This window comes from Scleropages formosus, chromosome 7 (assembly GCF_900964775.1).
Source record: "Scleropages formosus chromosome 7, fSclFor1.1, whole genome shotgun sequence".
Lineage (NCBI taxonomy): Eukaryota > Metazoa > Chordata > Actinopteri > Osteoglossiformes > Osteoglossidae > Scleropages > Scleropages formosus.
The window spans coordinates 12,966,678-13,097,301 of record NC_041812.1 but is presented as its reverse complement, the minus strand read 5'-3'; the positions used below and the strand labels follow the sequence as shown (position 1 = coordinate 13,097,301).

At 45.5% G+C, this 130,624-nt stretch overlaps 6 protein-coding genes across 13 annotated transcripts; 3 read left to right on the top strand and 3 right to left on the bottom strand.

Annotated features, from left to right (window-relative positions):
* Window positions 1–397: 397 nt before the first annotated feature.
* On the bottom strand, window positions 398–7,465 carry LOC108937790 (uncharacterized). 3 transcript variants are annotated; one of them, XM_018757950.2, is made up of 8 exons: window positions 7,396–7,465; window positions 6,098–6,189; window positions 5,335–5,498; window positions 4,876–4,977; window positions 2,604–4,365; window positions 2,350–2,484; window positions 2,015–2,195; window positions 398–1,847 (listed from the first exon to the last, which is right to left on the bottom strand). In XM_018757950.2, exons 3-8 carry the CDS (start codon window positions 5,475–5,477, stop codon window positions 1,537–1,539), a joined length of 2,634 nt encoding a protein of 877 aa, XP_018613466.1. In that variant the 5' UTR covers window positions 5,478–5,498; window positions 6,098–6,189; window positions 7,396–7,465; the 3' UTR covers window positions 398–1,536. The 3 variants fall into 3 exon arrangements, with proteins under 3 accessions (XP_018613466.1, XP_018613463.1, XP_018613464.1); XM_018757947.2 differs by lacking the exon at window positions 7,396–7,465 and adding an exon at window positions 6,814–6,929; XM_018757948.2 differs by lacking the exon at window positions 7,396–7,465 and having other exon boundaries at window positions 6,098–6,929.
* A 1,492-nt stretch (window positions 7,466–8,957) lies between these two features.
* On the top strand, window positions 8,958–10,721 carry LOC108937602 (protein FAM98A-like). The gene is made up of 4 exons (XM_018757619.2): window positions 8,958–9,195; window positions 9,584–9,703; window positions 9,857–9,952; window positions 10,281–10,721. Exons 1-4 carry the CDS (start codon window positions 9,019–9,021, stop codon window positions 10,470–10,472), a joined length of 585 nt encoding a protein of 194 aa, XP_018613135.2. The 5' UTR covers window positions 8,958–9,018; the 3' UTR covers window positions 10,473–10,721.
* Window positions 10,722–14,140: 3,419 nt separating this feature from the next.
* Window positions 14,141–29,491, bottom strand: atg9b (autophagy related 9B). 2 transcript variants are annotated; one of them, XM_018757874.2, is made up of 15 exons: window positions 29,185–29,491; window positions 24,616–24,761; window positions 24,129–24,172; window positions 23,192–23,256; window positions 21,978–22,148; window positions 18,823–18,964; window positions 17,856–18,604; window positions 17,046–17,199; window positions 16,618–16,797; window positions 15,656–15,901; window positions 15,299–15,528; window positions 14,905–15,007; window positions 14,684–14,768; window positions 14,299–14,466; window positions 14,141–14,153 (listed from the first exon to the last, which is right to left on the bottom strand). In XM_018757874.2, the coding sequence occupies exons 2-14, from the start codon at window positions 24,722–24,724 to the stop codon at window positions 14,318–14,320; spliced, it is 2,427 nt and encodes an 808-aa protein (XP_018613390.1). In that variant the 5' UTR covers window positions 24,725–24,761; window positions 29,185–29,491; the 3' UTR covers window positions 14,141–14,153; window positions 14,299–14,317. The 2 variants fall into 2 exon arrangements, with proteins under 2 accessions (XP_018613390.1, XP_018613389.1); XM_018757873.2 differs by lacking the exon at window positions 14,141–14,153 and having other exon boundaries at window positions 14,160–14,466.
* A 69-nt stretch (window positions 29,492–29,560) lies between these two features.
* On the top strand, window positions 29,561–37,774 carry abcb8 (ATP-binding cassette, sub-family B (MDR/TAP), member 8). Of its 2 annotated transcripts, XM_018757945.2 has the most exons (17): window positions 29,561–29,694; window positions 29,890–30,056; window positions 31,535–31,874; window positions 32,576–32,731; window positions 32,908–33,002; window positions 33,216–33,321; window positions 33,534–33,695; window positions 33,899–33,984; window positions 34,094–34,191; window positions 34,304–34,409; window positions 34,700–34,733; window positions 35,052–35,188; window positions 35,420–35,514; window positions 36,040–36,173; window positions 36,369–36,516; window positions 36,699–36,949; window positions 37,164–37,773. In XM_018757945.2, the coding sequence occupies exons 2-17, from the start codon at window positions 29,947–29,949 to the stop codon at window positions 37,245–37,247; spliced, it is 2,142 nt and encodes a 713-aa protein (XP_018613461.1). In that variant the 5' UTR covers window positions 29,561–29,694; window positions 29,890–29,946; the 3' UTR covers window positions 37,248–37,773. The 2 variants fall into 2 exon arrangements, with proteins under 2 accessions (XP_018613461.1, XP_018613462.1); XM_018757946.2 differs by lacking the exon at window positions 29,890–30,056 and having other exon boundaries at window positions 37,164–37,774.
* A 439-nt stretch (window positions 37,775–38,213) lies between these two features.
* cdk5 (cyclin dependent kinase 5) lies at window positions 38,214–46,127 on the top strand. Of its 2 annotated transcripts, XM_018757901.2 has the most exons (13): window positions 38,214–38,375; window positions 39,814–39,902; window positions 39,988–40,055; window positions 40,181–40,241; window positions 40,592–40,648; window positions 40,974–41,069; window positions 41,271–41,345; window positions 42,056–42,152; window positions 42,495–42,564; window positions 42,830–42,890; window positions 43,086–43,166; window positions 44,039–44,146; window positions 44,247–46,127. In XM_018757901.2, the coding sequence occupies exons 1-12, from the start codon at window positions 38,339–38,341 to the stop codon at window positions 44,123–44,125; spliced, it is 879 nt and encodes a 292-aa protein (XP_018613417.1). In that variant the 5' UTR covers window positions 38,214–38,338; the 3' UTR covers window positions 44,126–44,146; window positions 44,247–46,127. The 2 variants fall into 2 exon arrangements, with proteins under 2 accessions (XP_018613417.1, XP_018613416.1); XM_018757900.2 differs by having other exon boundaries at window positions 44,039–46,127.
* Window positions 46,128–53,209: 7,082 nt separating this feature from the next.
* asic1c (acid-sensing (proton-gated) ion channel 1c) lies at window positions 53,210–85,093 on the bottom strand. 3 transcript variants are annotated; one of them, XM_018757897.2, is made up of 11 exons: window positions 84,440–85,093; window positions 78,080–78,230; window positions 74,070–74,197; window positions 63,646–63,796; window positions 63,394–63,450; window positions 62,360–62,513; window positions 62,156–62,247; window positions 61,897–61,976; window positions 61,338–61,409; window positions 58,207–58,259; window positions 53,210–53,773 (listed from the first exon to the last, which is right to left on the bottom strand). In XM_018757897.2, exons 1-11 carry the CDS (start codon window positions 85,073–85,075, stop codon window positions 53,695–53,697), a joined length of 1,653 nt encoding a protein of 550 aa, XP_018613413.1. In that variant the 5' UTR covers window positions 85,076–85,093; the 3' UTR covers window positions 53,210–53,694. The 3 variants fall into 3 exon arrangements, with proteins under 3 accessions (XP_018613413.1, XP_029109486.1, XP_018613414.1); XM_029253653.1 differs by lacking the exon at window positions 74,070–74,197 and adding an exon at window positions 68,109–68,236; XM_018757898.2 differs by lacking the exon at window positions 58,207–58,259.
* Between the last annotated feature and the right edge of the window lie 45,531 nt (window positions 85,094–130,624).

The following is a 130,624-nucleotide window of genomic DNA, read 5'->3' as shown; positions in this document are numbered from 1 at the left end:
TTCAACACTGATAGTGTAAAACGAGGTAGACATCATAGACTCTACTACAAGAAATGTGTGTAATAAAGAAGTCCACGAAAGCATGACGTTCGCGTACCGTACTGGGTGCCAGACAAAAAAAGCAGTAAGTAACACCGTATCGCAAATGTCAGCAAAGCTACATGGAAAACATGCACAACAGACCATTGTGGTCGTCATAGTGAACGACTGCTTCAGAGAGAACAGCAAACATAAGTTTGTCTACTAAAGAAGCATATCAATTTCTATGAGAAAGTAACTAAAAAGTATTTAAAACACCTACTTAAACTCAGTGTTTCTGTAGGTTCATCACAGGAAACAAAGGACACATGGATTCTTTAAAATGTGTTTGGCCCTTGAGGTGTGTCAATTTCTTGCCTTTTTTTTTTTTTTTTTCCCTGATTCAGTACTTTGACATTGTTGGTTAAAATTCTCTAGCGCTACAAAAAAAAAAAAAAAACTAGATCTGAATTCTTTGAAATTTCAAAAACACTATTCAATAAGCCAAAAAAAAAAAAAGTAGTAAAAAGTCTCGAGGCTACGGTGAATCACGGGAAAATGTCCACGTCACATCATCTTGTGTGGTTATTCGACATTCAAAACTGTGTTTTTCAAGACAAACAAACACTGATTGTCTAAGCTGTAGTAAAACACCAGAGAAGCATCATTAAATGCTAAAGCTTTATAAGTTGCAAACAAATACTGCATTGATATTAAACAGTTAAACATTACCTTTGGTACAGTTAAACTTCTGTCATTTCCTTGCACATGCAGCTCAAAACTATATATATTAAAACTGACAGTTCCTGAGTAAATAGATTAATCTGTTCTAGTATAAAGCCTGACTAACACCTTACATTTTTAAAACAAGTTTAATGGTTAACGTGTCCAAACTCCCTTAACACAATAACAAAAATAGATTTAAGTGCATACTAAATCAAGTAATCCTTCTCATCCCAACGCAGGTGTTAGCCCTAATCCTGAGTATAATACTATAATTTCTCTTTGTAAAGAGACACTAAACACAATTTACTAGTATACTCTAACGGCAATTCACATACAGTCTATGTAGAATCTGTGCCAGGGTGCGTGAGCGCCACCTGTGGGCCAGGCCATTGCGGTCAGGTCACCTTGGCAACCAAAGGCAAGTTCTGCTGCTGCTGTGTGTTACAGGAAGGGGGGTTTGGACCTGTACGGCAGGGAGTGGACGCTTAAGCTCTGCTACATTTGGTGCGCCACACAGAGAAAGAACACGGGCTCAGGTGCGAGCCAGCGAGCGCAGATGTTCAAAGGGGTCAATTTGGCCAGAATAATTTGCACCTGCTGCACAGCAAAAAATGGTGCTCAACTTGACAAAACACTCAGCCATCAACAACACGGGTTACAGCAGACTAATTTTCACTCACGTACACACACACACACACACACACACACACAGGTTGGGTCCCATTTGTCCCATTAGCACAGTGTGAGGCATTTCCCATGGTGACCATAACTGCGATGGATGGGCCAACATGCTCACGGTTTGTTGGCAACACGGTTCTCCCGCTCCACCTTGGGCTCTCTGGGGACCCTGGGTCCTTGGTCCTTTCTGTCCCTGGTCCTCTCTGGCAGCCGCTGGCTCTCACCGCACAGCAACACTGTTCCCAATCGCTGGCCTTCTTCTGGGTTGCACAGCTCCGTTAGAGCCTTGTCCAGTTCGGCCTGCTGGGTAGGCATCTCGCCAGCACCATTGCTCAGGGTCACCTGCAAGGCGCACCAAAGTGCTGTGCGAGTCTTGCGTGTCCACACACCGAGCTCCCTGACCGCTGCCGCAAGCCCCAGGACATCTGCAACAACACAGCACTTAGAATCCCAACAAGACCAAAAGCACACATGAGCACAGACCTTCAACTCAGAACAGGTACACATGATTTGCAACATACACACGTGTTCTCCGTGTGCAACAGAACATCTGTCCACTCAGAGCAGCAGCAAGAATAGCGCTATATTATACCTTTGTCATCGCTGTGTCTTGGCACTCCCTGCTTTTGCCGATTTGCAACGTTGACCAGCTCGTCCTTGCGGCGTGCCTGGGTAAGGTGAACGGCTTCCAGGTGCCGCTCCAGAGTGGCACTGATATTGCTGTGCGCAGAAGTGCCACAGATATGCTCCATCTTCCCAACCAGGGCAACAACCTACAGATTGTAAGGGTACTACAGCTCAACACCCAGGTATCTCACACACACACACACACACACACACACACACACACACACACACACACACACACACACACCCGTTTAGTATACCAGGAACTGAGATTTACACCTGGGTGACACCACCACCTACCCTGTGATGCTCTCGCAGCTGATCCACAATCAAGCGGTCGACCCGGGACGGATTGGCTGGGAGACCCGGAACAGCACGGTTGCTGGAGCTGGATACACGTTGCCCTGGGAAGCTCCTGGCAAGATCAGCCTCAGTCTAGTAGGACAATACCGAAGCAAAATCACATCCACCAACTGAAGACCTGAAGCATCTCTAACAAGTACCGTTGCTAGGTAACAACATGAGCCAGTTTCCAGGTGAGGGTCTATAATCACCTTCTTCCGCTCCTTCTCTAACATTCTCCACTGCTCATAGCACATCTCCAGCTGCACATGCAGCTCGCTGGCTGGACCGCTGCGGTTCCTTGCAGGCCGGTACTTGCTGAAGGGGGCCGGAAAGCCAAAGCATGGAGGGGGCACCTCGCTGGCAAGTAGCTCACTGACCAAGGGGCTAAGCTGGCTGAGATCTTCTGCCTGGAGCATCTCCAGAAGCTCAGGGAAAGGTAAGGCTGCTGGAGGCAGAGAAAAAACCCCGCCGCTGTTTCCACCAGCAGTGGAGCATGGCCTGAATTGGGCAGCTCCGGGGCTTTGCTTCAGATTTGGCTTCAAGAGAGGGAAAGGAGGTGGAATGTGCGAGAAGTCGCTGACACGGTCTTGGTCTTGCCTGCGACGGTAGTTGTTATGGTGGTGGTTCCGATTGGGGCCTGCGAACATATGAGTCTGGGGAAACGGCTGATAGCTTCTCTTCGTCCCCTTCCTGTCTTCGCGGCCCTCTGAGCTGTGCTTAGCGCGGCTGCTGTGGAACCTATCTGAATCTTGGGGAGCAGTCAAGTATCCCCAGCTACTAAGCTGGCCGCGCTCTTCATGAAGCATCGACTCCAGTGTGGCACGGCCACTGGAGAGGTTCCGAGCCAAATTACCAGAAGCAGATGTTTGTGGCCAAGGACTAAGAGGACACTCTCCAGGTCTGCCTCTATGGTCCTGCCTCTGACTAGGTGACACAGGGCACAGCTGTGGATGATATGACGACAGAAGGCCAGGGGACAGCAGCTGCTCAGTGGAATTGTCATTTGACAAGACTGATCTGGAGGACAATGATGTCTGAGAGCTGCCAGCAGAGCCAACCCTCCTACTACTCCATAACCCACAATTCCCAGTGGGGCTTGGCATCTCCCCACTGGACCAGACGGAGCCACCCCTTCCCGGCTGCAGGTAATCCCCAGTTCGGATGTCCGAGGTAACCACTTGGGTGAGATCACAAGGGAAATCAAGGTCATTTGGTTGACACTGACCGTAGGCCATTCTGTTTGGCGGATATCCATTCTGAACATCTGCAGTTGTGCACTCCGTGCTTGGCATCCAGCTCCGCACACTTGCCTTTGAGTGTTGCGGCCCAAGGCGATTCTGAGATGGAGAGGTGGTCCTCCACACAGCTGGGGGATCGCGATAGTCCTCATAACCTCTACAAGGGTAATGCCTCTGCTGGAGCCACTTCTCTCCTGGTGACAAGGTCCCAAAGTCCTGTGGAAATCTCATGTGCTCCACAGAAGCGCTGCCATTGGGGAGCACATCTCTGGCAAGCTCTGCACCACAGTCCTTCTGCAGTTGTGTGTTGTTACTATTACTGCGGTTGTGAAACGCATATAGGCCACCGGTTGTCTTCTCAAAGGCCCCGTTTCGGACACCTTTATAAGCACCCTGCAGGCTCCACTGCTCAAACTCTTCTTTGCTACAACCGAAAGATTCTCTCTGAAGGAAGGTGCTGCTGTCCATGACAACGCTGTCAGCATAAGTTGTCTTGGGAAAATACACGGCGTCAGACCTAGCAAGATCCAGGTCTTTTTGATCCTCCAGGAAGGAGGAGTCCATTAAGCCGAGGCCACGGAAACTCTGGTACAGCCTATCCACATCACCTCCAGATACCTGCTGAAAAGCATCCTGGGAGCTGAAACTGCTCACATCATCAGGTGCATTGGAAAACGTGCTGCGCGCGCGTCTCGCCGGCGACTGCAGCGGGAACAGTGCTGAGCAAGAGTTCCTGGAAAGGGAAAAATTGTGGACTTTGGAACTCAACTGCAACAAAGGCACAGTCTTATTTAAGAACACTGATCAATAGCAACAACAAAAAATGAGTTATTCCCTAAAGTTGCTCAATAAAGAAATACCCAATTTTTATATTGGAGCCATGGTTACATTTATGACCCAACTATAGAATCAACAAAAAAATTATTGTATTTACAACTGGAAGTAACAGGCACACACTAGATGTTAAAATTTGAGTATGTGGAAAGATTGTGATTTCAGAGTATTATACTCATTACTGCATTACCCTCACACTTATTAGTGATGCACTGTTTAAACATAGGTAAAAATTCCAAAAGGTTAGTATGCGTATCTAAACATGACATTTTATATCGTATAAATGTTTAGTGCATCACTTCCTACAAAAAAAATGTAGTTCAATACTATATTGAGTTTCACATGCGGGAATATGAAAAGCCTTTTTAAAATACCGTTAATCTATTACTGCTCTCTTTTAAAAACGTACCATTCTTCAAAACTCTCTGCTCCACTGGGTTCTTCAAGGACACTGGACACCATTCCATATATATCAGGAACATTATTAGAATAAGGGAGGATGCCTCGATGCCTAAAGGATTATTTTTTTTTAAAAAAAGAAAAAGGTTTATATATAATCATACAAATGCTGGCAAAATTAGATTGAGGGTTAGGTTAAGAGACAAATGCAACAGATATTATCCATATTTCCAATGCTGGACATTTGCCAGTTACACTCAATTTTGTCATAACTGACCTTTCAGTGTTAAAATCCCCTGCTTCAAGACAAACCGGGTGGAATTTGAACCCAGGGCCTCTTATATGGAGGCAGCAGCTCTAACCACCACACCACCTAATAACTAAACACCCCGACGCTAACACACCGAAACAATGACTTGCTAGAATGTTGGCCTGGTGAAGAGCATCTTCTGCCTCTCAGTCTCATTACCTGGGTAAAACATCACTGGGTGTGCTGACCACAGGTGGTGCATCCTCAGTGACCACTGACCAGGAACTGTACAGAAGAGTGTGTCCAGGGGTAGAGTCTGGTCGGCTACCACCAACCATGGGGGATAGTGGCGGGGGGTCCATGATCTCCTGTCTCAACTTGATCTGCAGGTGGACCAAAAGGCCAGGAAGAGGCTCACAAAGGGTTAAAGGGTAAACAAGGTATATTGCGTTAACCTGATTGAATAAAACTTGGAAAACAAGGTAAGAGCACCTTTAACGTGGGAAAACTGACAGTAGCTTTGACAGCACGCTTCACACAGGTTTCATGTATGATCAGATGTTATCGCGAAGCGAATCAATCCCCTGACACTCGATTATTCACACATCCCTCCACGACCAATAACTGATTGTAAAGTAAGTGCAGAGTCACAGTGACCCAGAGCCTATCCTGGAGGCACGGTGCAGAAGGCAGGGTACACGCTGGACAGGATGCCTGATCAGGCACAACGTCATCTCTCTCACACACGCACAAAAGGCAAATTAAAGTCACCGATCTACCTGAAACATGTCTCTGGACCGTGGGAGAAAACCCACACAAATAGGGAGAACATGCCAGCTCAGCTGCACAGACTGAGCAGCAGCTGAGGCACCAGCACTACCCGCTGAGCCACTGTGCGGCTGTGGATCGTGTCACCCGTGCTGTCCTGTACTCGCGCGCCATTTGCCCTGGGCTTATGAACGAATACACACGCAGGGCTCACCAGGCAACGGGACTCTGGATGGGCTGTGACTCACTGCTGTGGACCATGGCAGCATTCACGGGGCCCCGGCTCCTCCTCGGCGGCGAGCAGGTCTGTAGGCGAAAAGAACAAATTCAAATTGGAATTATTTACAATAGTAAGAGCAACAAAAATAGGTCCTGGGGGTTCACAGGAGACAAGAATGCAAGATTTCTTTAAACAAAACACCCAAGTTATATGTGGTCCAGGTGCACATTAACAGCGAGCACAGCTGCAAGCCGCTGAAGCAAATTCTCTCTCACACACGCAATGTCGTCGTCGTCATCGTCAGGTGAAGCGCGGAGTCGCCGCGCGCTGCTGCTGGTCCTCAGGTGCACGTCCGCGCGGTCACTTTCCTGCGCGTGCGCGCGCACCACACGCGTACATAAACATACACACGGACGGGGGCGCGCGCACACACACACACACACACAAACACACAGTGGGCGACCTTGGCACGGCGCGAGCACAACCCTACCAGTACCTGGCCACAGCGCTGGGGTCGCGAGCGCTCAGCGTGTCGTGTCGTGTGTGTGTGAGAATTTGTAAAATTTCGAGCAGCAGCGAAACTAAGACCCGTGTGTGTGTGTGTGTGTGTGTGTGTCATGCGCCGACGCGGATTCGCTATTATTATTAATTAATTGCTTCTTAAACATGATAACACCGCAGCCTCCGGTCCTCCCGCCCGCCGAGCCCACCGTTGCTGCCCTCCGAGATAATTCGCGCTGTTTCGGTTTTGCTTCGTCAAAGCCCCTCACGTCCAGCGCGCGCTTCGGACTCCTCGCGCAGCCGCCATTGCATCTTCGCGCAGGAAATGCAGCGCCTTCTAACGCGCCTGGGACTTGGGGGGGGCGGTGACGTAATTGGTGGGCGGTGACCGCACGTGCACGCGGAGGTTCGGCAGGCCGAGGGGGTGGGCCGCTGCCTATTTTCGTAATCGATTTCTTAAAATAGGTGACGTAATCTGTGTGCGGCGACCGCACGTGCACGCAGAGGAAGAGGGCGCCCGAGTGCCTGTTTTCTCCTTTTGCAGAAATATTCACGCTAAGGGTCCAGACGGACCCATCCTGGGTGTGTCCCCTCCCCCCCTCCAACCTTGCGGCCTGTGTGTGTGTGTGTTGCCGGGTTAGGCTCCGGCTCACCGCGACCCTGCCGGCTCGGGACAAACGAGCAGTTTCAGCCAGTGTGTGTGTGGGTCGAGACGGAGGGAGAGGGCGCGGCCCTCCCCATCTGAAGAGTAGTGACTAAAACTCATGTCGCGTCGGCCCGTTTCTACTCACCTCTGCAGCAGAGGAGTCAGTGGGGCGACACGTGGCTCCTCATACGTGACCGCGTCTCACGAAGATTGACAGCGACGCGTTTCAAAATTTATTTCTGTGTGTGTGTGTGTGTGCATTATTATGTATGTAACACACACGAACACAGAAATATATATATATATATTTATATATATAGACAGAAATAATTTGATTTGATGTGTCTCTATGAAACACAATTTCTTAGTAATTGGTTCACCAATTTACTATACTGCGATTGACCAATGTATACAGCAAGGTGATTTTTACTGTGTCACTTCCACACGGGTGCTTTGATGGCAGGTATTACAGCAAGGGGTAGAATTTGAACTCGTGTCCTTTGAGTGCAAGGTGACAGCTTTAAACGCTACGCCACCTGCTGCCCCAAACGAATAGTATATGATCCGCTCGCCATTTAGCGGACACCTTTAGCTAAAAGCAGTTTGCCCCGTTTGGCCGTTCATAGCAGGCTGTTTATGCTGGAGCACTTTGGTTGTAAGTGTTAGGCTGCAAGTCAGTCATTATCGCAAAGGTGGACATGCTGATGGAAAATACCAAATGAAAAAGGAGTTGCCACACATGTGCAAAATCTCTCTCGAATTTTGTGTTCCAGTAACTATGATTTCATCATCATCGAGAATGTAATATTTTGTACATTTTCACCAATCCGAAGAGGGGTGCTATAGTACAAGGGTTTAGTTTTATTCTGTGATTTATTATTCTGACATTTTCTTCCATTCTTAATTTATTAAATGACATATGCATAAACCTGTAAAAATTGGGAGTCAATTAAGGCACACTTAGGCAACTTAAAGTGAAAATCAGCACTTTAATGCTGGGAATATGAGACTGACTGTATGCATTATTTTGAAAAGAAGGTTTTGTTTTTCACTGCTGCCCACACTGTGCCTCTGGCGCAACTGCGTTAAACAAATTTCCACAATTGCAACACTTTTAAAGAAGTTGTGCTGATCCTTGAGCCTCCAACACATACTTTCTTGCCTCTTTTGCAAGAATTTAATTTAAAAAATATGGGGAGCTGCAAACTTTGACAGATTATGTCCATTTTTCATATAAAGCCATTGAAAAGGAACATGAGATTAAGAGAATTACACAATATCAAAACAAAATAAGAGCAAATTCCCAACTGCTTCACCGTACTGTACTCATTCCCTGCTCAATTTATGATCACAATGTCAAAATGACAAAATTCAGTTTTTCAACTCCGTTTCAAAACGTCAATAACTAAACAGCAATTGAATAAATAACTGCATTACATGAAGGAAGAGTCACAGGCTTCTCCGAAGCCTTCAGCATGTTTTCATGTCTACTTTCATACCGGATGAGAAATACATCCTGAGCACAGTCACAAATCATCAGAAGTTTGGTAACAATGCCTGGCCAGTTTCATTTCCCATAGTTAATTTAAAAGGTTTAACGGACAAACTTTCCTCCTGCCAAAGCCACTTCCAAGTGTTAGTCAATATTATTGCGCAAATGTGGAAATTCACTCCAAAAATCCTTGCGGGCTGTATATATATATATACTGTGTAGGCACATATATGTGCGTGTGTGCATGCAAGTGCCGACACTTAACTCAGCAGCACCATGAAGCACCCTGTTTGTAGTAGCCTCGCGTGTGCCTTGCTCACACTGGCTGTCACCTCTGCCAACGCCAACTCCGTGTATGACAGCATCATCACAGGCGCCACACTGCACTACATCAACAGCCTGGGAGAGGAGGGGACCTTCAAGGCCCAGCTGGCCGAGCTGCAGGTCGACACGGTGAGTCGCACTCCTCGCTTTCAGCACATGGTCCTGTGAAATGAGAGCAAATTCAACCCAAGGACAGCTAAGGAGGACCTGTGAGAAAAGGTCAAACATACAGATGTGGGAGGTACTTTTGAGAAGGATGTGATTTGTTGACTTGTACTGAGCTGGATCCTTCACACAGATCAGTAAATGACTAATGATTTGTTTTGTCCTCCCGATGAATCTGTGAAATTAGACGTTTGAACTGTCCATCACTTGCGTTGGTAAAAGGTGTTTCTTACCATTTTCGTCCCTTTTGTGCCAGTTCCTTACAGGTTTCTCTTCATCATACAGGAATATAGTGACACGTCACTGTATTTTAGGACAGACAGATAAATAGTCATTGTTTTTCTCATTAAAGCTCTCTCTGGAGTCCGAGGACAAGAGGACAGTAAAAAAGCTGACTTTTCCAATCCGGGAAACGGTGTGTAGACAACTAGACAACCAGCAGGATGCACCGTGTTCCCTCAAGGAGAACGGGGTATGAGACATCGGTTCAGCTTTCCTGCCAAAAGGGCAGTCTGATCATTTCCTGTTCCAAAAAGTTAATATCTTTAGAAAAAAAATCCCCTTTATACAGTAAGAACAACAGCACTAAGGGTTCTAATCTTTCATTTCTTCCATAACTCTGCAGAAATTCACTGTATGCAGCCTGGAGATCTCAGACCCAGCTCCGGAAGTGATATCTGACCTCACTTGTGAACCCATGACCATCCCGGACCAGCAACAGGTGCGCAGGGCTTGTGAATCAGCTCAAACTGACAGCTTAATCATGTGTGGTTACAGTTTTAACAATGAAAAATGAAATCGACAAAATGAAAATGAGAGAAAATATGTGGAAGCTGTCAGGAAAAATCAACTTCACTTAAGATGTTCATGACAATGCTGCTAAAGCCTTTCGTGCATGACTTTTAATTCTATATCCATTGGGATATGGTTTTTGTGAATGTGACGTAATTTTTGCAGCATTTGGATAGAACTGATAAAATTTCAGACTTTTCTGCTGTACAGTTCTCATCAGTTTCTTCAAGAATCTGTTGATTTAACTTTGCTTGCAGGTGAAGTCAAGAGTAAAAAGAAGCAAGTCTAAATGGGGATCCCGTGGAGGTAGCAGGGGGTCCAGGGGGGGTGGAAGGGGCTCCAGGGGGGGTAGAGGGGGTAGAGGGGGCAGAGGGGGCTCCCGGCCTGGAGGTGGCTCCTCCATCGCCTCCGCAGGGAGCAGAGGAAACGGTGGAACCCGGATTGCGTGATCCAGCAAAACGTGCAAGTGGACCAATGGGAGAAGGAAAGATGGACCTCGGCACCTCAGATTTCAAATTGCCCAAAGATATTGAGCAAAAAAAATTCAGAAATTGCGCAAATCAGTGTTTTTATCTTCTGTCACTGTGCTAAAGTTTGCATAATGAGTTGTATCATTGTTCGGAATATTTTTACTAATACAAGTATTGTTTGTTTTAAATTTAGTCTAGATTTTTCCTGCCACATAGTTGTTCTGTACCTTTGTGATGCATTAAAAAAGCAAATTGCTTGACATAAAAGTAAAAAATGTTGGCAGATTTTCTTACAGACACAGCCATTCCATTTTGTCCACTCTAACGGACATATATACGTGCATTTCTTACACCTTACATGTTCCACATCTTCCACAAAATCAGAGAAATTAATCCAAAAACCTTTTTTGGTGGCTTTGAAGAGGTACAACAAAACACATACACCATATTCACACAATTTACCAAGAGATCTGACATATGAAAGCTAAAATTTATAGAGAAAACTCACTTCGGATCCCCTTGGAGGTGCCACGCAGCCAGAAAGTTGCATCATACTGGGTTTTCTTTGCATTTTTGATCCATGACCAAAATGATTCATGGTGGAGCCATTGTTTAGTTTCGCTCCACTCTTATGACATTTGTATCTGATTTCATAATCGCTCTCTTGATTTAAATGCTACACTGACAACACTTGAGCGATTTTCTTTTAAAAAAAACAAATCACCGTCAGACAATGCTGTTTCCAGTCACATTGACACCAAACAGAGCCAATATTCAACAAGTTCCATATTTTATTTTAAACCAGATACATTATATCTTTACAAACACTACTTTCATGAAACACACACAACACAGACTTTACTGTCTTGTTCAGAGAACAAATGAAAGGATGTTTCTGTAAAGCTCCCTTCAGTGTCTAAAGCCAGGGACCCCTACGGCATTCATCGCTTTCACAAAGTGTTCTTAAATAAAACAAACAAGCAAAACAAAACAAAGCCGAAGCACTTAGCACCTTGGACCAGTAGCTCTTGGTTGCTGAACTGGTTTAAAGTGTTTGAGAAAGAAGCTGAGGCTACAGGCAGCAGCTGGGCAGGTTTGTGTACCTGGTGTGTGTATCTTTTCAGCTATATTCATGGCTACAGGGAGTGTGAAGAGACAGGAGAGCAGAGGACCCTGGATAGTCACGGCAGACACACTGCAGCCCATGGCCTAAGCTCACACAGAAAATACGTTCAATGAGGTAGGCGTGCTGTGAGGAGCAGGGCAACTCAATCCACCCTCCGGACATCATCACCTCCACCCCGTGCCATGGCCACTGGGGTCCATACCACACTCTCCTGTGCCGCTAAATAAATACTGCAAACATGCTTTTTGTTCTAAAATGAAACAAAAGAAATGGTAAAAAACCACTGTAGACATCATGTGAACGACTCCTCCTCCTCCGAATGGCAGCCACCCTGAACCACAGCCACCGGGGGCCATGACACACCCTCCTGCGTCCCTAGATAAATACTGCAAACATGTGCTTTTTGTTCTGAAATGAAACAAAAGAAATGGTGAAAATGCTAGACAACATCATGTGGACTCCTCCTCTGCAAACGTCACTTTAAGGGTTATACAGGTGACACTCTGGACCTGACAGGCGGCCTCTCAGACGAAGCAAACACACTAGTACCACGGCAGTGCCTCAGCCCATCTAGAGAACTAAAAAAAAAAAAAAAAAAGAAGTAAAAACAGTAAGTTGGCCAAGCTTGTTCACTTAGTGTCATGTGAATGTGTGTGTTCAGCTCCTAACTGCAGAGGACAAGGAACAGCTGTACTGCCAGGTACACTTAAGGGGTTGGGGATTCAACCTGACAACCCACTGTACTTCTCGATCCCGGGGCTGACGGGGAGGGTCCTCCTCACTCGTGCTGCGACAAATCATCCTCTGCGCTCACCTCTAGAGCAATTTTAATAAAGCAACGAGGAATTTGCATGCAGTGAACAGTTCACAGAGACATCTGCATGCAACACGTGATGGACAACAAGGCTGGTATCATTCAAAGCTTCTACAGTTCCTCTCATAAACCTGTTACCACCGTGACCAACACGCTCAGATCCAAGAAGCCAGAACTCACGTACAGTTGGTTTCATTCTCGACACACACAACTTAGGGAGTCTAATTTTCTTTTTTAAAAGCTAAAGGATCAAAAAATGGATTAAATTCAGCCAATTTTTTTTTTCCATGTGACCCTGTCACTTGTAAAATCTTAAAATAAATCCAATAACCTTTCGGACGTGTTTCTGACTCAATCATTCTTAGTCTTCACCTTTTGAATAAATAAACACTGCTTAAATAACTTGAAGTACAGTAATCTTTTTTTTACATAAAGTATAAATACATATTTAATCAACGCTGCTCTGGGGAAAATGCAAATCATGTACAGAGTGCAATCAACACTGGAAATGTTTTCGGGGAACTGAAGGCCAAGAAGAGTTGTTTCCTGAAAAGGTTAAATCCAGGGGATCAAAATCAACTTCCTTCCTAGTTATTCAATCAGGCAGTGGAGTGTGAACCTGCAGCCGCAGGTACTGCACCATCCCCTAGGGAAGACAGCAAACATGTTGGGAAGTCACACGCTAGCATGTCAGAGGAACATGTGCTAAGCTGTGTGGGCAGAACCTGGGACCAGGTGCAACAACCCTGCCGCTACCAATATGCTGTCACCCGGGCCTCTAGGCATTATTTGTAAACACACGTAAATTCTTTAGGGAAACTGGAGAAATAAACATCAGAGATATGTAATACAAAAAAAGAATGAACAGAAACACCTTTGGTATGAACTACCCTACATACTTTAGAAGTCTCGGTGCTGCGTGTCAGTGGAAGAGCATCACGCCCCATTGGGAAACATGAGGGGAAACGTCACTACAACTGCTTTCCTACAAAGTCACCCAAACACACATTATAAACTTAAAGAGTTACTGGGTTCTGTCCAAGTGTTAGTTCAGCACAGTCTCATCTGGAGCACTTATGAAAAAAACCTAACCCAGGAATGAGTGAAAAAAGACCATGAACAGTAAAGACCAAAATAATATTAATGGTAAAGACCAAATGCACCCATACAAAGTTAGGAAACACAATAGAGGCAGTCAAGTTGGACAAAAACATGGACACCCCTCCAAAGTGGCTGATGGAGCTGCTGTCACATAACCAAGCATCTGCACCAGTGCAGCCCGTGTGTTCTGTCAAGCTGAGAGGTGTGTCCGCAAAGTACGTCAGCGCAAACCCGTGTTTGGCGTAGTAGAAATCAGAGGTACGGTGACGTGGCCTTTTGTAAGAGCATCCCACACCGTCTCGATGGCCTCGTCCGCCAGGACGAGAAACACGACATGATGGTATCGGTCAGCTCAGATAGGAGTTTTCACATTGTTGTTTCTGCGTTTCTCCGTGGGGACCCATTTCCCTGCAGAGCACCTCACACAGTCGATGTGCTTGGCCATGCCTTACACCAGGTGGGACTGTGGAGACGTGGGGAGCCATGGGAGAGTACCCTGCATAATGAGTCCACCCAGTGCTGACAGGGTCGCATAGGATGATGTAAGGCCACAATGTTTGTTGAGGTGGGAGGGGAGGGGGGGGGGAAAAAAAAAAAAAAAAAAAAAAAAAATCAAACCCTGAAAAGAAAAGGGAAAGCAAGAAAGAAAAGAATAATGACAGCAGCACTGAGCTACACATCACATGTGTACAGTGAGTGTAAATAAGGAGTAGCAGTGGCTCACATTGTGAGAAATTAAGGAGTAGGGCTGATCATACCATTACCCTGGTACATAAAGGCACTTCAGCGGTTGCTCCTCATATCCGGGCATGATGTCGTCCTGCTGCTGACCTGCACCTCCTCCTCCTCTTCCTCCTCCTCTGTCCAGCCGCCAAGGTGTAGAAGGGTGGTCGCAGGGGCTCCACCCATAAAGGGGCGCGATCTCAGGGCAGCTGGGAGGACAGAACCATAGAGTGACATGTCAGAGGGGAGGAATCTGAAGAACCTGACATTTAGCAAATATGGTGCATTCACTGTACCAACTAAGAGTCACACGAACACCTTATGTGTTATAATTACAGAACTCCTACTAATGACACTTACTAATGTGGTACAAAGTACCACTTGTCCATCACAATGCAGCACACGTGGGTCGAGAAGGGGGCTCACCTGTGGTACCACTGAACTCTCTCATTGGCACGAGGGCTGGCCAGGATCCTGATGGGTGCTGCGGGTGCGAGCCCTGCTGGTGCACCTGGGACCCATGGGCAGGGTACAGAACTATTAGAAAGAGCTTTGCAAAGATATGACAACTCAGTGGAAAGAGCACTCAGAGGCAGTGTGTGGACCTGCGGTCTCTGTGGCTCAGGCCACCACGCTGCAGTACCCACCTCATGCATGTAGATGGCATGCAGACTCATCTCGGCTGAGGCCAACTCGGAGCGCAGGGCGGAGCGGGGGCCGCAGCGGAGCCGCATGTCACTGGCACACATGCTAATCAAGAAACCCAACAGTTAGTGGTCATTCATCAGATCTGTGTAAGTGTAAACTATAGAGGATTCTCGTCTGACGTCCATGCAGGGTTATGCGCGTTAAAAAAAATCTGGTCACCATATTACAAACAGAAAGAAGCAGTTACCCAAGATGTTATTGGTGAAGTCTGTGTGGCAATGCTGCTGTACAAAAAACACAATGCTGTGCCACAAATCAAGTGAATTTAAATAATTTTAACCAAATTTTCAGCTCTCAGGTTTGACACGAGCTAAAGCTGCGTGCCATACCCACCTCTCTGCTATGGCGCGCTCGCTGCTGTACATTGAGCTCTCGGGTCGGTTCGACGGAGGCAAGTTGTGGGGGCGTGGCCGCCCGGCCACCAGGGAGCCCGAAAGTGAGGCAAGAACGCTGGCAGCGGCGGAGGCTGCGGAGCAGGTCGGCATGAAGCGTCCATTATGACCCTGTAGCCCGGAGGCGGTCAGCATGGGGTGGGCGAGTACACTGGCAAGCAGGTTGTCAGGCTGGACAGAAACAAGGGCACCAGTAAATGTGAACATACTTTTTCAATGTCTGAGACTGAGAGAAATGAGAGCAGAGGGAATAACCATGGGTGGGAGGAGCATCCTGTTGTACCACCCAAGTACCCACCCCAGTTCCAGACTCATTGGACAGCAACGACGTGCACAGTGGGGCCTCGGACAGCAGCAGCTGGGTCGAGGGCCCTGCAGCAGCATCCTGCTGCACCTTTTCCTTAAGATGGCTGATGAAGACGGAGCTGTCCTGCGGCGGCTGCCACTGTGGGTTCTTGATGGTGAAGTGCATGAGGGACAGCTCCGTCTTCCCGTTCTCTGCCTGCTGGTACATGGACGCCTCCGTCTGCCCCTCTGACATCCACTGAAAATGCAGGAGACGATGTGCTCATCAGATCAGACCGAAGCTAATGCATTCCCTCTAAGTGCTTATTATATTTTGTTTTTAACAATACTAACGTGATTTATATTTTGAGCACAGCTAGTTGATCAGCCTAACTTAATTAAATGAAGTAATCCCCAGTTAGATGATGCTATTAAACTGACATTTAATTTTTTTTGTCTTCAACATACTGTTCTTGTTTTAAATTTAAAGTAATTTAATTGAGGTATAACTTAATAACCGAAGCAAATTAAGAATATAGGATTAATTACGATTAATCACAGATGATCCTCCATATGACTAGTATATGTGAGAAGCTGTTTACAGCGGACTTCAGACCAATTATAAGCAGACCAATTCAACGGCTGTGACTCCTCTCAGCTGGCGTCTACAATCGGATGAAGGAAACCTCTGTACACTAATGTGCCGTTAGTCTGTCTCTTGGTTGTATGACTCCACCATGGTCTCCACGCAAGGAACGTAAAGGATTTCTCATCCCAGCTGCTCCGAGTTCCTCCTTTCCTTTTACACTCATCGGTGGTTCATTACTGTAATATTCCAATTATAAATGTCCATATTACCAATACTCTCAGCACTAACAAGAGCCCCTCTTCCCTGCATTAGAAGATATTATGGGCACACACAAGAAAATTGCCCTTTGATAACAGCAGGGCCCTTGTCTCTGCCCCTGTGCTGACCTGAGGGTTGCCATGCCGACGGATATCCATCTGGGCAAAGGAGCAGATGTCCCCCACGCCTACGACCTCCACGGTGAAGTTCCGGAAGAAGTCAATGATCTCCAGGGACTTGTTGCGCAGCAGGAAGATGAGGATGAAGGGTGTGATGATGGGGCTGAGGAGTTCCTCTAGGATGAAAACCTGAAGTTGCAATACAGGCAGGCAGAGCGGGGAGAACATGTGAACAACGGCTCTGATCCAGCACTCAGCATATGACCCTTAAAGCACAGTAAGAATCCTGCACTAAACAGTACTGAACTACAATGAACATTCTTGTCAAACAGACCAGTGAAACTAGACTGTGTGGATTTCCTGAAATTACTGCTCAGGATTTATGCTGTGTCCTGGCAGTGGGCGGCAGTCCCTCCGCCACGCTCCGTCCAGCTCACCGCCTTATACTGGAAGAGCTGGGCCATCTGGTCTCTCGTCTCACTCTTGTTGGCGTTGCCTTTCCAGTGGTCGGGCATGTAGTGGATGTGCGCCAACACGCACTGTAGCAGCTGCTCGGGGCACCATACCATGTGCTCATCTGGGATGAAGGACCTTAGGGAAAGAAGGGACAAACGGGAAGCCCAGTGAGCCCCAGGTCACAGTCCGGACCGTTAAGAGTTGTGGGGCCAATCTCACCCCTTAAAGGCCTTGTTGGGGACAAGAAGTAACTCCCACAACACACACATTTCCTCTCTCCTCCCTTCCTCTCTCGTCACATTATACTATTGTTTCAGTTTGCCGTTTAATTTTGTTCCATCAAATTTTTTTATCAGTGTTTACATACATTTTTTTGTTTTATTATCAAACCCTGTGTATCTCTCGAGAAGCTGCTTTTAAGGTGCTATATAAAACAGCTGTTATCAAGTATTGGAGGTTAATGCTTGTAGAGGACAAACTAGTGGCTCGTGATCATTTAGGACAAACAGCAATGGTGACCCCAGTTAAGACTATTACCATTACTGTTTATTAAAATTTATGAATTTATCTGACTTCTCTCCAAGGTGATTTATAATTAAATGTTTGAACACTAAGCTACTGTCAGTGATTCATCCATTTATGCCACCTTCTGCCCCATGAAACTGTTTACAGACACAGAGTTTGAGGTAGCCCTTCCTGGGCTGTGAACACAGTTCTCAGAGGAGAAGAGCTCAAATTAAATCATGGACACTTTGCTTCCTTTCTAACCTGGTCCCACAGCTGCTGCTCACCTGGTGACCGTGATGACCACTCCGAGCACAGTGATCGCAGTCAGGATATGCTGCACAGTTAACACGTCCTCATCGTACACGGTCAAAGCGATAAGCACGGCCAGCAGGGAGCCCGAGAAGAAGGCCACGTTCTTGGCCAGCACGGCGAGCAGCGGCGATGTAAACGAGTTCATATACTTGGAGACGGCCTTGTAGCCGCGGCCAAGGCGCCCGTGCAGCTCGTGGTCCAGTTCGTTGAAGTGGCGCAGGTAGAGGCGGCCGTAAAGCGACCAACGGCGAGCGCCCAGGCTGCCCGGCTCCCTCCTGATCACCTCCGTGTAGCTGAAGAAGGCGTAGAGCACCTGCCACACGAGGATGAAGGGGCAGAGCAGCAGATTGGCCACGCCCATGAGCAGGATGACCCGGCTCAGCTGCTGCGCCAGCTCCAGTCGGTTCCCGGCCCTCTTGTACTTGGGGTGCAGGTTCCACTTGTTCTGGAACAGCGAACCAGGCCCCCAGAACAAGATGAGCTCAAAGTTGTACTTGAGGCCCTGGGTGAGGAACACAACGTCACCCAGCAGGGGGAGCTGCAGCTGCACAGGCAGCAGGGACTTGTTGACCATAGCCACCATGTAGTTTTTAAAGCGCAGGATGCGGTGATAGATGTCCAACTCGGTCAACTCCTTCTTGTGAATGCACATCTGCTGCTCTCGCTGCAGGCTGATCAGCCGGCCCTGCACCTCTTGCCAGGTGAAGTTGCACAGCTCGTCCTGTGGGGGATGCAGTGGGTAAGTGCAAGTAATGCAGTACTTTGTGCAAACTCATAGACCTGATAATCAGCATTAATGCAGCTACTCTAATTTCAGTCTGGGAACAGTTTACAAAACAGTCTCTCAGGAACAGGGGAGATGAGACCAATTTGGGATGGTTGATGACGCTCCACCTCTCATCAACGAATGAGTACAATGGGGGGACCAGTGGCTCTTACCATGGGTATCTTCAGTGCTTTAATGTAAAACTGGCGGATCTCCCAGTAGCTCAGGACATTGCAGAAAACCTTGATTAGTCGATAGAGCCAGAAGATGGCAGCCATGATGAGGAGGAAAATGATCCAGCTGTTCTTCTGGATCCTGGGATAGAAGGTTCATGGAGAAGAGCATCAGTAGGGATCAGTAAGACCTTGAACCAAACATCTCTCTTTGTCGTGCTCTGACATCAAATCCGATCGCAGACTGATGACTGTGTCTGACTTCTGGACCTTAGCTAAAGAACATGGATGGGACCCAATAAGAAGCAAAAAAGAACTTTAAAAACTGTAACTACCTTATGGACAGTGCACACGTGTCTACAGATCCACATACAGGTGCTCCCCGATTTACGATGGTTCAACTTGCGATTTTTTCGACTTTACGATGATGAGCTGGTGATAGACATTCAGTAGAAAGTGTACTTCGAATTTTGATTTTTTCCAGGGCAAGTGATATGCGATGCAATACTCTCTCGCGATATTGGGCAGGGGCAGTGATCTGCATCTCCCAGTCTGCCATATGGTTGTGTTTTGTACATCCATAATGTCACAGAAATGCCCATTCTGTGTCTCCTGCTACTGGTGGGAAGAAGAAGAAGAGGACAATCACTCTTCAGGAGAAACTCAAGATGACTGCCCAGCATGAAGGCGGCAAGACCGTAATGGCCATCACGCGTATGCTAGGTTACGACGTTTGGTGGGTTAGGTGTATTAATTGCATTTTCGACTTACGATATTTGCAACTTATGATGGATTTCCCAGAACGTAACCCCATCATAAATCCAGGACCACCTGACTACAGTAATAAACTGCAGTTCAGCATGTAATACGTTATTTAATGTAGGGATGTAAAGACCTCATATAATTATTTCCGTGTTCACTCAACCTTTGTCAGAAGCTGCTGGTCAGTTTGGTTTTAATAAAAAAACTTTATTGGCAAAATATTTGTTGTTATTTCTGTCAAAATATTAAAATTGTCTATCTTTTCTCCAAAATGACTTACAGTGTGAGGTTTGTACACTCAGCTACTTACTGATTTACCAATTTTTTTCTCATTTGAGGACCACTACCTTGAAAAAAAAGGTACTACAGCATGAGGTGGCATCTGAACTCAGGTCATTTTGCTTGCATGGCAGCAGCTCTAACCACTGTGCTGCTTCAATGTAATAATGCAATGCAATGTCTACATGTCTACAACCACTTGTCCCGAGTGGGGTTGCGGCAAATTGGAGCCTAACCCGGTGACACAGGGCACAAAGCTGAAGGGGACACACCCTGGACGGAACGCCAGTCCACCACAAGGCACCCCAAGCGGGGCTCCAACCCCAGACCTGCCCTACAGTGGACAAGGGCCAAGCCCACTGCACCCCCCGTAATAATGTTTATGAAATTAAAACTGAAATGTATGCAAACACATGTGCCTGTGCAGCTCCTTTACTTGGCTTGATGCTTTTTTACTGTCCACGATCACACAGCTGTGGCGCTTGTCTTTTCTCCTCTGAGAAACTTCCCTGTTTGTAAGAATTTCATGAGAATAAGTGCTGACTAAGCAGGCCGGGGTGACTGAACTGAATCCATACTTTGCGCTGCAGTAGTGAAAAACCACAGCTACGTGGCACCAAAGTACACATGCTACCATTCCTGTAGACATCTGGGGACAGCTGTATTCCGGGGGCTACATCCTCACCCCATGAGTGCTTCCTTTACCTGATGACATACCTGCTTAGAGGAGAGCGGGGTGTGGCGACTTAACACCAAAAACAGCTGAACTGAAAGTGACTTGATTCTGTATGATGCACAAAGCACTTTCCAAAGAGAAGGTCCTTTTTTTGCCCTCCGGGTACAGATGCGGGTTTGTGTGCAGCATGAGCATGTAGCTACATCGCCGAGCCACTGTATGTTTCTCACGATGCTGGACTATGCAATCTGAATTACAGAGCGCTTTCTAGCACCAATGTCAAGATGTGGGCCAAATTACTGATCAACAGGGTGCAGTGAGACATGGCCCTTCAAGTGCTAGTTATATGACACGCGGTCAGCAGAAGCACAGAATGGTCCAGCTTCAGAAACCCATATGAAACACACACCTAAGTGGTTCCACCGACCTCTTCTGTGCGCTAAGAAACATGGCTTTTTTTGTGATTTCAGATTTGAAGGTTTCCTTTTGCAGGACCACACAAGGAGCTCTGATGGTTTAGCTGAGCTCTGAGTTTTCCTGATAGCTGAGGATCATGTGGTATGTGGACCACCTGCTGCTGTGCCAGATCCAAACAGGCTGAGCTGTGCTTCAGTCTTGGGAAGAGCGCCCGTTCACTCTCACACACACACACACACACACACACACACACACACACACACACACACACACACACACACAGCCTCTCACAGCCGGTGCCCACTGTGACTGCTGGGCGTATTTAGGCCAGGCAGAGCTCAGCTCACTTTCAGAGACATGTGCAACAGACAAACATCCTACCAAAGACTCCTTTACAGTTCATTCACATTTCAAACAAGAAGAGACACCAGAGCAGAACATATTTTAAACAAATCCACACACTTCTTCTTCATTATAGAACTATTTACAGCTGTTGACTTTATCTTAAAGGAAAGAAAAGAATGCAGCTCCCTGTACGACACACCTTTTCTTCTCTCACAGATACTTGCCACCTGATTTCTGATCAGTACTTAACACAAAAATTAAGACTTCATGTATTTATGCCATGCTATATTAAGCACTAATTTTTGAAAGTGAAGCAAGTAGCCGAGAGCAGCACATCTCCAGGCATGACAGTGACACACACGTCAACACTGAAATGTGTGTGTGTTGTTGACCCTGTTCTGCCGTCCTGGCGGAAAGTCAACAACAGCGACCCTGTCCCAGGTATCGGGTTCGGGGCTTACGTGACCCCACAGGGAAGTTCCTTATTGCGCAACGTATTTCAAAAGCACCCTGCCGGAGGGCTGAGTGCTCACACACACGCGCAGCTGAGCGTCCAGACGCACCGTGTGACATCTTTATTCTCCTGGAGTAACGTATTTATAAAAAGATAGTGTCAAACCAACCCCTCCAACTGAGCGCAAAAACAGATGCTCTGCGTGGCGGTCGAGGCACACACCTCTGTGTGCACTGCTCACTGGGCAGGATTGCATCTGGAAGTGTGACCTTGTTCCGCTCCAGGGGGTTCTGGCTCGACCCCGTGTGGTTCACAGCCCGGTTAGCGAATAGCACATCATAGTCCACGCAGTTGAAGAGGAACGTTGTGAAGGTGACAACAAACAGGAACTGTCTGTAAAGCAATGAACATCAGTAACATTCAGCAGGATATCAATAAGTACTCTCCATATACAGTCAGCAGGTTGGGTGGTGGTTAGAGCTGCCTCTTGCCATAGAAGGTCCACGGTTCGAATCCCACCTGCTGCTATAGTACCCTTGATCAAGGTACTCCGAACTGATGCAGTAAAAACTAGGAAGTGGTATAAATGAATACATCACTGTAAGCAGCTCAGTGTACAAACCTCATACTGTAAGCCACCATGAGGAAACGTGTCAGATAAATGAATAACATTTGTCACAAGCCAATACGTTCTTTTCTATATGGCCAAGCAAGCACTGGTCTTCAATAGAGAGGGGTCTCAGTAGTTTTGGTAGTAACAGCCTTTTCGCTCAAGTCAAGCTGAATAGCTCCCTTGTTGCCATTGTATGTGACTGTCCTGTCCACCTGAGCCCACCAGGGCACAGTGCACCTACATGCCTCGCTAAGTGTGGGGTCACTTTACAATGAGAAGCCGGAGGTCTGGCACAGCTCAGTAGCCCCAGAGTGGCCTCTTATCACACCAGCTACCTGAAAGCTTGTTATCAAATCAGATATTCAGGCTTGGGAGGGGTTGGCCTCCATACAACACACAAAGCCTGGGAACAGCAGTCCCTGTATGCCATCAGAGCCATCTCCGTTTACATTCAGTCACCTGTGTGCTCATTGCTGCTTGTCAAATGTGCTGCCACAGGCTGCAGATCTCTACTGGAACAACCTGCTCCGAGTGCCCTGCTGGGGTTAAATTATTATTGTTATATTTGTTGTTATTATTCATTCATTTAATTTTTTCCAAGATGACTCAAAATGTGAAGTTTCCACACTAAGCCTATTTGCTCACATTTATAAAGCAGAGTAATTCTTAAAGTATCTGTTCAGGGCAAGAACCTTGATCAAGCGTGCTACGGCAGGAGGGAATTCGAACCAAGAACCTTCAGTTTGCAAGGTGATGGCTCCAACCACTACGCAACCTGCAGCAGGCTGAAAAACACCATGCGGGTCATCCAGCACACACTTACACAAGCTCGAAGAACTCGGAGACCATCATGCAGGCGAACCCATTCTTCTGGTGGAAATGGTAGATGTGAACAAAACGGTTAAGGTAAACAGTTAAACGTCCAGGAGCAGATGGGCCCTGTCAGCGTGCAGTCGGCTCCAGGCAGCATCTCCCACACACCAGCCACACAACTGTACGCCTGCCAGGACACGCGAGCTGGAGTGACCAAACAATACATGTGTGTCCCCGTACTGCTGAGTGAATGGCCCATCACCCAAACTCACCTGTTGCTGCTCCACTCCACAGCGCAGAATCAGTGTGAATATGCAATCTCTCTCTCTCTCTCTCTCACACACACACACAGTCCCATTCACAAGGCACTTGGCCATTTTCCCCTAAAAATCCTTTTAATTCATCTTACTTGAGGGTTTTGCATTGAAAAATACCCAGCTTTGCAAATGGATTTAGCCTCTGAAAACCCAAGCTATGAATCTTGCCCCTTAATAATGGAACAGCCCAAAGCAGCTCTTCACAGGGCTGTCTGCATCATAGAGCTCACATCCGCAGCACCGAAAACTGCTAACGACAACTGACAGCTAAGCACTCATTGTGCTAGTCTTTGGGGGGGGGACCAAAAACCATTCTGTGGCAAGACTCAGTTTATGATTACCCCCCAGTCAGCCTGGAAGAGAAGAGACAAGTGCCAACCTCATTTCAGGGAGATGCATGCTGCTGGACAACCTGCTAAAGCCGAGCATCATGGGAAAGATTCATTCTGAGAAACGATGTGGATGCCAGCGCTTGAGACAAAAGTGAAAGGTACTGCAAAAGGATGCCAGAATATCAGCTTCTAAATAGCTGCTGAGTGCATTACATGAGCAACCCTTCCGCTTCCTTTTAGCGCTTTTAAGAATCCTGATCAAACACACAAGCATATGGGCTTAAGTGACAAAGGATATTCTTGTGAAGAAGTTGTCCAAATTCTTGATATGATGCCATGAATCTGTATGAATGAAGAAAGTGTTAGCAGCTGCTGATGCTGAGAAACAATCAAACAATGACAGTTATGGAGAAGGGATGACAGCAACTTCAATAGTGTTAAACCTCCATTTCAAATATACGCTTACATACAAATACAGATAAAAGCACAACATTACGTTTACATTCATTCATTCCTCAATTGCCGAAAAATCTCATTATCCAACAACGGGTGTGCATGTAGGGACATTAGACAGAGCAAAGAACAACAGAAGCTAATGTTGTAGAACAGTGTACGTGTGCTGCGATGAGCATAAATTTAATACATGTCCCTGTTTAGTGGGAGGACTTCCTACTTCACATTCTCTCCTCTATGCTCTGGAAAAATCCTGAGGGCCGTCTGGGTTCTCCCTGAGCTGGAAACGTGCCAAGTGCGGCAGCGAGGGAGAGCAACGTCGCTCCTCGTACCTTTCAAACCCTCTGGCACATGCACGAGCAAGTCCTCCTCGCCAGGCGGAGAGTCCTCCTCAAAATCCTCGATGCGCTGGTACTCCTGGCAACTCTCACAGTTGGCCATTGTGCATCACATTCTCCTCCCAGAAAGCAGTGGGGAGCTGGAGGAGAACAAAAACACACACTGGGTAGCAGGTGATGCGGCTGGTAACTTCCTGATCACATCGGAGGCAGGCCTGTCGTTAGACCCTTCAGCGGGGCGCTTCACGTAATCTGCCACGGTACACACCAGACAAACTGAACAAGGTAAAAGAAAGCGACATTTTTGTAGATGGTCCGGGGCGGGGGCCACATTAGAGAGCCGTGTCCAGCTGTGACTTGCACTGGAGCTCGATGGACCACCTCCTCCACAGCACAAGGAGAACGCAACCTCTCACACCAACTTTCACCATGGTAAAATTCAAAAACATGCATTTATTTAGTAAGCCTTTTCAACTACAGAGTGACAGACACCACTTCAAAGTCACTTTGTGTGTATATGAGTTAAACATCCAGGGGAATGAAATTTCATCTCATTTTTCACCTCCGTGCCACATAGAACATACAGTATAGTGCGGTGTGTTACAAACAGACGAGTGCAGTACAGAGGCCAGAGTCTGGCGACAATATACATAATATACACACACACACACACACACACACACACACACACACACACTTTCTGAACCGCTTTGTCCCATATGGGGTAGCAGAGAACCGGAGCCAACCCGGCAACACAGCGCGTAAGGCCGGAGGGGGAGACACACCCAGGACGGGACGCCAGTCCGTCGCAAAGCACCCCAAGCGGGACTCGAACCCCAGACCCACCGGAGACCAGGACAGTGGTCCAACCCACTGCGCCACCGCACCCCTTACATATAACATACGATAGAAAAATGAAAACCATAGAGGACATTTACACTGCACAGTAATTTACACTGTAGTACTACAGACTTATTTTCTGCTTTTAATTAATTACTACTGAAAAGTGCAGTGTGGTAACAGCCACAAAAGAGTAAAATTGTGATGAGTGTAAGCAGGTCTGTTCCTGGAGGTAAATCATTGTCTAACTGTGACATTACACTCGCTCAGAGTAACAGCAGCACCACCGAGACCCGTCCCTACGCACCCTCAGCTCTGAGCGCGGTCAGAAAGAGCGAGCGAGCGCTCGGCACAACACAACCTGGTACTTTGCGGCTTCTGCTCAACACCGCCAGCGTTCTCATGGGGGGCCTGTGTCCTGTGGCATAACTGGGAACATAAACCAGTTTGCCATAAACCCTTTCTGTAAAGCTGGACAAGAGTCCAGAGGAATGCAGAGGAAGTTCACAGAATAAACAACAGACCACATTTGAGTGCTGACTGCACCTACAAACATTCAAATGTCACTCACATTAAGACACTACGCACCTCCAAAGCAGCGCAAAACACCCGTTTGGGAGACTACGCCCGGCAGACACTCCAACATACAAGTTTCAGCTATTTTGTTCATATAGTAAAGATAAAAATGAGCATGTTTGTTCATTCTCTGTGTATAAATAACTGATACAGTTCTCCTTGAATTCCCTTCACGGTGAACAACAGATCAGTTGTAACTGTCACGCATCACATTAGTAACACTTCATTGTTACACAACATGTTTTTACACTGCCGTGTACTTACAAACACACTGCATTATTGTGCCGGCACTTCCAACGTGCACATTGATGAGCCTGAATTGTGTTAAGATATCGGAGCCACATCATCCACTCATTACCAATAACCGTTTGTCCAGTGCAGGGTCGCAGTGTCCCATAGCCTATCCTGGAAACATATGGCAGTAGTACACTGAGGGCAATCAGGCAATTACACACACAATGCAGTTTAGAATCACCAATTCATATGAAAGAAAATGTCTTTGGACTGTGGGAGGAAACCAGAGCACCTAGAAGAAGCCCATGCAAACAGCACACAGACTGAGCTGGATTCGAACTCAGCTCTGAACCAACAGGAGCTGTGATGCATCAATGCTACAAAACCCACAGTGACCTAAGGTGAAGCGTCAAATACTGAAAAACTGGGGTAAAATACACTGTGTGCAGTATGCTAAATTGACCCGAGGCTGAGTGCCTGGAATAGAGAAGTGACCCAACAGTCCACTGTACAGTGATGGGGGAAGAGCAACAGCCGTGTTTCCACACCATGCTGGTGTCTGCTGAGCAGACCCACATCAAGTGTCCTTATGTCCTTCTTACTGTCCAGCTGGAGAATAAACAATTCCATAAATTTGCCGTGTGCCACACGGTGGAACTTGGTGGACACACACACACGCACACACAGGCGCGCGCGCAGACACACACACACACAGCAGCATGGGGTTTCACAAGCAGAACGGAAGGTATGTGGAGGAGCTCCTGAAGTGTGGTCATAACCTTGATGAGTTGCACAACTGCTGTGTACTGAACAGTGTGTGTGTGTGTGTGTGTGCGCGCGCTCCCATGCACCAGCACAGTGCAAAGGTCAGCAGTTCAAAATAACTCACTGACATCTTGTATTACTGAGACATCCTAAAGTAAAGTGTGAGTAATTTCCCGTGAACACTTCAGTGAAAGTGCATCGGCTTTTTGGAATAAACACACAACACGGCGACTCTCCTCCCGGCCCTGGGCTCATTCCATCTCCCAGCCCCAGTGTGCTTCAAGCCCCGGTTGGGGGACGTGGGTCATGTGAGGAGATAAGCCGAGTGAAAATCAGGGGTTTGAGGGGCACGTGCAGCTAAGCAAATACTGCAAGCGTCCGGCTTCCGTGCGCTGCTGCGAGTCCCTGCGGACGCCTCCCCGGGCGCCAGAGATACCTCACCGGTACAGGTTTGAAGCAGAGCAGTTCAACAGCAGGAGGCAGAGCAGGCAGGGCAGGCAATCTTCTTCACATACACACAAAAACACGTTACGAACAACTGCGGTCGGCTGGGGAGCGGAGGGGACAGGACAGCAGGTTTCCCACAGGCGAAGCCTAAGAATTTACACATTTAGACTTAAGGGTCACAGCCCAGTTCACTAAATGAGACACAGAAACTGAAAGCAGAAAATGTCCCACTTTTAGCTGCAGACATCAGCTTGTCAAACCGGACCACAAATATAATGCTGAAGCAGCCTAGACTCAAACACACGCGCCCACACACACACGACACACGGTGAGCAGAGTTAAATCAACTCTCGCACAGCAGCACCGTATACCAATTCTTTGGTGCGGCGTCACTGTGGGCCATTAATACTCCCGAAGGGATTCGAACCTACAACCATCTGGTGTGAAGCCCAGATCCCAGTCTTACAGCAGCCCCTAAACACAGGTCGTGGGAAGCGCCAAAGTGGGCGCCGCATGAGAATGTCAGCGGGTCACTCAAGGCCAGCAAGCTCTCTCGGTCCTGGACGCAGATGCGGACACACCCTGCCCCCATGCGCCCTACGGGTGCTCTGTGGGGGGTACAGAAGCGGTGTCCCTGGACAACAGCACCTCTTGTTTCCTGGAATGACACGCCGGTTTGTAGAACACGGTCCCAAGACACATCGGGTTACATGCTAACCCTTTCCGAGCGCGTGGCCCCTCTCCCCACGGGGAGGAGCTAACCCGCCATTCATCGCAGCGCGAGCCAAATGTGAAAAGAAGCATCCAATCGGAAGAGGCGCACTCAGAGCGGAGAAAACGATTGGTCAGTGACTTTGACATGCTGTGCTCAGTGTCCCAGTCCATTTTTATATCATAAACAGCAGAGGAAACAAACAAGGATCCACCCTTCCACCCATTCTTACCACATCTGATGCCATGATTTACTGCGCTTCACATGATGAATCCTCTACCTACTAAGCTCACTTTGAATGGAACACCTTTTTTTCCCCCCCAAACTACAAGAAGTTCTACATCATCATGATGATGTCAATCGCAGTGATCACGCATGATGGCAATTTGTTTTGTACCGTACATCATGTCTCAGGTTGCCCTGAACTGGAATTTAACAGCTATTGGAGCTGTTTTGAAAAGGATGTTTGACAACTTTCTAAACTTGTAATCGGACAGACATGATGGGTTCGAATCCCACTCGATATCATATCATGGGTTCTTACCAGAACTGGTGAAAAAATTACAGTGCTGTAGGGTAAATAAGAGCACGCAGCTCAGGCGAACCTCACAGTTAGAGCGGACAAAGTGTCAGATAATAAACAAATAAATAAAAAAAATAAATGAAGACGACAGCCTGAACATATCTGCTACACACAGAGCGCGACACTTCGCACCGCTTCCATCATCATGTCGCTGAGTCGCAGACAGAAAAAATTCACTCTCTGCGCGCGTGTCTCCCTCTCCCTCTTTCACACTGAGTCACAGTATTATATCGGTTAGTTAGACCCGCGTCATTTGCTGCTGTTCCTTTAATTTCTCCACTGTAAGTCTGCGTTCGGCGGCGTCCCAACAACACCAGCGATACAAGCTGATAGCGGAGCAATGAACTAGGACGCGCACGGCTGTTCGGTATTTTACATTATTTTACCCGCTTGACGCCGCTCTCACCTCTCCGTCCGTGCGTCTCTCAGACTCTCAGCCTCAGGGCTTCTTCTTTCTTTGTCAGCTGCACAGCCGCGGCTCCAGCTCTCATCATCGTCGTCGCTGCCCGCTGCTGTCAGACTCAGAGACTGCTGTTTTCACCCTTATTATTCTTATTAATAGTGTTATTTATTCCCGGTTGTGTAACACCGTGTCATCGCTAAACGGCCTCAGTGGAACAAACAACGGCGCTAACGGCGCTAACCACGTTGCCGCCGCCGCTGCCGACTCCCTTGTGCTCCCGAATGTCAACAACAACACTGTCCAACGGCGTGACGTCACAACAGTTTAACCTTTGACCGCTAGCCAGACGTCATTTCATTTTCACCTGTGACCCCGGAAGAGGATCGAAATTACTTAATATAAATAGACCGATCTCACTGAAATGTGTATTTTAACGATAGCGCGGCATATATGTCCATAAACGTGCTCAATCATTTGTTTCGCTAATACTTTGTTCAGTAAGTCAAACTAAAGGTAGGTAGAATTTTTTTTGTTTGTAATGACAAAATTTAAAAAGCGATAATAAAAAATTAAGTTCTTAACTTGATCATAATAATAATAATAATAATAATATTATTTTGGGGTAAAAGGAAGGAAACGAGGTCCCGCTCGGGGTCGGTCGGTCGGATCAAAATGGCGGCGCCCATGTTGCTTTGAATACCATTCTAGCAGAAGCTTCGGACAGACAGAAAAAGCAGCGTTTACAGCCTCTGGGAGCACTTGAAGATGTCCTACCTTCTCTTGAGGTGCAGGGCAAGGTGCAGCACCAGTGTCCCGCTGCGGCCAGTGTTTCAGTTTACTCGACTAAATAAACTTGATCTGTGGAACCACAGACGGTAGGGGAAACAACTTGACCAACTTGCTCCTCTCGCGTTTCAGTGTTGAACGTCCTGCCATCCCCATTTCTCACCTTCTTCTATCATCTCCTCTCTTTTTTCCATCATCAGTTAGGTATAACTACTAGTTTTCGAGAATAAGCTGAGCTGCCCGGCAACTCTCATCAGTCAGTGCCTCTCACATGATCAATGAAATTCACAAAATGAAGTCAGCTGACTGTGACTGTGAGGAAATTGTTATAATAGTTTGCAGTTAAATGACTCAGTTGAAAAATTTAAAAAATATGAAGTAACAAGAAGAGGGTGACAAAAATGGAAAAAGTACATTTTCCTGAATGTACTAGAGAAAAGTATTATCGCCAGAAGCCACTCTAAAAAGCATAATTTATCCATAAATTTACTTGTGTACAAGTAATGGGGTAATTATGTGGTCACCTGCTGTTATCCTCTCCAATGATCATTTACATTTTTACATTTATTCATTTAGCTGATGCTTTTCTCCAAAGTGACTTACAATGTTAAGGTTACAATTATTTACCCATTTATACAGCTGTGTAATTTTTACTGGAGCAATTCAGGGTAAGTACCTTGCTCAAGGGTACAACAGCCGGAGGTGAGGCTCGAACCTGCGGCCTCGAAGTATCTGCAAGAGAGCCGTAGTCTTTACTTTACTTTCGTGCGGCTCTCAACCGAAGTGCTTCCGTGTAGATTTTTTTTCAAGGTTAAAATAAGTCGCGGAGTCAGAAACTGATGCAACGAAAAGAGAAGGGTAGTTATACAGAACAGTTAAATGAAAGTACACAAATTACAGAACAAAACAACCAGATTATATAAAAAGTTTCTTTCCCTATGCTGTTATATCCATGGGGGTGCGGTGGCGCAGTGGGTTGGACCGCAGTCCTGCTCTCCGGTGGGTCTGGGGTTCAAGTCCCGCTTGGGGTGCCTTGTGGCGGACTGGCGTCCCGTCCTGGGTGTGTCCCCTTCCCCCTCCGGCCTTGCGCCCTGTGTTACCGGGTAGGCTCCGGTTCCCTGTGACCCCGTAAGGGACAAGCGGTTCTGAAAATGTGTGTGTGTGTGTGTTATATCCATGAACAGCTGATTGTTTTAGTCTGTGGAATACTTTCTCTCTTACTTATTCCCTCCCTCATCATTTAGTACATCCCTCAATATTTATTCCTTCCCATCCCTGCACTTGTATGTATATATGTATGCTTATATGTGTGTATATGTATGTTGTTTTTTTTTTTTGTCTACACTATGAGCCATTGGGAACCGAAGCCAAATTCCCTGCATGTGTGTGCATGCTTGGCCAAATAAATCAGATTCTGATTAACATGAAACACTTGGCAGAAGTGTTGTGGGGACAATTACTGTGGATCTCCGCAGTGTCTTTGCCGGGACGCCGAACTGTCCGGAGACATGCGCGCTTTCCTCCTGTTCACGTTCTCATTCTTTTGCACTGTTCTGTCCTGCTGCAGTGGAACTTCTCTGACGCATCTCCTGAGCACTCGAAGCACCCCCGCGAAGCCAAGGGATGCCGTCGTCCGGTTCTGGGGTCAGGCCCAGAAGGTGCTCGGTCAGTCTGTGGGACGAAGGCCCCGAATGCCAGGAGCAGCCCTGGCGTTGGTGGTGGGTCCGGCGGCCTTGGGAGCCACGGTGCGGCTGCTTGTCGGCGTGGCACACTGCCAGGGGAACCTCCGTAGTGACGTTCTGGCAGAAGTCAAAGGCAAAACCCAGGAAACAGAGCTGGACTTCAGCTGGACGATTCTGTGGGAGTTTGTCAGACCGCACCTCCTGACACTGCTTGGTGCCGTTGCTGTAAGTCATCCTGGATTGAGATGGATTAATAATAATAAAAGTTAACAAAATTCATGAGTACTCAATATGTAAACTGACAGTTGTAACTTACAGCACCTGCTGCCCCTGACCAGTAATAGTTACAGCCAATGCCTTGTAAATGACGGACTTGTGTTCGATTCCCTCTCCTGCTGCAGTCCCTTTGATCAAGATATTTATCCTGAATTGATAAAGTAAAAATCACTCATGTACAAACCGTACACTGTCATTTTGGTGATAAGCATCATCTTAATGAATAAATTGTAATGATAATAAGAATTATGAGACTATGGGTTAGTCCTGCAGTTTGATTAGCTTGAGCTCTTCTCGGATGTTACGTGTTAAAGCACCTGATTGTTGCTAATAATAATTTCTCTTAAACATTCCCAATGCGAAGGGTTCTAACCTGTCCAGCTGCTTTTTCAGCCAGATGTTTCAATCCCCTTTTCTTGAATATCGTGATTTTTTTTTTTTTTTTTCCTTTTGTGTCCCAAAGCTGCATGTGTTCATGCATGGTTAAATGTGAGGGGGGTAACTGTTTTACAATTACTATAGTAGTCTAATAGTAAAATGTTTTTTTTAGTATTATAGTTCGAGTAGTTTGACAAACTTTGTTTTATTAGGATCCAGAAAATGTGCCCTTTGTAACCGGGAGCTATTTGGCTTTTCCTGTGCTTGTCTAGTTGGCCTTTGGTGCCGCCATCCTTAACATCCAGATACCTCTCATGCTGGGGGACTTGGTGAACGTGGTGGCCCGCTATCTCAGAGAGCATGCTGGGAATTACATCCAGGAAGTCAGAGCCCCTGCTCTAAAGCTGCTTGCCTACTATGGGCTCCAGGTAAACCAAAGCGGCAACGCGTGATGCCGCTGTCGCCACTGCTGTATTAATACTAGACTGCGCAGTATTATGTAAACATTATTAGAAGCATTATACAGATTTACACACTCAAGTCTTCAAAATGTCATTTTGTAAGATGGAGTAAAATCATCTCAGTCTCACTTTCCTGACTGCAGGGCCTGCTGACCTGTGGTTACATCATCTGTCTCTCCAGGGTAGGAGAAAGAGTGGCGACGGACATGAGGAAGAAGCTCTTCATGTCTTTACTCAGGTCCAATTAAAGTGCTGTTATTTTCACAGTTAATGGACACAGTCAAAGGCTGTGCAGGATGTGACAGTGTCTCTTTTTTTTTTTTATTAACTCACCAGGGTGTTTGCTTCATGTTTGTGCCCTGTTTGCCTGTTTAGTCACCAGTAATGTGAGAGAACCTAAACACTGGGCATTTATGAGCAATATGATGTTGGCTGTTGATTTCTTCACCAGGCAGGACATTGCTTTCTTTGATGCCAACAAGACTGGCCAGCTGGTGAACCGCTTGACCTCTGACATTCAGGAGTTTAAGTCATCATTTAAACTTGTTGTTTCCCAGGTTGGTGCATGTGAAACTCACCACAAAGCCATTTTAGCAGAGAAAAAATTGAGCAATGAAACAGTAAATTGCTCCAGGTTACGGAAAGGCGTAGACATTAGTTGCAATTAGTTTGACTCTTGACCTTTGGTTTTTTTGACTCAAAGTCAGCTTTTTCTTTCTTTCCACATGGCACTCATATGAGGTGTATGTGTGATGTGTTGTCTGTGCAGGGCCTGCGCAGCATGACCCAGACGATAGGGTGCTTTGTGTCGCTTTACCTCATCTCGCCAAAGCTCACGGGTTTGACCGTGGTGGTCATGCCCTGCCTCGTGGGAGCAGGTGCTCTCATCGGCTCCTTCTTGCGTCGGCTGTCCCGCAGAGCCCAGGAGCAGGTGACGCCTCCCTGTTTCACCTAAAAATACTATTAATTTAACCGCAGAATGCTTTTAATAAAGTCAGTATCTTGAATAACCTTGATCTATCTCAGTGTCTTCTAATACTAATACCAGTAGTAAGAAGCAGAAGTACAGCAGTCTTGCTCTGCTGTCATCTTTCATATTTAGCACACTTTTTCTGCTGTGTGTGTGTACTGCAGGTTGCCAGAGCAACTGGAGTAGCTGACGAGGCCATCGGCAATGTGCGTACAGTGAAGGCCTTTGCGATGGAGGACCGGGAGATGCAGTAAAGCTCTTTTTTGCCCTTCACTTTGCTAATCATGTCAAAATGTGCTTTACTTCCCTTCCTTCTGTCTGAGTAACATGGGGTAAACAGGCGGCCTTTTCTGTGTCAGGATGTACTCTGTGGAGGTGGATAAGTCATGTGATATGAATGAAACTCTGGGGTGTGGAATTGCCATTTTCCAAGGCCTGTCCAACATCGTGCTGAACTGTGAGTGATCATATAGAGTGTGTGACCCTACGTGAGGTTCTTCATTTGACAGTAAACAAACAGTAAAGGTGAGAAAGGATAAAGACAACTTTACCTTGACTTCTCTCTTCAGGCATCGTCTTAGGCACCATATTTGCTGGGGGCTCCTTAATAGCAGGTGATGAAATCTCCCCAGGTGACCTCATGTCGTTCTTGGTGGCGTCTCAGACTGTTCAGAGGTGAGACGTTCAGTCCAGAGTCATTTCTCAGAATGCGTTTCAGTGCACACTCAATAAAGAAAGTTTCCTTAAAGATAAAAATGAAAGTGAAATTTCTGAAGGTAATGTGGTCATGAAAGGAATACTTTTTAAAAACAAATATTGTAAAAATGTCCTAACTGGTATTTTTGTTTTTTTGAATGCGAAATGAATAAATATTTATGAATAGAATTCCATTTACTGCATATGTTAATCTGGACTAGCAGAGCTTTTACTGAAGTCACTGTCTCTGTCCTTTCCTCTGTGTGCAGATCCATGGCCAGCATTTCCATCCTGTTTGGACAAGTGAGTAAAAAGCTTGCGGTTCCCTTTCAAGACCGTGGCTCTTGGGCTCCACCACTCATCACCTGGCTTAGGAACAGCATTTGTTAAACTGTGGGCCCTCAGCCAAAGCTGCTCTTAGACAAGGTTTTTGCACTTTTGCTGCCTGTAAAAAACACGGTTCATACAGCTGACTTTTTTTGCCTGTTTATTTCTGTCTTCATTGTTACATTACTCACATGAAGCTTCAATGGTGCAACACAGTTCACTGATAGTCTTATGAATTTATAAAAAAGGTACCTGAAAAGATGCAGGAATTTAAAGTGATGTCTGTAACTGCAGATGGTGAGAGGGATCAGTGCAGGAGCGCGTGTGTTCGAGTACCTGACGCTGGAGCCCACCATCCCTCTGACGGGCGGAGGCCGCATCCCCTACCACTCCCTGCTTGGGAGGGTCGACTTCATGAACATCACCTTCAGGCAAGACCTCCTGGCAGAACACAACTCTCTGCTGACACACACATCTGCAGTCCACCTCTGGAGCGGTAGAGTTGTGCACCGAATTCCAAAACTTAATTCGAATTTCAGTTATCTTTACAAGTGCAATTTCTGTTTTCCTTTTTTCTTCCACTGCATATAACTTTTGGGATTTATTCATATAAAAACAAAATGTAATTTAGCATAATTAAGATGCTACCTGTGTTTCTTTAGTTATCCAACAAGACCTGGGCACCAAGTTCTGAAGAATTTCAACCTTACCCTCTCCCCAGGCAAGACAGTGGCTGTTGTGGGAGAGTCTGGTGGAGGTAATGGATCTGTACTAACCGTCAAACATTACATTATCCACAGTACTGAGTGGCCCCATTATGTGAAAGCAACAGAGCAAATTCCACCGTAAATGTGTGTTTCTAAGTAATTTATAAATAGATTAATCGTAAAAGCTGATGTCTCTAGCTCAATGTAGTTCATTCTGTGGAATTTCCATGTTCTATCCATATTCGTATGGGGTTCCTCCAGGTGCTCTGGTTTCCTCCCACAGTCCAAAGATGTGTTTTGTGTGGATTGTAACTCTAAATTGACCTTTGTGTGTGTAGTATGTTTTAACTTTATAAAATATGTATTGTATATAAGCAATAATACATATTCTGTCCAGTGTATGCTATAACAACTCTCAAAGCATTTTCTGATGTTATACACATCACTTTAATGTAAAAGTTAAGGTAATGGTTGAGTGTTTTGCCTGTTTTTTTTTTATTTTATTTTATTTTATTTTATTTTAAATTCCCCCACTTTGAGTCCTTGTCACCAATGTCTATCGCTGTCTGGAACAGGTAAATCCACAGTTGCTGCTCTCCTGGAACGCTTCTACGACCCCAGCGCAGGGGTGGTTATGCTTGATGGCCTGGACATTCGTACCCTGGACCCATCTTGGTTAAGAGGGACAGTCATTGGCTTCATCAGCCAGGTGTCCCTCCCACATTTGTTTTGACACAGAGTGATGAAGTAGCCAGGGCTTCATTGCATTCATTACTTTACTGGATGTGCAAACTCCTTTTGACATCATGTGCAAAGGTAGCACAGCTTAGAGAAGGTCCTCACTGTCCTAAGGCTCCTGCAGCTTTCGTACACAAACACCATTAATACCTAACCTTTGTTTCAGGAACCTGTGCTGTTTGGCACCTCTGTCATGGAGAACATTCGTTTTGGGAAGCCTGAGGCCACAGACGCTGAAGTCATTGCTGCTGCAACACTGGCCAATGCTCACTCATTTATCACCGCATTCCCTGAGGGATACAACACAGTGGTCGGTAGGTAGAGTCCTGTGGAGCACCTGCTGGGTGGGAGCAATGCTCTTTTTTGGGACAAACAGGAGCTCATATAAACATGTCCCTTTTGGCTAGTTGCACATCAGGGCCATCACCACAACAGAACTACAGGTTGGAGAAAAAAATGTCTCATTGTGATTCTCTGTCCCTTCATGCTGTCCCAGGTGAGCGAGGAGTAACGCTCTCTGGGGGTCAGAAACAGCGCGTTGCCATTGCCCGCGCCCTTATAAAGAACCCAAGCATCTTGGTGCTGGATGAGGCCACGAGCGCCCTGGACGCTGAGTCAGAAAGGGTGGTGCAGGAGGCCCTGGACCGGGCCTGTGCAGGCCGCACCGTGCTCGTCATCGCCCATCGTCTCAGCACCATCCAGAGGGCTGACCTCATCTGCGTACTCAGCAATGGGCGTGTCACCGAGGTACCACTCTAACCGTTCTCCCCAGAGCACTTGAATTCAGGCCCACACATTGTCCGTCTTAAAGCAGATGCAGTTTCAGTGCCTTGTTGGTTTTCAATTTCCATGGCAGGTATGTTTCCAAAGCAATTAATTGTCACCATTCAGCAAGACTTAGGAAGTGAATGTGTGTGTGGCCATTATACATATTTGTGTTGAAACCCTTTCCTCCCCAAAGGCTGGAACACACTTGGATTTGCTGAGCAAAGGAGGACTCTATGCTGACCTTATCCGGCGACAGCGAGTGCAAGGACAGAAATAAAGAGGACAACTTGCAGCGCTTGTACTGTGGACCAAGCGTCAGCACTGTGGAAATGATACATCATGTTCCTGCAGGGAAAGTTTGTCATGATGGATTTCTTTTTGACAAAACATGGAATGGTTGGAAACAGGTAGATTTGTACACCTAGCTGTGTATAAATGTTTTCTTTCATTACACTAAATAAAAGGTACAGCTAAGGAACAGGCAAGATGTGTTTCTACACATACAGGTTTTACAACTTGATCACTAGGAAAAGTGTGCACTGAAAGTAGCTTTTGTATAAACTGGGTCATTTGGTAAAAATGTATATGTAACTGGTACACTTACTGCTGTACAGTATTGTTGGTAATATCTCAAATTATGACATTTTACTCATATTTTCTCCTGTATGTATTTAAACAGTTGACTTTTTTTTACTCAGTCTATGTAATTGCTGCTGGATACAGACTGACTTCAATTTCTCAGGTTTTTATTGTGGTATGCTGTAATGTTAGTTTTCAATTAAAGGCTTTTAAAGTGCTGTTCTTCCATGTTTACTGTGTTAAAACTTAAGGTACAGTCTTGCACCAGGATTATTAGAAACTTTAACTTGCAACAATAGTCTTAACATATTCTATGGCCTATTTTCTTTGCAACTATTAGCTACATTTGACCATATAAAAAAAAAAAAAAAAAACACACAGGTTACCCGAACAGCAGAAGAAGAGAAATATACGAATATCATTACCAAACGAAGGTCTACAGTGATACTCAAGTTAGATACGCGGATAAATTTCCTACCTGGCTAATTTACGTAGAAATTGATGTTCCGCCTTCTACCGCTTGGTGTCGCCAAAAACAGACGCGCGTAGATGGGAGGTGACCATGTCATTCTGCTGCAGTTCTGCGCTCGGCCAGTAGGCGCCGCCAACACACCACGTACTGCCTTGAATGGGCGGTGACCGTGTTATTCCGCTGTAGTTCCGCGCTCTGCCAACGGGCGTCGCAGCAGAGTCCCGGTACGGTGCTCCGGCGAACGCTCGCAGTCCATTTGAAAGGGACCCTCGCAGGAGAGCCTCGGTGAGCAGCGGGGCTCCGCGGGACAACGAAACATGCAGAAATATGAGAAACTGGAGAAGATAGGCGAGGGTAAGTGGAACGGCTTTACCTCGCGGGGCCGATACGTACCCGGTGTGAGCGGAGCGGAGCGGAGCGGCCGCGCTGGGGAGGGAGAGCTCGGTAAACGCGGCCTAGCGTAGCAACCGCGGCTAGCCGCGCAGCCCGACTCGAGCGAGTACAAAAGACAGAAACGCGCCGCGCGTGGAACGTGTGGCGAACTGTGGCGAACTGTGGTGAAATGCGCGAAAGCGTGCTGCTCTAGATGTGTCCAAGTGTGGACGTTCCTGACAGACAGACAGACAGAGAGAGAGAGACACAGACACACACAGGCTGCTTAATCTAATGTAGCTTTACGGCCGCGGCGGGCACAGCAGCAGGCAGCACGAGCAGCAGCACGAGCAGCAGCCCTCGCGGCGGTTTACGTGATACAGTGATTACGCTACAGTAACACCAGCGCCTTTCAGTAAGATTGAACGTCCTAATAAAGCGTAATAAAAGTGTAAAAAATGTGCGAAACGTGTGAGCAGGGAGGAGCACAGACTGTGACTGTCCTGGATTTGAGTTCACGCCATAATTAATAGTAGTAGACTGGCACCAGCAGGTTGTGCGTTCGAGTCCTAACACTGACAGTGAGTGACGGCTAGGGCCGCTCCGCAGTGTCCCTTAGGGCTCCTGTCACACTGTCAACGGAAGGTTCCTGGTTCAGATTCCCACCTGTCAAGTACCCTTGATCATTGTAGTCAGTTGATACTGTAAATAAATAAAATAAAAAAAGAAAAAGTCTTTGTTGTATAAATAACTGAAGTCGATTATGTAATGCTGTTAGTGGCGTTGGACAGAGATGACAGTAATAATCAATCACTCACCTGCTATCCTTAACCGCTCCATCAATGCAGGGTCACCGTGGTCCAGAGTCTACCTGGGAAGTTTCGTGTGAGACAGGGTACACCTGGATGGGATGCCAGTCCATCACAGGGCACCTCCCTCCCTCTCTCTCTCTCTCTCTCTCTCTCTTTCTTGCCCCCCCCCCCACACACACTTTAGTCTATGCGAAGTCACCTGAAACACACGTCCCTGTCCTGTGAGAGAACACATGCAAAACACACACAGGTCGAGTAGGGATCAATTCCATGTCCCAGCACCAGTGCGACCTCTTGTGCCAACACGCGACCCGTTTTATAATGACCGTGATAATAGTAACAACAATAATGACGCTAACAGCAGTAAGAAAACGTGTCCGTGATGCTTTTACCGCTTTAGAAGTACCACGTGGGGTTCTTCAGTCCAGCTGCGACGGGGAGACGGGCTCACGTCCACGGGGACTTGATTGCCGTTACCGCCGGACTCGTTCCCGACGCCCGCGCGGCTCCGCGAAGGTGCGCCTCGGACGCGATCCGAGGAGTCGAAGCTCCTTTCGGCTCCGGAACGGCGACGCGTAATGGGCGCGTTTGCGTGCGTTTTCCTCCAGGTACCTACGGAACCGTGTTCAAAGCGAAGAACAGGGAGACCCACGAGATCGTCGCTCTGAAAAGAGTGCGGCTGGACGACGACGACGAGGTGAGCGGCGCCTCCGCGCGCGCCGCGTCGCGGCGTACGAGGAACCGCGCGAACCGCCTCTCTTCTCCCGTGTGCTGTTTTCCAGGGGGTTCCGAGCTCAGCCCTGCGCGAGATCTGCCTGTTGAAAGAACTGAAACACAAGAACATAGTCCGGTGCGTATCGACGACTTCCGCGACGTAACTGCCGTCTCCGCGTAAACTTGACGTGAAGCCGAACTCGGCTTTTCTCAAGAGCGGCGTAAAGGCCGTCGAACTCACGGCGCGCTGTCCCCTCTCAGGCTGCACGACGTTCTGCACAGCGACAAGAAGCTCACGCTGGTGTTCGAGTACTGCGACCAGGTGAGGCGCGCGATCCGATCGCAGAACGCTCGCGGCGGCCGAGCGCGGTATTTCACGGTAAACACCGCAGCGGCCTGGCTGTACGAGGACCCGTCGCTCTGTTTCGGTTGCGATTCGCAGGCGTCGACGGCGATTTTTCATACCTCTCGTTGACGTTCGGATGCAGTTGCGATGAGAGTTTTTGTTTTAACTGGAGTTTTATTGAACCCTTACGGTCGGGTGCTATAGTTGTGTGCAGTTTTGTTGCCGATGCTCATTTTAAAGCACTCGCGTGTCAGTTTTAATTTTAAGATGCTGCTGCTTTTGTGTTCGTTGCTAAATTATCTGAAAAATGTTCTCTCGTGATTCAGGATTTGAAGAAATATTTCGACAGCTGCAATGGTGACCTAGACCCCGAAACCGTGAAGGTCAGTTTCAACATTCAGAGCGCCGGCAGATTAATTGCCGACATTTGAGCCATATTTACGTGATTTTTTTGCCCTTTGATTCAAATTTTGTCTGTTTGCATAGAGATGTGTGTATATATAGGTGTGTGTGTGTGTGTGTGTGTATACATGCATGCAACTTTCCATACTAATGCTGGGGGTTGTGAAACATTTGAAATGCGTATGGGATAAACGGTGCCTCTTAAGCAGAGTAAAACGCACGTAAGCGAGGGTACCGCAACGTACCGCATTGCCGGGTTGAGCCAACGATAAAAGTGCCAGCCGCTGTACCCCTTCATGTCTGCAGTCCTTCATGTACCAGCTGCTGAAGGGACTGGCCTTCTGCCACAGCCGCAACGTGCTGCACAGAGACCTGAAGCCACAGAATCTGCTCATCAACAGGGTGAGGAGGAGGACGAGTTGACGAGACGCCGCTTCCGGAACTGCCTACTTACCGGTTGTCGGCGGCTCGGGGAGGAACTAGTTCGACGCTTGGTTTTTATTCATGGTTGTTCATGGTTTTTCAGATATTACCGTGTGTGTTTCTGTAAAGATGTCGCTACGGAATTTTCCAGAACTGAGATTCTCCTCCGTCTCCTCCCAGAACGGAGAGCTGAAACTGGCCGACTTCGGCCTTGCCAGAGCCTTCGGAATCCCCGTCAGGTGTTACTCTGCTGAGGTGACGAACGCGAGGATGCGATGTACACGTCACGCAGGATCGCTTTTAATATCTTCACTTTCTTTGTTGCCTTTCGGCAATAGTTGTCCTTGATTCCCTTTCCTCAGACGTTTCCTAATGCTGTGTGTTTTAGAACACACACACACACACTGTCAGAACCGCTTGTCCCATACAGGGTCGCGGGGAACCGGAGCCTACCCGGTAACACAGGGCGTAAGGCCGGAGGGGGAGGGGACACACCCAGGACGGCACCCCAAGCGGGACTCGAACCCCAGACCCACCGGAGAGCAGGACCCGGTCCAACCCACTGCGCCCCCCCTTGTTTTAGAACATATAACTGCTTAGTTTCGTTCATGTGAATTGGTGACTCTAAATTCCCTTTAGTGCACAGGAGTGTGTGTGTGTGTGTGTGTGTGTGTGTGTGTGTGAGAGAATGATTTCCCTCTGATGGATTAGTGTCCCATCCAGGATGTACCCTGCCTCACACCCAGTCCTGCCAGGATTGACTCCGGACCACTGTGACCTTGCACTGGGCAAGTGGACACACATGAATGAATGAATGAATGAATGAATGAATGAACAAATGAACGTGTTGAACTCACTGTTATGACAAACTCCTCATTAACACTACATGAGTATTTTCTCAAACGACTGAATTGCTTCCCTTCTGGACTTGATACTAACGGCCTGCGCTTCCCGTCTACCTGTAGGTAGTGACGCTGTGGTACCGGCCGCCGGACGTCCTGTTTGGTGCTAAGCTGTACTCTACCTCCATTGACATGTGGTCGGCAGGCTGCATATTTGCAGGTGCGCCGTCCCGTCAGCCCACCCGTCTTGTCTGACAGGGATAAATCGTGTCTGGAATCTTCTCGGTACCCAGAGAAATAAATATTTACACAAGCCTCATTTAACTAATTACGCATATTTAAGGCTTGATGGATGTTAGCAGGTAGAACCAAGGCTTATGTTTCCAGCACTTTGGTTCCCAAAGCATTTTATCTAAAACCACGTGCGTCATTGACACGTACACATCCGCTGAGCGTGTAGCTTTTTTTTTTTTTGTTTACTGTGGTAACAGAAGGGAGGAAAGGGACATGGGCGTAATGCGCATGGCTCCACCCTTCAGCCTTTGTGTCCTTGCTCTCTCAGAGCTGGCAAATGCCGGAAGGCCTCTATTCCCTGGCAACGATGTGGACGACCAGCTCAAGCGCATCTTCAGATATCCTTTTGTGCGCAGTAAGCACGCTTTACACTTCTTACACTTTACGCTTTTCCTGCGCGCCGAAGTAGTCCCTGCATGCGTCCTCCTTACGTTCTCCTGGCGGATCTGTGCTTTCCGCCGTTTCGCTCCTTTTTGAAAAGTAGCCTCAGCCAATTTAGGATGTCGTACAGGAGAGCGAGGAGCGGCTGAACATGCGCAGACTGTGAAATGGGGACTCGCGTCTCCGCGTAGAACGTTGCCGTCTGCCTTAACCTTTGCGTACGTTACTGGGAACCCCGACGGAGGAGCAGTGGCCCACTATGACCAAACTGCCGGACTACAAGGTAAAGCTCCTGTCGCCACTATCGGCGCTGTTGTTATCGTCAAGTTTGTAACGCTTCTTTTTCTCAAGTGAAATGTTGTAGTTGTAACGGGGGACTCTGGACCCGTGGCTCCGGTAAAACAGTCGTAACGTGGGTAAGCATGGTACCCGCTCTTGTGCCGTGCGCACGGTTGAACCTGCACCGTTCTGTCCCCAGCCGTACCCCATGTATCCGGCCACCACCTCCCTCGGGAATGTTGTTCCCAAGCTCAGTACCACAGGACGGGACCTGTTGCAGGTGGGTGCGGCCAGTGCTGAAGTACTGGACAGTCATTATTCTGCAGTGGATCTGTGTGCTATTTCAGCCAGTGAGGAAACCAATGAGTCACATTTGCTGAGAGCGGAATAGAACGAACAAACGGGTAACTTCAGGAATGTCAGGACCGTTCTCAGTAAAACGTTCGTGATACGGATGTAATTTCTATTCGCTGGTTAGGTTCCGTAGAGATCTCACATATAGCTAATATAAAAAATGGATTATTTTATTAAAACATTTGATTAATTTAGTATCTGCATGAAAACAAATTTAAAATAAGCGAAAAGAAGAATGGATTGTTCCCGCAGTCGATTTAACCTTGGATGCTGTACAGTTAATATCGTGCAAATTTTCCTGATCTTATTATTGGTCACTGGCACTCAGAGATCATACGTGAGCTGTAAACACTGTGGAAGTGAGTTGAATTAAGAAGGTTTAATGTTCCCTTTTGCTTTTTTTGCTGCCATTTGTCAGCTTTCGGGGTGAACGGGCTGCATTCAGTTGGCTGCAGACGTAAAATAGAAAAGTAAAGAAAATGCGACAAACCGGAAAATGTACGTTCAGAAATGCACAACTCGGTTGTTTGTTTCTATCATTAGGAGCCAGTTATCATGGTAAAGTGTGTACTTCTTACTTGTAAGAAACTGCACAGCTGTTGCTCAGGCTGATGATGAATATAGGGTTATGCGATAGGATGCTGGACACTCTGCTCCCCTGTTTTGTAGTTAAGTGAACTTCAGCCTGTGACTTTGGCCAATCGTGAACTAAAAGGTGTTGGGTCTTTTGGCTCTTGGCTCTTTTGGCTACCAAAATCCCCGCAAATCATTACTTTCCTTTCCGTTGTCATTCTGCAGAACCTCTTGAAGTGCAATCCCGTGCAGCGCATCTCTGCCGAGGAAGCTCTGCAGCACCCATACTTTGCTGATTTTTGCCCTCCTTAGACGTCTGTGGAACTGGACCCTGTGAGACCCCCCGACCCCCTCCCCACATTGCCCGAGTCACCTCCTATCCACCACATAAACTGCAGAAGGTTTCTGATTGGAGCCTCTTCTTTGCATCTAGCTGGCCATCATGAAGGACCACGCGGCTCACTGGACTGGCTATCTGCTCCTCTGCTGCATCCTCCTCACACGTCCCTCCTACTTGATGGACATTTGACTTCCTGCAGAGCTTTCCCAACCTGTGGTCCATGCTGAAATACAGGCCCATCCTCTTCATTTACCTTTTCTTAGCCGATCTTTTGCTTGCGTAGCAAACGATAACGATTAGTGAACTTTGTCTCAGCAACAAACAAAAGCATAGCATGGCTTCTCTTGGGTACCATGCTGTACATGGAGGTTAGTGTGTGCTGGAGTGTATACATGGACACACACACACAAATAGCATACATAACCAAGCAATTTCTTGACCCAGTTGAAAGGAAACATTCAAGGCATAAACCAGTGAACTGTGGGCAGGCTTGCATATTCATTTTAGGTTTTACTTTGGATCAGAACTTTTCGCCAGCCTACTAACATGTTTGAAACTGCATAAATTAAACATGTATTTATGTTGCCCTTCTTCTTCTCAGGCTTTCTAGTGTGGCTTTTGTTCTTGTTAATTGCACTTTGCAGTACCTCGAGAAGTTCTTTCGGTTTTAATCTCTCGGATCCCATGTTTTTAATGGGTTGAACCCTGAAAGCAGAGCCACCTCCGAGGGTGGGCCCACGTGCACGGAGCCAGTTGCGAGGACTTGCAGCAGTGTGTCTGTTGTTGCTGCCATTACTTTTGTTACGATGTCTTACCAACATGTCAGAAGTGCTACCATGACAACTGAAGAGCAATGTTGCTACTACAGGAACAGTAGAGCAGAGAGCGTCTAACTTCATGGTCTTCTGGCAGCAAAGACTTATGGACGGGTATATTGTTTTTTTTTCTTTTTTTTAAATCGTAAACTGTCACGTTTTGTATTGATGCTGTAAAATTCTTTTGCTGAGTACACGTTAAGTTGCACACAATCATACGGCATTCAGCATACAATAGTAATCACAGTACATTTCCAGCCGTCATGTTTGATTTGTGGTTTTCACTGATAATGTTACGGTTAAGGGGTCAGCAGTGAATATTAGTATTTATAAATTACAGCCTGCTTGCTTTGATATTTAAGTATAGAACCTTCACTCATTTTGGTCATTCCATATAGTTTTAGAACATGATGGTATGCCTTTTTCTTGGACATTATTTACAGATGATCACTCTCAGAAGTAGTTAGTTCCACAGAGTAGAATTTTGTGTTGGTGCTTGGGATGATCAAATTAAAATACCTGAACAAATGGCATTTCTGCTTCTTAGAGTCGTGATGAACTTCGGAGGGCATGCTTCTGTTCAAATTGATATTTTGCCGGATAAATCTGCCCTAACCAACTGTTTTCTTCCGACTATTTGCAATTAATTACTCATTAATTCAGTGGTCAGAGTTTTTATATTTTCAAACAGTCTTAATGTCCCACATTTCAGTTCTGACTTGTGTAATAAGTTGGGAAAGGAGCTTTCGGGTAACTCAGTGCTATGGTACGTTGTGTTTTAGTCCCATTCAGTGTATTCAAATGTTCATAGAAATACAAATTAGATTTCTGGGTCATACAAGCAACATTCTACAGAGAGAAATCAGAGTCTGACTGCAGCAAGCGCAAGGCCATCACTCTTTAACTTTTTGTGGATGTTAATATTCTGCTTTTCTGTTTCCGCATTATTCTGGTTCTGTTCTCTGAGCACAACGAGGGACAGGCAGTCAAGAGCCAAGAAAACGATCCAATGCAGGGCCCAAGCACGAAAATATCTCCCGCAGGTGGACTCGCGTTGCACAACTAAAAATTGCCAGAAATAAGCTACGGTGAAGCGACATGTCGATCAGTTTGTTTCGCAGTACAGTCACTCTTGTGTACTTGCATTATCCTGCCTGTTTTTTTATTCACTTGTAGCATTTTAAATGTTTTCTTTGTGTAGTTGTACATTTTGTTTTATATTTGCATAAGTATTTAATAAATTTAGTCATGAGTATAATAACTTGGTGTGCAATTTTAATGTGACGACTCCCCTGCTATAAATCTACACCTTTGTAACCTCTGCTGGGTCCACGGTAAGCTGGTAAATAAATACCGAGTCTCACTTCAACCTCACAAAAATCCACTTGAGTCACAGAAACAAGGCAAAAATTTAAGAGAAGGGCTTTTTATTTGAAGTACATTTCAGGTCTGAGTTCATTCACAAAATATGCAGGTAGGTAGTTAATTTTCTGAATATATTTATATAGTAAATGGAGCCAGATGAACCAAGTCACAGTACCCCAGTTGCCACTTCAGGTAAGACATATTTTGGTGCCCAACAGTATGAAGATTAATATGCATAATCAATCATAAATATCCACTTACAAATATCCAAAATGGCTGTATACAAAACAAATGGCCGGATCGTTTTGAAGTGACCCCCGGTCATATTAAATATCCCTTTCATGGTTTGTCTCCTTTTTGACACATAAACTAAAATGATATGCCTTTGTTGTTCTCAGGCAACAAAAGTAAATTATTCATTAACAGCTGATTATGCATCTGTTTTTTCTTTTTTTTTTTTTTTTTTTAAAATAAATTTCCCAACTAAAAGAAGCAAACAGCAGAAGCCAGAAAGTGGGCTGCGGGTTCTAAACAGGAATACCATGAGCAGAAAGGCCCTGTTATTGGGCAGCGCGTGTACTTAGTCCACATCATTTCTACTCATATTAGAAAAAAATGCATAACCCGTGATGTTTTAAACCACAATTTGAAAAATCAAACTTTACAAGCAATTCAAGTTCTGAAGAGTGCAGCGGGCGGGAAACCGACGAAAGATGTGCTGAAAAATGACCGTGCAGCAGATATTGCTGCGATACGCAACACAGAGACAACACTAGAGGAGGACAATGAGTAATGCAAGGAAAGCCGTTTACACAAACTGCACAAACCGTAACATCATATGTTAAAAGGTTTTAATGCTAAAAAAGAAAAAAAACAAAATGTCTAAATGTGTTCAGGTGATGATACTGAAAAAAAATCAGTGACGTTCAATAAAAAAAAAAAAAAAAAAACAGCATTGATGACGAATCTGAACACTGCTTCTGGAGGACCCGGTGGATTTGCGTAAACGTAATACTTTGAGCCATGTGAGCAGAGTGACGAAGAACGGTACGACAAAACCAAAATGTTAAAAACACACGTACACGTCCTGTCTTTCTGTCAAAGTCACAGCTGATAAAGGTTTCGAGGAACTCGTTCTTTGCTTCATCTGGCTTCCAAGTACTTTACTGATACTAGTAGAGATATATATAATATATTTATATTTATATATACTGTATATGTGTGTATGTATACGGAATATGTACTGAAACATAGCAAAGATACACAGGGATACATGAGGCATCAAGGGATCGCAGTGAACATGCAAGGAGAGGCTGAGAGAAAAGGGCCACAACAACACACACCGAACGTCTGAGCCAGAAGAATAGAGCACTTCGGACTGACTAGATGATGATGGGGCTACAGTACACTCTATCTACTAGTGGGCTGAAATTCCATTGGAAAAATCCATCAGCACATCTGCGATGTTCATTATTTCATAGTTTATCAGTTGAAGGATTTGGAATCACATGGCATTGCCCACGCGGTGCCCATCGCCGGGCGCTCACTGGCTGGACGGACGGACGGAGGAGCGGCGTGTCGAACAAAGGTCCTGTTGTAGCACTCAGAATGCCAGCACTGTAAGTACGTTCATGTTGGGGGGCTGCTTTTTGCCTCTGTATTTTTGATTTAATGATAAAAAAAGAACCCCAAAATTGTTGGCAGGTTTGAATGTTTTCTTTATAGAGTTTTCTTTAAAAAAAAACTGTTTTAGGGTTACGGTGACTGAACGCTATGACTGGGAAGGCAAAAGAAAACCCAACTTTCGAACACCCCTCGGACCCCCACGTTCAAAGCGAAATTGGCTGCGGTCGCATTACCTAAGCAGGACTACACTTGAAGCAGAGTTGCCGTGTCCCAGAAAACCGCCTCAAATATTAGTCGTTTACAAATAAATCCCACACCGTGTGCTTCGGAGAGATTGATGAATGAAATGACGGACCTCAGGGAAAGGTAGTATTTTCAGCTAATCGGAAAATACGTTTTCGGTTACATTCTGAAATGCGTCATCTGCGAAACGTATTTTATTGCTCATAATAAAATAAAACTGATAAAAAACACCGTTTGCTTAAATTTTGAAGAAGGCCATCCAGAACAAGCACAGTAAGCGGTATTGCTCTCCTTGTCCCGGAACCGAGGGAAACGCCCTAACCGTTTCGCGAATGCACCGCAGGCAACGTTTGGAGAGGGCCGTCGCAGACACCTTTATGGCCAAATATTAACGTCATGGAAATTAAGTGATGGGTCCAGCCTCCACGCACACACAGCAACACCATTCATGCCAGAGGCTGTGTGCGTTTCACGACAACAGTCAGTTTTATTCAGGAAAAACAGTCATTGAGTTACTTGGAGACGCTGGCCTCAGCTCAGCTCCACGACGCCATGAACACGTCACAGCCATCACTCATGTCCTTCCGTGGTTATTTACACGGACTATTGCCTTTATCATTAATAACATGCCACCGAGCTAATCAGAGCGGATGGAGAGAAAGGGTGGAGTAAAAACATGGTAAGCAGTAGGAGTCCTGCAGTGACCCAGAGCTATGAAGCGCAACACAGAGAGGACGGCGCGGCGCTACGAACACACTCCGAGCGAAGCTGGGAACGTCCTGCGGAACACGGTTCGCGTCGACGTCCGAGCCTCGCTCGCCTCCCTTCTCGCGACCGTAAGGTCAAAAAGACGCGAATGCGCCCCACGCACTGGAAGACAAAGTCCCGACAGCTCTTCTGCGCACCGTGTCGGTGAGAGCCTCCATCGTCACATTAAAACAGTTATAGCACCAAAGGGCAGCGCTGCTATCGATTTGAAACACCTGTTATTCACTAGGGTTCGTGTTGTTGTGAAGTCAACAGCTGGACAGAAAATTGGGCTCCTTTCTTCTGCCTCTTGGCACTTTGAAACAGCAACCTGACAAGACTGAACAAATGAAGTGTGTAAAACTTAGGAGGGCTCTGGAGCATCGATACAGCATCACCCGAAAGCTCATATGGAATGTAGAAAAAAAAAAAAAATCTATATGATGAAGGGGGGCGCGGTGGCGCAGTGGCGCAGTGGGTTGGACTGGGTCGTGCTCTCCGGTGGGTCTGGGGTTCGAGTCCCGCTTGGGGTGCCCTGCGACGGACTGGCGTCCCGTCCTGGGTGTGTCCCCTCCCCCTTCACCCTAATGCTCTGTGCTGCTGGGTTAGGCGCCAGCTTGCCGCGACCCCGCTTGGGACAAGCAGCTTCAGCTAGTGTGTGTCTGTCTGAAATCAGAGACCATCCGTGGACTAATGTGTTGAACAGGCACTGGGGCTTCCCTCAGAGAGGAGTAAATAATACTCCACTCCCCCAGCAGAGACTACAGTAAACTGTTGCCACCACTTGCCATGAAAATCCTGGACTGTGGAAAGTCCAGAATCACTAAGAAAATTCAAGGACACCCAGCTATACTTGAATCTATATTTCCAGCTACTTTGGGCAATGTGCTAAAGGGAAAAGAACAGGAAACTCCAAAACGTACCGTTTAACGACATAGTTTTAAAATAAAAATCAACTTTAATACCACAAGGCAGTAAAATATGAAACGATCTAGAGCAATCTGACTTTTTTTAAAGATGATTTCACCACATTTACTCTGGTATAGTTTTTTTTTTTTTTTTCTTAAATCACCTGTTTTTAAGCGGTTTCTGTATTTTGTAGTCCAAAAAAAAAAAACCTTCAAAAATTATGCTACTGATTGAATATCTACCATGTCATAAGACTAATAGGTAAAACTGATTATAATATACAAACAGGTTTTTCAGTGCTATACTGACAGATATCTGCTGGATTTAAAAATGCATTAAAATCCATATAAAATGGAACTTCTCACCCCAGATAGATCTTCAAGAAGGCCTTTCTCCTGGCAGTTTATAGGCTACGCGCCTTTTCTTCGATAGAAACCAAACTGATATCACCGTTTCTCTGAGGAATAAATACACGACCTCAGAATTCCCGGAGCGCTCCTGCGCCGAGGGCTGCTCCACACGGCTCTTCCTTTAACCGCACAGCGACAGACACTTTGTACTTCCCACTTATTCTGTTTTCTCATTGAACTGAAACACGTTTCCTTTATTTACATCGATGTTACCTGTGCAATGGAGTAAATGCGCAAACACCTGAGTCCAGCACACGTGTGCTAGTCACACTGCTTCACATTATTTATTAACAAGCATTTCAGCGCTGTTTTATTGCAGGCTGCATCGTGATATCGGTGGTTTTGCCAAAAGATGAATTTAGGTGAAGAGCTCCGAGATTCACGGTGACCGACCGAGAGGACCGGCCGTGCCACGGCGTCAGCAGTATTCAGCTGAAAAGCAATAAAACGCCGGTCAGTCCCCTCTGGGTACACCAACCCTTTTGTGCAGTTATCAAATAATATCACATTGAAATAATAACCTAATTTCATAATGCTGCTTCTCCTCTGGGGGAAGAGTTTCTAGGCTGTAGATGAGAAGTGTGGGGGGGGGGGGGGCGCAGGCCGCGGCCTCGTTCCGCGGCCAAAGTGCTCCAGAACCGGGAGCCGCGTTCACGGTTACCACAGGCCTGCTCTAAATGACGACGAAAGGAATATTTATTTGAATCATTGCTGACATGGATGCTTTTGAAAGGTCCCTTCCTGTGTGCCGAACCCAAGGATTCCAGTGGCGTAAACACCCAAAGGGGACACATCGCTGCTTCATCCTGCACGGTCTTTTGGACCTAATCCCACAAGTGACAGAGGAGGGAACTGGACCTGAAGGCTTAAACCTGAGTACGGAGAAAAGACATTATGAGGATGAGTATGGAAACTCAACCGAAGGATGTGCCGCTATTGAAACGTTCACAGCTGTAACGGATCCTCAATACTGGTTGCACGTCATCAGACGCCTCTTCGAATTCAAAGTTCAGTTTTTAGACAACTCTTAATTTTCTCGCCAGAAACTGTGCTCATCTGTGATCATGCCTCGCGGTAGTTCAGCCCGTGGGTTGCGGCCACGGCTCGCTTCCACGCTCACGGTGACCGCGTGTGCAGCTGTGGGCAGCCAGGTGCGACTAAACCTCTCGGAACGAGCTGTCGTTCACAAGGCCTGCGCTCAGCGCTGGCAAAAGCAGCTTCGTAGCAGTAAAGAGAAAAATATAACATACAACATCACAGTCTGTGGACCAAGAACTGCAAGTCCTACAGATACCGCTTCGTAGGTACAACTAGACACCCTCTCACCTCCAGGTGTTGCAGTTACACGTGGTGGCCAAGTGGTGGTGCTAGAGTGCAAAAAAAAAAAAAAAAAACAAAACATTTTTGTCTTGGAGACAGTATCCCTTTCAGGTTCATTTCTCTGCTTCAGATGAAACATCTGTCACAACCCCACCCATTTCGAACTGTTTGGATTTTCTACCACTAGAACATGTCCTCTAAGCCCCTTGGTCAAATTTAAACATCAGGTACACGGGCACATTTTAATGAGATACTTGAAAGGTATACAAAGCGTGTTGATCAATTCAAACATATGGCTACTTCCATAGCTTCCAATCAGTTTTCGCGGGCGTGGCCTTTTTGAGAAAACAGGCAAAATTCATGTATGACAAAACTCCTCTATGTTTACAAGTATCCAAGCAGAATTTTGCCAGCTTTGGCTTATTCATGGCACTATAATGGCGGTAACATGGAAAACGTCGACGACTGCTCCCTTACTCCACTTTTTCCAGACAAAGATTTTCACTGTGTCACTATGGAACTCTTAAACGCGTCTTATACGTAAACCGACCATTTCAAAAATAAATAAAAAAAAACACGGCCATCCTTGGCCAATGAGATTTAGGCGTTCGTTAGAAGAGCTTCACTCTGGCTCGTCATCCTGAAGCGCTATATGTACACAGTGCAGGGCTTACGGTGCCTTTGAGCTTCAACCCCACAAGGTAAACTGGAAAATCTCACATTTTAAAGAACACAGTACTAGATTGTTTGAAACTCGTAAGTGAAATCCCTACAATGAAAAGGTCTCTCCCGATGATCAGTTTGAAGGAAAGCTGCTGGCCTACCGTTGTCCATTCTCACAGTACACTCGTAGCTCAAGCGCCCGGTCCTTCTCTACGACACTGGATCTCAGCAGCTTCTAGTTCTGATTCCTTCTCTGAAAGCTCTACACACACTGCTCCGACAGTCCAGTTTTGCACACACCTACCACAAAACAGGGAAACGTTTCAGTTTTAACTTTAAAATTCACACACAATAACTGATGTCGACAACAAGTTCTTAAAGTATTTTTACCTCTACTGTATTTGTATATATCGGTGGATTCGAAGTCTAACAATGGTCACAAGGTCCTTTCAGGGATGACCAAAAATCCCCTCTGTGAGGAAAAAAATCCCTCTAGCAAGGATTTGTTGGATATCTCACCCTCATTAAATAAGCTCACTGGCCATACAGAGAAACACGAGTGTTCGCAAGTAACCCCAATCAGTAAAAAGGGAGGCCAGCAAGACAACGGCATTACTGAGCTCACACCATTCTGAAGTTCAGGGCAGTTCTCAAGTACAAGGAGAGAACCTGCAACAGACAGCCTGTGCTCCGATGGCGCAGGGCCGAAAGCCTCACATTCACGTGGACCTCGCCAGGGATGGATGCCACCTGGCTTTCAAAAGGTCAGGCACAAGAACCCACCCCCACCCAAAAAAAACATGAAGACAAGACGACAACATTTAAAAAAGCATATTGCCGATTCTGCGGGACGTAGGCCTGCCCAGGTGCCCTCCTACAGCTCCTCTTGTGCTCGTCGTCAAGCGGCCGCGGCTGGAAGTCCACTGCGATTCCCTTCCCCTCGACCGGGAAGTTGTCACGGTGAGCCACTGCCCTTGCGATAAGACGCAGAATTGTGCAGTCCTCTTTCGCGCCTCATCCTCCCTCTACTCCCCCAGGCTCGTTCCAAGACTAGCAGCAGCAGGTGGTCCTCGAAGGCCGCAAATCGCTTCGTCCCACGCTTGCTGTACTTTTGTACCGGCAGGGCACCGGGCCCTTCGAAAGGAGGCTGAGCGAGATCCGTTTCACGTCTGATGTACCAGGATTCAACACAAAAAACAAACAGCGGAGAAATGATGCCAGGAAATGGCAGTTAAACCTGAGTTCTGTTTGGAAGTTTTGTTTATTTGAGTGATATTCTACTTCTATTCAGGCATTTATAGGTTTCGCTATTCTTTAAATATTTCCTCAACATTTTTTTAAATAATATATATGTGATAATTGTCACAGTTTGCTGTCGAACCCCAGTTTCTTTGCACCCCAGCCCTTCTGTATGTCGTCAACAGGCAAACTCCTCAAAGTTGCCTAGAGTCGGGTGACGAGGTAACATGTTCGGCGTGAATCCGAGACTGTCCGAGTGACTCCGGAGTGTGTCACAGGTACTCTGCAAAACAGAAACGGGAGGCAGGGAAGGGGAGAGGAGGGGTCAAAAGGTCAAAGTGTTAGGGGAGGGGCAATGAGGGAGCGACAGGTGGGCAACAGCAGAGGGTACAGCGAATAGGAACCAGGAGCAGGAGGAGGAGGAGGAGGAGGACGAGGACGGGGAGGAGGAGCATGACACGGGATGCCAACGGAGGAGCGGCACAGAGTTGAGTGGAAATGTCAGAGTGAAGGCGACGAATAAAGAACCAAAGAAACACAGCAAAGTCGATGGCGCACAGCAATAAGGAAGACGAGCACATTAAGGAATGGGTGCGGTTAACCAGCCGAAACAGACAGAAAACGTACGCAGACGTGGGACACGGGCAGATGTTTGTGCAGTGGCAGAAGGGGAGGCCAGAAGGAGGGTCGAGGGTTCCAATTTTACAAGGCGTCGGAAGAAAGGGGAACAGAGGAGGGCAAGATAGATGTGCATGGCATGGCAGTAGGAAGGGGAGAGAGAAAGAAACACTTTTTAGTCTTAGGTCTTGTACTCGATCGCTATTTGAGTGGATCACACGTTTACTGCATGTTTTTTCTCCAACACGAGCACGGCGGCATCACAGCAGGTGCAACCGCGGTTGTTTCAGCGAAAAGTGTTGGCGCAGAGGTCACGGAGTGTCGGCTGGAGATGACTGCCGCTGGCTTTGCGCCGCACAGCGCTATCTGCAGGTAGACGTCCATTTTACGATGCGAACGCATTGCATGCAGGCCTGTGATGACATCACAAAGGGGTGCATCTAGCGATGTCATTGGGCGCAGGTTCCATGGCAATGGCCACCTAAAATGGATTTCAGGGCTGCAGGGGCTGCTTCATAAAAGTGAAACTCTGCATCCACGGCAGCATTTTTCCCCAGATTGCATGCGTGTCTTCTACAGCATGCCGAGTTTAATACAGAAGCATATGTATGCGTTTTGAAACTGCTTTTTTAATCCAATTTCACCACCAAAAAACCTCGTTGCAGTAAAACTAGCTTTTTCACAGAGATGTAGCCATCAGTGCTAATTGCTGAAACCGCCCAATTACTGTGTGTTCCCCTTTATCCTCCATCCCAAGGGAGATGTGAAGGGGATGCTTTGAAGTGTCTGACTTTAGGAGAAAGAACAAACGGAAAAATATATATATTTCAATATAATAAGTATTTCTACTGTATTATGAAAGGTTCTGTCACACGAAGCCTTTGACGATATCGGTATCCTCATGACAGCATAAACATTTCACAAGTTTGCCGTGCAAATATGATCCCGCTACTGCATGATTAATGTGGTTTTTCAGGAACGAGTCATTCTAAGCGGGGGGTTAACCTTGGTCAGCACATTGTAAATAGTGTAAAAAAACTGCTTTTTTCACATGCATATCTCTGCGTGGACACAACATTTCAATTTCCGCATTTCGTATTACTTCAACAACCCTGTCCCCGTATTCAACCCGTAGCAAACCCCTCCCTCAAAACACATTTAGCTCTCTGTAGTCTTATCATTCTTTCCCAATTAAATGAAATTCGCTAACTGAAAAAAAGATGTTTTGTTACCTGCCTTTATGTAACGTGAGCTATTTTTCCTGAAGATTTCCCTAATCTACCGTTCCTTTTCGGTTCCATTATTTGCAGTAAGGCAAGAAAAAATTCTATCATCTGTCTCAAATTAGCTGCCGCAAATGTTGTGCGCACACACCACACACCAGAGGAACGCTGCCCTCCAAAACTGGCTTTAAGTGCCATAAACCACCAGCAGCCAAAAGCGGAGAACGCGGCACGGTCAGGGTGCGGTCGCCTCTTCACCCAATACCCTCTTCTGAGCCTTGTGAGCTGTGATGAAGGGAACAACGAGGTTTCCAGACAGGGGAGGGTGGCAACATTCACCTTATTTTACATTATTTCAATTTCGCACCTCCAGAACGTGTGCTTATCCCAAAGCAAAGCAACGGAGAACATGATCACTTCATATTTACGACATTGCTAAATTTCTGAGGAGTCATTCTCACTTTGACAGGACGTACAAGACAACTATGCTAACAGCAGCAGCTCAGAAGCACTGTAATAAAGTATGGCTGACGCCCTTAACATTTCTCTCCCTTACTGCTTACGCGAAATGCTGAAGCGAGCATTTCAAGCGCAGCCGTCAGCACGATCACAAAACAATGGACTATGACTCATATCCGCTTAGAGAAAGGTTATGCTTACAGTCTGTGAACTAATAAACTAATATTTACACGCTTAAGCTGTAAACATGTTTTTTGATCTCTAAAGGAGAAATCCCTCTGCACTACGGAGAGTAAATTGTGGTAATAATAACCAAGGGGCTCTCAGTGTCATTTGGATCACCTACAAAAGAGATGTTTACAAAGGTAAACATAAATAAATAAATAAATAAATAAAAGTCTCGACCCCAATGTCCAACAAAAGGGAAAGAACTGTACTTGCACTTACTATAATTGAACTATTCTCTGCTATTTCACTCTGTGGTCCAGTGGTGAGTGCAATGGTTAGGGCCGCTGGCCTGCGCTCAAAGGACTCGGGTTTGAGCAAGTTATTTACCTCACACTGATACATAGATTTACCCATTTATACAGGAGGGTCATTTTTACTGTAAGTAGGTTAGTGTACAAACCTAACACTGTAAGCCAAGTTAGAGAAATGCATCAGGTAAATGACTAAATGATAAAGCCCGTAGACTAAATGTATAGATGAAAACTGAATCTCAGCTGAATTCATTCATATGTTATCAACGCTAAATAATCGGAACATTTTTCTGTACGGTTGCTAAAGCTCTGCGGTTATCACACCCTCAGATTTGCATTTTATATAAAAATATGCTGATGTGTGTTTGAATGCTTCCTTTATTCTCATCCACGCCACACTGTGCTATCATTCCGACAGTTTCATAATTTTATGGAAATTAATAGTCTATCTAGCAAAGAAGGCTTCCACACTATGATACTGTGACAGGCCTCATTGTACTTTTTTCCCCACTAAGAAGCTGAGAATTGAGTACAGTGTCCCGTTATGGTTCTTTATATGTAACAAACGTAGACATATACGTGGGGTCCTACCTGAATACTCATCATTATTAACAACAAGCAGCCTAGCTGCATGGATGAAAAGCCCAAATACTTAATTCAACACTGATTTAAATGGCCTTGCTTTTTCAAGAATATGTTTAGGTTATTTGTTTCACGTACCACATTGTCTCACATACCACAATGAAGGCATCCGGTATCAATACACACTTCCTCCAGGTCACTGAAATGAGCAACGTTTACTTCACGGCTTTGCTGGAAAGATGAAAACTGCTCATGTCTTCTGCACTCGGGAATGCAGGTCACTTGCTTTTCATGCGTCTCTTTACGCTCCTTCCAAATGAAGCTCTGTGCGTTTTACTGTGCAACCTAAAAGATGTTTTCCCACTTTCTGGAACTTTTCAAAGCTTGTCGCGAGTCATCACAAGCCATTACAAAGCCTTCCTGTGTCACAGCTCTCCTTGTCATCTATATTTTTGTTGTCCTTCGTGTATTTTTCTTACATTTCTGTTGTCATTTCTGGTGACAGGATGAAAGGACGTTTCTCCTTCCCAAAAACTTTGAGCTTTCCTGCTTTTCCACAATACCCAGACACCTAACTCTGGAGACTGTTTGCTGGAAAACTAAGAAGTCATGAAGAACGGGTAGAAGTACACATTCGGATAGTTGGTTTCCTTTAAATACAAAGATGAGCAAGATGAACGATTGTGTGCAGCTACTTTACATTTTATGGGCTGGATGTGAATGGAAAAGCAGGTGGCTTTTCATTTATATATGGCAGTAACAGTAGTGAAATAAGAGCAGGTAACAGATGCAGTGTGTAAAGGCCAACATTCTATAACTGCACAGAGAACAAAAACAATGCAAGCCCTACACGGTGTTGAGGTAGGGAAAAAAAAAAAAAAAAACCTCCCAAAATCCGTTCCAAACTGTGCCTCCAGAGCTGACACTGAAGATAAACCTGAATGCACTTCAAGTGATGATGATCTCAAAAGTCATCAACCCTCAGAGTCAACTAGTGCATTAAAATCATTTCCCAAAAGGACTCACTCACATTTTCGGTCACTGTTTTAAAGCAGAGTTACCCACATCACTCAAAATCAGTGAGAACTTAGTCAGAGAGGTTCATTTATGTTTGCTGAGCAACCTCTTAAATGGTTATTAGTGCCCCCTTTTTTTTTTTTTTTTTTTTTTAATATTGCTATAATTTATATAAAAAAAAAAGTGTTTTATTTCTTGCTGAAAGTATCCACCCCAAAAAGCTTCATGTGAACGTGTTAGTTATTTAAAGGGGCACGGAGGTATGGAATGGGTCCCAGTGTGTCTGAACAGAGAGAGAGAGGGGGGAGGGAGGGTCTGTTATTAATGGGGATCACTACCTGGGGGCAAGATTAGGCGTGACACCAGGGCTGCTTGGGTTCTCTGGAAATTCCTGGAATAGACATGATGAAAAGAAAGATGAAGGAGGTGACTGAAATAAAAAAAAAAAGAACAAAATAATACAATGCAGAGATTAAGTAAATAACAAGTGCTTTGAAACAAATCATTGTGGTCACTGGGTACAATGGACTAGTACTGCGCTCCAGGACATGATCAATTATTAATGTGAACGGCACTGCTAATCCTTCACTGGAAAACAAGCTTGGCATTCCCATGAGTATATGGCACAAAATATTTATAGGAATATTGTGCCGTATTGATTTCTACACAGATTCCATATAAGAACAAACATGTGCTCACTGTAATGTGCTGTAGTTCCTGACATGCCCATAGATGTTATGATAACTTTATTTTTTTAATGTAAATTCAAATGCAAATTTGCATGTTTTGTTCTCAAGGTCTTTCTTCAAACTACCTCTGCTGAGCCACTGGTAACATATTCTTACACTTGTGTACAAATAACAGTAAATTATATCACACAGTCATTCATAATGACATTGACTTTCAAGAGAATTCTCCGAGTTCCATCACTAGGCTTTGTACCTTTTCAACTTTCAGTGCTTTTTAAAAACTGTTTTGCTCTAGGGCTTATTATTATACGACGAAGAGTTGCGAGATTTCTGAAAAAAGCCCGTGTGTCACAACAACAATTTATAAGTCAGGTGAAGCAATACCCAGTATGGGAGAAGAAGCTGCTTGCCTCATCTGGTTTAACGTCACAAAGAAGCATATTTTCAGTTTAAATTTCTGTTCTCATAAAGTATCCCTCATGCGATTCGATGTTTTGTTGTGCAAATTTTATCGTACAAATTACATTTGCTCTTAAGTCAGCATACTTACAAAAGACGCCTATGCTATATGAGTAAACCCTGTAAGGTTATGTCTCATACGTAGGCTAAAATACATGGGTTTATATTTATTATGTGGTTTACACATTTATTAGGTGCTAAAGAAACGTCTTCATAATTTACCCACATATATAAACAAAACTTTTGAGCACTAGTAATACATACATGTTTGTCGTTGAAATTTGAAGTCTTAGAAAATCGCTGGCAGAGAAAGGACTTTCAACGTGTCCTGGAGTGCAGTAATAGATGTTGTTATGTGGCTTCTCAAGATTTAATGAGTTTTGAGTTCACACCAAAACAAAAAAGCACATAATTTGACCGTAAAACGTTCTGCAGGTGAATGGTTATAATGCAAAGCGAGGTGTGGAGAATCACCGAATAAAACCGACTTTTAGTCCTTGCGTGAACCTGATCACTGTAACAGGTGACTGAGTTATGAGCCTTAGAAAGGAAATGTCACACCTCTGGTAACGTTGGGATTTCATCAGCTTTAATGTTGGATGAATACGAAACGTAGATATATAGTTGTTTCTATGCAGGTTGCTGTTTACCACACATGGGAAAGCTGAACATATCCCTTTGCAAACCTAAATGTACTTCACCACATCTATCAGGAAAACATCAATAGAACACGTCAGAATTTCCTAAAGTTCCCTAAAGCATCAGGACATAACAGAATATCTACACTGTTAAAAGATAAAAATGATCCATGAATCCTGACAATAACTTATAGAGGTATTCAACCACAATAGGGGGGAAAAAAATCTTAATTAATCAATGCTTCTCTGCCCACTGGAATCTGATCAGCGTACCTTCAGAGTGGCACTGGACATAAACCACATGACAGGGCAAAATTAAACAGTGGCTGAGGCAAAGCGCACTATACTAAAAACACAAACAACAAAGCTTGGGTACAGAGGGAGAAACAAAATTCTCAAAAAACTTTACAACTTGTACAAATAAATGCAAAATACTGAGGTTCACAAGGGACAACATGTAAAGAATTAAGTGTTTGTCTTGAAGAGCAGAGCTCTCGCGTTACATGTGTTACAACAGCGTGTGCGATGGGGAGAATTTCATACAGGAGAGAAAAGGGAACAGAAAGAGATGAAAATACGAAACTGAAGCAGAAAGCGACCAGGTCCATTTGGTTCTTTGGTCCAAACATGATGACTTCATAATTATTGTACATCTACCAACTCATCTTGTCTTGTTTGGTGCCAAAGAATATATTAACATATATATTTAATATAGTAAAGCAGAAGAGCACAAAATGGAACACATTTTTTTTTTTTAAATTGCTGAAGTCATGATTCCATTACTGGAGCTTCCTGACATAATTAGACTGTTATATTTCATGTTGTTCTAAAATCCCTTGGTGAACTTTACAAATGAATGGCATATATGTGTATATATATGTATTTATATATATATACACACACACACACACACACACACACACACACACACACACACACACACACATGTGCGCGCACACTATTTTCTAAAATCTACAATTACTAATTAAGAATTCCATGCCATTCATTTAGAGTCACACTTAACAGAATTACAATTAAGTACAATATACAGTTATAGGGCTGTTTGTTATTAACTGAAGTCACACAGTGAAAGGTTAATATGTTTCAAATGGATACTTAGAGCACAAAGCACAGCAATTTGCTTGTATTATTGTACAGTGCTTATATGGCACTTATTCCACTTTCGGCCTAGTGGGGGTGGGCTGGGGTGGGGGGTTCTCTTAGCAACAATCTGCCAAGTCAGCATCTCAGCCAAACTCCAGAACTGAAGCAACCGTCCATGCAAGAGTTTCCAGGCAGTAGCGGAAGCAAGTGCCTTTTTCAGGACCTCTTCTGCTCAGCAGATCTCGAACAAGGATTGTGTGCTGGGGAGCATTATTGCTCAAAATTCTGCAGCATTTTTAAACTCTTGAAATAGTCAAAGGGCTGCCTCATGCTGGAAGAGTCCAGTTTGTGAAGCTGTCGGCCCGACTTCACAGAGTGGCCAGGAATTGAGGACAGCTCAATGAAAAAGAGAAACTGAGCCAAGGGCTGAGCTGCTTATAGCAACTGAGGCACCGGCACAATCACGAATGACCTCGGTCCTGAAAAAAGACACCAGTTTCTGCACGCGCCACATCCACATTAACAACCAAGCGTAGAAAAGAAAGGGGTTTGGCCATTTTGGGGAGGGGCGTTAGTTACCAGATTGTCGCTCTGACACCGCCGAGGTCGTTTCTTGCGTATGAAGAATCCCAGGACTTTATCTTTAAATACCTACACAAAATAAGGGTAAAATGAAGAGTATGTAAATGCACTAAGGACAGTTGTCAACAGAAAAACGAATATCCTAATGTACTAAGTTCTTCTAAAAATAGTCAGAAAATATTGCTGTTGAAAGGCTCAGCATTTGTTGCTAGGAAAATGGAACACATTTAAGCCTCTGCAGCCAATTTCCACTGAGCAGGTGGACCTCAGTGAACCCAAACAGATTGTGTTTATCCGCAGCATGTTTCCGAAGATTAATCGTCTGGGCTGGCGAGACAGAATCCAGGTCTGTTCTGATTTCCAGGCAAAACAACAACACAAGTGCACATGAGCTAGGTCCTCATCATGTGTAGCGGTGTGCTCCAGGAGCATGACGCTCCGCGAGACCCAGCACATACATCCAATGGCAGAAGTCGAAAAGCCCTTAAAAATGGCCGGTTCATCCACCCGTGTTACAGTCTAGATGAACCGATGGAAGAGACGAGAGACCGTTTACCTCATACAAGTAGTCAAATATTTCCAGTATTGTCAAGACACTGGCTCCAATGAAGAGCCCCATCTGTCCGCCAATGTCACCTGCATAACAAATGAATCAACAGTTCAGCATCGTCGCTGGTCCTTATGTAAGGGTGCTGCTGAGCACATAATTCCCTTCCACTTGATCACACATTTTAATGCATTTGCCTTAAAAATGTCAGGCAGCATTGGGCTCGAATTAAACACTTTCACACATGATGGCATTTTTATCACCTCACCAAGCAGTCCTGCCACTTCGTATGCCTTCTTCTGCTCTATCTTCTCATAGTTCAGGGCCTCAAAGAAAATGTCCAGCACCAGTATGTTATCTCTACAAACGAAGAATAAATAAATGCATCAACATATTTGTAAAGAGAGTGCATATAACATTTTTGTAGGTACACTATACCATTTAGAGCAAAACAACAGGAGGCGCCACTCACGCTATGTACTGCTCTGTCTTGTTGAACTTCTTGGCCAGATACTTGGCAGATGCTTTGCTGGGAATCTTTACCATGGAGAGCTCCTTGCCGTATCGTGTCATATTGCAGGGAGTCTCGCACACGCAGTAGTTGTTGTCCTTCTCCACTAGGAAGTCTGAGTAAGGATATTTGAGGCAAGAACAAATGTAAGCGAGTGGAACCATGGGTCGGTATCTGCCAACAGTCAAGCTTAGATGCTCCACACAGATGACCAACGCTGGATTGTGAACAGTGGGAACGCCAAACAAAGGAAATGGGGTAAACAGTGTGAGGGTCAATGAATGTCAAAATACAAACTGCCAACTTCCAAGTACTATGCACCCAAATGTTAACAAAAACACCCGTAACGGAGCGGAGCAGAATTAATCTTATGTACAGGTGTCTGCAGTGTCACGGAGAGCACGATCAGCTACAGACGGCGGTACTGGCATATCAGCTGGAAGCTTGTGTGACAAATGACAGCATCAAGGGAAAATTAGAATGACCAAATTCTCTCAGCACGTCGTTCGTGAGAAACTCATTTGTTCCAGAACAGAGCAATGAAACCCCATCAATTACACACATCTTCGAGACACACAAATGTCAGCTGCCGGCTGGCAGGGCTCACAGTCCTTAAAGTGAGAAGAATGACAGATTCGTTATGAAAATATTAGAATAGACTGCAATGCACATTTCAAAGTCTGGCAAGGGACAGCACAGACGTGATTCAATTGGACTGGAGTTCATCTATAGTCATTGATTAATTGCAGTAAATACAGTAACTGTTTTTGCGCAGTCAATTATCCCCCCGAGCTTACTGACACCCTCTGCCCCTGACAGTGTTCTCAGCACGAAAGCAAATTTCCTGAGAAACCACGGGTGAGATCAGCATCAAGACAGAGTGCAGGAAGGTACGTTACTCTGACTGACGGCACGAGTGTCCAGTCAGATGGCTGTGTCTGGGCAGACACCCATCAGCTGCAGTGCCAGTGAGGAAGGAACAGTCGTGGTCTTACCCAGAGCCGGGTCGGCACAGTCCTTGTACTGCTCAGGCGTGCACACAGAGGACGTCCCTGCATGGAGAAAAAAGCTGTCACTCAGGGCATCCTTACCCTCCTCCCATATACTCAAAGTGTATTATCACCAACACACTCCCAAGCCCTCCCCTCAGTTTCTAAAAAATTCCAGCCGCTTTTAGACATATTCATGTCATATTCATCCGGTCTGCCGTTTTCCTTCATAGTGCTTACATATTTCTCATGCAGTACCTGGCATGTGGACCATCCTGCAGTTGCAGTTCTCCACCAGGTAGCGTGTCTCGCAGTCGATGCGGCAAGCCGTGATGCTGTATGTCGAGAAGAACTCCGAGTCGATGGGGGTGGACTTGCAGTCCCCCCAGGGAGGAGGGAGATACTGAAGCTGAGACAGAGCACAGGGATCCAGTCAGCACCGAAACATGACAGATTCATAACATGGTTCTGGCAGGAGACATGCTTTGCTCTGTGGTTTCTATGCTCTGAGCTGAACTACCCCAGTCGACATCCCCAGATACTCATATTATTATATCTATCTTCTACACTGCAGCCTACACTAACTCTAAATCTATATTTAGAGAGACGGGTTATTTTACAGAAGAGCAATGATTCTCTTCAAAAATATGTAAAAAGGCTTTTCACTCAAAGTAACTTTTTCTCACTCAGATTTTAATAAGCTTTATCCTTAAACTGGACCAGTACGTGGTAGGTTAAAAGTAACTTAAAAGAAAGTCGTCTGAATCATACCAGTCCAAAAAAATTACAGTTTTGAGATTTTTATGGGCAAAAACAAAAGAGTGTGGTTATTTGTGCACAGAGAGAGCTCACAGAAAGCCACAAGCAGTTACCATGCACAAGGTCACGGACACCAGACAGCTGCTGAGGAGGAAGCAGACAATCATGGGAAATGGAGACACCCTGAAGAGGCACACACAACCAGAGCAACGATATCACCCCCATAAACTGCTTTGTACATGAGCCAGTATATGAAAATAAAATGGAAAATATAAAGACAAATAAAGCTATGGAACTGTGATTTCAAAGTAATGTCCAGAGTAGTAGTAAGTAATACATAATAAAACGTAATGTTGTCTTTGTTGCCAAACTTCAAGATCCATAACGTGAAACAGCACTAACTCATCAAATCTTGCGTTTCGCAAATATAGCTGGTCGAGTGTATTTCAGGTGGGTTCAGGGTGATGGTGATACTGCATGTACTTCCATCATTGTTGTACTGTACATAAGTTATTCCATTGATGTTACACGGTATGAGGACTCTCAACTTTAGTGTAAACTGAGACCGAAAAATCAGAAACTTGAAAACAGAAGGAATGACAATGGCTTTCATACAGCCAGTGTAATAAGAGAAAAACTATGTTTGGATACTCTCTATTTTGCATACAGTAATGAGAGATGTATTTATATGCGCTTTATTGGTGTAGCATAGACTCAATATTCAACATGCTGGAAACCCATGTAATTGATCTAAGATGAGGACATAAGATCAGAGTACACCAATATCTCAGTTCTTCAGTACAAAATAACTTAGCCTGGGAACAATTTTCACCATGTCACTTTCGTGCTAACATTCTAACTTGGAAGTATCCGTGGAGACATTTAAAGGTAGTTGTGCTGGCAACAATATCTGAGACTAACTATGTTGCTTTGGAGGCAAGTGCTGCCAAATACATAAATGCAGATAAAATGTGACTAGCTGCTCTTGATAATCAGAGAAGTCCGAGTCAAAAAACATGAACTATCCACCAAAGGAACCTTCTTAAAATCAAAGAAAATCTGTATATACATAGCTCTCGAAGAAAAGGCATCCCATCAATAGCCATCCAGAAAAAAAGAGTATGTGACATCCAGACCTGATTTTTCAAAAATGGACGTAACATCAAACCGTTGTCCCTAGTCTTGACCGTACCGAACCCAGGATCACTGGAGTGTTTCCACTCAACTGTGAGACCTTTCAGTCATTTTGGATAAACTCAATAGGTAAGCAACTTGTGGCCTAGAGGTGTTCTCATCACGTAAACTATTTATCACTGTCGTTGAGTTGCTGCCGTGCTCTAGAGCAGCTGTTTATGGGGCTCTGTTCTTGATATATCTTTTCAAACTAAGTTCTCTCAAGTCTTTTTGATGCAAAAGACTGTGGAGCCAGAGAATCTGAATGATTCCCATCCACAATGGTCTGAAACAGCCAATTAAAGCCTTTGTCAAAACACGCTCGGCAGCCAGGGAATGAATTATCTGCAAAGACTGTCTGATGATCAAAGAGCCTTAAGTGATGAATTATTTATTTTAAGGTACCGACTAACACAACTCCGAAGCAGAGTTAAACAGCAGGAGCCTTATCCCCAGTATACAGAATAAGTTGGAAAAACATAAAATCTTACCCATTCAAGGGAATGGGAGTCCACCCAATACGAGTACACACCCATATAATGAAATAACACCAATTGGAGGCTACAAATACAAGCAACTGATTAGTCAAGGTCTATATCCCTGGGAACCAGAGTACTGTGTTCAAACATGAGGGAGATTCATCGTATTTAAAACAAAAGTCACTCTGTGATGTTTTAAGAGAAAGAGCCAGGCAAGTGTAAGGCAGCGGGACTCTTCCAGCTGTGCCTCCATGTACCATTTGATGGTTCTTTATTTCTGTCCTGAAACTTTTGCTCCGTATTTCCCCACTTTTTCTCTGGTTCCAAAAAAAATAAAAAAGCAAGAAGCTGTATGACCTTCGGGTCGCCGAGTCACAGATGTGCAACTTTTTTGGATGAGCAATATGCTTTAGTTTGCTGGAGCACAGAGTGGGGATTTGTTTGTTTGTGTGTGTGTGTGTGTGTAGACCTTCCTCCATAATGGACCACACAGAGAAGAATACTGAACAGTTAAGCAAAAAAAATACAAAGTCAATGAATCTTGCTCTTGAAAAAATGCTACTCCATTCATTTTGTAAATACATTTGTGATTTTTGTTAACCTTAAATAGAACTGTGTAAGTTTTACTGTTAATATACTGATGTTCTAATAATGCATATAGGATGTGGCGCAAATGTTTCAAATCAACATCAAGTGGCTTCCCTGAGTGTCCATTTGTTAGATGGATGTTCCATAATTCATATTATTTATTCATTCGAGACTTTTCTCCAAGATGACTGACAAAGTAAAGATTATACACTAAGCTCTTTATAACAGCAGAATAATTTTTTTTTTTTTTTTTTTAGTATTTTTACTGTTACTGCAGCAGACGGGATTTGAAGCAAAGTGCATGAACTGGACAGCAAAACCTCCGAATGCTACACCTTTCTCTGCCCCATTAGCCCATTACAGTTGATTAAACAAGTTTTAATTAAATACATAAATCTGAATGAAGAATTAGTCAGAATCCTATGTCCTGTAAAAACAAGTGTACATTGTTTTCCTCATCAGGTTTATTACAAATTATAATTATAACATCAACAGATGTTTTAAGAAATTACCTTTATCGGTAAGTATATACCAGAGGCTTTTCAAGAACTTTAACTGAATTGCATCACAAAAAATTGATTTCCACGAGATAACTGCACGTTCAGAAATGTACGTGTGATGTTTTGTATAGATGTCGTACCCTGTGGATCCCAGAAAGGGCTGCAGTGTCAGCAATTGGATCCCCCCTGCTAACGTCGGTCTGGTACAATCTACTGTGTGACAGAGATGGATGGAGTGGAAACTATATGGTCTCTTCAGAGAAAAAGACACAGAGTCGCTGTTGTCCTTTCTCAGACCTACTGATCCAAATCGCTGTAGACTGATGTCCAAAACACCAATATCAGCACTCCTGTCTTCTTAAAACAGACACAAGAAAACTAAGTCAAACATCTGACTGCAAGGAAGACCGTTAAGTAGCTGCCTCCTCAAAAATTTGAAACAAGCAGTAAACACACTATTAAAACAAGACCCAGGAGAGCACAAGGATCACAGGGTAACTCACTAAAGTAGTTCTACAGGAGGAGCTCCTCGTGACGTATACCCTCCTCTTTCGATGATTTTAATTGCGTTTGTAGAGATGTATCTGAAGTATGTAGCTCTTCGTCACTGCCGGATTCATAAAAGAGTAACCCTTTCTTCATTCTTTCTATCAACTTTGATTTCAATAAATACTCATCAGCGAAGTTGCATATCTGCACATTTTAAATAGAAAAAAAAAATGTACAATAAGTGAAATTTTCAGACGGGAGAATATCGACAAGAGCCTTGGAATTAAACCTCACTGAAGCTACTCACTGCCTCATACAGTGTGAGTACAGTAAAGCAGCAGTAACGTGACTAAAGACTGTAAAACAAACGAAAAGTAAAGAAATATAAAACCCAAGCAGAGAAGTGAGAGGAGGACACCACATCTGCATGCTCTGTGAGAGAGATCATGGGACATGGACAGGTCCTCTGGTGAACATAAAGCATGGCTTCAACATTGCTGCAACGTGACAGAAATGTTGAAGGGTTAAGAAAACGATGATGTTCTCCCTGGCCCACCGACAGGAGGATGAGGAAGTGGAAGACGACGATGGCCCGTGGCCGCGGGTGATGGATGAGAGCCCATGGGTATGGCAGCTGGTGAAGAGCCACAGGAGGCACGGAGGCATTCCCGCGCAGAACAGCTGTGGAGCGGCAGCATGCAGCAAGGCCTGGCTCGCACGAGTCATACGCTACCCGCTGCTCTTGTGTGGAAACGAACGTTTGGAACCCGGGGGCGACCCCAAAGCCCAGCTCGTGCACGAAAGGCGGCTCAACTTGGGAGTGAATCTGCACCTTTACGCCGGCCTCATAGGACGTTTCGTCTGGGGGAAGGTGAGCGAACACAGTCCATGTCAGCACAGACAGAGATGAAGACCAGAAGGAAGGACAATCACGAAGAGAGGACCAGTCGCCTTCCTCGCCAACATGCCGCAGTCCGCCTTGGCTCTGCTGTAACCTATTTGTGTGACACTTACGATTCCCAAAGCCTTTCTACAGCTAAGGCCCCTTCGGTAATGAGGAGCCACGAGGCCAGTAACGTGTCAGGTGCTCGGGCCGAGCAAACTCCAGCTGACAATGTCCGTCCTGCGCTGAGGAGAGACACCTGGGAGGGCTCCTGATGACTTCTGCTGCTGTAAGAGAAATGCGTTGAGAGAAGTGCCTGCGCAGATTCCGGGATTACCATCGCTGCTGAGCAAGTCTCAGAGATGACATGGAGAGGATGCATGGAGAAAGGAGCCACAAAGTGAGACGGACTGTGAGAGGACGGTCCAGCTCATATGGGACACCTAGTGTTCTGCACACATCACTTCATTGGCTCTGGAGCCCCTTTTCAATGAAGATTACTCTGCGTCATCCAGAATTTTTTTTTTTTTCTTTTTAACCTGTTCTCGTTAATGTTTTGAACATCCACAGACATCCATATTTGTAACATGACCAGTTTTGCCAGGGAATCTGATTTATGGGAAAGGAAAAATTCTAAAGGCACTGGTAGTGATGCTGGGTCCCAGCTGAAAGCTACCAAAACACAGCTGTTAATCATGCCATGTTATTCTTTCTATGGACATCACAGAATAGCGCACCGTTTCTTATAAGCAAAGGTGTCACATTGAAACCCAGAAAGTGCTTAAGAACAACTTTCAAGGGACACAATGTAAGATCTTTTTCAAATTCTATGTTCATGACTTTCAGAAGAAATATAAAGTAAACAAAGCGTATTGAATTATTAAAACAGACTTTAAAAACAAATTGACAGCCCCTTTAAGGTGTTTAATGGTGTCTGGGCAATAAGCCTAAAATATAATTAAGTTGACATCTAACACTAAGTGAGATGAATGATGTTCTCATTAGGTTTGTCAAGTCCAGTCCCTCACTGTTGCATCTCTATGGTTCAGTGAATGCAAGGTGCCACAAACTTAACAAGCATGTTTAGTAACAACCACACCGCTGTGTTTGAACATTAAAACATTAAAAATACAAGGAATACTGGCACATTTTTACACCATACTCCGTACTGTGGTAGAACCATTTTTTACAGCATCAGTAAACATACCAGAGCTTGCTCTGATTGTATTGACTGCGAACATTTTATTATTTTAATGTGACACACTGATGTCTCACACAAATTTTAAAGAAATTAATGCAATGATAAACTGTCATTCCACTGAAAATAATGAAAATATATATCTTTCGTATTGACTTTTTGATCATACTGGTATACTAGCACATACACAAAGTAAAAAAGTCATGGAAGGGAGTCTTACCTTCGAACACTTTAAATTACATGTAAAGGCCTATTTGCAAAAAATTTCAGATGGTAACAAGAAGAAAGCAAGGCGTGCCTTATCCTAGATCACTGTTTAATCTTTTTTCATAACGTGTTTGTGTTCAAATATGTACCACTGATGTTGTTCTTTTCAGTCTTTATATGGCTGAGGAATGCAGTGTGTATTCTTGTTTGTACCATTTTCTGCTATTGTTTTTTTGCTGTAAAAAAGAAACTATTCACAGTACCGAGCGTGTGCAGTGTGCTCCTAAAAGTGGAATATTTGACATGTGTAGCCCCTCAGTCATAGTAAAAAAAACTGTGCACGTGGCAAAGTCAAAGACTGACTTTCATGATATACATCCATAACTATTATTGGTGCCTGATGCACAGAAAGGTAAAATAGGTGCTTTTTTTTCCTTTTTGTGCGGTAAGCATTAACGCTGCCCGAAGGTTTCTCCTTTGGAGCTCAGTGTGTCCCATTAATTAACTTGAGCGTCATTCTGAGCTCAGTCCCCTGTTGATACCGAGCGTTATTTCCCTCTTCCTCAGACAGTTCTTGTGAGCGAGACCTGGATCCCATCCAAGAGCGAAGGAAGCACTTTGTCAGCCCATATGCTTTTGTTCAGTTTGTATATCTGCACCGTTGTTAAATGCCACTTTTGGACATACAGCTCACCCTGAAAGCTTAATGTGCAAAACTGTCAGTCAAAATGAAAGAGGCCTTTCCAGGTTTTTCACATAAACATCTGAAATAATACTGTGCTCTGTAGGTATGAAATCACCCCGTACATCAGTGATTAGATGATGGCTCAGGAATACAGTACACTGCGTACTTTGTACACAGTATATACACAATTTCATACATAGTTGAAAAGCAACTGAAAAGTATATGCTTTACATTTAAACAGGTCAGGTATGTAACTGTATGCAATGTTAATAAATACAGAAACATTTCCAAATTGAATGCTATAAATCTAAATAACGTAATAAGCAGAGCACGGGATCGTGGAAATTGTACACAGTGATGTGAGACAATAGTATGTGATTGTGCTCTGGAGTCTCACTTCATACAATGAGGTCCAATACATTTAAAGAGCTGTTAAAGTTGATAAATCTATGTATACATGCAGTCTCTAGTTCCACGTTTGACCGTGTCCTTTGCAGATCATCTGGATGAAGTGCAGTAGAGCTGCCCGCATCATTTTGATACGATCAAAGTGCAGTGTATGAAAGACGTTATATAAAAACGAACTATCAGTGCGTAGCCGCTGAACAGTATGGCAAATTTGTCACTCAAAGCAGCGTAACGAAGTGCAGCTGCCCTGCAGAACTCCGAATGTGTACTGAATATTCAGTCAACCGCATTCATCTATTTAATTCTTAAACTGCTTCATTCTTACGTTTACTATTTCTAAAGTCAATCTTTTCTTGCCCACTGCAGGTACACCATAAAGTGGCCTCCTGCCTTCAGAATAAGAACTTTAAATGAATTTTTAATTAACTTTATGCCTGTTTATAGTTTTCATGGTTCACATTATTCGTACTCCCGCTCTGCTCCTGTGGTACGGCCACCATTTGAGGTCGAAGAAGCAGTGTCTCAAAACCCATGAAATCTAATTACATCTTTCACAATTAATTTCCGTTTAACGGTTAACAGAACCAACTGTGTATTGACGATAAGTCAAAATCCAGGGAGTAACACAATTTCAAGGTAAAGGACAAATATAACAAAGCACTAAAAAGGGTGAAGGAAACCTGAAGGGTCACTGCAGAGAAATTCACTTCATGCTGATCTGAGAAGCATTAACAGGAAGGTCTTGATACAATGAGTACTAAAACCAATGGATCAGAGCTTTGTCAGCATAAACACTGCCTTCGACAGTACCCAATGGGCCTGAAAGAACAATGACCCAAAGAGCATCAAAGTTATGGAGCTACCATGTGCAAAACCCCAGGAGAGGAAATGGTGTCAGGTCAATGGCTCAGTTTTGTGCACCATGACCCTTTGAGGCACAGATCAGAATAAATCAGAACTGGTACCCAGCTTGCAACCCTGGTAGGAATCACTACCTCTCATTCTTTTGCTTTCATTCAATGTCTACTTGTCCCAATTGAGGGTCAAAGGAGCCTATCTTGGGAGCACAAGGTAAGAGGTAGGGTACATCCTGGATGGGACACTACTCCATCACAGGGTGCTTTTGTAAACTTTGTTGTAAAAATTTTGTGGGTTCATTCCAGGATGGACACAGAATCCTTTGATTGATCCTTCAAGACATGGTGGTGACATAAATAAATACTTTATACCTAGATACTTAAGTGCAAAAGTCACATCAGCCAACGTTGTGCCTTTTAAATACAGTTCTGTTTACTCACAGTAAGTAGGGACATGGTGGCAGAGGTCATTAAGTGGGTCTGGGGCTGATTTTGAAATATTTTTAATTATGGCCTACGGCTTCAGTCGGATGGGATCTGAGAATTATGCTTCCTACAACAGTAATTCACCAGTTAAAAATAGTGAGTTAAGAAAAAACTCTATACTCCAAATCTAATAAATATTAAAATTGCCTCACAAGCAGCAGTACAATGTCTTATCCCTTTCAAAGCTTCTAGAGATGTGAGCTTGGCTGCTGATATATATTAGACTTCAGAGTGTAACACGAACATTATCCCAGAAGCTTTGATGAAAGGTATTAAAAAAGAGAAGAATTCCTTGGGCCTTCAAGTCAAAGACGTCTCATTACAGTAAATGTAGTTCTTTTTCTTCTGTAAGAGGTTCTTTAGCTTCTATATAAGTTGGGATAGTAAGACATTCTACCTGCCAGAATCTCAGGAAGAGTTCCAGTTACAACACATCAAGGAATTCACTATGGACATGATCAAGAGGTGGTAACAGTCAACAGTTGCCATAATGCCACCCACCTCCCACTGCCAAAAGGCACTCTCTGCCCTTCTCCAATTCCCTCCCTGTCAGCCCTTCGATTGCACAAACCCATAACTGCTCTGATGGTGTAAACCAGATGAGATCATGCCAGCTGGGTCAGTGCTGTACCTCACTGCTGGGGAATGGCAATCTGCAGGTCCTGAAAGGTCCAACGTTAGCACAGCAGCCATTCGAGAGACACTGGCACTGGCACTGTAGGGTCCTTGGCGGTCCAGGTGCCCTTGGCAGTGGTGTTCTAACCAACACCCACAGGATCTACAATATGTTTTCAGAGGGTGCCAATGGAAAGCAGGAACAAATAATTTGGGGATCCTTTCAAGGAGTAAATTCCTCTGAGAACATGCAGTGAACTTCACTAAAGATAGCAATTACTTCATTAGTAACCAGAATTGCCATAATGAATGGGCTTACAAAAACTGTGGCTGATGTACAAACCAATTTCCTCCCTTTCGGATATCATGAACAATACGTGAGCATCAATTTTGGTGCCGTTGTGAGAATTTGGTTCAGCGAACAGTGTGTTGCCTCCATATCCCAGACTGGTCCACCGAACGGCATGAAAGGGGCTTTGAAAACCTACATGGCAGAGAGGCTGAAAAATCCCAGCTGAATTACGATCATTATGCCACTCCCAAACTGCAAAGAAGCGGCATATGACATTTCATCAAGGGGTTTTCGTGCAGTTTGGCTCGCCCTTAATGAGGACTGCCTCGCAGCATTCGACAGGGATCACGGTGAGAGGACTGTGACATCAGGGTCCAATTGTCTTGGTTAGCGGCACCAAAAGGCTAAGCTGTTCTTTCAAACATGTACTTTGGTGATTGCGAACAGGTTCATTTGTACGGTTAACGGGACCTGTTCAACTCTTTACAGATTGATTAGTGAAATGAAAGCAATTCAGCAGGAAATCGTGTGTTGTCACCACCGCTCCACGGGCTGTATACACTGAGAGAGACACCGTTTTTGGGAGGAGGTACAAAGGAGAAAAGCGGAGGTGGTTCAAACGTGGGCTACGCAACTGCCACCATTTGCATCCCATCAAGTGGAAGTGTGCAGTGATTTCTGCTTCACTGGTCAAATTGAAGAAGTACAATTTGGAAAAGGAATCGAAAGGCAGAACCCCTGGGAGTCCTGGCACTAAGAAAGCGGAGTCACCAGGACACGTCCGATCGAAACCCAAGCTGTTGCGGTCCACAAGGACCCTCAATGGTTTCAAATTTCACAGCCAAAGCAGAGGCAGGGGAAGCCTTGTTAGTCCGCAGACTGCACATTTCCATTGCGTGAGAGTGCAAGGCGAACGGTGGCGGAAAGCCCCTGTTTTATCCAGGCTGTCAAACACGCAGGTGGGCAGGGTTTCACAGTTTCACAGACACACAGAGCTGTGAGGTGGGAGTGGAGGCGACAGTGGTGGCGGTGGGTGGGCGGGTGGGGCAGAGCACTTCAGTACCAGTTGCTGCTGACATGACACAAATGTCTGAAAGCCAGGGGCCACCCCAAATCCCAGCTGGTCTATGAAGGGCGGCTCATCCTGGCTGTGGATCTGAACCTTGATTCCTGCTTCGTAGGAGGTTTCGTCTGTGGACACAGTAGGGCCGGAGGATTTAACAAAGGCCAACTGGTGGAGGCGCCGTTCTCCTCTGGACGCATCGCATTCACGCTCATAAGACCGAATTAGGTCAGACAAAACAAACAAAAAAAAAAAAAAAAACAACAAAAAAGGTTTTCCTTTCAAGAGCTCCTGTAAAGCCAAAGGACAAGGTGTCTTTATCACATAGCATCCTGAACATAAGCCATATACATTTATTCAGGAATTACATTTAATAATTTAATTATTCAGAAAATGTTTGCTTAGAAGCTGTTTCACAGGCACGACACACACACACACGCACAAAGTGCTGCTTGAAAGTATGTGAACTCTATAAGGGTGGTCATTTTTTGTGTAAAATATAAAAATAAACTTAAAAAAATCTCAATTTTAAAGCTTAAACATACAAAATGAATAAATGATTATGACCTAAACACCCGGTTCTACTAACCAACTTAGTTTAACCAATGCAGCTTCTTCACTTATTTTTGCACCTGCACTCCCCGGGTTACGAACGTCCGACTTACGTACAGCCTGTAGGTACGAACCACCCCACGTAAAGCCTATTATATTAAAAATTCAAGTTACATACAGGGGGGCGCGCTGATGCAGCGGGTTTGGCTGGGTCCTGCTCTCTGGTGGCTCTGGGGTTCGAGTCCCGCTTGGGGCGCCTTGTGACGGACTGGCGTCCCATCCTGGGTGTGTCCCCTCCCCCTCCAGCCTTGTGCCCTGTGTTGCCAGGTTAGGCTCCAGTTTGCCGTGACCCCACTTGGGACAAGCAGTTTCAGACAATGTGTGTGTGTGTGTGTGTGAGAGTTACATACAATAATTTGCAATAACAAACGGGTGCTACTTTGCGACGTGCATCAAAAAATCGCGCATCTACAGCAGCACGTGAGCCCGAAGTAGGACAAAGACTTCCTCCTTTTCAGTCAGACCACGTTGCTGTTAACATTGTCTCCTGTGTGTGTCTGTATTTGGATTTACTTTATTTGTTTTTACCCACGTAACCATGGCACCAAAGCGTAAATGTGATGCAAGTGATGGTGATGCATCCAAGAAAAGGAAAACAATCACGATTGAAACTAAAGTGGAAATAATAAGGCGATCGGAAGGAGGTGAAATGCCAACGAACACTGGGACAGTGTTAGGCTACAGTCGGTCAACGATCAGGACAATTTTAAAGGACAAAGCGAAAATAATGGCACATGTAAAAGGCTCTGTTCCAGTCTCTCTCTCGCTATTATAAATACTGTAGTTCCATTTTTTATTATTATTATTATTATTAGTATGTTAAAGATGTTTCAGTGTATATGAAGGTGTTTCTTTAATGTTTTTATGCATAGAAAAGTAGGTTATATGCTATATACTAAGGTAAACATTTGACTGACGTTAGATACGAACCATACCTAACTGTTCTGACTTACATACAGATTTGACTTAAAGACAGACTTAGAAACAGAACTCGTTTGTAATCCGGGAACAGCCTGTACTTCTATTTTTCCACTATACTCATGATTTCCTCTAAACCAACATATAGAAATGGTCATTTCACACCTATTATGCCAGAAGAGAAAGACTGCTTCTCATTAAATAGGTGTTTTGCGGTGAAAATGTGGGGTTCCTATACTTTGAAGCAGCACTGTACTTCTCAGAATAGCATTCAGTATCAGCTTCTGCCTTTTTATGGTTTTTTGTGGTTTCTTTTTTAAAGACTAAAAGGAATTTTCCTCTTTTGTGAATTATCAAGTTCAACTGTCAAGTCATAAAGAACTCAAGATAAAACTGACTGATTACACGTCTGAGAGTCCGTAGGTTAGCCTCCAGTTTCAATTCTGCATGAAAATTCTTAGCAGTGCAAAAAGCTGATCATATTTTAAAAATATGGTATTACTAACTCAGTTACTGATTGCGTTTTGACTTTACAACGATATACTGTACATTGTTCAGCAGCTGTCACCTGTGGGCAAGGCTGCCTAGGGACTGTTAGAGGGCTGGTGATCATACTGACCAACACAGAGTACTTTCTCGTGTGAAAATAATTATTTTGTCACACACAGTGAAGCAATTAACCCTTTTCTAATCTGTTATTCAAGCAATTAGATATTCTGTACAATTTCTGTTTTAATTCTCTTTAACAACAATAATAATTGTTATTATTAGAAATTTATTATAATACAGACAACCTCAAGTCTCATGTGGATCCTAATATTCATTCAATTAAATTTTACACGGAAAAGTGCCACGTGTTTCTGTATTTACTGCTCTATTGTTTGACATTAGGGGGCGCGGTGGTGCAGCGGGTTGGACTGGGTCCTGCTCACCGGTGGGTTGGCGGTTCGAGTCCCGCTTGGGGTGCCTTGCGATGGACTGACGTCCCGTCCTAGGTGTGTCCACTCCCCCTCCGGCCCTACGCCCTGTGTTGCCAGGTTAGGCTCCGGCTCCCCGCGACCCCGTATGGGACAAGCGGTTTCAGAAAATGTGTGTGTTTGACATTATTTATATACATAATCTACACACACCAAAGAAAATGGCATTACTGTCAACTAGTTTATTATATTCATTTTAAACTTCTATATTATTATAGAAAATTACTTTCTTGATGGTGAAGTCATGCCCATGTGGTTGATCTCATTAATTTGCACCTTGGAAGTGTCATTAGATAAAGTAATCCGGCACACGTCTGATTAATCAGTGTTCATGAACTAAACAGTCAACAGCTAGAGGACAATCGTCCCGGCAAACAAAAGTAACACATTTTAATCGTGCCCTCATAAACAATTCATTACTTTTCGTATTTGCATGTCATATTTTCCACATCTTTTCCCCAAAAATTACTCCTCAATGAAGGAGAAAATTAAAATCTAAAATAGCTTTAAGACAGATTCATCACATTAAAACTCATTAACACTGGGAATAATTTTAATACGCAAGAATGTTGTATAATAACTGTACCGCATGGATATTCTGCTAATGTACCAGCATTGCCTTTTTTCTGTCATCCGGCACTATACTGTCTGTTGGCAAAACAACAGACAAACATATTTATTTGTCCAGTTTGCTGGACCACAGACCAGTTTTGCCCCAAATATGCTTTGCACATTAAATTCACCATACTGTGGGGCATGCTTTTCTCAATAATGGGTCTTCATTCCTATTAGAATTTTAAATTAATTTGTGCACTTTGACCCTTTGAGTTGGGCAGTGCTCCCCACATCAGGCTGCAACTGCCAAGTTTAACAGAAGGGCATTTTTCATTGCAGAACATTGAGTTAAATGGGCTTTTAATACAGCGTCAGGACTCCTTTAGCTGCATCACAAGGTACGGCAGTGAGCGACAAATATTTCCAGATGTCACCGTTCGCCAGATGGAAGCTTTAAATACCTCGATCTGGATTATTTATTGGACATTTCACCTGTGTGAGAAAGCATGCTGTCAGGATCCTACAAACATGTTCTCCTCTTTTTCACTTTGTGTTTACAGCCCTCAGCACCCAACGTGCTGAACTACAATCTTATGTGTGCGGAAAGGTTTAGACTTTCATGTGCTGCTGTTAACAGTGCAGCGCATGTGTCGTCTGCATATTCAACACTCTGCCTGTGCGTTGTGAGGGACTGATGGCAGGGCTGTGGGTGCCTGCTGCCCTGTGCTCGCACTCCTGGGAGGGTTTTGCTCCAAGCTCCAGCTGCTATGCTATAGCCTGGCTGTCGAACGCTAGAGAAGCCATGTGGAAAGGAGGCATGTGATTAAGTGTTCCGGGAAGTTAGCAGAGCCCGGCTGTGCGGTCGGCCACGGACCGCGGCGACTTTGGGGTCCTGGTTCTGAGGAAGGGCCACGTCTGGCACTGCGGGTCTTACGGTTTCAATCTTACCTGTCTCCCCCCACACTGGCAGGTACTCGTCCTGCTGGATGTCCAGCATGATCTCAAGACCGTTGCCTGTGCCGCCCTTCAGGGTGGTCAGCAGTGGGTTTCCATCCAGCCCCGAGTTGAAGGTGTAACACTTCCCATAGCGGGTGTACACCTGTGAGGAGAAGCGTGAACAGTTCATAATTAGTGTGTTTTCGTGAATGCCGAGGTGCCCAGCGCAGCTTCTAGATTTTATTTTGTTGGGTCAGAGCAGTCAAAGATACTTTGTTTAATGCCGTTTGAGTTGGACTGATTCGTTGTGGTCAGTCTGCAGGACAGCACTGTTCACGTGTTCAGACTGGAAACTGAAGCTGGCAGTTTAGTGAAGCACAATTGCTTAAAAATGCACATAAACGAAAAACTAATGACAAACGCTACAGCTCTTACAACTGCTGCCCATCCATCACAGGAAAATCCCACACACACAACGGACACTATGGACAATTCTCTGAGATGTACGTTGCTTTGGAGAAAAGCATCTGCTAAATGAATAGATGTACATGTAAATATAGCCACCGATCCACCAGAAAGACATGTGAACACGAGGACAACATGCAAACTATACCGAATGAGCCAGATTCAAACCCACAACCAAACAGGCAGCGCAGAGCTGTGAGGCACTTACTGAAAGAAAATGAGTAATGGAGGTGTGCCACCTCACATAGCGGTATAAAAGAAAGAATTACCCCCAGTGCTAGTAGCACACAAGTACACATGACCAGCCCTACCTGAAAATGAACCCTGGGATACTGATTTTGTGCCACCAATTGCTCAGTTTAGTGGCTGTAAATCCGTCAGACGGTCAAAGATTATTTGCGCCTGGCACCGGCAGTCCACTGCGGTACCATAAGACGGAGGTCACGGCCTTCACAATTTAGCTCGTTTGCACATATTTCTGGACGGATCAAAACTCAGGCAAAGCCAGTCCTGATCCCTTTCGCCTGGTAGGTGGCAAATCAGATTATAGCTGCCAACACAGGATTTGGAATCGCAACTTATTTTAATCCCAGCACCTCCTCTGGAAAGGGGCCTCCATGAGTTTAAACTTACACTACAGACCATTTGCATTTGGAGTCTATGTGTATGTTGGAAGCCCAGAACTTCCACTGCCATGTCTTTAAACATGTGTATTTTGCACACACTGCACACTTAAAGTCTTTGGAGAACTGTATATTTTTCACTGACAGACATTCCCCAGCTTGTTACAGCTGGTGAAATGAGCTCCCTCCATCCCTCACAGCTGCTGAATCCCTCTCTGCATTCAAGGAGAGCCTCAAACCCATCTCCTTCTGAGCCACTTCTCTCACGATCTCCCAGGAGCTACATAAATGAGTTCAACACCATCTGCTATGATTATGTATGTATTTGCTATTTGTACATCACTTTCACAGGAAGCTAGGAATAGGGATGTGAACCAACAATATGGTGGTATCAGAGACAAGCTGTGCATCGATAATCCTGTTTGTGCCTAGAGCTCTTCATCTGTTGTTGATGACCTTAGGTTTACTCTTACGTCTCTGCCACTTTGGAGAAAGGTGTCAGGCAATAAATGAATGAATGTAAAATATCTTTTAAACTTTCTCATAATTGCGACACAAACAGATAAATCTCAAGATTGCCTCTCTCTCCATGCGATGTCGCTCATGCGTCAGCCAGCCTGAGCTGAACCTGCTTTGTCAACCTTCTTGCAGTTGATCACCACTGGTTGCAGGAGGTGCTGCCGACGGGTTTTTTTTACACGACCATCTCTTTCAGACCCATACATCTCCCTGCAACGTCACGCATGACAACAAGACTCATTTAGGCAGCACAGGGAAGTAAAATGGATTTAGTGTCAACAGACTTGTGTGCTACAAGGGGATTAAGTGTCTTAGATCTGAATGGTCCCTGAAAGCTTCTCCTTAAATATGTGGCTTATTAGCATGTCAACAGTCATCTGAGGACCTACAGGAATTGGAGAGGAAGAAAAATCATAGTTGCAATAGGAAGAATGGTCAGGGAAACAAGAAGAATTTAAACTGCATTGCAACCAAACGACCATCATGTGCTTTTCTTCAAAGCATGATTCAGTTCAGGGTGAAAGAGAAAAAGTGGCTAAAAAACGGCCGCAGTATGATCGGTCTGGCTCCATTTTAACACCGACGTCACGTTACCACGTACCTATCCACAATTATGGGTATAATTATAGCAGACATCAGAGAGCATATTTATGCTGTAATGTGTTTGACAGGTTCTCTGCAGCTGATTTTGACAGATAATTTCCCCAAAACAAATAAAAAGAGCAAAGTCTGTGAAATAAATTTCCAGCAACGTGTAAACTGTACGAGTGAGTGGAATTTCTCTCTGAGGGAATATCAAGAGAGGGAAGCGGAAGAATCATTCAAGGGTGTCGCTTTTCGCCTGCCCTCATGTCCTGAGCTCCAGTCGCCGGAAGCAAAACTAGCGTTCAGTCTCCCTTATCTGCGGGAATGGCCATCTATTTGGCCCTCACAATCCCTGGGCTCTCTAAAATGAGACTGCCTGTGTGTGTGTGTGTGAGAGAGAGAGAAAATGGGAGCGAGGTCCACCCTCTGCATAAGTCACACGGTAAATGGTGGGATTTGATCAGAACAAGAACACGCACGGAGGTCCCAAACGATCAGTTTGCTTCATCTCTGGAACGACACAGACATCATACTGACAGGTACTGCAGTTCAGGTGATAAAGCTGATTGATTCCTCGGACTTACTGTTGCTGCGACCAACATTTAAACTAAACGTTAGATAATGTCTACCTGAGACTACCAGCAACGTTGAAAAGAAAAGTGCAAAAATATTGCTAACCACCAACAATAAAATTATATTGGTATTGTCATTAATTTTGGAATTATTTGGTATTATTGATAATAATTTGCTAATATTACAATAAAGTATACTTGTCCTCGCTCAGCGATGGGTGGTTAGTTATTTCCAGATTGCTAGTGGTTTATACGGCGGTACAGTGTACGACAAACGGCTGGAACTCAAGAAGCACCACGTGTCTGCATACATAACCAAGGGTGCAACAGCATAGCTGTGACTCGAACCCGGGTCCTTTGACTGCAAGGCGACATTAGGTATTTGAAAATTACGTATCTGATGTAAGATACCTCTCAAACAGCGCTGTGCGTTCGAAGGGCCTCTGCACACCTCCCTGTGGGAAAGACCACGTCTGCCTTCAACAACAACACTAACCACGTGCTGCTGCGCTCAAACATTATACCTGGAAATAACAAACGCGACTGAAACGCTTCAGACATCTCACCGATCTCACGACCAGAACACAGCGCCATTACCACTGAAATTATAATAACTATAAACACGTGCTCTGCAGGTTGGGGTTCGGGTGCAGCCGAACAGCGTCACGTGACCGCGAACACGACCGTGAACACAGTGACAAATGCCAGGAGGCGCTTAAGTTCAAACTGTTGATATAACTTCGCCCCGTCTAGTGGCTTCAGCTCACTTCAATTACCCAGAGTGCCGTTGGGGAACGACTGTAAAATAACTCCTTTGTGACAAATAAGGCGGATGTAGCGCTATCCTGCCCGGAGCGGGAGTTTTATTAAGGAGTGCGGGGCGGTTGTTCTCAGTTAACGCAACCTGCTTAGGCCTCCACATCTGGGGGGGGAGGGGTAGCGGAACTGTCGGGACGCTCTGCGACGCGGGAGCCGCGTTCTTCTTCGGCGTCCAAAGGAGCGTGTGAGAGCGGTGACGGCCCGCCCCGGGCTCAGAAACGCGCAGATGCTGAACGAGGAGCCCTGTAAAGAACCTCAGGAACAATACAGTTCTACCGGAGACACTTCGGAGCTGGCTGCCCTCGCCATCCATCTTCAGAGTGTTCATTCCTTTTCCAGCATTCATTTCTCACACCGCAGGACAAAAATCATTACTTTTATTCCTTACGTCTTTTCCTCAGACACCCCCGCCTCGCTGCAAATATCGCACGCGATATTGCAGCAATGACGTTCAACCCACTTCAGCGATCCGTCGCTTTTGTATTTGCTAAATGAGCTGAACAGGTGAACGGCTGCGATGCTGTTAATGCAAGTTTCTGGTGCTAAATCCCACGATATTTAAAAGTAATTACTTCCTTTTCACCCCAGCTAGAATAATCCTAATGAGAATGTAATGACAGCCATCAGTCAGCTCCCCACTCCATCCTGGGTGTCTCACTAAGATTGCTTACTTTTAATATTGCGAACGGGACCATAATGCGCCGCTGCGCTGAGCGCTCAGCCCTCCGCGATGCCCACGTTCCAGGCTCAGGTCCCACAGCCGGAGGCCGCCGCGTCTGATAAAAGGGAACCGACAAAGCGTAACTGCAAGCGGCAGCTCAACGAAGAGGCGCGTGGTCAAGGAAGGGGGATATTTACAGCCCTCTTCCAGCTGCTCCTAGAAAGTTCCCACAGCATCTGCCCATTCCGAGAGCCCTGTCAGACTTGTCCCGTCGTGGGCACGAAGCGATGTACTGCCACAGAGTCGAGGAGATTAATCAATGTGCCCGGGGCAGCGCTCGTCTGGCAACCTTGCGCCGCCGTTCTGCGCTCACACGGTTGATTGTTATTTCAATTATTAATAGACAACCACAGGGAGAGGCGGATTCTGAAACCGCGTCTGAAAGTCGGCAGGCGGTAAAGCGGGACGCAGGCGGACAGACGAAGGGCCGTCCCCCAAAAACGAACCTGGGACACAGGGGAGCCATGCAAGGCTCGACGTTCGGTGTCCTGGGACACAGTGCCATGAACAAACTGCTACAGAAGTACAGAATTCATTTCAATTAAAGTTGGACGTTAAAGTGTGAAGTTCCATCCCGCCCTCATTTAATATGGATCCTGATCCCTGAACTCAGAATTAATCGGAAAACCATTGCAAAAATTATCCCTCGGACCATTTAGCTTAGATTTTTTTTCTAGTTAATGACTCTCATACATAGCTAACTCTCATAGTTTCAGCGGCACAGGAAAATTAAAGTGTAGGATTAACCTCAAAATGGTCGAGTTATTAAAAAAAAGAAAAAGGCAAACCGGTGCTGGGCCAGTATTTATGGGGTGAAGAGAAGCACAATTCCACATATATCATATAACTACCTGGAGCCAGTGTAAGGAATGCTGATGGCCGTTTCCTGTCATGAATGACTAACAATGTTCCACTTTCCACGCTCCCGCTGTTCGGTAAAGGGAACACCATCATTATTTTTACGTGCTATTAATTATCCCTGTAAATTTCCTTCACATGTGGCTGTAGGAGTTGTTACTCAGAATTGTGTATTTTAAACGGTCTGATGTGTAGTTCATGGCCCATAATATTCCCTTCTTAGGCCATGTATGTGTTACTTTTTTTCAAACAGATCTGTGAGCAGCACCGCAAGCATTGCAGTGGACACAGAACACGAGGCCAGCACACGTGTGCTTACGCACATCCCACACGCATGCTCGTTTACAGACGAAAGACAGGGGAATGTGACCACGACACGTCACGCAGCTCGGCTTTTGCCCAGGAAGCCATTCCAGCACGTTTTCCGACAAGCCCGACGCAGATCAACTTGTAGCACCCCATGCCATCTCTCCGCACCTTCTTTGAATCCTATAAAAGAAATTAAATTCACACTCGAATTCCCACACTGTCACCCTCCTGGCCCGCGGCTGCCGTGTCACGCAGATGCCCGGTCAATTACCTCACTGGCGGTACCATCCCCGACCAAATGTCACGCCACCCACCGTGAAGAGACGCGGTCCACCAAATGGCAGGATGGAGTCATGGCTCACGTCTGCCCCACACTGCATATTTAGCCTCAAGCCACATTCATCACTCATTCATCTTCCTCTTTTATTTCCACTCAAGAGGTGAATTATGAGCTATCGGTGTGACCAAGGCATGAAGCACAATAATGCATTGCAGTTTATAAATAGCCATTATTATTTGTAATGTAATTATAGAATAAGCAACAACCCTGATCCAGTATGACTTGCATAGATTACAACATTTCACACTTGACTGATTTTCACAAATGGATATTTACTGCAGAGGGTCAGCTGAGGAGCCCAGCCCAAGGTGCAGTAAACAGCCATGCCCTGCAATCCTCGGGTCCAACAGCCCCATCATGAAAATCTCCTCCTCACAACACAGCGTGTTGAGCTTTTATTGGCTACTACGTGCACATCCATCTGAGCAACAGCCTCCCGCGGAGCTGCCATTCATCCCTCTATGGAACACAGAGTGATGTGGAAGCGAGGCCGTATAGGACGGAAGGGATGGCAGGACCACACTCTCGCTGCTAAGCGCGGGCTCACTACACTCTACGTACTGGCGTGAAGTTCTTGTAGGTGCAGTTCTCGCCCTGGAACTTGCACTCGAGCAGCATGTCCTCCAGCTGGTGGCCCAGGCGGTCCACCATCTCAGTGGTGTTGAAGCGTGGTGGGGGCGCATACTGGCTGAAGTCCAGCAGGCTCAGGAGGCTCTGCTTGCGGTCGTCCCTCAGGGTGGACAGTGTCCGTCGGTTCACCGAGTGATTGACATGTAGGAGGTCCAACCAGTATCCGCTGTGATAGAGGTCATCCTTCGTGAGGCTGGACATGCGGAAGAGGTTCTGGTTGCACAGGGTCACAGCCGGGAAGGACATACTGCGGGCCCACACCATGTGGATCTTGGTGACGGCCGGGTAAGACAGCAGGTAGTGGAGTCGGTTCCAGGACCATGTGGACAGCAGCCCCACACAGGAGAAGAAGGCCAGGAGCCAGAAGAGTCGGCGGGCCTTGGAGCGATCCCGCGCGAACACATAGCGAAGCCCGTGGAACTTGGTGTTCCTCACAAAAGCCGCAGTGATCTCCTTCACGGTGCGCCTCAGAACTTTGTCCTCTGGACACTGACTGCTGGACTGCTCCAGCTCACTGGGGATGGACTCCTGAGTTATCATTTCTGGGGTTTCTGGAGCAGTTGCCATGGTTACTTCAAAGTTACCCAAAAAATGCTCACAGAAAATCCAATTATGACTTGTTTTTAATAATTTCCTCCAAAGTCACTTGCATCTTTAGAATAATTCACAAAAAACTGATTTCTTCAAGTGTGCACTCCCACAACTCACCCACTAATACTCCGAAACTCAACAAAGAGGAAAAATGCAGAGATTTCCAAGGGGTCGGTTCCTTACAGAGAACTGAGATGCACACAGACTGCTGTCATGTCAAGGTATCACCAACGCTGCACTCTGGCCACCCAGGAACAAGTCAGCTGTTTAAAGATGAAGGTGCTCCTTGGGGCATCTGCTTCCACTCCATCCCTTAACCAAAGCTCACTCACCCCATCTTGCCATCTGTTCCTCTCCCTCACAAGTCTCCTCGTCTTCGCTGCTAGCCTGCACCACGTCGAGACTGGAGGTGCCGAATCCTGCAGCTCGCCTTTTGTGCGAGAGCCGCTGGAGAACATTGACTCCTCCCTCCCTCCTGAACGTCGAGGTGATGGGCTTCACTTCTTTCTTTGCCTTCTCTTTCATCCAGCCGTGCAACAGGACGTGAGACGGCTGCTTCCGTCTCCTCCTTTTGCTCCCCGTCAATGAGAGAACAATGGCTCAATGGAGGAGAGAGAGAGAGCTTTCGCTTATTTCTCCCCCCTTTCTATTTCAAACTGGGTAGCGGCCGAGGAAGGGGTGGGGCACCGCCGCTGGAGGAATTCATTGCTGGAAACTCCGTGACTGGACTGGTCTGGACTCGAGCCCCCGACTTAATCGACGATGGAGTCTCCGTCCAGCCCTGGACGCTTGGCATCATGTCCACCTCATGTCCACATCCAGACACAAGGGGTTTGCAAACACAGCGCGAGCTCTTAAAGACAAACGGGTTGTGTATCGCAACAATGCTGAAGAGGATCAATGCGAGATGCATTGTACATCCCATGTTACAGCAAAGTGATTACCGAACACATAGCTCATCGTGACGCTTAAGGACTGCAGAGATACATCTGACCAAACAATATATGTGATCATAGCAAACCAGTTGCTTTATACTTTCTGGAAAATGTACAGTAGCACTTTAGATGAGAATTAGATATATTAGCTATTAGAATTTGTAGTAATACTGGAAAGCTAGCTATTTTTTGACTACAGGTAGCCTAACCATTTAGCTGTGGACCACGACTCATCTCTAGGGGCGAGTTACAGTCAGCCTGAGCTGGTGTACCTCACGGTGAGGGGAATGGACCTGAGGACAAACGACCAGGAGGATCGATTTTGCTGCTTTTCGTTAGAGTGTGTCCTGCTACTTCTCAGCGCTCCTGGGACCACCACGTCAAACCAACAAGCCTCGCGCTCCTCCCACCCCAAACTTAAACAGAGCCTTCGCTGGGTTTTGCAAGGCTGCTGATCTCAGTTCCATATGACGTGACTGGGACTTGATGTGCTGCCATGGCAACGGGTATGGTTTACAAACAAATCCCACTTACGTTAAGTTTTAATATCCATGTGCTGCTGCTGTACTGTTATTCCTCTGTTTTGTAAATACTTGTGTACTCAGCGCAGCTTGTAGTTGTAATGCATTTACACGGTTTAAAGGAACTTTAAAATGCACCACAGCAGGAACTTAGAAGAACTGAACCTGAATGTGTGTTTGTTGTTGCAGACTGCACCTTGCTGAGAAGCAGTTGGAGGCAGAGGAACTGACTGAAAGCCCCTGTATTTAGGCAGCCACAGCCGCAGCCCCCCCCCGTAACATTTTAGTACCTGAAGCATTTTTGTCGAAAGCACTGATGCATTTTAATCAGTCCATGATTATACCTGAAACACCAGGTGAGCTGACTTCCTGTCTAATTATCTCCTTTAAACAGTAATTAAGGGACAGTTTCACTGCCTTTACCATTTGTGCCAGAACACTCTTCCAAAAAATGCATTCTCTCATGGTATAAGTTAAGATGTTCATTAGAGGCTACCCTGGCAGTGTATTGTACCTTCTTGCCAGAGAACCTCTAGAGGCTGTTTTACCTCCAATTCCTCACTAATTCCTCAGTAGTTGTGAATGGAGACATACCCCAGGTCTTGAGTCATGGTTAAGCTGCACGTGGAGATGTCGAGGACCTGTTAGACCTTCCTGAGGATAAGTACTGACCCAGCCCTCTTCTTCTAGCACTTTCCCTGCATTGAAAAATCTAAACACCATGATTCCAGAGGTCTGCAATATTGACGTCTCATTCTCTACATATAAGAAGTTGCCAGACCTCCTGTGGCAGAGCTGAGCCCTTCCTCCATCCAGGGACCTGATCTCTTTGGGATCATGGTGTGTGCTCAAGGGCTCACTGCAATTGCAGTAGCAGGGGACCTCACCAAGGACCTCCAAGCAGCCAGCCAGACAGACGGGGTCGAAAAGTTCACTGACACCTGGTGGGGCACTGACTTGCATGACCTACAAAAATATCCAAACGTGAACAAGGGACATGAAAGTCAGCTGATCGCACAGTAGCCATCAAGAGCGCATCACGCCTACAGATCCAGGTAGAGGCACTCCTGTAAGACAGACAGGACATCAGTCCACAGCTGACTTTGTATCATGTGTAAATTCCAGCATGTCAGAACTGCCCAAGACTGTTGCCATATCTCACAGAGTGTGAAGTACACAATGAAGCGGGTGCAAATGGAAGAAGCAATATTTTTTTCTGCTTATCCGTTTCGGATCACGTTTTTATGGGGGCGGGCTGCTGGAGGAGTGCCCCCCCGCACTGACCACACACCAGGTCTTGTGCTCACCCTGCTCTGGTCCTTGGGAGGAGAAACACAGCTTATCACGTTGCGTAGAAATGCAATCTTATACAGTCCAATTATGTGAACAATACAATGTGCAGTCTGCTCTGTTTTGCTCCCTGTAGTTAAACACAGTAAATTTAATTAAACAAGATTATTATCGCCCTGCTTCAAGATTCCTATCGCCTTATCTGCTTCCCAGATGAATTAACTCCGACTGCTTTCCCCCTCCTCGCTGATTATCCTTATAGATTTTCCCGGGGCCTTGCTTTTTCACTAACCCTGTCAATACACATGCTCATTAGAGGGAAGGGGCCACTGGATCCATGATGCTTTGCATGCCAGAGAGCCACATATGTCAGGGTTTTCACTGATGTCTTCTGGCTTCTTTGATTTACAGTGTCCCCCCCCACCATGTGCCCATCTTTCTCACAGGGTCACACTTCAATAAACAGAAAAGCAGTCTGTCGAGCAAAGACTACTGAAAAAAATACCTGCGGTCAACACATATGATGCACATCTTTGTGTCTGAAAAGCAAGAAATCACCAAGAAGCATAAAATAAAACATTGTCACGCAATAAACCACATGCAGCAAGTCATCATTTGGAGGTATTTTTTGTACAGATCATGGCACAGAAGGGAACAAGTGGTTGATATCTGTAACTAGAAATTGGTGTGACAAATGTGAAGGACAGCGAAGCCCATACAGCCACCATCACTGCATGTTCCAAGAACACTGTTCCTCCAACCCTTCAGTATCTCAGACACACAGGCACTATTACGTTTGCGAACAGAGCCCGTTTTAGAGGAGCTTTCCCCAGATACCAGTGATAGTTAGGAGGGGATTCTAAGAATCTGCAATCTGCTGATCTCCGTCGGTGTCTTTCATTTCGGACTCAGTGAAGAGGAGGAACTGGAGAAGCTCAGTATGAAAGGGGTGTGTCAGGTTCTGTTGTAATCTCCTTGAGGGAAATAGGAAAGTCTCAGCGGCATCTACAGAGGAAAGTCAGGCTTTGCAGCACACAAAACAGCCAGGTTTTCCAATCTGGTCTTCATGCTTAGGGCTCAAGCTCCAGGTTCGTGGTACTGAATCAAAAAACACTCACAGATTCATTTCCTGTGTTTAAATAGAGAATGGAACAACCTCCAGTGCCATCAAGCTGTTCGGCAGGACAATTAAGGTAGTACAAATACATAACTCCGCCATAACTACCCAGCTCTTCGTGTCTCATTTGCTCCTCTCAGTTTACAAAACTTTGGCACAAAGCTAATTGCTCTAAGTGCTTCTGCTTTCTTTACGTACATTATGTTGGACCAAGGAGCTATAAATCCTGCTAAAGCAGAATGAAAGGAAACCTGTGGAGTGTGCACTGTTTCGGCCATTGAGTTGGCTGTCATAATAAACAAGGTAGGTGATTTTTTTTACACCCTGGTCCGAGGCCAAAGACCAGGCTTTAAACTAGAGATGTTGGCATTGTCTGGAGCATTTTGACATGTATTGTTAAGGTCCAGAAGGAGGGAAACAAGGCCATCTAGATTACCATGGGAAGAGCAAGAGGGAGCTGCTTTTATTATAACGAACGGGAGCCATTAACAACCCTCAACCAGACATATATGGAAGCCACAGAAAGAATATGTTTACACTGTGGGAAAACTAACGTTGCCCTTAGTATTATGATTCTGTTTCCAATTACACAACACAAAATGCAGGTTTGCCAATGTCTCTTTTTAAGTAGGAATATATTTTCACCCCAGTGACAGCACAGGCATCTAAAAAGCACCTCTTTATCTGCACTGTAAGGCAATAACAATAATATAAATAGCTGTTTTGAGGGGTTATGATTCCATATTGGAAGGGACCGTGTTGTGCCTATGTCACTGGAGGAAACCAAGAAACAACCGCAGCAAAGCCCCAAAGCACATATGGTAATGAGCGGGAGGTGTGTCGCTCCATAACAGGTAATATCAAACACAGCAGAATGAAGTGGAACGAGAGAGACGCCAAGCGCTCGTTCCTAATTCCCATTAGGTGTAATGCTAATGAGAGTCAATTCCATCTGCCACTTTGCAGTGTTGATGCTGAAATAATTGAGTTAAACGGCAGCTCTGCAGCGCTGAACACATCTCAAGTGCATTTAACGCATGCTATTAAATCTTCTCAGCTCAAGGTCCCCTTATCGCTGCCACTTGCTCCGAGATACATTAACGGGGATCTCGTCGTGTCTGCGAACGTGCGTCAGCCATATTTTCAGTTTTAGTAACGAATCGCATCTTATTTACTCTGAAAAGCACCGAGACTGTAAAAATGAGACGGCACATCATTCCGGCAACGGGGCCCCGGACGTTCAAACGCCAGAGCCTGAATTATTCACGCAGGCTTCTCAGTTAGCTCTGAGGCAACCGTTAACTTCCGTGACTTTTTTGCCATTTGAAAAACGGAACTGCTGCCCTCGAACACATATTTCCATCGCTGTTGCTCTGCAAGCGAGAGACCGGAGGACGTTCCTTACATTTTTAATGCAGATTAATTTACCATTAAGTACTTTATGAATATTCTTTTTGAAACACGATTGCTCTTCAGTGTCCGGGAGTTCTGAACATAGTGTTTTCTGGCTACATATCAAAGGCCTGTGCTCCGTAATGCAGCGTTTAAAGAGACGTGTGAGGACCACCACAATGACAGGTGATGAAATTCTGCCACACAGCGTCTGTGGATTTTACCTCGTTAGTTTTGCTAAATCAACACTGCTAGCCAGTGAGTGCAATAAAAGAGCACTACACTGTGTGCATCGTGTATAGAGCAGGAACAGTTATATAGTTTGGATAATTGACCACTATTCTTTTATTCTTTTAATATTCTACGTACATTCACGTGTATTCATTTAGCAAAGTCTTTTCTCCAAAGCGACACACATCTCACAGAAAACTACAAAGAGTGCATTACGCTAACAGAAGGAGAAATCTGGATGCAGACACGTGATTCTAGAGTACGGTCAATTTGTCACATTCCACCGTACGAAGCGTTCTGCCATATGTAGGCTACCAAACAACTCAAGTACGATAAGCACTTATCCTGAGTGCAAACTGAATCCTGAATTTGACTTTCCGTATGCCATCAAATAGCTCTACTTCGGATTTCCACAGTGGTAGAATATCATTTCATCTTGGTACCCAGTAGCTCTAAGTAGGAACACTGCACAAGGACCCTGCCGCTTGCCGGTCACCAGTAGAGAATGTTGACCACACATCGCGCTCATCTACATCAGTCCTCTCTGCGCACTCCTGTTGCCAGCGAGTCCAGTTAAGGTCCAGCAGCACAGCCCCATGTCCTGTTCAGTGCACAACACTCTGCTGCTCTTCACTGGAGTCTTTCTTTAGAAGCGATGTGCTGTGGATGCTACAGAAGAGCCCTTGCCGTCAGTAAGTTCCAGACCTGAGCGCTGACACAGAGAGGTTCAGAAGAGGCCGCCGCTGTTTGTGGTGGAAATGGGCGCAACTGTCATCCGAGTCGCCGCAAAAAAGCTGAAATCGATTCCTCCGCGTGAGATTTATATAGGGATTAATGCTCAACATAAGGCAGCACTAACACTCAACACGATGATCTGCGGCAGACCGAGAAAGAGCTCAAACCAGGCGGGTCCACCAGTCACCCTTCAGCGTATTTCTCAAAGGTAAAACCGAATTCTACGTTTGTTTTGCTGCTGTGTTGTTATTGTCCACTGTCTTGAAGCTTGTCCACAGAGGCTGACAGTGGACCCTGGGACCAAATTCAGGATTTTGACAAGCCCAACACATCTGACAGCTCATTGGGAGCAAAAAGACCAGCCCTACCTTCCCACCTGTGGTTTAACTGACCGCCTGGAACAACGAGCACAGCTTGAAACAGGCAGGCTCTGCTGGTCTTAACTCCCTCGCATCCATCCGAACCGACATTACTGGGAACAGTGGGAAGACGTGCTGATGTGCGATTACTCAAACAAGCATCCTGGTTTCCACAAACATGTCGGGTCCCGTAACAATGTTGCTCTTTTATTTCCAAGGTGCTTCAAATTGCTGGTTTTGCTGGCTAACAGCTGTGCGCCGCATGAGAGACTCCCAGGAAGCAGGAAGCGGATTGTAGTTCATGACAGTTCAAGTGGACGTTTTCAAAAAAGTGTTTGTTTAGCAAGTAAACCAATTCTGTCCATCAAAGTCAAAAGTAACAGCACAGCACAGTAGCATGACACCAGAAGCTGTACAATGAACTCTAGATTACTGAGGAGGGGGCGAGTATTCGAACCCTCGGAGAGACACGGTTATGTAGCGTTCCTTTCAGAGCAGCTCCTCTGCTGACCACAGTCCTGCACCGCATTACAAAAAGGACTTCGTACAAAGAAGCCTGGCACAGCATTATGAAGTTACTACAAAACATCCACCCTTTTTGCATCGCCTTATGTGTTTGGCATTCGGGCATAATTTTAACTTATTTGGCTGTCACTTTGGCACTGTGATATCATCATTTTGCTGTGGCAGTTAATCTCTGTCTGCAGGCTGCCCCTGCTGGCACCACACTGGACCAGAATTTTCTTGAGCAGATCTGTTCTCAAGTCCCAAACCTCCAATACACACCAATGTGCTTTTCCATCTAGAGCAGGTCTTCTTTCAGTCATATTCCCCGAATTGCTCCATTATTCATCTCACAGTTACTTGAACCTCCAAAGAGGCAGATGGAGAAAGAGGGAGTAGAAGAAAGAGGAAGGAAAGAGATGAAAGAAGAGCGAGAAAAAGGCTCAGCACGTATTTTTGGATGCACGTATTTATGAGTCTCCGTTCTGTCTTTGGAATGTGATTTCTCATCTGGACGGGTTGTTTTCAGGAACCAGGACCACTGATGGAGAACCATCTCTTTCAAGCCCAAAGCCGATGCGAGGAGCAGGCAGAACGACAAAATGGAGACGCTATTGTTTTGAGATTGCGTTACATGAAAGAGCTTTGATAGGAAGGAACATTAATTACAGCGGCAGGAGAAAAAAAAAGTCTGTCTGTGACATTTGCTGTCAACATGCAGAACATGATGTGAGGGAAAACAAGAGATGAGGCAATCAAACGATACCAGTATAAAGACTCTGAGCAAATCCTCGAGGATTGTTAATTAAAAACCCATTTCAAAGCGGTGTCAAAAAATGTTTTAGGTAATAGACAGCTTAGGAATATGGGTTATTTGTGGCTACTTAGTGTGTCACTCTCTTACAGCGGTGTTAACACGTGAGAAATGTGTGCAGATGAAATTCTCTCCTGCATGATGCTCTGGACGGAAGGCGGCGCAGCATCTTGGACCATAGTGAACACGATGTTCAGCTGACAAACAGATGGGCTTTAAGAAGCGTATTCCTGCGAAACATACAGAACAGCCCAGCTGCTACTGAGCTCTCTGTGCATTCGACCACATGTTGTTTGTGTACAATTTTCTGCAATATTACCACGATCGCCCCGCACCAGGCATGAGTGCCATTGAGAACCGTCCTTGGAATATTAATGCTAAGAGCTTAAATATTGATTTCATTCTAAAGAATCCTTCAGCAGAATTCAGACGTGACCCTTCGCTCCTCAAGCTCTCTCTTAAAATTTTCATGCATCCATCGTGCTCAGTGGCATCTTCTCAGTTTCCCTTTCATTTCATTGCCAGCGTAAAAAGTCTCCTATTGCTCCTGTACGTGGCTGACAGCTGTACGCCACCGTCAAATCCTGAGTGCAGGCAGGGTGCAGGCATCCCATCCCCACCATCAGCCTGTAGACTGTCTCTCTGATGGCACAGCGCCTGGCGTCGCACAGCAGCACCAGCTCAGCCATCCTCTGCATCTGGAATCTTCTCTCTCCTCAGCGAAGTTTTCTAAGCGCAAGAGGTGCGTTTACATCTGGACATGGGGTCACACTGGGCATCATGCCGGAACTCAGTTTTTAAGCGGGTGTGAACTGGGACGGCTGACTTTAAGGGAGTACAAACTTCAGAGGGGCACGCCGCAGGGTGACACTGATATCGAGGGACAAGGCAGAAAGAGGGACGGAATTAAGGGTCCCTGTAGCAGGTGGGCCTCGCCCAAGAATACAGAACAATTTTCATGTCCTAAACATATAATAAACATCAATAAACAGGGGGGCATGGTGGCATGGCGGGTTCAGTCGGTGCCTGCTGTGTGGCGGGTCCGGGGTTCGAGGCCTGCTTGGGATGCCTTGCAATGGACTGGCGTCCCGTCCGGGGTGCGTCCCCTCCCCCCTTGGCCTTGCACCCTGTCTGCCAGGTAAGGCTGTGGCTTGCTGCGACCCCGCTCGGGACAAGCGGTCGTTGACGATGGACGGACATCAATAAACAACATTATTAGATCAGAGAGTAGGGCAAAGGTCACCTTGAAGAGCTCAATCTGTATAAAGTGAGCAATCATTTAAATCGGGGGCAGCAACAACCCTCCGCAAACTATATTTTACACTTTCTTTTAAAGCTGTTCTTTGTTTAGAGGCAAAGCTAAAGAACTGTAAGGAAAACTTATACAAAGACGGGCTTAAAGTACCTTGTGGACTGCGCTCCTAGTGTGCGTCCTCCTTCCCTTCCCTTCCCTTCCCGAGTTCCACTGTCAGTTCAACAAAATGGCTTTAAGGTCCAACTTCCACGAGACGCCATTTTGTTTTTGCTAAATTCAGACTGCCGGCGGCACACATAACCGTCCAGAGCGGCTGGTCACAAAGCCGAGGGGGGAACCGCAGCACAAGTCCGACTGTAAAGCTGCACAATATATTTGGATATTCTGGATAATATTGAAGATTATTCTGCTTTTTGCCGTGGCGAGAACTGCGTGTGTGACCAATCCAAATTTTTGTATACTATCTGTGCCAAGGTTTTTTTTTTGCTTGTGGCTAGTGCAGCTGCCTGGAAAATTTGCACATATTTTTTATTTTCCCACACATATGTCGAAGTTATTTATTCTCCAAGAGACGATAACACACAAAATTCAAAAGCTAAAACTCAGAGAACGCCCGATACGTCTTCACGAGTAGACACAGCAAAGTTTTATGCTGACAAAGTGAAAACTGTGGCGTCTTTCTGAGGCGCTGCTCTTTTTAAGACGTGACTGACACATTAAACGGCGGCTCTGCGAAACGTCGTTCGCGGGCTACACTGACTGACGACCTCACGCAAAGCAAACGTGTTCCACAAAAACATCTTTGCAAACCTAACAATGGAAAATTAACTTTCAACAGTATGACCAGATTATAATGTGTAAAGCTTCCGATCGACATCAATACATCTTCAGGCCAACCTTACAAAATTTCCTTTTTACGCATATGTAATAGGCTCAAAACTAAATGAAAAAAAGGGAAGAATCGGCACCAGAAAACTTTTTTTTTTTTCGCGTTTCGCTCGGTTGTTGCACAACACTTCATAATTGACCAGTGTGGGAATGCTGTTCAATAGAAGATCCTGTAGGGGGCGCCGGCCTGAAAAAGAACCTCTGGTTCTGGCAGAAGGGTCGAAAGTTACATACCAATTCGTGTCTGGTCTCATTATCACTTTTCAGGTTAGTAAGACGGTTTAAAACCTCATAGATGTCGTGAAATGAGTATCAAGTGACTTACTCACTGAATGTTGTCGTGGTGGGTAGATGTGTTGATTTGTGTGAATTTTTAAAAAAATTAGCGGCGCGCAACAACTCTGCATAACGAGTGAGTGTTAAAAGCGGTAAAGCCGGTTGGTTGTGTTGAATGAAAGTGTGGGGTTGATTATCGAATTAATGGCTGTTTTGTTAGATTTGCCTTGTTTATGTTGAAACTGTAGAAAAAAAAGTTAAAAAGAAATATAAAAGTCACTGTTAGAACTGTTTGCATGCTGAGTGGGGTAACACATGATGATTACCTTAAAATCCCTATTAATGCCCCCACCCAATTAACGTTCCCACCCATTTTTGAAAAATACCCGGTATTTTTTCGAGTAATCAGAAAATGAAAAAAGAAAAAGAAAAAAAAAAAAAAAAAAAAAAAAACTTACCAGTATCAAGTTTTAAATCCCATTTTCTTCCGTAGTCCGTAACATGAAACAATCCACAAACACATTAATAACTATGTGAACACGTCAAACTTCCGTGAAAAACGTCACGCATGAACTAGTTTTTAGGGAGAGAAATGATCGATTTCACTACCATATTACCTGTAATATACGCCCCCTTCGGAAAATGTAACGCTCCCGGGGGCGTTAAATAGGGATTTTACAGTACATAAAAATTAATAACATTCTCATTCTGCTCTGTTTTTCTAAACACAAAATTGATCAGCTGCAGGGCCATTAAAATACTGAATGCACTTTATTTTGACTTGGATGTCAGAGTAAACATATTGCCATCACAGACATCATAATATCAGTATGCACTGATCTGTCTGCAGCGTGTTAAACTTTTGCCCACACCTATGACTACGCAACAGCCAGCCGCATAGTACAGTATGGTACGCAATGCACTGCGCGTGTAAATAACCTGTTCGGGAGGGTGCGTCACGTGGAGCAGTTCCAGCCATGGGCCCAGGTAACACAGAGCGCTTGAAGAGTGCGATCAAACGCCAGCATTACTCCAAATGAAGGGGCCGCGTTCACGTTCCAAAGACAGAACGGAGACTCATAAATACCTGCATCCAAAAGTACGTACTGATGACTGTGCCAGCCTGCAAAGCTAGTTTCAATACCCAGGGTGACACTGGCTGGGCGATGGCGTACGTCCACTTCGCTGACAGCTCATCTCAGCTCATAACTGCATCGCTGCAAAGTTAAAAATAACCACGGGAGGACTCCCATATGTTTATATTTAGTCCACAAAGTCCTATGTTGCAGAGCGGAAGACAATCCTGCAGCGTGGAAGACAGGGCCGAGGACTTTCTCCTGTAGACGGGGGCGACGGGGGCTGCGCCGCTCCGCTCACAGCCTCTCATTACTCCAACATGCTTGTTAGCTGTGCTGGGCTGCCAGATGGAGGGGCGATCTGCTGCTCTCCCTCCCCCAAGCTTATTGGACCGGAATACCTTAAAATGCTCATTTAAACCACGGAGATGGAGACTCAACATTGTTTGGAGGGTTTTGCTCATTAGCAGCTCTTTGGATCCAGCTGTTCCGTCTCACTTCTCATTTCTCTGGTTCTTGGTGATTTCTCACATCGTCTCTGGAGATTTGAAGTCATTGAAATGAGCCGCAAAGTCCGTCAGAAAAATCAGACGTTTTCTTAACTTACTATCCTGTCTGATAGCACTGAGCCTTTCCCAAGCTCTTATGTATGCTCTGCAGCCCCGGGGAAATATGTAACCTGTTGCCTTCTGACATTTTAATAGACAGCATTTGTGAAGACTGAATATTTTTAAAAAATCCTACTACGTTCTGATTTATGTTTGCCATTTCATTCCTATCTCACACCACTCTTTAGCTTTTATAAGATACAGCTGCAGCACCTTTACATGCAAGGCTAACAAACAGTTTTGCGCATCATTTCAATCACATTTCTTGATGATTTTCTAGCTTGACAGCAGAGTGCGTGTGGGTGTGCGTAGGTGGGTGTGTTGGCAAAATTACAATCTGTAGATCACCTTCTACAACGGCGTCAGCGAAATAATGAACAATAACAACATAATTCAGGATGTCTGGACTTCTAAACACTTGGAGATACTTAAATGTGGCACAGGGCGTTCACAGAGAAACTGAACAGTGGGTGTGAGGGTGGCCTTTTCTCCCAGGTCATTCTGTAAGCAGGGCTTTCACCTGATTGCTAGAAATCACCTCTGTGCCCCTTGATACACAGCGACCTACAATTATTCATTTAGCTGATGCTTTTCTCCAAAGTGACTTACAGTGTTAAGCTGCTTACAGCTGTTTACCCTTTCACACACACACAGACACACATCGTCTGAAACTGCTTGTCCCATATGGGATCGCGGGGAGCCAGAGCCTAACCCAACAACACAGGGCAAAGGGCTGGAGGGGGAGGGGACACACCCAGGACGGGACGCCAGTCCGTCGCAAGGCACCCCAAGTGGGACTCGAACCCCAGACCCACGGGAGAGCAGGACCCGGGCCAACCCACTGCGCCACCGCACCCCCTCCCCTTTCATACAACTGAGTAATTTTACTGGAACAATTTTAGTGTACGTACCTTGCTCAAGGGCACTACAGTGGGCGGTGTGACTCAAACCTGTGACCTTTGGGTCCAAAAACAGCAGCTCTAATCACCGTACAACCAGCTGTCCCACTTCGATATACCAGCTGTACTACTGCCGATTGCTGTATATCTGTTATTAGAGGAGCGGCAGTGAGCAACGTGCATGTCGAGAAAGGCCCGAACAGAACATTACAGCAAAAATCAGCAGTAGCACTGAAGCCGACTGCCCACATGTCATGCTGATGAAAACACGCTAACGAAGAAGAGCGGACACAAAGCTGGGATGCGCTGTTTATTGCCGATTTACAGTGTTTCTGTTCGCCAACGGCGCCCTGCCTAGCTGTGTTTAGGGCGACACCTTGTGGCCGGACTGTAGCTGCGGTGCAGGGACACAAAACTCCTGTTGGTGGCGATATAGAGACTTTCCATGTACGAGTTGTGTTTTGCTCTCTACGGGAGAAGGAAACGAGGGTTTTTAAGCACAAATATAATTGTAGAGAGTTGTAATGGGACTTACTATTTAACAGCACGTCAGCCGCTGTATTAAATATACTGTTACTGAAGACAAGGATTGTCATTGTTGCAGTTTGAATTTAAAGGGCTCCAATTCAAACAGGGATGTACTGCTGTATGGCTTGTGTCGTCAGTAAATACGACAGCGACGGGCCCGTCTCTCTGCTCTCCCGCTCATTTCGTGCTCTGCTCCGACAGGGCCCATTTGAGGCCGGCGGCCACGTTCCCGCCACGGACTTCCTCTGCGCTAATGACAGCGCACGTAACGAGCTTTTGATGGACTTCATGCGCATGTAGGTCCATTTAGAAACGTGTCCAATTCAGATGAACTTGTAGGAGAATCGTGCCGACGACGAGTCGTCCGAGCCGCTTGCGCGCGGGACGCGGCCTCGTTAGTCGAGGACGGGATTCGTTTCGGCTGACGGCGTTTCTTCTTGTCAAGCGCCCAGCCTGGCAAAGCCATGAAAGGGGAAAACGTTTCCTGACGGAATGTTAATTCACAATAACTTAGCAATAAGCGAGCGCGGTCCACAATGACCTGCCGAGCCGACAGCCTTCTGTTAGCAACCGGGCCACGCGAGGATTTCAGCTGTCTGGGTTCTGCACGGGCCGATCGAGTGTGAGCGTTGACCTCGAATGGGTGGGAAACGCAGCACGCCAGCGACACACCGGCTCAAACTTCTGACCGATTAGCTTTACTGAGTGGGGAAACCGATGAGAACCCGGCGGAGACCCAGCTGTGGGATTGGTAGCCGCAGCAACGCGACGCCTGGTGTCCCTCTCCTCCAGAGACAAGGAGGCTGTTCCACAGTCGTCAACAACCGTGGGACACTCTCCATGTCAACAGCTCTGGGAGGGGAATTGAAAGAATCAGAAAAGCGGTGCCCTGCGTAGAACATAGACACGTAGCCTGTAAATTTAGCGTTACTGCCAGACGACAAATTAAAGTGGCCCTGTTACTGTCAAAGTTTGTTCATCATCCAGTAGTCCAGAAGCTGAGCTTTCTCCTTCCTCTGCCGCCGCCGCCCCCTCCCCCGCTTCACATTGCGCCGTAAGAAATATAAGGTCACAAGTGGCTGATGAAATTGGTGTCAACTGATTCAAAGAAAAAAATTTCTTACTGAATTGAAATTACTTGGACAATGGGCTGTAGGCCCCTGCAAAGAACTGTTCACATTCTACTGAGCCATCTTTACAAGAAAAATAAATAAAATTGGAGACGTGTCCATTCATACTTAGTATTTTGGATTCCAGGCTGTTGCACAAAGGCAGACAAAATGAAAAAGGTGCACCAATATTTCATTTTCTGTGTTTCTACTTTCTTTTCTGGCTCTTTCAATAAGCTCCTCCGCTCGCCTCACCCATTCCAGGTATCGCTTAGGAAGTCTCGTTTTTCGAGGAATGGGACACGCGATCTGGGGAAAGTGCCGACATCGTCATCTTCTTGGCAGAAAAGAGCGAAAATAGATCCGTGGGGCCATTAGAAGAAACCTAAAGCTATCGATTGACATCCAAAGTAATTCAAGATCAAAGGTCGTCGGAAGGCTGGCAGGAAGGACAGCTCCGGCCATCCTTCCTGCCCCGTTGTCCGCAAGCGGAAAGCGTCAGGAAGCAGCTGTGAACGGAGCGGCTCCTTCATCGCGCGGCGGATGCTTCTCGCTCGGCTCGCCGCGCTTACGTACGGAGTCCTCCTCCTCCGAGCGCCATCGCTGCGGCCGAAAGGTCTCTCTCCCCGGCAGAGTCCGTTGAACACAGAGGCGGCGGCTCCGCCGCACGCGGTGTTTATATCGCATTTAGAGGGGCTTCGCCGTCAGGAGTCCGCAGAGGCCCGGCTTAATTCGACGGAGTAGACGCCGATGAAACGCAGCCGAGCCTGCGATCGGTAGCAATCGGATTATGCAAACCTCACCGCGCACATTGCACAAACTTGCTGACAAGCCCACTGCCGCGAATATGAGCTTCTTCCGGGCGCACTTAGAAGCAGGCAAAGCGGCGCTATCTGATCTCCCGAGTTCTACAGCGGCCTTCGCCGAACAGCTTTGCAAAGGAAGAGTAAATTGACAAAACAAGATGTAGTACACCGGTTTTCTTGGGGCTGCGGTTATATTTCATAAAGCTTCTTAGATCCTGCAGTGGTTATGAGCTTGAGCCCATTCGCGACCAAATTAATTAGTAAAAATATTAAAATTTGTGTATGTTGAGCATGTATGACGAAGTTACTTATCCATTAAAGTATGCGTAATTGACCAATTTCCTTATTTGGTCTTACACAGAGAAAGCGTCTAGCAAGTGCGCTTTATTACTGGCTGATTTTAAACATATTCAAATGATATGAATGGACTTCACCCACACGTACGCTGTAATTAGCTTGACAACAGACATTTAACAACTCATCTGCAGGCGTAATATATTGAAACACTGAGCAATACTTTGCATAAAAGATAAATCTTTCTGGTATTAGTGCCCAGCCTCAACATGCAGATGCAAATGATTTGATCTGAGGCCTGATGAGACCTTACGTCCCATCGAGATCGCTGTGCTGCTTGCATCGAGCCGTTTCTTTGTCCTGCACCGCTTTCTGGCATCGGCCCCGTTGTGGTGGAACAAACGTGCCACTGGAGTCCCTGGCAGAGTTCAGGAAAGCTCCTGAAAGCAATCTTTTTCGCTAAGACGTTACTGCACGCTTATACGCAGTTCGGTACGTAAACTTTGGAGTCGATAAACTGGTAATAACTACTAGCAAGACACTGGAACAGAAGTCTGGTGATGGTGCAACTAAATTTGAAGCTCTTTGCTGTTGGATGTCAGAAGAAAGAACAGCATCGGCAAAATGAAGTAATGTCTTTAAAAGTGGCTAAATCCGGGGGGCGTGGTGGCGCAGTGGGTTGGACCGGTGGGTCTGGGGTTCGAGTCCCACTTGGGGTGCCTTGCGATGGACCGGCGTCCCATCCTGGGTGTGTCCCCTCCCCCCTCCAGCCTTATGCCCTAAGTTGCCGGGTTAGGCTCCGGTTCCCCACGACTCTGCATGGGGCAAGCGGTTCAGAAAGTGTGTGTGTGGCTAAATCCTCCAAGGACACAATTCCGCGTAGTCCTGCGTTGACCTTACTGGCAACGGAATTAACAGCTGTGTTTTTAAATCAGTGACACACACACAGAGTCTATTTTAGCTCGCACTGTTTAAAACCTTGGAGAAATAACAGCGTGTGAAGAAATGCTGAAACGAGCTGGATGCTGCAGTCCTTCATTAGCAGAAGAGCCGGAGGCCCAATTCTGCTTTCCCTTCACTTGCGCTGCTCCACGTCGGGACCAACGGACGTGCGGGTTCCTCGCTCGACGGCACAGTCCGGCCTGGGAAGGGACCGCAATGTCCCGCGTGCATTATTAATGAGCGCCGAGCAGCAGGACGGACGTATAATGTGTCATTATCGAGTGAGAAAGACAGAACCAGCGGCAGCCTCTCTGGTCACCGGGGGCTGAGAAATGGTCCCCCCATGCTCCTCGGCTGTTGCTCGGGAACCCACCGCGTACCTAGATTCGCCCGCCCGGAAACGTACTTTCTCGCATCCCTTTACTTCTTGTCGAAGGAGAAGCTGTCTTAGATCTGGCAGCATGAGGCTCATTAGGGAGACGTTCCTCTCCTCCCTGACGTTGCCGCTACCAGGTGCCGCGCCACCTCGCCGCCTCCCCACCGCCCCGCCGCCAATGCCGCCATGTCTGACTCAAGCCCGACACCCACTGGGAGCACCGCTCTGGATCAGGGTCTAATCAGGACCTGGTAATTAGAAGCGATAATGGATGAAGAGATGGAGCGTCGCAGACGGAATCAATCAGCCATCGACTCGTCTCCCTTCCTGCCTGGCCTAATTAGGTCCGCAAGTAGACGGCTTTGCCACGTAACCCATATTTAACAGCTTAGCTATTTATTTTTCCCTACTTTGTTTTTTGAGGACTGTAAGAATACAGCAAAGAATTTATTAGAAAATAATGAAGAACAATGGTCAGAAGTCATATCCTAAGAAGTACAGCGTGGTACAGCATCATTCGGTGAGGACAGCCCTTTCCTGAGGGCGAAGCGTGGTATTCGTACCTCCGTGATGCTCGTACCTCCATGCTTTTGTGTATTCCCCATATCGACAGACATCGAGTGCCTAGAGGCTAAGGCAGCTCTTAGCAACATGTACAGGCTGTGCTCTACAACATCAATGTTGTCAAGGCTGCTTTGTCTGTTTTCAGGTATCAGAAAATGACGGAGAACCGGGTGCATTTTGACGTTTGCTTCCTCACCCGGAGAATCCACGTTGGCCGGTGCTGCCGATACCTCGGCTGGCCGACATCAGCCCCGGGACAGGAGGCTTTCAAATAAACGACAGGGAGTTTATAGCAGAATTTGTCACAAGTGGTAAGCTTCAGAAATGGGCCTGTATTTCAAAGTTTTTCATCCCGTCTGGGCTGTTTTCATCTAAAACACTGACCAACAATAAGGAACAACAATATAAAGAAACATTTGCCCTGGGTATTGTCCTTAAAATCCATGAACAAGGGTTGTTTTGTGTAGCTGACCTTTTTAAAAAGCGTGCGCGCGCACACACCAATATCCACGCGTGTCTGGAGGAGGGCTCTGGTTTCCGTGACCCAGACAGACAGACGGGCCGCGCTATTCGCTGTCCTAATGCGCTGCAGCCGAACGACTGTCCCTACAGCCGTCGGTGAGAAGGTAAGAAAGAACGACACCTACTCGTACGACGGCACAGCAAGCGCAGTTTGTATGATGGTGTAAATACCGAGTAACAGAGTTCATATGTTCTCTTTGTCCAGGCTGTGTCCCTGCCCTCAGCGCTACCCCAGCGCCTCTGGGCACATCAATTATTCACAGCGTCCTTCTCTGAGCCAAAGATCACACTGGGTCTCAGGTTCAGAGTTGCTAAAAATCCTCTTGTTCTTGATTCTTCCGTGCGCAAGGACAGGAGGATCCAGCTTCGATCCGTAGCATTCTGAATGAGCGGCAGTTAGTTGTCCTCTGAGCCCTGCCTCGACAGCCCCCAGGCGCTCGCAGAGGAAGCAAACCATCGATCTCAAGGGGGTCATTTACTGGTCATTAATTACAGTTAAGCGAAACCGACTCTTGAAAGCAGGAAAACGTCAATTATGATCTATTTGATAAGAAGTTAACGGAGAGTCAGCAGTCATCGTGACCCAGACACAAACAGCAGCCAGCGAGGTGAAGGGCCGGACCGCTTGTAGTCCCCTTTTCTACAGGGCTCATTTTTTTTTTTATAAACTGCCGTAAAACACAAGCATGTGGTAAAATCATGGTAAAAGCACAGAGAGCGATCGGATTGAAGCAACTATCGTTTTCCGAATTGGTGACGCAACGCTGTGTGATTGAAACAAAGTTGAGACCATTTTTGAATTTTAATTCTCACTATTCACATCATACCGCTGAGTGTTTTGTAGGACCTTTGGCCTTCTCTGCATTATGTGCCTAATGCAACAAGTAACCTCTTCAACTTACAAGGAAAAGAAATGACTTTCCAACAGAATCTAAGCTATAAGAAACCATGATGTTATAAAAGTTGTCAATCCTGACAGCTAATTGATCAAATTTAATTGGTCATGGACAGTTTGGGGACACGCGGCGTCCCTTCTCCCCCCAACGCGCCGCATGAGGAGCGGCAGACGACAGTGGTGTGAACTCCTCCACGCCCCCATGCCTTTTTAAAACAAATGACATAATACATTTATGCAGTTTATCATGTTTTTTAAACCTCCACTACCAGCAGTTTATTTTACAAAAAAGGCTGAAAACGAGGGGAAAAAAAAAAAAAAAAAAAAAAAACAGCTGCTCTTGCAAATGAAATATGCAACACGAGGAGGACGCTTCTTATAATGAGAAAACACTTAAGTAAATGAAAGAATCCTAATTTGAAACGAATACTCCTGCAGTAAAGGGGAAAATATTTTCAGAACATTATTTTGTAGTTACAGAGAATGGGTCCCCCGTTTGATGAATGGCTGTTTTCACGGATGAAGCGCCGTACACTCCGGGCATACAAAGAGGATCAGACGCAACGCACGATTTCACAAGGCAGCCGGCCACAACAGTAAACAGCATATGTCTGCTCCATAATGCATGATGCTCCGGGTGCCATATGGTGTCTTCACTGTCAATGCATTGGAACATATAGTGAAAAAGAGGCACTGAGCCCAACGAGAACTGAAGGAAAGGAAATTATTTAGTAGAACAGGGGAGAGTAGAAATCACAGAGCGGGCATGGATAGGCACAGCGAAACCAGCAAAATTGAGACAAAAGAAAGTTTTTTTTTTTTTTCTTCAAAAAAGGCAAGCCAGTATTACATTTCTCCATTTATCAGACACTTTTCTCCGAAGCGACTTCCAATGAACTCTATGTAGTGTTACCAGCCCACACACCTTATTCACCAAGGTTACTTACACTGCTAGATACACTACTTACAATGGGTCACTCATCCATACATCAGTGGAACACACACATACTCTCTCTGTCACTCACACACTATGGGGAACCTGAACAGCATATCTTTGGACTGTGGGAGGAAACCAGAGCACCCCGAGGAAACCCATGCAGACACACAGAAAACATGCAAACTCCACACAGACCGAGCAGGGAGGGAGCCGATGTCCTCTCGCACCACCTAGGTACTGTGAGACAATATGAAGCAAAGCACAGCCAGCCAAGCATTCGTCTTCCTGATGGACCTGGAATTAAAGATGTCCACATGTCCCCAACACTCACCTCCAGCTTCCTACTCATAATGGGACTTATTGTGAGTGGGGGCGTAAGAGGTGACTAAGGACTTTGTTTTAACTAAGGACTTCTATTTTTATCTTCATCAAGTACCCAGCATCTATCCATTTTTACCAAAGCAAAAATACGTTTACAAAGACTCACGTGGTACCGGTTACCCCACAGGACTGAGAAAGACACAAATACCACAACGTATGCCCAACAGAGTGTTAGCATTTTTAAATGTTCATGAATTTTTAGTATATGCTTGTGAGTGAGTACAAAGTTCTGTCAAGTATCCGCACATACAAGCGGGTATTTAGAGACACATTTCGGCTGAAGTATGTTGGGTTTAGCTCAGCACTTTCACTCTAAATCAGTCACTTCAAGCCCAGAAAAGAATGACCATAATCGCTGTGTATTGCACTGCTTTGTATGACCTTTCCTGCAGAAGTGGTGAAACGTCCAATGGAAATACAGCCCGATGTAAATACAAGGTAAACGAGGGATTTAAACGAAAAGATGGATGAGCCTTAACGTTTTCATTTGTTGCTGCTGATGTCTTAACTCTGACAAACTCAAGTGCTGTTAAGGAGTCTTTGTATTTATTCTTCGTTTTAGTTTGGGGAAGTCGATCTCTTTCATTCAACTTAATGTTCTTCAACATGAAACATTATTAACGATAACTTCCCATTTAAGTTATGGAGGTTCATATAAAAGGAATGTTCAATGCTCATGTCATTCCTGCCTTTTTAATGTGCGACCTAAAGAGAGCAGAGAACACGGTAAAAACGTGAATTACAAATGCAAACATATGTGCCCTAACATGACATAAGACTTCATCAGGAACGTCGCCAAACAGCAGGAGTGTGATGTGTGTGTGTGTGTGTGAACCAGGCTGCTGGACGCACCCTGCCTTGGGTGATGGGGGCCAGAAATATTAATGCTCAACATACTCTCCCCATTCTAATAAGTATATCTAACAATTATGGCACAATAAAAAGCCAAAAGTTATCTGCACCAGAGCAGCTATCAGGTTTGGGTGAACAATGTTTAAAGTCATTTATCATTCATAAATCCACAAAAATCTGGGGGACTGAAAGCCTGCAACTTTGCATTTTCTTTTCCTTTCCTGCAGTTAAATACATCCCACAAAAATTTGATTCTGACAATTTTTTCTGAGAAATTTTAATTATTCAGAATTCGAACCGTAAGAGGAATGAGAGAAAATACGTATTTCTCGCATTGCTGAAATTGAACCAGACGACTTCAAAAAAAATCATGGAAAGCTTTCAGATATGACGGTTTCCTTAATGAGATAATCGATAACAGCAGCGGTGCTTTAGCGTCATCTGAAAGCGCATTTCTAAGAGCCTGGAACGGGAGACAAACTCGTACCCGCAGAGACGGGTGTTAATCCCAAGGTCCATGTGCTGCTGCTCCTAATGTCAGCGACTAAATCAAGGCTGCTGTGATGAAAATCACAGAAGATAAAAACAATCACGTGCTGCTTTCACCCCAGTTCTGTCCTCTCTGACAACAATTTAAAGAAAATTTTTTTTTTTACTTTTTTGTCCCGCGCGCGAAACGGCGTCGAAAGCCAAGGTCTCGGATCGTATCCGGTCCTGCCTTTTCCTCATTTCATTCCTCCTCTCGCAGTGAAACACACCTGCAAGGCAGCTCCATTATCTTACATCCTTGAGCACGTTCAAATTTCTGCCTGCGGGCGGTCCGGTAAGTTTCTTCGCGCAAATTTCTCAACAGCCGCGTCAGGAAATATCCGTTCTTGAACACGCGGGCATTAAGCGCGTCGTATTTCGTGAAAGCTTTAACGTTCGACCACGAGCTGCCCTCAGCCGCGTCCCCGATCAACGTGCGGAAGAGAACGCAAAGGCTCCGTTCAGCCTGACTACAGCAAGGAACCCGTTTGTCAGAACACACTTGCAAGACCTAAAGCCTGTGAACCTTGGCTTCCAATTCAACAAGTGTGAAAATGTGCACAGCTGGCTGAGTAGAGTACGAGAAGACAGGGACCCTCCCTATCACGTAACTGTCGCGCAGTGAAGGCGGCGATCAGAAGCAATTTATAAGAAATGTATTTCGAACCTGTAACTCTGGTCTCTAGGCGCAAAGAGGGCAGGTCTTTGGGGTAGAAATCGATTGTCATGCTGCACACTGGAAACATACTCAAAGGGTCAGCGCGCACGTGCGTGCGTGTGTATGTGTTTGTGTGTGTGTGTGTGTGTGTGTGTGTGTGAGAACGTGTGCGCGTGGGGTCGAACTCACGGTGGTAAAGTTCTCCGGACCGCAGTCCTTGCCTCGGTACTTGCAGTCCAGCAGCATCTCGTCGATGTTGTGACTGGTGCGCTGCACGAACTCCAGCATATTGAATGTCTTGCTGGGGAAGAATTTGCTGTTGTCCGCTGGCTGCCCCAAAGCGGCCATGAAATCGTCAAAGTCGCGCTCCTCTACCCCCAGCAGGCCAGCCATCCAGAAGAGGTCGTTGCGGCGGATCTGGGAGCGACGGAAGCTGTTGTAGTTGCAGAGCGTGATGGCCGGGAAGAACATGACGGGGCTGTCCATCTCGTCCAGGATGGTTACGTGGGGGTACTGGTAGTACTCGACCACGCGGTCGGCCACCTGGTACAGGAAGATGGACAACGAGCTGAGGAAGGCGGCCGCCCACAGAAGCCGGCGGAGGGTCACTCCGCCAGGGAGGAAGATGTGACTCAGGCCATGCAGCGTGCAGTTTGCCCCGAACACGGTGATGTCGGACGGGCGCGGCTGCTCGTCGTCTTCGGCCAAACCCATCGCGCGCGCTCAGATCGCCCGGGAGTTGTGCACGGCTACACGGGGCCCCGAAAACTGGAGGAGGTCGCGGTGGAGGTGGCGAGGGTGGGAAGCGGGCGGAGGCTGCGGCGGGCTTCTGCTCTCCTGACCGGTCTCCCAGGCTGAAGATAGGATTGGGAGGGTAATCGGACGCATGAGGGCAGCGAGGGTGAGCTGGGATGCTGATGAGAATCTTTCCTCCCGTGTCCTTAGAGGGCAAAGACAAATCAGCGGATTGGGTTTCTTCCGGACAGGCGATAGGGCCCCGTGCAGACAGCTGACGCCCACAGCGAACAGCCCTTCCGCTGCGGCTGCGCTAGAAGGTGGAGGAGCAAAGAGACATTGACGGGACACGAAAGATCTAATGGAAACGTACGCGTTCGACCGGTTTCGTTTACCGTTACACTTCGTCTCTATTAGTCTACGTGCCGAGCGAGGTGCGCTTACGCTTATTTATTCTCCATTAGGATTCCCTGTAAGATGCTGCTTGAGCAACCCAAACAAACACAAGCAGAAGCAGCGAGGAAAACAAAAGGAAGGGCTCCCCGGGGGAAACGAAGCGACACAAAGAGAGTTGTCCGGACAGCCGGGGCCGTTCGAAGTAAAGCACGGTCTCCGTAAGCTCAGTCCTACCTCTCAAAACAGGTTCTTCGCAGCACCGCATGGTCTATCCACTTAGTTTTGCTCCATTCTCTGTCTCGGATCTTTGCTTGAGACTTTCACGTCTGCAGCTATGTCTCCTCCTCTCGATGCAATGCATAAATTGTACTTTTGCCGAGATGTACGTCGCTTAGGACAAAAGCGTCCGCTAAATGAATAAACGTAGATGTAAATGTAAGGGGAGATTCTCTGGGTGCCAAATCCTGCAAGTTGCTCTAAAATATTTGTTTCTGAAATCGCCCGCTAATAAGTACTACGCTACATTAAAATAATACTTGCAGGGGACATTAATAAGTGGTGCGTCACAGTTGAATTCATGAGATATTTTCCGTTCGCTGCTCACCCCGGAATTGCCTGCGTTATTACCATCGATCCATTTAGCTGATGCTTTTCTCCAAAGCAACACACGCTGATATTCCCATTTACACACCGGGGTCATTTTTAATGTATCAGCGCAGGGTAAGTATCATGATCGAGGCTACTACAGGAAGAGGTGGGATTCAAACCCGGGTCGGCTGACTGCAAGGTGACGGCTCTACCGACCAGCAGCGTCGTTCACAGTTTCGCTGTGTTATTTGACCGTTTATCTGTTCAATTGCTGCCGTTAAATGCAGCGACGATGGGTGTTTACAGTTAGTTATGCAGCGTTCTCTGAAAAGCAGAGTCTCCACAACGTACTGCTCGACCAACCCGAATAAACACAACCGAGAGTAGAGAGGAGAACTGTAAACACACACACACACACAGACAGATTTGGAGAAGGCGGAAGGACTGAATTAAATCCCATTTTGTCAATGCAAGGCCTGCGACCGGCCTCGGCGCCTCCAGGCGGAGCTGCGGCTCTGTAATGAAAACGAGATTGACTGAGTGCGAAAGAACAAAGTAAACTTTGACTGACATTCGCACATAAAAGAAAAAAATAATAATAAAATGTCTGGGAGAAAAATGGGCAAGGCAGCCAAAAGTGAATGGCACTACTAAGCAATCTTTGATATCCCGCCGCAGATGAGAGATTGCCGAGCCGTCAGTGTCAGCGATGGCACATTCCGCATGCGTGATGAGATTAGAAATGCATACAAGCTGCGGGCGAGGCGTGCAGGCCCGCGTATCCAGAGCCCGCTAAATCCTCTCGTAATGAACGCTGCGACACGTCCGTTGAAAGCTAAATTTCCATGGAACGGAATAAAGGCGATACCTAAGTTCAGCTACTCCCATCCTCTTCCAGACAAACACGCTACACGTTCAGTTCATTACAGAGGCACTTTTACCAGCTCTGCAACCAACATGTCTCTCCATTTGCTCTCTGGTGCTAGAGAATAGTCCATGGGACAGTGGGTAGTGTAGTGGTTAGAGCTGCTGCCTTTGGACTCAAAGGTCATGGGTTCAAATCTTACCTCTGGCTGCAGGACCCTTCAATGGCTTCAGTAAAATGACCCGGCTGTACAAATGGGTAAATAACTGCAAGTGGCTTTGGAGAAAAGCACCAGCTAAATGAATCAATGTGATGCTGCAGCAAAGAACTGCTGCCTTCTTAACCAGCACTTCTGGACTCACTGAGGTTGGCTTTCTGCACCAACACCCTGCCAATGTCACCAGTTGCATGATGAACCACTGCATGGTGGCACCTTAAAGAGTGCTGAGCTCATCTTGTTCAGTTCACTTCTTGATGCCAATTATGTGTGGATGAGTGACACATTGTAAGTCACCTTGGTGAATAAGGTGTGTGGGCTGATGTTGCTTTGGAGAAAAGTGTCTGCTAAATAAATAAATGCAAATGGAAATGTAAACCAATCTGCCGGTGGAATTCCTGAAGCACCCGTGGACACCAGTACAGGAAGCAGACTGAGAAATGCAGCAGAAGCGATAAGGAGAAAGCAGATCTCCAGCAGACACGTGATTCCCAGCTGCCCCACACCTGGGACTGTCGAGGTGTGAGAAGGCCACGGTGTTCCTGGACACCAGGCCCGTACGCGCCACGCCAAAGCTTGCTCCAGTTACGCACAGCTTCATCGTGCATGCAAAGCCAGCCCCCTGCTGGCCACTAATGGAACTGGATGCAGCAAAGCCCGTCCATCAGTGTAAAAGTCAAAGGAAGAAAGGGTAACATACTGTAGACCCGTAGAGCGCACTGTGAGAAGTCACCGGTCTTACCGCAGCTGACTCTCCGATGATGGCAGAGTTTCACCGTTTCAGCCGCCAGAAAAATGGGTGAGGGTGCAAAGCAGGGCTGTAATCTGGCAGTCTGCTGGAGATACAACTTATCAAGACACTTGGATGGGATGATTCCATAAAAACTATGCTGCTGTACAATTGGGTAAATCAGTAACAGTAGTTTAACTGTGCAAATTGAACTCTATAGGTCACCTTGGAGAAACATGTCAACTGAATGAAAGAACAGTGATTTCAGATATGACTGATGGAAACCATTTGCAGTTTAAACTGGTTAAAAAAGTACAAATAAGAATGGTGCTAGAAAAAAAATACAAAAACATTTAGATATATCTGTCATTTAGCACACATAAACTCTGTCTTCAGGGCTACAGTCTTGACAAAGACACTCCCGACCGTACTAAGGCAGACCGAATACTGGAGAGCTCCCCTAGGTCACTCTCCGCCCCCTTACCGCCTACAACGGTTTGGGAGCCACCCCTAGAACTGCCCAGAATTCCCCTGTGACAAACCAAGCATAAACAATACACCAACCAGTGAGAACGAAAAACCAAACCGCACGCATAAACAAACGCTAATATCAACTATTTACATGGAATTACGCCGGCTGCCCTCAGCGCCGTCACAATATATTTGCTTAAGGATCACAGACATTTTTAAATACTTTTTCAATTTTCAGAAACTCGTTTTAGACCATATGTGTGAAAACTCCCTTCCATTAGTATGTGCATTTGTATATCCAAACAACGGTTGTGTATTAATGAGGGTTATAATCTCATAATCTCACAAAGGCAATTCTCATTTAGCCAAGTATCCGCACTCAAGTCTTTTTCATCCGAACGGGCAGGCCGATTCACAGAGATGGATTTTGGTAATTGCTTTCTTTCGGGCCCAGAGCCCCAAACAGCAGCGCTTCTGAGATGGAACAGATTTGTTCTTTTTTTCCACCCCCAGGGAGGGACTCCCTCTTTCTGCACATGGAAATAAAATCCAGAGACCAGACCTCAACACCCACACTTGACAAGTGTCCACTAGAGGGCGCTGCATCCCAGTGGTGTACCAATCTTCCCTTTACCAGTGGCGGTATTAAAGAAATAGCAGCGGCCCACCGGCCCTCTTATTCTGGTATGGCAAAGGTCAAGTCAGATGTGATCTTTCATTGATCTGACTCTGCGTGTCTGTGTGTACGCGAGTGTGCTCTTGATGGACGTGCATCGGACGGATCTTGTCTGAAGTCGCTTCCTCCTCCGTGAGTCACAGAGAGGCCGGCAGCATACCGATGGCCCCGAAGACACTGGCCTTGTTATTCTTTCAGATCGGGTATGAGAAGGGGACACTTGTCACAGGAAGCTGTCACACACCACGATGCGGCCCCGTGCTGCCGACATCACGGAGCCAAGTCCTTCATTCCAAGTGCTCTCTTGTTTGGACCTAATAGGGGGCCCTGGAGGGTACCGCTATCCTTCAGTGCAGACAAGTCTCACACGCTCCCCTAGAAACGTCCATCAGAGTGAAGCCGTCACACATACCAGTATGGGGCAGTGCGCCAGGAGACCAGTCTCCATGGTTGCTTGCTCACACTATTTCATAGGGAGTGTTATTTATACCACTCTCGTTTATCTAGCAACAACAGTTTAAGGCCATGTTTGGCCGAATCATACAAGGGGAAGGGTCTTGGGAGGCCCAGCATTGTAATCTACCACAATGAGTCTCCTCTAAACCCCGGAGCTCAACGAACTTTATCTGACACCCACAAGTCTTAAAATAAGAAAAAACCATTTTAATTTTTAAAATTATTTCTTCAAAAAGAATCCAGTGGAAACGACGCAGAAGAGACACCGGCTAAGGCCGCGTTTCTTCTGGACCCCAATGGAAGCCACGAACTGAAGGCCTCTCCCAAGGCTCCACTTTGGACCGGCTGCCGACGTGATGAGTTACTGACCACATTCCTCCCAGGCTATGAACGTCAGTGACACGTTCCGACAGCCGTGGTCACACCACCCTGGAACCGATGCCAGCTCAGCTACGCTTAACCTGCTTAATATTTCAATAACCCAACCCTCTTTTCATTGAGTAGAAGAACAGCGCACTTAGATCTGAAGAATTTTGTCAGATCTTTAGTGTTCTCACTGATGGGTCTATAAAAAGAGACAAGCCCAAGACGTCAGTTAATATGACAAATTGATTTTTGTAATCGTTAGTAACAAGAGAAGAGATGAAAATTAAAAGCTGGCACCCATGGTGCCTAATTAAGAGCAAGTAAGATGAACAGCCCTCCATAGGCTGCAGTTTATGTATTAGAAACGCTGGACAAAATAACAAACGAGTACAGTGCTCAAAATACACTAATGTAACATAGTGATTACACATTTCTGAATTATATTATCTATCAGGGAAAAAACAAGCCACTAATAGTAAGGGGTTCTACTGCAGAAAATATGTAGAAATGTGTAAGGGGTATGTTACTTTACATAAAACTTTAATTCTATTCAATTTCTTTTTATACGGCTCTTCTCACACAGTGACACAGAGAGCTGAACAGAGGCATTAGACAAAATTCCAAATGCTAAGAACACATACTAAATACAATAAATTGAAATAAAGATTGCTAGTGATGGTTACGTGCCATGGGTTTTTAGCGGGTTTAATTATATCAAGCAGCACATAAAATTTCAGCAAAATTGAGATAAATTTTATTCACCGTAAAACAGCAACATAGAGTATTAGTGTGGCTGAATAGCGACTCAGACCGACGGTACTTTTTCGCCTCGACAAAGAGGAACGATGATCACAAAGCGACGGTAAAATTAACGCTGCGTCCGCAGAAACTTCAAATAACAATTATTCAAATCACAAAAAGGCCAGGAGGCTACATTTAATATTTGATGCCATTTATTAGATTGTCTCCCTCATTTGACAGCGCACATTCATCTGAAAGTGACAGAAAACGCCGGGTACCTCAGGCCTCACTAACTTCAACTTCTCAATCAATCGGAAAGTCAGTTTTAATAGAACCCGCATGAAAACGCCCTAGCTTGGCTTGTCGTCAAAGCCTTAATTAGGGCTTACTTTGTAATAGAAAACAAAGGAGTCATTTTAAAAGTAATGAGTTGCCTTCTTTGCAATTAGATAGATAGCAGATCCCATTGCTTAGACCCTCCAGACTTATTAGTTGTCCTTGAGAAGGCTGCACACGTCCTCCATGTCAATAGCAGCGTGTTGGATTAATGACGTGTACGAAGAAAGGATGAAGAAAGGGGCACCGGCGGAAGAACAAAGGCTTTCGTAATGTATGAAGTATTGACTGCAGCGTAGCCTTTGCCCCCCTGGTTAAGCGCAATAAAAACAGATCGACGCGCTGAAATTACCATCCGAGCCTTTTTGCCATAATGAACCCAGTCGAGAAGGACGTTGCGATTGGCCGAAACTGGCCGGTGGAGAAAGGATGAAATTCGTGGAATTATATTTCCGTGGCGATGATCTCAAAGAGAAAAGAGCTCGCAAAATCATCGAAAGTCACGGTGATGGCGGGAAGTCGGTGGGAAATGTAGAGTCTGATGCCTTTACGTCACCGTCGCTGTAGCTCCTCTTTTAAGTTCACATTTCCGCTGCATCATAAGGCATCTTCGAAGGTAGAATGGGTCAGTTTAGTGCCTGCACATCGCTGACCACAGTACACCCTGTACAGTACAATTCTCACACTAATTTATAGTACAGGGTATTTTTGCATATCCGTCGAGAGGTTCATGATTAACTGAAAAGACCTTCCATCATTGTACAGATGTAAAAACAGCACACCAACGTTTTTATTTCAGTCTTGTATACTGGAGAATATTTTAAACAAAAGAAGCAGAAGCAGCCTTGGAGTAACAGAGCTGAATATACTAAGTACCCCTGTAATTTTGGTACATTTTGAGTTCCAACCTCCTAATTTGTTCTCATTTTTTATGGTCATGTGCCCAATAGACAGCTGCGGTTGTCAAGGGCAACTGATGCATGGGAGGATGGTTCTGTTTGGATTGATCTTTTCAACCCTGTTGCAGTTGTGCCCCAAGCAGAGAGCGAGGCATGTTGAAGACGAGGGAGGGACAGGCTGGGGTCAAAACAAACAGAAATGAATTTGCAGAAAAGCAGCAGAATTGGAAACTTAAACATCTCTTTCTCCGAAGATAAATTTTTGCAGCGATTAAAAGATTACTGGAAAGGAAACTCTTTTAGGGAGAAAGTACTGCACAAGCAGAATGTACCAGCAATGCAGGCACCAAACGTATTCAGTCTAAACCGGATGTGGTATTGCCATGCGGTATAATCCATTTATTGTCATTTATCTGACACCCTTATTCAAAGCTACTTACACCGATTTACCCACTGATACAGCACGGCAAGTCACGGTAAGCACATTGCTCAACAGCACTGCAGCAAAAAGTAGGATTCAAACTGGAAACCCTCATTTTTCAAGGCAACTGCTCCTATACATGCTGAAAAGTCTGTGCTGCTGTAGAGCACGCTGCATTTTACTGGAGACGGGGAAAACATAAGAGCAGCAAAAAAAATTAAGATGGTAACACAGCGTTATATAAATTTTTTTTCTCGAAATTGTAATCACGGGAAAGGTACTGCACACCGCATGAGGCGTCTATAAGACGTTCCGCCCTAATACTCCACAGGAAACTATAATTAGATTTTCTTCAGGCTTGAGGTCAGATCTATAAAGGCATGGGAAATGAATTATCAGAATCAAATTACACTAAAATATACTTAACTTGAATTGCTTACAGGAAAGAGAGACTCAAATTAGATTTTTTTTACAATCTCGTACGCCTGAAATAAAACAAACTTGGGGATCCGGTGGCCAGCGTCATCCTGCTTTTGTTCGTTTGCTCTATTAATGCATGCCCGACACACCTGAAATCTAATTAAAGGAGAACAATCCAAGTCTGTCTTCATGCAGCGCCACAAAAGCCATATCAATTCATTTACCGAAAGCCATTTTCACAGGTCACCTGGCTGGAGAGTGCTCCCACCTCATTTGGACAGGCAGTTTAAGTTGCTGTAGGTAAATATGAAATTTAATATTAAGGCATCAATCCAAAAGTGTGTCTTTCCAAAGTCGAAGAGCGGAAGAGCAGCGTCGACATAAGCGCTTCATTATCACTTGTGCAGTTATATCTCCGTGTGGCGATATCTCAGGCAGGGAGGCTTGAAGCACATGATGGTACCCGGCGTATTCTTCGGACCACGCGCAACGGGTTGTCTCATAACAGACGCAAGTAGCTCTGCGCCAGTCTCGTCCTGAATGGCAAAATAAGTAGAAAACCAGTTAGCGTCATCCGAGTATCGTTGTGCTTCATCTACGTGCACAGAGAAGAATCCGCATGGAAGCTCGCGTAGAGAGGAAGGTCCGGCTCATTCCGTCTCCAAAGCTCTCCATTTGAACAAGTGCTTCTATTAAAAGCACCGCTGTCGCTAGCACATTAGCTGAACAACTGTTCGCAAATGGCACCGATGCCCTGGGGAAGAATAATCTCGTTTCCACCAAATCCAGTGAATTTGTCGCTAAAGTGAAATTTGCGTAATTAATATGCTGCTTCCCCGTGTAAAGCAATTTCCCGGGTTTGGGGATCAATACGGTGGCTGGGGCCTAGGGGAGGGCAGAAGCAAGGCGAACGTGCAATATCCGGGCATGTCGAGCCAGGATCCACATGCCAAAGAAGCAGAGGGTCCATTCTTGGTCCTACTGAGGTTACTAAACGTGCGGTTTTCTCTCTCCAGAAGGGGAGTAACCGCAGTCACAGTGGAGACCTCCAAAAGGCACAGGAGAGCGACAAACGCAGATGAAATCGCTGGTACCTCTCATCAAATAACTACAATTTCACTTCACAAGAGGTGACTCAAAAAGCATTTTTCCACCGTTTTAACGGAGAGTACACATGTTTTAGGGGGATGTGGTGGTGTGGCGGGTTTGGCCGGTTCCTCACTATTTGGCAGGTATGGGGTTCGTGCACAGCGCTTCCATGTCTCTCCCTGCGTGTGCCTCCCCCAACATACAGAAAACGGCATTGGCAACCCCCTCCTGTTCCTCCCTTGCCATGAAAACCACGTGGGTGGTCGCTATGGGTCAATTTGACTCGATGGCATCAACAACAACACATGTCTTGGACGTTAGCCAGGAGCTCCGTCACCCTCCATAACTCAAAATTTTGGCCTGTTAACCACATGCCAAAGTGAAGTTGCCATTATTCAGCACCCCAGAATGCCATACTACTTGACCCCTTACAAGCCACTATTTTTTGTCTTGATGACAGCATGTGTATAAGGACTGACCAAAGCCCTTTGACCCTCACCCGTTACATCGGACAATGCTGCCTATGCTGACATTTACCCATGGTGTCATTATTATTGATTTATATACAGTATGTAAAGCAGCAATTTCCCCCACATTTCTCACAGCTTCATCATTGGCTTGTCTTGAGCTGTAGTTCCAAAATGTCCCAATCACTAATCTCAGCATTTAATTTTAGAGGCCACTGATAATGACTTAGATCTTTCAGATATGCGCTCTATTAAAAGGCCCCAAATCACCGCGGTGTGCACGTCATTTCCTCAGAAACGGTGACTCATAAATTCATAATCACCAACGGTGGGCAGGTTACTTCAACTCCCGCACAGTGCCTTTGAAAAAAGAGATACCTCAACCAAACAGCTCAACAAACACTGATGCTTTATGATGAAAGAAGTTTCCTTTGATATGTCCAGCAGGCAGCGTAAAATATGACGCATCTAGTAATAGTAAAGGATTTTTAACAAGTGGATGGAACAGCTAAATATTTCTAGGCAAACTGGTACAACGTGAATAACAGGCATTTATCACTGCAGCGCTCAGGCTGTCATAGTGCTGCTGCTTGGCCCTGGATTGACTCAAGCCTGTGTTCATCCCAGCATGAAACTGCACAAAATGCTGTGGCTAATCTCTTAGCTGCATGACTGCGCAGGCCAAACCATTCGACTCAGCTTAAATCTCAGCCTGCGGACTCACATGGGGGTTGAGACCTGCTGGTGAAGTTCATCGGCGTTTGAGTTCTACAGAGTGCAGCTTCCATATTGACATAGCGTCTTGCAACACGTTTCAGTGACCTCAGCCCAGCTTGAGGGGAAAGCCATGGAGCAGATGGCATCAAAACCCTTGGAGCAGCAGAAGAGAACGTGCCATTAAAGGTGTCGGAAACACTTTCGCAAAGGGTGTTGACTGTAGCTCTGAAAGTACATAAAGGTGCGGGAAAAATCTAATGAGCATCTTCAACGTCAAGCCATCCTACTATTAGGAATTTGGGAAAACTCGCAATTGCGATTACCCCTATTGAAGGCAACAGGGCAACACTGGACAACCACCAACATTAACGAAAAGTCTATTAAATTTTTGCGTAAAAGTTTGATCCTTGGGTGAAAAACTTGAGCAAAAACCATTCGTAATACTGCCACTGTTTTCCTCTCCTGTATTCCCGTGCTTTTGTGTGTCCTGTTCACAACGGCATCTCAGTAGATGGTCAGGAAGCGCGGTCGGCCCCTCTCGCAGCAGAATGATAAGTGAGCAAACCTAGTGCCGCCTCACCCGGCAGAGCTCAGACAGCATGAGCCACCATGCATCACTTCAGAGCAATAATGACACGATGTACACAAGTGGTCTGCTCCGCATTTCAGGCTCTCCTTCAATTCCCCCCACCCCCACACCAAAGATGCCCTTTTGAGCGACCGCCGTGTGCGTTTACAGGTGTGTGTCTCTTGCTCCTCTGCAGAGAGGTGAACACACACATCTTTGGCTCTGCAACATCAAGAAGCATGCGCGTTTCACAAAGCTCCTCTGAAAAATCTCAAGATTTCTTTCACTAAGCTTAATCACCCAGAAAAATCAAAGGCTTATTCAGTTGATTCCTTTGAGTGCATCAGTAATCAGTTCTGCCTTTATGGAACCTGGACGTCTATTTATACAGCCTCCGTTAGCTTTCACCAAGGCCTGCTGACAGGTTTACACTTACAGTGCCAAAAAGATACTTATGACTAACATTTATATCTTCGATGAATATGTTATCCACTATCTTGTATATATCTGTATGTATGTATATATATATACAGTATATATACATATATACATATAAACAGGTTAAAATTCCTGTTTTCTTTAACCCCACCAAAGGTTTTCAGTCAAAACATCATTGCACACTATTAGGTAGGGTTTATAAAATCCCCCCCCCCCCCCCCCCCCCCCGAACCCTTAGATGTCAAAAATGATTATTCTCGTCAGTACTTTCCTGTAATTTCCACGAACTGACGTTCGCGGACTAGTTGTGGGTGGATAAGATGACAATTACCGCAAATTACCCCTGAAAACGGCCACATACCGACATGAAAAACTCAAGTATGAAAAAGAAGCGAGTGAAATTTGGAGTCAATTAATGAATTTGTGTGTGCATGTTTGTGCATGTGTGTTTTACATATGTCAGTGAACTATGCTTAACATCTGAGGGCATTCTAGAGGAACACTTTGCTTGAATAAAAACAAAAAAACTCCTGTATCACAAAATGATTATTATGAGAAAATGTATGCCAACATCCATCACAGCAGTAGCTCCTTTTCCAACATTATATATTGCACCTCAGCTGCAGAAGGAAAACATTCATAACAAAAGGTTCTTGAAAAGCTTCTAGGATGTTTCACAGAATTTATTGTATCCTGAATGCCATGAGGCAGTAGCTGCACTTCTGGTTTAATACCTGAACCTGCAGGGTCACTGATTCAACCACTCAAAGGGAAATGATTATTGCATCCTTAAGGAGACAGCAAACCTACATTACACTTGATTGGTGGTTAGGGTAAACGTGGCACTAAAAAAAACTGAAAAATAACAGAAATATCAAAACATTTCCTGAGAAACAAAATGATAATTATTTGAAAATCTAAATTACGATCGATAGTAACTGACATTTTGTTCGGTTTTCCCTGCACAAGCACTTTTATTAGCCTCCCCCTCCCCCCTCGTGGAGCTTGGAGCTTAAGACTCAAGTGTCTCCTGAAATCCAAGTGAGACGTTCGAAAGGCCTGGGGAGCACAAAGGACTTCAGAAACGCTGCAAATTAACTGAGCTGCACACAAAGCCAACAAGGCATCAAAAGGGACATTTCAAAGGTCATCCGCGTATTTAATTCTTTGTCTCTCAAACTCTAATTAGCAGTGAACCGGTGAGCACAAAATAAAAGGTGCCATTCCATCACTTTGGGGCTCTTCTTATAAACTTTCTTTGCAAATGTCTTTCCTTTTCCTTTCCGGTCCCCCATTCTATTACGTTTTTTTAACTGGTGCGTTCGGAGAAAGTCTTCTTTCCCAACGACGCGGCAACTGTACGCAACAGAACTGTTCTCACATCACAGGCTTCGGTTATCTAATTAGTCTCACTTTACCCCTTAACAGCAGTGTAAAAGGCGAGAGGAATTCAATTAATGTTGAGTGAGCCAGTAAATATCCACTTAGCGCGAACGTGCTCCATCGACTCCTCGGCCACTCCTGATGAGCCCCACGGCTCCACCCCTTTCATTGAGCTCTTAACCAATCAAAAGAGAGGCAACAGGCTTTGTTCTGCAGCAGGGGCATCCTACGGTAAGGAGAAGTGTCCCCAGCCTCTCACCACAGTGACACATCCCTCCACATTTATGTATTCATAATAAACAAAAGCCTGCTGGCTCGACTGTTGTTTGAAGCTCCGCCGGGCCTCCGCATAGAGCTTGTCAGCAGGACAGCTCCATGGGACGTCGCTAGAGGGTGAGGGACGCGTGTCTCTAGCGTGCGTTCCGAAGGCAGAGACTCATCCATCACAAGTGACAGAGCTGCTTCATACCGTAAGCCCACCGCCCCAGTTGTGGATCGAGAGTCCTGACCGAGGCCCTACCGGCAACAGAAGCTACAGCCTGGGCTGACATGACACAAACTACTGTGATATTAGAGAGGTGCTGACCACAGGACTGCATCACCTCGGTACATACCACTTGCTTCAGTTTTGGTACGCCCAGAGAAAAGGCACAGCTTTTCATGGCTGGGTGATGCAATGTGTCAATATTTGCGAAGGACCCACAAAAAAAAGCAGCCATCTTCTCCTGCAAACTGTCGATATGGATGAGTAGCTAGTAATAACTGTGTGCCGAGCTTACCCAAAGCACTGGTTATCTCTGCCGAACACGCCTTATTTACAGTCTGTAAGTGGCCTTCCCCTCTGAGGGCTTATTCCCACCACAGTGCTGACATGAAAGTTGGAGCGAGGCAAAGACACAAACGCATAATGAAATTCCCTAAGCTCACGCTGTAATAACATGGTGACCAGGAGTCCCAGGCTGCAGAAGGTCCAGCTTGATGTGGCAAATCCGTTCGCTCCACAGCCTTCAGGTGACTTCACATCTCGGCAGGGACACGGGAAACAGTGCTGCGTCGGGTGCCGCAGTCCGGCAGACGAACAACTCACGGTCACTCCCTTGTTCAGCTGACACCTATTTCCCATTTGGTGACCGCATGATTTAGCCATGGGAGCAACGTTTAGCGCTTCACAGCTGCAACGCTGTCGGTTCTCCCTTGAGGAGAGAGGGTCTTCATTCAGTTGGTGCACTCTTTGATACAGTGCTGATGTAAAATGTATGCCTTGATGAAAAATAAAAGTGCATATTTTGTAACATTAAGGGCCATTTACCATGAACTGTACTGTAAGTTTAAATGCCAGTATGAAAAGGGAATCTGCCGGTTACCGTGCAAAAAAAGTCACCGTCAATGCCTAAAGAAGAAATTAGCATACAGTTTGTTACGTGAAATTTTGCCTAACATGCAGTACAGCATTAAAACTCCATGAGACGGCATGAGTCTCACCGAGACCAAAATTGTAATCGAGGTCTTTTCCATTTGAGAACTGAAGGCCCACCTTTACTCATCAGCACATTCATCAACGATTGTTCAGGTCATTGTTTTCCATGAACTTTGGTTTAAATGGCTAGCTATACTTTTCCGCCATTTACAAAGACAGGTACATAATATTTAAAAAAAAAAAAAAAAAAAAAAAAATCCACATTATGTGGCTCATTCATATATCTCATCTTGGACTGGAATATGACACGCCTTGCTGCGTATCATTTAGAAAGAGCCACTATATTAAAATAAAACAAGGAAATAGCTACAGCTGTACTAGCAAAGCCTATGCCATTCATATCAAGCAGTCAGATTTGTCAATATCATACCAAGAGACAAAAGGATTTGAAAAAGGGCTACAGATGCTCCTTTACTTAAGATGGTTTGACTTACGATTTTTCGAAGTTACGGTGGTACAATAGCGATACGAATTCGGTACAATCCATACTTAGAATTTTGAATTTCGATCCGTTCCCGCACTTGCGATAAACGATATGATACTCTCTCCCGATGCTGGGCAATGGCAGCGAGCCGCAGCATCTACTCAGCCAGGCTCACAGTCCATGTAGTGAACACACGAACGAGTGTAAAAAAACCAATATTATGTTGAAAGCGTTTTTTTTATTTTGTGTTTTCTTCATCCCATCATGTCTACTAAATGCCCATGTGTGCCGCCTGCTTAAATTTGTCCAGCCATATACTATGGTTAAGTGTTTTGAGCACATTTTAAAAAGGCTAGGCTGTGATGTTCGGTAGATGAGGTACTGTATTCTTTTTCGACTTACGATTTTTCCACTTACAATGGGTTTATCGGAACGTAACCTCATCGTTAGTCAAGAAGCACCTGTATATTTCATACACAGGTATGACAGTAACATGCTGGACATGTTAGATCATGAGTATGCGAGACCGAACGTGCACAACATGTACTGGGAGGGGTCGTACTCCTTACCTGGGGGCATCTCTATCACTTTTTACGGTGACGGGAAAAGACAACAAAGCACAGAAAGACGCATCAGAATCCAATTGCAAACCTCCAGCTGGAGGTGTCTAATTAGGTATGCTGTTTTATTCATGAGTTTAAACTAACTGGAGTTCTTCCCCTATTTACACCACAAAAAGCTGTTCTCACGAATACAACAAAGTGAAACTCGTTATGGAGAAAACACCTAACAGGGCTGGACTGAATTTTGAGACAAAGAGAAAAAAAAATTGCATCGATAACCTCAACATTCGTAGATATTATTCTCTTAAATGCAGTTCAACAGGTTTCGCACTCGTCTGAATGGATGGCAGGAACCTGCGCGTTGGCTTAATCGATCTCGCCAACAAATGAAGTATGTTAGAAAGAAGCCTGAGGTTTGTCTTTCAGATTTTTTTTTTTTTTTAACCAGATTCTAGGAGGAGGCTCAGATGAGATACAAACTCTGTGTGCATGACATCAAAATTAATCTGCCCCTGAGCCGAGTCTTGTTCTACCAGAAGGCTGTTGTTCTTCAGCGACAGAGATAATGAAGCAGCCGGTCCGATGGGTTTGTAATTCGCAAAACTAAGGCTCGGCTAGTATTGCTTCTATAGATAAGGCACATCTCTCCTTCAAAGTTCTCCTGACTTTGTAGTGGTGTGGCACCCTTTGAAAGCTTGTTGTCCTCACTGCTCCGGCAATCAAAGACTTCTTCCCAAGTTCTTGTTTACAGACCCAGGAAAATTCAACAGCCAAAGGTAGACTGGTGGAATTTTCCAGATGTCTCCATGTTAACGAACCCATTCTTCATGCTGACCAGATGCTGTCCCCTGTGTGGTCTCAGGACATTATTTTTCCTGTACACTGGTAAAAAGCTCATGACTTGTACAGCTGCTATGTTTAATGATGATGTTCCACAGTACAAACTGTACCGTTTGCTGAGTTCAGGACCACAGGCTGGTAAAAAACAAGCCTTCCTGAAGTTGTGCGATGGCTACATCCACACTGATTCCGACCACTCCTCCATTTTCCTCACCTTCGGTTACTTCAAGGGAAATTTAATGGTTCCCCAGAGATGAGCACAGAGGCGAGTGTTGCCCTAATAGCTGACCAAAGGCTAATTCGGGGTTTCATTTTCGAGAAATTCAATGCAGCAGCTTAATAAATCAGGATTAGTCACAGAAATGGACAGTGCAGCATTCAGCTTTCAGGGTTTCAAGATCTGCCCTCATCAGGATCTGTGAGGCCAGTCTATTGACTCTCTAGATTTTAAAAGCTATTTTATCCACCAGAACCTTTAATATGTTTTTAACGTCACGATTTTGTTCCTATTTGATTTATGTAGTGGTTTTAATGATGCTGCCTTAGTACGAAAAGCAAGCGGGAATACAGGCGGCTGTGTCGGCGACCCTGTTTCGAAAAGCATTCGACTGTCACGCTGCTTGCGAGGTTGGAAACCCTGCTGCTAATGCTTAGGGGATTTAGGGAACAGCCAGGCAGATTTTCAATTTTCTGTTGCAGATTTTCTAATTGTTCGGACTGTGGAAGGTGGAGGTGGCGGTGGGGAGGAGGGCAGTGGAGGTTAATGCTCTGCCAACGAGCCCCCGCACGCCTTTGCGGTTCATGCTCACAAAGCATGGTCCTAATCATCAAGGAAGAGCAGCACGTGCGTCCCTCTCTGCAGCTTGGAAAACATTAGTCATGCTCTCGTGGCTGCCCCCCAGCGTACAAACACCAGAGCGGTACAGTGAGGACAGCACATAGTGCGTAAGGGTGCGGTAGTACATTGTGGGTCCTTCCCAGCCCCTTACGTAGCCTTCCAACATGCCTCGGCGCCTTCCCGTCCGCTGCGAGTCCATCGTTAATAGCCAACCACCCTCTAGACAATGCCACCTCCTAGCGTGCACATATCAGAGCGAAGCAATACGAAGGCTCTGCTCCCAGACACCCTTGGCTGAGACGCTCCACCTCAACAGCTTGTCCTACAAAAAGAACACAATCCGCAGCTGTCTGTCACGGGCGGGTGAGAGCGTGCCCTTCGGTCCAGGGACACCGGCGAGAAAACACTGCCTCACACGTAAAGGTAGCTATCTAATCCACAAAATTCTGCCAGGTTATTATTAGGAAGGTAATGCTGAGAGGAGGGATGGTTGTCGACTTTCTTGGCCTTACCATTACTCTTGCTCACGTAAGTGCGGTTGCTTTGCTCAGTCTCATTCAGGTTCAGTTATATAACACCTGAGATGCCTTCGGATGACCATCCCAGAAAGCCTTTGCGCAGCCAATGCAACACTTTTGGAGGGAAGCAACAGGATTATCCATAAATCCTGCAGCTGCCTGGTTTACACTAACTTAGCGTTAACTTAGATGCTCACCTGCACTTTGACCTTCTTGTAAGTACAACAGACTCACCAGTTTACCAGCAGCATTCTGGTAGCAGCAGCTCATCATTCGGCTCCATGCTTTCCTTATTTCTTCCGTCCCAGAAGCTCTAGAAACATGGCTTTGATGTTCTCACAGTAGTTTGCAGGCAAGGCACAGGCCCAGGTAAGAATTACCGGGGGATTTTGGTCGGTTTTGTTCTTCGCAGATCTTGTGAAGGACTGTCTGAAAGATGTCGAGACATACTGCAGTTCTTTTACACTAGGGGGAGATGTTTTGTGCATCTACACATTTAGGAGCAACAGAAGCAGAACCGATTATAGCAAGCAGTTGCAATTTGATAATATCTCGAAGCCCAGTTAGTTTCATTATGTTCTTACCTATTATGAAAAAAATGGACATTACATTGTCTGTGTGTTTCAGTAGCTGATGACAGGCTCCAAATTCCATGAAGAACAGCAGACCTTCACAGTATTTCTATGGGCAGGACCATGGAGAGTACCAGTCTCATCCAAACACAACTCAAACTATATATTAAGATGTTATGTATTTATTGTTATAAACAATGATAGGGAGTAGCGGTAAATGAAACAATTTTGATATATCTGTAGCATTGCTGTGCCAGTAAATGACAGTGACTGACTGCAGTGTAGCTCATTCTGATTTCAGAAAAAATCTTATTTTTAAGGCCCTAGGATACACATCATGGCATTAAATCATAACTGAGCACAGAGCAACTAATCATAGCATTAGTGTTCGCAAACAATCAATCAATCCTAGCAGATGCCCGGTCACGTGACACGGTCTGTGCCTGATAACAGCCACCCTTGTCCGTTTTCCATCCCAGGCAAGCTGCACATTCAGGCATAACCCAAGGATTTCATCTAAGCCAGTGGACTTAGCCAAAAAGCCACATGAAGATCCCTGTTAAAACTCTGTATGTTGTAGAAGAACTGGAAAAGTAGCTTCAAGTGAATATTTTAATCCAGTTCCAAGCTACATAATTATTCATTAGAGTGCATTGAATTTCTACTCTGCTCTTAGAAAGGGGGGGGGGTCTTGGAATTAAAGCGCACATCTTCTGCAATAAACTGCCAAGTTAACTGAATTAAGTCTAATGGACATTTAAGAAGACAATTTAACAAAAATCCCTTCCCCTCAAAAAAGGTGTTTCAAAACAACCTTAGTCACTGTACCTCAAAGTCAGGATATTTCACTGACTTCAGTTTACGAAATGAGAACTGCAAAAGGCTGCATGTCTCTTGTTCAAAATGGAAAAATAACTGCGGCTTTCTCGCACCCTGCAGAACAGTATCTTCAGGTACACAAAAGGCTTTCAAAGTGCACTTTAAAGAGCAAAACTGGACACAAACAAATTGAATGGAGGCGAGTGTGTGAGCAGCGGCGAGGGACCTGTCTGGAGAGAGATGCTGGCCTGTAAGCTCTGGTAGGATGGAAAGGGTTTATCGAAGGATGTTTTAAGGCGGCTGTCTTTCAATTTAAGCTGGAGATGAAGCTTGTTGCAAGAAGGCACACCGCAGCGAGCGATACATCACTCTCGTTTCCCCGTGTACATCCTTCACAAGCCGCCTGCTGAGGTACTGACACGCGCTTCATGTGCCCAGGCTCCTGCGGCAACTCGTCGGCCAGCCTTTAGAGCGCATATTGCTTCAGACTCCAAGGAACAGAGGGACTTTGGCCTTGTAGCGCTCCAGCTTCAACTTAATGCAACACCACGCACCCTGGGCACCAACCTTGTCCTTCACCATGAGTTGCCAGCTGTACTCAGTGCTAACCTAGTGTTATGAAAAAAAAATAAACAATCTACATGTGTTCTGACTAACAAAGCCTTATAAATAAGAGTGAGTAAAACCCATGTTTACCCAGTGGTACAGCAAACCGTATGTGCTTAATATCATTTCTGGACAGCATGCAAAGCGCCACGATCATCTTGACCCCAGCACAGCTGAAGCCTGTATTCTCTACCCTATTATGCACAGACATGAGACAATAACCTTAAATCCTTCCTAGATGAAGCTATCGTCCACTTGCTGTAGCATCGCACGAGCTCTATATTGGTCTGAATTATTGAGCGTTCTATGGTTACTGTATATCATGCACATGCATACATATATCATCTGAAACCGCTTGTCCCATACGGGGTCGTGCGGAGCAGGAGCCTAACCCGGCAACACAGGGCGAAGGGCTGGAGGGGGAGAGAGCACACCCAGGGCTGGATGCCAGTCTGTCGCAAGGCACCCCAAGCAGGACTCGAACCCCAGACCCACCGGGGAGCAGGACCCAGTCCAACCCACTGCGCCACTGCACTCCCCTCCATCATATAGCCAATGATTATTATGGACTTACCTGCAAGATGTTGCCAATTTCTCAGTCATAGAATCCCTCCGGGCGAACAAAGCACACAGAACACATTCTTATAAACACCGAGTCTCATCACATGGCTAGATATTATATGATCACACGAGAACTCCCAAGAGGTTGGGAATTTGGACTCATTTAGTACAGTGTTGGCAGGTTAAAACGAGCTGACAGTTAAATCGGGGGACTGCATGACATAGCATGCACAATCACGGAGCAGCTGGATTTTCAGGGAAGGCGGCAAAGTCGGTCTGTGTTCTTAGATAGGCATCCTTTTATGTGACCAAAAACCTCTGTAATTCAACAGCGGAAACGGGAAGCACAGCGTGGATGGATCCCAGCTGTGACACAACCAGTTTGGGCCCATGCTTGGGTTTGTCATCGTTCATCTGGAATGCACATACTGAAAAACTGCTTACTTAATGTTAAAGATAGTGAGCTCCTTTCCACCACACAAACCCTAATCTACCATAGACAAGTCCTTGCCACCAGCTACGTTTGCTCAGCCAAGATACAGCTCCTTTCACACGGCAATGCTCTCATCCACATAAGTTTTTTGGGGGAAAAAAATGAAAATCAATAAACTAAAAACCATGGCTGTGCACACCGCATAGTGTGGTTGTGTAAGATCTCTCCATGTGCTGCAGGCAATCATTTTCGGTAAGGAACACGGAGGAAGGATTTAAAGCTCAACTCTCATAGGGAAACAACAGAAGCAGGATCGGCATCACTTGCAGCCCCTGGCAGCTCCACGCTGTTCTTGAGCACAGGTTACCATGACAATTCAAGATGCTAAACTCGGCTGGCCATTTAATGCATGCGCACATTTCTCATATGCAGATATGTCCTGAAAGAGACTGGGCCTAATAGGAGCTACCAGAACGATAAACTGCAGTGCTTGCCAAAAACAGCCTGTTTATGGTGGACTTTAATGACCAAAAGTGGTGGGCCCAGATTGTACTACCTGTTGCACAGATGCATGAGGAGATCAAGGAGCTATGAGAAATCTAAGGCAGGTGTACTGCAGGTAAACACTCTTCTCTCCAGAGGCAGGGATGAAAGGACGTGGACTGCGAACAGCTTGAGGAACCAGCTTATAGAATTGTTGGATTTTGGGACACGTGCTCCTCACTCTACTCTAAAAGCAAGCGGCGAGAATTCAGAGCTGCCCTTTATGAGGTCTGAGTGATCAGACAAAAATCATGCCATACAACGAGGTTTTTGGAGTCGATCTTTCTGATAAATCTCTAACAAAGCTCATGCTATAATCATCATAATATATACAACAGAGCCACCGATTATTTGAAACATGACAAAAGGAAGAGAAAACTGACTTCGGTGTTGTTGACAGAAAAAGTTGCTCCCAAATCTTTTGACGCTAATCCCACCTCACTGTCGCCTTTCATTGCTCAAGAGTCACCTTAAATTTGAATTTCAGAGCAGGGACCAATCACTGTTACAAGAACGGCCAAATTGATTCCTAAAGACATTTACAATGTCCCTAAAATCTGACTGAACAGCATTAATCAAGAGTAAGGAATGCTGCAAATTGGTCTTTTTCTTATTCAATTGAAAACTAACGCCAATCTCTGCTCTGGAGAGGACAAAAGGCAGCCTGTCATCTCAGCAGTGACGTGGCATACTACCTCATAGAGCTAATATACTGAACACTCTCAGTGGAACTGATCCAAGGAGGACAATTCATAACATCACAACCCTTTTAAAAGTGCAGTGACAAGACATGATGAAAAATTCAAAAGGAAAATGCAGTATTAATCCTAGCACACATGTTGGACTCAGTCAGAACTGACTCACTGAATCAGAGGGAGGAAAAGAGAATGAAAAGAAATTCTTATTTTAACTTTTAAAAACTAGCATTTGCCCTCATTGCACTTAATTCTTGAAATAAAGCCACCAATAATTTTTCAAAGAAAATTAAAAATTTAAAAATTCAAATGAAGTTCAAGAGAGGTTGGAACCCAAAGGGTCCATTGTTATGCTGAGCAGCTGCTGCTCACCAACACTGCTTTACAACTGGTTTTCTTTGAGCCCATCAAAAAAATCGTACCATATTTAGTATCTGCATTTCAAGAACCTTCATACAATTACTTATTTATGGTGGCACAGCGAGTAGCGCTCCTGCCTCACAGCGCCTGGGTCATACAAGAGGATGTGGGTTTCCTCCGGGTGCTCTGGTTTCCTCCCACAGTCCAAAAACCTGATGTTCAGGTTCATCCATAGTGTGTGAGTGACAGAGAGAGTGTGTTTCACTGATGTATGGATGAGTGACCCATTGTAAGCAGTGTATCTAGCAGTGTAAGTCACCTTGGTGAATAAGGCTGATAACACTACATAGAGTTCATTGGAAGTTGCTTTGGAGAAAAGTGTCTGCTAAATGAATATTCATTTAGCTGACACTTTTCTCCAAAGCAAATTACAGTGTAAGTCTACTTACAGTTATACAGCTAGTTAATGTTACCATGGTAATTTAGGATAAGTACTTTCCTCAAGGGTAGTACAGCCAGAGGTGGGGATCAAACCTGCAACCTTTGGGTCTATAGGTAGCAGCTCTAACCACTACACTACCAATTGCTTCATATATTGTAGTAAATCTTAAAACACACAAGCAAACATTCAGACCTAATAACAGTTAAACACATTCACTTTTGGCAGTAGTGCCCAAATGTAAAAGAAAAGTGAAGTGCTGATAGAATAACTAAAAGAATAAATTGGGTGAATGAACAAGGATGATCCGTTCTAGTACAGAAGGCTGCATATGCACCACATATAATTGGTTGTATCAAATTCCAAACTTTATCAAGAAAAAAATGATGACACATCTGCTTCCTTGATCAACAGAAATTACAGTAAGTCCCAACGAGTTGAGTTGATCACCCGGTAATGATCACGGCTACCGTCACTTCAAAGTCAGGCTTTACCGTTGCTTACCCATTAAAACATGACTCTCTCAGCTGAGGACCTTGCACAACCTTTTTAATACCCATAGAGAG

Excerpts from the sequence above, each read along its gene's own strand:
- LOC108937602 (XM_018757619.2), top strand. The coding sequence starts at position 9,019 with ATGAAGCACCCTGTTTGTAGTAGCCTCGCGTGTGCCTTGCTCACACTG. Across the intron at positions 9,196-9,583 it reads CCGAGCTGCAGGTCGACACG|CTCTCTCTGGAGTCCGAGGA; the intron begins GTGAGTCGCACT and ends TTCTCATTAAAG. Across the intron at positions 9,704-9,856 it reads GTTCCCTCAAGGAGAACGGG|AAATTCACTGTATGCAGCCT; the intron begins GTATGAGACATC and ends ATAACTCTGCAG.
- cdk5 (XM_018757901.2), top strand. The coding sequence starts at position 38,339 with ATGCAGAAATATGAGAAACTGGAGAAGATAGGCGAGG. Across the intron at positions 40,056-40,180 it reads AAACACAAGAACATAGTCCG|GCTGCACGACGTTCTGCACA; the intron begins GTGCGTATCGAC and ends GTCCCCTCTCAG. Across the intron at positions 40,649-40,973 it reads TAGACCCCGAAACCGTGAAG|TCCTTCATGTACCAGCTGCT; the intron begins GTCAGTTTCAAC and ends TCATGTCTGCAG.
- LOC108937790 (XM_018757950.2), bottom strand. The coding sequence starts at position 5,477 with ATGGACCCCCCGCCACTATCCCCCATGGTTGGTGGTAGCCGACCAGAC. Across the intron at positions 4,978-5,334 it reads CCCAGTGATGTTTTACCCAG|GCATCGAGGCATCCTCCCTT; the intron begins GTAATGAGACTG and ends ATAATCCTTTAG. Across the intron at positions 2,485-2,603 it reads TAGAGAAGGAGCGGAAGAAG|ACTGAGGCTGATCTTGCCAG; the intron begins GTGATTATAGAC and ends TTGTCCTACTAG.
- atg9b (XM_018757874.2), bottom strand. The coding sequence starts at position 24,724 with ATGGCCAACTGTGAGAGTTGCCAGGAGTACCAGCGCATCGAGGATTTT. Across the intron at positions 17,200-17,855 it reads GTGGTCATCACGGTCACCAG|GTCCTTCATCCCAGATGAGC; the intron begins GTGAGCAGCAGC and ends TCTTTCCCTAAG. Across the intron at positions 14,769-14,904 it reads ATGCCATCTACATGCATGAG|GTGCACCAGCAGGGCTCGCA; the intron begins GTGGGTACTGCA and ends CATGGGTCCCAG.
- asic1c (XM_018757897.2), bottom strand. The coding sequence starts at position 85,075 with ATGGCAACTGCTCCAGAAACCCCAGAAATGATAACTCAGGAGTCCATC. Across the intron at positions 62,248-62,359 it reads AAGACAGAGCAGTACATAGC|AGATAACATACTGGTGCTGG; the intron begins GTGAGTGGCGCC and ends CTTCGTTTGTAG. Across the intron at positions 61,410-61,896 it reads TATTTGACTACTTGTATGAG|GTATTTAAAGATAAAGTCCT; the intron begins GTAAACGGTCTC and ends TATTTTGTGTAG.
- abcb8 (XM_018757945.2), top strand. The coding sequence starts at position 29,947 with ATGTCCTACCTTCTCTTGAGGTGCAGGGCAAGGTGCAGCACCAGTGTC. Across the intron at positions 32,732-32,907 it reads TTGCCTACTATGGGCTCCAG|GGCCTGCTGACCTGTGGTTA; the intron begins GTAAACCAAAGC and ends TCCTGACTGCAG. Across the intron at positions 35,189-35,419 it reads TTCATGAACATCACCTTCAG|TTATCCAACAAGACCTGGGC; the intron begins GCAAGACCTCCT and ends GTGTTTCTTTAG.